Here is a 143,034-nt window from a genome sequence, read left to right on the forward strand (position 1 = left end):
TCTGGAACCCGTAGTCGCTTCATGAGCAGCACAATGTCCAGTCAAAAACGTTGTTCGAAAATACGGGAGCACATGATTCTTTCTTCCGGACTAATGCTTCTTCGTATCTAACAACTCTCTCAACGTTCCACAGTGTTTCTGCCAAAATACCGATCATGCCGCTTCCACAATAATCGCACAGAAAGCGCTTATTTGCATCGATTTGCACACGTGCGGGAGACGCTGTCGAGACGTTTCGAAATTTTTCCAATATTCCGTAAAATTTTAGCTACATCGCATAACCAGCTCTTCCAAAACTCACCAAAAAACACTTTGAGGTGAACGTGCAAGGAAGAAAATTGTATTTTACCTTCATATGAAGCAGACGAAAAATTTGTATATCAATGTGATCACTCTGTCTTGAGGGAATCACCCCACGAATCTGGCGCAAAAGGATTTTCGTTGGAGTATACCTATATCGTGTCGTAGATTATGAATACAGAGGTGGTTCCGCTCATTTCTTCCTGCATCACAGTAAACAGACGGCTCCGGAGCACGGTTCTTTACGACGTCCTCTATTGCAGCGCACCACCCTTTGGCCCCGCCCCCACCTACGATTCGTCGAATGAAATGAATTGCCCATCGGGGTGTCCGAATGGATTTTTGACGAATTGTAGGCGGGGGCGGAGCGCAATGGTGGCGCGTTGCAATAGAGGACGTCGTAGGAAACAGCGTCCCGGAGTCGTCTGTTTACAGTGATGGAGGGAGAGTTGAGCGCATACAGCTCTGTATACATAATCCACTACCCGATATAGGTATACTCCTACGAAAATCCATGCCGCGTCAGATTCGTGGGGTGATGCCTTCAATCGTAGAAGTCTTAAGTATCAAGTAGGTTTTTAGACTTTTGGCGGTTATCCAGAAAATCCTCTAATCTGCGTGCTGTGATCTTGGACTCGTACTAGCTTCTACCTCTACTCGGAGTTTGGATGATATATTCTACGATGTGCTCCAAGTGGAGTGAAGGTTTTAGATTTTGCGAGTCCATCTAGATGCTCCTTGACCCTAATACACAGCGGACGTCCTGTTTCCCCTATATAATCGTTGTGGTACGTGGTGGTCTGTTGCGTCACCAAGTCTAGCTAATGAGGTAAGTACTAGCCAATTTGTTTCTGTTTGAGTTTCCCTACCGTTTGGATGCTTTCTGTAGGTGATAAGGTGCTTGAGAGGACAAATCACTAATGGCTTTGAATTTGCCAGGCTCTGACGAAGGCGATAACGCCGAAACGTTAGCCGTTGTTTAACAAAGACGATCAATACCAATCTTGGCTACAGCTCAAAAAAATTAATTAAAAACTACGTTTCAACTTGCCGAGATTCAAAGACAGTCAAACATGGGCAATATTATATCACCGTTATAAAATTAAAATTTAAGAAACTGCCCTTTTTTTCTGAACTGATGTTGCGAATGTTCGACAGCACCAAATGATGGGCTCCTACCAAATGGCAGTTAGTTGATAGATCTCAAAAATTTTGAACAGTTGCTTCAAAATAATATTTAAGTTTGGCTCCACTATACTCTAATGAGCGTAGGGTCGAGGATCGGGACCGATTTCTGTTGCCTTCGCTAAATTCATCGCCGCCAATTTGCGGCATGTGTTTACAGAGACCACTTTTTTGCGAATTCGTGCATCAACGATGACTCTTCAGCTAACCATTATTTTCACATAATTTGACTGCCACAGAGCTAATCTCTTTTTTTGGGTAAAACAAAGACCTAGTCCTAGCAAGTCAATTTTTGTATCATATAGATTATATCAATAACTTACCTTCACAGGAAAATTTTCGAAATTTTTTAAAAATTTTATCCTGGAATTGCATCTCACGTTCGGCAAATTTATGAGGCAATTTCAGAGGCCTTTATTGAAAATTTCGAGGAAATCTTTTTATTTTGTTCCAATGTTGCATCTCCCATTCGGCAAATTTATGAGCCAATTTTAGGGAACTATTTTCCCTTCAAATAGACGAAAACGATTGTGGAGGAAACAAAATCCAAACTCGTTAAATTTAACGATCGGAACAATTAAAAAGTTGTGATTTTTTTTTCCTCCAACGGTGGAGTTGTGATTTTTTCTTTCTTCCATTCACTTTTACCCTCTAATCTCTTTTGCGAAAAACATTTGGACAACCATACGAAAGTTTACCACTGTGAATGGAAAAACTTAGACAGAGAAAAAAATGTATTTGAAAACAATTACATATGTAAATTATTACAATATACGCAACCACATGTGTATACAGAATCTGCTGAAATTTTTCGGATTTTTTCTAAGCTTAGAACAATCGTTTTCGATCCGATAACTCTGCAGAATTCGATGAAAGTTCTTTTCTCCATATTTTTAAGGACCGAGTTCACTTCAATGCAGAAACTAAATGTCTCTCTTCATTAAGTGTCACATGATTCAACTGCGATTTCAGAACAAAGAGCGTTGTCATTGGAAGCAGAGATAAACAAAAAAATGCACTTAATGCCAGAACAAATTAATGTTTTCAAAACCAAAAATTAAAAAATCAAAAATTTTTAATTAATTAATGAATTTGATTCCATAAAATTTTGATATATCCGATATGGAGTTCAAGCGACAATAACAAGTTTGTAAGAATTCAGGGTAATAAACTTTTCAACCTACAGAATCATATGGCCCACAAGGACGTGATAGTCAAACATTATAATTTAAATATTGAATTACTCAAAAAACCTAGAAAAGCAATTTTCGCTCTTCTTTCCTTCTTAACTACTTTGTTGCTACTTGTATTCTCCCTAATTATAAGGTTATACGCACTTTTCTAATTAATAACAATGACGTCACCGTCAATCTGCTAGGTTCTTTTTTGCTCTTCATTGATACTAAATTGCAGAACGGTGTATTTTCCTAGCAAGCAAGAAAACTTTGCAATGAGCACATTGCTTGGATGGACGCATTCAAAGGAACGTCATCCGAACATGATTCGAAATATCGCCTGACATTTATCGAGGAGTGGATGAGCAGATGCAAACTTTTCAAATGTCGAAGAAAGGACGCAATTCGAAAAAAAAACTATGTTGGGGAAGAATAGCAATATATATATATATATATATATATATATATATATATATACTCGGTGTGTATGTGAAGGCATGACACGGATTAGGCTAATCTTCATTCGTAAGGCATTTTTCCATATTTTTTGTGATACGCCTCAAATTTGCCTCAGTCACTTAACAACATTCATGATGTGATTCTAGATGTTCCCTAGGGTAAACAAAAACGGCATGTTTATACCAAGCATTAAAACATCAGACGTATGTGGGCTGTGAGGATAACCATATGCCAAGATTCACCCTTTTTATTTACACATATATTTACTCTATATGTGGAAATAATCCCAATGGTTCGTTTTTTTTTGTTCATGAAAAAAGAAAAATCTATGGCAACAGACTTAAAAACTATTCTACTCTCTCCATTGCTACTAGTACTACTAGAGAAAGTTATCTTAATTCAAATTTTCGCTCCTCAACTTACGTATTCATTTTTATTAATTAAAAGCCTAATACTCTCTTAAAAACACAATATAAAAAAAAATCTATGTAGATGAATTATCCAAGTAGTTCAAATTTCAAAATCGCTAGAATTTTTTTTCAGTATTTCTGTACAATAACATTCAGAATAACAGAATAACAACAGAATAACTTCAAATTTTCTAGTCAAACTCTAATTTTTTCTCCGAATAATCAAATTTTGAGTTCTCATAAAGAAGCAAATGGAGTGTGAAGAATTTGTGAAGAAAGAATTAGAAAGAAAAGCATATTTTCGAACATGAAATGTTTTGGCTATTTTATATCAAAAAATTAATGAATATGACTGCTTTATTCATGTAAAGGGCTGAATAGTTCTCAAATCTTGTTGTCTAAATCTTACTACACATTTCCAAAATGATATCTTTACAATTTCCAGTTATTCTATTTCTGAACTCTTTTTTGGAACACTTCTTATATATGAAAAACTCAAAATATTTTGTTTTTAATAATCCTTAACTTTTAAGTTTTTCTTAATTTTTTGAAAATTTTATTAATTTTTAAAAATTCTTCTTAGGAATTTTTAATAATTTGAACTTTTTTTCAAATACATTTTATTTTATGTCGCTCCCTTCATACTAATTCTCCCACCCTCCACACATAAATGTATAGCCCGCTCCACCGATCAATATCGAGAAGTGTTGGTCCACAATTTCTTGAAAACATACTTTTAAAGGCATCACCTCATTAATCCGGAGAGTACGGATTTCCGGTTGAGTATTCGTATACGAGGTCGTAGATTATGGGGAGAAGGGTGATTCTGTTCATCGCTCCCTATTTGCCGTGAAAAACAGCCCGGAAGATACGGCTTCGAGCGTTCCAGCGCGCTACTTTCTACAAGCAGTTCGATTGGAGCGCGCCAGCCCCGCGCGGCCGTTTTTTACGGCATTTAGGAAGAAATGGACGGGATCACCCTTTTCTCCACAATCTACGATCCCGTATACGAATAGTCCACTTGAAATCCGTACCACCTCAGATTCGTGGGGTGATGCCTTTAAGTCACATATATTTATAACATAGCATATTGAATTTCACTAATAACACCAATGGGAAATGGAATACCATTAAGAGAGAGCATAGACATATTCATTTAATGGACGGACGTTTTAAGCCGACAGGAACGAACGAAACATTTTTTTCTAATCTTAAAAGAATTCTGTTTAGCTCAATGTAATTATAGTAACCTGATCGTTGCAACCACGGATCTCCCTCACTAGAGGGATCACAGCCGGTTAGTCGCGAGGCTACGTGGCGCGTCCCCGGGTGGCGGATAGGGGGCTAATCGCGGACCAAAAGCGACCTTGCGCTTGCCCAGAGACGCAGGTGGATTCAGGGGATGGACTCCCTGTTTCTGCTGAGCCAGGACTGACTCATGACATCCTTGTATCCCGCACGTCGGTCCGGCCAAAAGCCTGCAATCAAGTGACTGGGAGGTGCAAGGGAGGCGGTTTGGAGTCGCCTCCAACAAATAAGCTCCACATGTCCACACCGGGAGAACGAAAGTTCTCCCAGAAACTCATGGGACTAGAGGCTTGCAACCTGCCCATGGGTTTTAAAATGTTGAGCAAAACACAGTAATAGAAAAGAGTCTCCTGATTCCGGAGGAAAGCCTGGTACGGTAGCGCCAGGTAGGACGGGGTTGCAGGAGTCATGTAGGCTACCAAAACGGAAAAGGACTAGGATGGCGATCTGTACTTATAACGCACGTACGCTTGCATCGGAAGCGGCCATCGAAAATCTGATGATGCAAGCCAAGAAGATCAAGTACGACGTCATCGGACTGACCGAGACGAGACGACGTCACCCTCTCAACGCCGTATATGAAACTGGAGAAGAACTGTTCTTAGGAACATGCGGCAGTAGAGGTGTTGGTGGAGTTGGCGTCCTCGTCAACACGAGTATGGCAAAGAACATCGACTCTTTTGAACAACTTACGACCCGAATCGGACGTCTGCGGATGAGAAGATGTGGCCCAATACCAGCTTTGACTATCTTCGTCGCTTACGCTTCAACATCAAGCTACGAAGAAGAAGAAGTCGAAGCTTTCTATATGGACTTGGAGAAGTTTCACCAAGAAGATCATGCCTTCTACAACGTCATAGTTGGCGATTTCAACGCTAAGGTTGGCCCAAGAAGAACGCCGGAGGAACTTCACATCGGGACCCACGGCCTACAATGGAATGACCAGGGAGAGAGGCTCTCCGAGTTCCTCATGACGACTAAGACCATCCATGGGAACTCGCAATTCCAGAAGCCCTCCTCTCTACGCTGGACGTGGGAGTCACCCGGTGGAGGGTACTGTAATGAAATAGACCACATCATCGTCAATAAAAGGTTCTGCCTGACGGACGTCGCTGTTGTACCAAAGTTCTATACGGGATCGGACCATCGCCTCCTCCGAGGAAGATTTTCCTTCACAAGGGGAGCAGAGAAAGCCGCCAAGTTCAGAGAGAGAAATCCCAGGACTACCATCAACTGGGATCTCTTCGCTACGCTAGCCGGCTTTTGGGAAGATTCTGCAATGGACAACATCGACGAGGAATATGACCGGCTTGTCGAACACTTTCACGACTGCGCGAAGAAGGCTGAGAGTTTTAAAACCACCAAGAGGCGAATGTCTCTTCAAACTCTTGAGCTGATACGCCAGCGTGGAACAGCACGAGCCGCAGGGAAACAAGAACTCACGTCCGAGCTCGGAAGGCTTTGCCGAGAGGCGATAAAGGAAGACCTTAAAGAGAGAAGAGTAGAAGTGCTGGCTGAAGCTGCAGAGGCGGGGAAAAGCATCCGCTATGCCCGTCGAGACTTCGCCAGTCGCAAGACGAGGATGACTGCTCTCCGGAACCCAAAGGGAACAGCCATTGCATCGAGAAGGGGGATGGAGAAAATCATCTACGACTTCTACTCTGATCTCTTCGACAGCCATGTCCACTTGCCTCCTCACCATCTGAGGGAAGATGGACAAGTCATTCCAGAGGTTCTCCCGTCCGAAATACGACATGCTATCATGTCGGTAAGAAATCGTACAGCACCCGGTCCCGACAGAGTAAGACCAGAACACCTGAAGAGCCTTCCGCCAGTACTCATCAACACCCTGGCGAGGCTCTTTACACGTTATCTGTCGGAATGCAAGGTTCCTAAACAGTGGAAGACCAGCAAGACCGTGTTGTTGTATAAAAAGGGAGATCCACATGACATCGGCAACTATCGCCCAATCTGCCTACTGTCCGTCATCTACAAGCTCTTTACAAGAGTAATCCTTAATAGGATTGAAAAAGTCTTGGATGAAGGACAGCCATGCGAACAAGCAGGGTTTCGAAAAGGATTCAGCACGATTGACCACATTCACACTGTTTCGAAACTCATCGAGGTATCACGAGAGTACAAGATGCCGCTCTGTCTCACCTTCATCGACTTAAAGAAGGCTTTCGACTCGGTTGAGACGGAAGCGGTCGTGGAAGCCTTGGACAACCAAGGCGTCCCTACTCAGTATATTAAGGTACTTCGAGAGTTGTACAGTAACTTCACGACCGGAATTTCGCCATTCTACAAGAACATCATCATTGACGTGAAGAGGGGGGTCCGACAGGGTGATACAATTTCCCCCAAAATATTCACAGCCACCCTCGAGAACGCAATGCGAAAGTTGGAATGGGACGACATGGGAGTGAAGGTTGATGGTCGGCAGCTACACCATTTGCGCTTTGCTGATGACATCGTACTGATAACACCTAGCATCAGCCAAGCGGAACGAATGCTGACCGAATTCGACGAAACATGTGGATGCATCGGTCTTCAGCTGAATCTACAAAAGACGATGTTCATGCGGAACGGATGGGTCTCGGATGCCCCATTCACGCTCAACGGAACGAACATATCCGAATGCACCAGCTACGTTTATCTGGGTCGGGAACTGAACATGATGAACGACCTGACCCCCGAGCTGGGCAGGAGGAGACGAGCGGCTTGGGGAGCGTACAAGAGCATCGAGGATGTAGTGAAGAAGACCAGGAACACCCGGCTCCGTGCTCACCTCTTCAACACCACCGTACTTCCTGCTTTGACCTATGCTTCGGAAACCTGGGCATTTCGCAAGCAGGAAGAAAACGCGGTGAGCGTCATTGAACGCGCAATTGAGAGAGTGATGCTAGGAGTATCCCGTTTCACGCAAGTGAGGGACGGAATTCGAAGTTCCCTCCTACGTCAGCGATCGAAGATTAGAGACGCCGCCGCGTTTGCCAAGGAAAGTAAAATAAGGTGGGCCGGACACGTGATGCGCTTTGATGACAACCGTTGGACCAGAGCCGTGAGCGACTGGGTTCCCCGCGATATTAAGCGCACTACAGGAAGACCGCCGACCCGATGGTCAGATTTCTTCACGAAGTCCTTGAAAGAAAAATATGATGCTCTTCGTGTCCCACGCGAAAGGAGGAACCACTGGGCTACTCTGGCACGCGATCGGGACAAATGGAAGAATTACTGGCGCCCGCTCGACCAGTTCGAAGATCAACGGGAGTCAAGGTGATCAAGGTGATCAAGGTGATCGTTGCAAAAATGATACGTGAAATGAAGAACTCGAGAGAAATTTGGAAGAGAGAAAGAGAAGTTATGAAAAGAGAACATCAGGAAATAATTATTCATGACAAAAAAATTTTCGTATTAGCCCAATACCTATATGTATGTACTTCTCTATAAGCATAAAATAATTTTAACAGCTTCCCAAAAAAAGTGCTCCATAGTATTTCTTCTAATTTTAATCTTTTTCGGTTTTTGGAAATAATTCCCCGTTGTAATGAGTCTTTTTATTCGGTTGTGCAGGTGTTGTGTATTGAAGCAATGAAAAATACAGGAAGTTTGAGATTTATTCCCCATAGGTGTACCTGCGCACCATCCATTTATCATCTATCAAAGTGATCACATCTATTAAAATATAAAATTTTATATAACATATAACATTTAACGCATACTACACTCTTTAAGGGGCGATGTGGCGCAGTCGGTTAGTGGTTCCGCTTCCTGCACGATCGATAGGAGGTTCGAGTCCGCCCTAGTGCTCACCAAGCCCTTCATCCCTCCGGTGTCGATAAATTGCTACCAGACTTGTGTGGGAGGATAAAAACACTGACTTAACATATCGGTTAGCCCCCGCAAGTCATTGTGTAGGCCAGATACACGTTCGTAAACCTCAAACGATCCTGAATTTAAGTCGAAAGCGTAGGCGTATCCTGCGAACTGATCATCGCCAGATGCTCTATCATAGTATGGTATTTTTTGCGACACTCAACTTACCGTGGTCACGGCGAACATCGGTTCTCAGACGTGTTGAAATCAATTTTTAACAATTTCAGATGAATATGTCGAGTTCTTCACACACCTAACACGTCCAAAGTTGAACCAAAACCAAAAAGAGAAAATCAAAAAAGAATGAAGTATGAATTTTCCACGGCATCTTTGTAAGACATAAAAAATCGCTTTTTCTTTTGAAATTTCCCTCGCTCAAACAACCTAATCATTCCAACTTTCAAAAAGCCATTCAGGCAAATTATATTCAAACTTCAATTTCACTTTATTGAATTTCTCCACTGGTAAAAAAAATTTCTTGACGTATTTTCCAGAGTGTCACAGCAAGAGTGCGGAATTCTCTTTACCAACGCAATGGATTTTGACGATTTTGTGGATAGAGAGCAGTTCGGACAAATCGGTTTGTCCTACGATGCAACTCTTTGCACACGCACCACTACTGGAATGAAAGCGCGCAGCGTCTGTTAATGATGAAATCTTCTTAAGATGCTTCTTCTTAGGTCCGATTTAAATCGAGTGATGAAAATTTCCGGCGAAGCGGATTTAAATCGGACCTAAGAAGAAGCATCTTATTCCTTTTACGAACGAAAAAATCTATGGATACAATCCACCTTTGCGCATTCGTTCCGTCATACGTATTTGTGTACAGGGTTGTTCCTTCGGCTAAGCTAATCATTCTATTATAGATGCTTTTGATCTATCTCTTAACTAAGTTTGTAAGGTTATTTCGCACTTACAGTATAATACCTATAATTGTCCCGATCCGCGAAAGAACTCAACGTCGAAATGTTCTGCGAATTCCACCTTTAAAGGCAGCTGACGTGGTATAGAATTCTCATGAGAAGCTTCTATACAGCGTCGTAGACTGCGGAAAACCAGGAGGTTCGCTCACGTTTCCCTGATGGTCGTAAGAAAAGGGCCGAAAGCCACTGTTTTTATCTACGACTGCTTCTATCGCAACGCACCACCTCCGCACGCGTCGCTTCAACGATCGAGCTTTCGAGGATGAGTAAGATCAACTCACAAGCCTATTTAGGTTAAACTAATGAACAGACTGTTGAGAGGAACGGAGCGTGAACATAGAAGCGTGCTCTAAAGCATCTCGTAAGAACTAAAGCGATTCCCACGCTATCTCCTTCAACGATCACGGAGAGATAAGCGAAACTAAGGGGTTTTCCGCAGTCTACGACCCTGTATAGAAGCCTTCAATGAGAAATCCAAGCACGTCAGATTCATGGTATTGCTACCTTTGAGCAGAAACAAAGTATCAAATTCCTTCAAATGTCTGGTCCAGAAATAAAATTACCATGTAACTATTTAAGAATGTTTTATGTCTATCAAACTGCGTAAGAAGAACTTTGATTCAAGAGATTCATTCCATGCAGCATACAACAATGACCGTCCCGCTGCAAGCAAAAAGCATGATTTTAGACCTTAACATTTTTGAAGATTCGCGCCGCTTGAATTCACTGCGTTTGTACTTTGAGAGCCCAAAAACTTCTTCGCAAAGGGAGAAGTTCTTTGTTTAGAAAATTCTCATCAGATTTAAACGTAGAATCCAGACAGAAGCTGAATGAGCTCAGCAAATTCGTCTCGAAACCACAAAGCGAACGGCAAAAAGTCGACGAGAACTTAACAATGTCCTCTCAAAAAAAAATGCCGAGGCAATCCAGAAAAAAAAGTTAAAGAACAATGGACAGCAAAGAAGTTTTCAAAAGAAATGTCCAACTGGAAGTAATTTCAAGTCCTAACGCTCTATCGATTGGGCAATTCCGGAAATTCGCGAGAACAACCTCCATTTACTCAACTGGGTTTTGGTTTCAGAACCATAAGTAAAGGGATACGGGATAAAGTGCACGGTATTGGTCAAATCCTGACTGGAATACTCCCACGCGTTTGACTTCAATTCAGAATTGTTTGTGGTTCATGGATTCACGTGCTGCCTTACAATGACTTCCGGAGACCAGCCGAAGTGTCAAGACGGTGTTTTTATCCTTCCAGACAAGTCTGGTTCCAATTTATCGACGCCGGAGGGATGAGAAACTTAGTTGACACTAGAGCGCCTTCGAACCATCGATCGATCGTGCGTTCACAACAGAACCTTTAACCGACTACGCCACACCTGCTCCTATTAAAAGAAACCAAATTATTCGGGCTATATCGTAGTGTTTTGTAAGAGGTTGAGGACAGGAAACCTGGCACTACTAGGTATATTTGTTACCAACTCATTGACCCACAAGTGATGAAAAGCTTAGTTGGCTTTGAGGCGGTTTCGAACTATCGACCATGCAGTCACAGTCGAACCTTTCACTGACTGCGCTAAACCCCCCCCCCCCCCATTTCCTTCTAGCACCATACTTATAGCAAAATTACTTCTCATTTGTTTCATTGTTTAAAAAAATGTAGGGATAAAGAACAAGGTGGTTTCCGTAGATCAATTCCTCCGGTATGCAGCAAACCCTCCCATACTATAATACATTAACGAAAAGGATTACGAAGGCGTATAAGGCCTACACGAAGACTTCCTGAAATCCGCCAGTGTATGAATTCAATGGTCTTACCTTTTCAAATAATGCCTAACCACATCTAATCGATCTCAAAAGGCTGAAAGGCTTAGTTGGTCTCGAGCACTATCGAACCATCGCCTGTGCAGACAAGAAGTGCCAGCATCCTCCTTCCAAATTAGCTTCAAGTGTATGGAAGCGAAAAAAAAGAAAAGTTTAGGAATGAATAGAACATTCGAATGTCAACGCGAATTACATCACTTATTTTCCATCAATGGCATCATAATCATTACACCATTAGGTTTTTTCTTTATTTCAAACTCCTAGTCAAGGCAACTATTTTCCAGGAAACTAAAAAAAACCGAAACCAAAAAAGTAGGTTATTTAGAATGAAAACTACGTGAAAGCTATCGTTTGGAAACTTATCATTGAAAAATTCTACCGGAGACGAACACCCCATTTCTACCCATCTATCGAGACCCTGACAAATCCAAGAAATAACATATGCCCAGGATTCTATCATGATTCTCCATCTACACTTTTGGATGTATGGGTTCGAGTAAACAAGTAAAGAGATCGACACTCGTTATGTCGCGGTTTAAAAACAGAAACAGGGCTTGATAGTATCTTCCATTTGGGTCCCACGTATTTTTTCGATATATTCGTTTCTTGTTGCTCTATAATCCATTGTTATACGAATTTATGGATGGCGTAAATTTTATTGTTCCCCGGTGTCATTTTGCTCCTCTTTAGAGGAGTGAATAATTTTGACGGATGAAAAGTAAAAGGTCACATAAGTTCTAAGCAAATCTCTTATCTAAGTAGGATAAAAATGAATGTTTGAAAAAAAAAACCTACAAAAGTTGCTCATTCGAAATGGAATGCGATTGTCGAGTGTGAGCAGAAGAAGAAGAAGAAGAAGAAGAAGAAGAAGACGAAGAGGAAGAGGAGGAAGAAGAAGTAGCGCGAAGCGCTGTTTGTTGTCATAAATTTACATGCGAAACGACCGGACTTAGTCAACAAAGTCATTGCCGAAATGAGAGAAATGGGAAAAACCGGGTGGTCCCTTGTAAGGTCCCGCTGGGATTTTTGGGTTTTAGGTTAAAAAGAGTCAAAAAAGCGTTTGTCTTATGATTGCAACATTAATCAGTTCCCCTGCAGCTATCTGATATCCTGTTTTTGATCCTATTCCAGAAAAGCTGAAGTTATCCTGAAACTAGAGCTGCTTTCTTTCGTAAACAACTCCCACTCATAACTATTGCATGAGTGAATGACAACATTGTTTTGAAGTTTTGAAGTTTTGAAGTGATGGTTCGGCGTGGATTTAGGCGTTCGACCGTGAACCCCATTCCCGCCCGGTGTGAAATATTCACGTGCTCATCGTGATTCCGAAGTGTTCTTGCGTTTATACAAACGCACAGAACCCCATTCACGTGATCCTATGAGATTTCGATTAAAAACACTTAAACGTAATTGAAACTGGGCGAGTTAAAAAAAAATTGCAAAACAATCGTGGAATGCAAGCGGCGGATAATAGTGAGAACCTCGGTCACCGAAAAATGACGAAAAGATGAGAACAACAAGAAAAATAATTGTAAATTGAACAAACATTGATTAAAAGCAGGAAAAAGAGTCTAGTTTTATGCTAAAAAAAATAATTTCGGACCCTTCGAAAAATCCCTACAAAAATTGGAAATAATAAGAGAACTTAACAGTAGAGAATGATAGGAACGAAGGAATCGATCACTTAACTACTACAGTATCCAGCCGAATACTTTCAAACACAGTAAAGCCTTAAGAAAACATCAAGAATTGGTCCCGACAGGTTCTTCAACAACAAAAAAAAAGAAGCAAGAGAGCAAAATTCACTGATGCTACACATTTTTCTGTGCCATATTACAAAATGTTTCTTGAAATAGAGGCAATAGATAACGATTTACCAAAACCTTAGCGGCAAAACAGGAGAGCATAAATTCAGTTTACAATCCAGGACTTTCAAGGAAGAAAGTTCGAAAACTATCTTCTTCTTTATCTTATCTATAAATATCTTATAAAATCTCTTATAAATATCTTCTTCATTTTGAGACCGTTGGCGCAGTTCCTCAACCGTTTCCCCAGCTAACGGTCGTATGATCCAAAACGATTTGTATGAAAAAAGACCACAACAGGAAAGAGTGAAGAGAAAATGAGGAACAATAAATGAAAACCTACTCCGATTTTATTTCTCATAAATCTTCACAAATTATTCTTTGAATTCTGTTATTGCTTCAATTTAATTACTCAGTGGTATTTTGATTAATTTGTGCGGAGAGTTACGAAGCCACTGCTCATTAATTAGCCGTCGGAGCATTTTGTATCCATCAAATCTCACTCAAAATTACGTCCAAGTCCAATCCAAAAAGTAGGTACAATTATCTCGGAAACTTAGACGTAACTAACACAGAGACAAAAGTCTACATCCAACGATGACGGAAGCAATTAGTCCAGATCAATCGATAAATTTTGCGTTCTCCAACACCATAGTTAAAAAGGAATTTAAAAACTTTTCACTATGCTGTTTTTGTGTGATGGGTAGAAATTTATTTGGCATTTTTCATGTTTGAAAAAGACAAAACTATTATTAGCTTAAGTTGCACCCTGTGTACTGAGTATAAACCACTATTAACATAAAACAGTAAACAAATATGGCTTCCGTCCACCAAATATTAACGAATTGTGATTTTTAAAAGTCACGGTCATTAATAATTATGTGGAAACTTTTCTATTGTTCCTGGAATTTTGCTGTTGCAGTAAATATGCTCCTACAACCATAAGAACATCACTGAAGACGAAGAGTATATTGGTTGTTAGCATTTTAACAGCCCAGCGATTATTGACTATGTTGTAATTACAGAAAATTCTCACGTTGTGGGATCTACGCATCCAAAAAAATGCTACAGTATAAGCCTTGTATCGAAATTATTGAGAACAAAGAGTGGCTGGCGTCAATCAATCCACTTGCGATGCGCCACCGCGTTCACTTCAACTAGGGATAGTTTGAGGTTTACGAATATGTATCTAGTAAAATAATTCATTAGACCAGCCGAAGTGTCAAGACAGTGTTTTTGTCCTTCCAGACAAGTGTTGTACCAATTTATAGACGCGGGAGTGATGAAAATCTTAGCCGGCACCAGGGCGGTTCCGAACCATCGATCTATCGTTGCAACCCCAACGAAACCTCTTACCGACTGCGCTACACCCACCCCTATTAAAGGGAAACCATATTATTCGAACATTTTATAAACGCCACCGTTTAATTTATTAGAGGGACTATTATAACTTTATTTAGAGGGACTGTGACGGATTTACTGCGAGCCTGTCACAAATTTCTTGGCACATACTATCCATAAAGTGGTTACAATGTTTCAAATCCGCTTTGAAAGGGTTTGGGTTAAACAGGTGGCAGAGTTTGTGCTTTTCTTTTTCGACACAAGTCATTACAATGTCTCGGAGCCTTTCGTAAAAAATGGGAAAATCCGCATTAAGTGAATGTTGGATGTCACATGCAGTCTTTTAGAAAAAGAAGCGCATGCAATGAGCAAATTTCTCGTTCCTCCTGGCAACCAAAATTTTACATGGTCATTGTGCACGTAGATGAAATCATATTTTCAGTTTTTGCAATTGATTCGTGGTGAAGTATCGACTGAAGGAAAATCAATACTGAAATCTACAGGGAAACTATGACAGATGAAAAGCAAAGAAATCAAGCGTTTCTGTTTTGAAATGGAAATTTGTACTATTCTATGCTTTATAATTGAAAAACAATCCTCAGTGTTCGTACAGGAAGTGACAGTACGATGGTTTTTTTCTCGCTACTACGGGAGATTTTTGAATCCTATCGATCGAGCAAAAGGAAAAAACAGATAGGTTTTTTTGTTGAAAAGTGCTAAAATCATCTTTTTGAACATCGAAATCCCGCAGTTTAAAAGAGGAAACGGTCACTTCTTTCGATCGAGGTGAACTTACAATAATAATAGAAAAATGTTAACGCTTACATCTACAATCTGCTTTATTAATTGATTGATTAATTCTGGAATACACCGTACAATAACTATTTTATTCTAATAAACTTCTTAGTTATTTGATTCGTTTTTTTTTTTTGAAAAGTCGCATTCCAGAAAGTTAGATGAGACCTGAATCCACCATGACGCAGTAAGATTGCAACAAATCCCACAAGTACAATTCCCATTTTGTTTTAAAAAGTACGGCTCCTCTAGGATTACATATGTTTCGGAAAGGGCAAAATATAAAAGCGATAGCAAATGTCGAAGATTTATCTTATTCTTACAGGACAAAAGAAGCATTAATATTAAAACTTTCAAAAACACATCTCCTCTGAGAAGGAAATTCTTTTTTTTTACTTTCTCCCTCTTTTTTTTTTGTTCACATAAAACTTCGTAAGCAAACAAAGTTCTGTATAATGTTATATTTCGTCCTCATTACATCCCTCTCATTCCCTTTAATTTTCAAACCGTTTTTCTCTGAATGTCCGCAAATGCACTAAATCTACTTCAACCTGTTGTGTTATAGAGGTAATCCTTTGCAGATGTTCAGAGCATTTCTGTCTTCTGGTCAATGTTTCAGAAAAAACCGAGGAAAACTGTCGCACTTTGCAAGAGAGAAAATTTTCCATTCAAATATATCACTGCACAAGTTGCTGAATGAATTATTTGATACAAAAATTGTCCACATTAAATGATAAAAGGATGTTGAATTCACTAGAGAAATTAATGTTACACAAAGAGCAACAATTCTGACAAAAAAATAAAATCATATATGTGAAATAAAAAGCATATTACAAGATAGCATAATGCATAAAATTGAATGAATTCGTCCATTTCAATGAGATAACGAAACGTGTGACACTTGAGTAATTAATGATCACTCAAAAACAATCCAGAATCGCGGATGACCCACCGGTATTGGAGGCGCCAGTAGCACCATGAATTATGTGCAAAGTAATCAGCACAGAAGTGTACAGCATAGAATAAGCGCAGCAGGAGGATAGGGCTGGGGAACTTCTTCACGTAACTCAGCAGAGGAGACGAATCGAACAGATCTGATCGAAGAACGCTTTCCGAACGGCACTCTTCGTCGTCGCTGTTAATCCTATCATGTCCTCTTCATCATCACGGGGGGAGGGCTCATCGGGAATAGGCTACCGCCGCCGCGTGGCCAAACAAGCACCAGTGCGGATGCGGCTCGGCAAGGATCTGTGGGCGGTGCCATCGCCGGGAAACAGCGCTAAGTGACACAACGACTCGGGCATGAGTAGCAATTTCCAATCCATATGAATTCGTACATTTGCTCGAGAAAAAGATAAGTTAATGCAATGCTTTTTCTAGCATTTCCAATCTTTCATATCAGAGCTTCGTCTGAGAGCGACGGACCTTTTTTGGTTTGGGGAAAAGTATGCTTTAAAAAAATCTCTCTAACAAAAACAGTGTTAAATCACAATTATGAGCACAATCACCCTCAATTATCCCCTAATTCTCCTGAAAACAACGTGACAAATAGCCTTCAATCGCGATCAAATTCCCCTACGAGACACGTAATGACGTGACGCATGGGAGCTGCATGTTCTCGCCGTACCTACCAGCGGACGGGAGAGATAGCGTCAGCAGGTAACTGAGTGTGCGTTATTAGGTGTCTCGTAGAAAAATCCGATCGTTAAGGTCGTTTCACGTTGTATTTTAGGAAAATAAAGGAGAAATTGAGAGTCAGTGCGCTCGTACGCTTTACTCCTAAACCAATCTTCTCGTGAACAGATTCCAGTATCGTCAATTTCCTGGTATGGTGCCTTTGAAAAAGACAGAATAGCGCTATGCAAAAATTCTCAGAATAATCGCAATTACAATGATTGTACGACTTCTCGATTTCTCTCGGTTGCTGCATCCTATATTTCCCACGAAAACCACAAATGCTGTTGTCAACAACATTAATTGATCACCAAATAAAATAAGTGAAAACTACGGTGCATCAGGTTCACGCCCGTCCCGTTAACAGCTCGGATCGTTGTTTGAAATTTCAAAGCAGGTCTCGAAGCGAAGAAAAAGCACCAAAAAGAGCGCAGGAATGTTTCAAAACATACTAAAGTTCAGTAAGATTAATTACTACTTTGGATATCCGTATCATCCAAATAATATCTATTGGCCTCCGTACGATACCTTTAAGGCATCACTCCACGAATCTGAGGTGGTACAAATTTCAGGTGGAGTATTCGTATACGGGGTCGTAGATTATGGAGAGAAGGAAGATGCAGCTTCGAGCGTTCCGTTGCGCTATTTTCTACAACGAGTTCTATTGGAGCGCGCCAGCCTTGTGCGGCGCCGCATCTTCCGGGCCGTTTTTTTACGGCAATTAGGAAGAAATTGACGTAATCACCCCCCTCCCCATAGTCTCCCATCTCATCCGTATAAGAATACTCCACCTGAAATCTGCACCACCTCAGATTCGTGGGGTGATGCCATTAAGCTTTTATGATTTCGCGCCGCTATCCTTGCTGTTAACAACCGTGGACTTAATGCAACGCAACAGTCTTCTTTGCTATTATGTCATCAATTAGAAAATATGGATAGCAGCAGTGGAGAGAACTCGAGAAATCGTAAACACAATTACGGACACATCTAGGTTTCATTTACAACAACGTCATATTTTTTTATTTTCACGTTCCTAAGTTTTTTTTAGCATTTTAACATAATTTAATATTTAGATGCGAGCCAGCTTTTCAGGTAAAAATAAATTTAATGGAGTGAAATGGAGTCGAACTTCCTGCATCCGATGGATCTATGAGCGCATACATGTAATAAATGATATAAATAAAAATAATATTAATATGGTATGAAATATATAAATATAATGTAAATAGAAGACGAAATAATATAAATAGTAATAGCTGTCACGTACCCCACCTCTCTCGTATAGTAACACATACGTACGCTCCGTTACAAGTATTCATACTACTACTACTACTACTAATAATAATAATAATAATAATAATAATAATAATAATAATAATAATAATAATAATAATAATAATAATAATAATAATAATAATAATGCTGGCAATAATAATAAATTGAACTGAGCAACACTCGTCATGGACATGTCAAGGATTTATCTGTAATTAAAAGCAGTGCACCACGAAACTTACAACGTCAGGGTCTCTCCACGAAGATATGTGGTCACGGTATGCCGATCACGTGATATCACCATGATCCTAAACTTAGTTCCTCTCAATTGCCCCAGAAAATTGCCCTCATAAAAATTATCTGTCGGCAAATTCGTTTTCAGTACCCTTTTCAGGAAAAACACGGAGAACTGAGCAAGATTGCGCTCATATTCCATCGCGGATCTGTATCCGTCACCCTATCTTTTCGTGGCTCAGGTCCAATCGTCGCTAATTTTGTGGTATCCTTCTTTTTCAAATCAAATGACTGTTAACACATTATCGTTAACAGTAGTTAGTTACTGTAGGTATTGTGCTATTTAACAGATTTACCATCTTTCTTGCTTTTGCATCACAGCTAATCCACTTCGACTGCTCGGATTTGTTGCAGGTTCTCAATCTCGACTCCTCTGTATTTCACCAGCTCTAGTTTTTTAGTACTATTTTTATTTGTTTCTTATTCATTAACTAATTTCACTTTAGAAAAAGCATGTGATAAAACATGATAAAAAATTCGGTACAGATAGCCAAATTTAAGCACAAACTGGATGCAAATTAGATAAAGACGTAAAGATATAAGATGGTGACCATCACGTCACTTGTTGTCTATATCGGGTTTCCATCCAGAAAAGCGACATGTATTTCTTCTGTATTTTTCTTTCTTTTCGCTTAAATGAATACCACTCACCACTAGAAATTTATGAAGCCTTTTCGTTGAAGCTATGGATAATACGGATATCTTTGAACACTTCTGTTCTCATATTCTTCCAACAAAACAACAAATAAGCTCCGGTCTAGACCATCCACGTCCATTGACTTTATCGAATTACCAAATCTGCTAAGTGACATTTGTTTAGCATTCCTCTGTTTTTCTTTCCCAACTACGAAAGCCTCGTCGATTACCGACAGCTCCCAAATTCCATGGCGTACAGCAGCCATTCGAGAGACCAAATGTAAATTATGGGAATGAAAAATCCTTATCCAGAAATGAATCCACTTAAAACACGAGGATTTCTGCTATGCAAATTTGATAAAACAGAGTAGGACGATGATGAGTGAGAAAAAAAAGCACATAGAGATTTCAAGAATTTCCAGAGTGTTTTTGTGACAACAGAATAGCAGAGTTGTGTTGCTGCTGAAACAGACGAAAATACTAAAACAGCCATGAGCTTGCATAGGAAAAAACGCTATAAAACATAAAAACGGTAATTTATGGAGAACAACGGAAAGAACGTTCCCTCAAAAATTGCAGCCTAGCTTATATGAAGCAACCTTGGCTATTTTGAAATAAAATTTCAAAAAAAAGATGAATTTCCAGGTCTATTATGCTGATGTCAGAAATCGTATTTTTTTTCGACTGAGTGATATAACGTCATATTTACTTAATTTCATAACTGCGCCTAAAAGTAAAAAGCAAAAATATTCTTTCATAGAATACTTTATGAGCTGTTGTGTAATTGTAAAAAAAACTCATAGAGATTTCAAGAATTTCCAAAGTGTTTTTGTGACAACAGAATAGCAGCAGAAAGTGGACTGTTAAAAACGGCTTACCCTTGCCGATAATCTGTTTTTTTCCACAACTAGCAATGGAAACCTTCGTTTGAAGCACCGCCCGTTCAACATTCCAAAAAATTGTGTTCTTTCCCACCACTGTGGTGATACGATAAAGAAAATATTGGGCAAAAGAATATTTGGGCTTTGCAAAGAAAATAAACTGAAGGAATGTATTTTAACGACCTTAACGACTTTAATGGCTTTAATAGCTGCAATGATAAGCTCCTAAACCGGCTTCTTTCCGCTCACTCCGTCTCCATCCGCTCATTCTGCTGTTTCTTCTCCACCCGCTCATTCTACTGTTTCTCCAAGCCTTGGCATCTACATATAGTCGAACATTCGTCTTGCTGAGTTCAGAAAAATCATCAGATACACATGATTTCCTCGTTTTTTTTCAAGTTTTGATTAAGCAAGTTTTGACGAAGACCAATCTTTTTACGTGTTTCGCGAAATTTCGCCACATTTCCTCCCGCCCGGCCGGTAATTGACATTATAGCAATGATGTCATAAGCGAAACGAGGATGATGCAACTGCTGGACGTCCGCTTTTACCGAAAGTCTGCTCCGCTGCAGCCGCTGCTTTTCATTTTCAAATTTTTACCTAAATAGGTCATATACCGCCCCATTCTTTTGTCGTATAGACGAAACTGGATATGAAGTAGTCATATGTGCGAAGAAGGATCTGCCTGTAATGAGCGGGAACATTTCGATAGTCGAAAGCTTAAAAGACTTTCGTCAAATCCGTCTCAATCGAACGAAGGGCGTTCCCCATGCAGTAAAAACGAGACCTATTAGCATCTTGTATTGATGCTACACTTTTTTAAAGGCAGCACACCACGACGAAGGACTCCCTCTGTCGCGATGAGGAAATCCTCTGGATAAGCTAAAGATGAAGTTCTAAATACCAGAATCCGGGATAGTTCCGCTCATCTATCCCTAGTCGTTGTTAGAAAAAAAGGACGTGGGAACCGCCTTACTCCGTGTAAAGTACGTAATAACGCTCCTCCATGTTCCGGTTCCCGGTTCCCACAGCAGCCTATTCAATGGTCTCACTTAAACTGATGAGAAGACACCACCGATCATCGACCGCTCGCACTTTATGCGACGTGTGCACAAGGGTGTCCAACGGAAATGTTCGACAAAAACGGCGTTTCCCATGCCAAGAGAGGTGAACGGAACCTCCCGGATCCCACAATCTATGACCCCATCCCTAGCTTTTCCCACAGAACCCCTCACCAAGTCCGATTCTTGATATCAAGCTCCCTTTAACTGCTGCTGCTGAGACGATGTTTATATGGACAACCGCGGTGAAAAACCATTTTCAATACTCTGTTTTCTGCTATGCTTGGTCGAATTTCACCTCGTATTTTCCTCCAGTAATTTAGAACTGTTGGTGTAAAGATCTTGTAGACCACATCCATTGAACAGTTTGGAGTATTGTTGTCGATATTCTGCAAATTCCCTTCTCATGGAATATCCACAGGTCAGACATCTTGGATATAATCATGGAATCGTGTGATGATCCTTGTCAGAATGGTCGTGCGGATTGGTCCTTTGGATTAGATCTTGACCGGACCAGGCGACTTCTTTATTGACGCAATGTAGTGCATCAGAAAACAGAACAACTGGAATGACATATCCACCTTCCCTCAGAAGTAGGTTTTTGCCCGAGAAATAAGGATGAAACTAGTGGACGACTTCCCCTTCCGTAGTTATCGACGAGGTTATTTTTTCAATTGAACTGCAGACCGCCCTCGTTTTATGATTGGAGACCTCACACTGAACAAGCGCATACTCCTCTGCTCTCCGATGTTATTCTCTTTAAGAACTTCTTGTATCGCTCTTCCTCAGAGCTTCATCTTCATAAACGCATCTTCTTTGCACCGTTGTGGTTTTCTGCAAATTGATTAAAGGATAAAGGGTAAAGTGTTTGGCGTTAGTCAATCCGTTTGGGATGCGCCGCCATCCCGTCACCTCAATTCAGAACCGTTTGTTGCTTACGAAAGCATGTCTGGCCTAAACAATGACTTGCGACGAGTAGCCTATGTCTCAAATCAGTGTTTTCATCCGAAACAAATCTGGCACCAATTTGTCGACTGAAGGAATCAAAGGCTTGGTTGGGGTAGGGAGGTTTCGAACCATCGATCAATTTCGAAGACACCGTGGAACCTTTTACCGACTGCGCTACACCCACCCGTCGTCGATGACATAGCATTCATCCACGACTTGGTGATCCCAGTGATTTTTCGAAATGTGGGAGTTATCGTTACCGCACCCTGTTTGAATTAGAACATTTCTCTTTTCATCATTATCTGGGGCGTTTTCTTCGTTATCTGAACCATTATCTGAATCTTCTGAAGCATCATTTCTCTCGACTATTAACCTCACTCCATGCCCCGAAAAGACTCTGATTACAAAATTCTAGGAATAACTCACTCCTGTCCAGCTTTGAATACCCATTTATGAAACTACGGCTGTTGACAGTCAGTGTGAGTCAAAAGTCAGCAAGTAAATGAACGAAAATTATGTTTGTAGTAGATATCCGCGAAAAACATTTTGTCATCGTCTCATCTCTAACGAGTAAACAGGTTACTACTCTTCAGTAGGAAAAGAACCGACAACACTCTTTACAGGTGCCTTTGTCCTCTATCACGGTACCTATGAAAATAACGTCAATCGCAATTTCCTCACAATTAACGAAGACGAAGAGACAGGAAACCAAAGCGGATACAAATACATTTATTAGAGGCATCACCCCACGAATCTGAGGTGGTGCAGATTTCAGGTGGAGTATTCTTATAAGGGAAAGTAGATTATGGAGAGGAGAGTGATTCCGTCCATTTCTTCCTAAATGCCGTAAAAAGCGACCCGGAAGAAGCGGCGCAGCACAAGGCTGGCGCGCTCCAGTCGAACTCCCTGTAGAAAATAGTGCGCCAGAACGCCTGAAGCCGTATCTTCGGCTTTTTACGGCAATTAGGAAGAAATGGACGGAATCACCCTCTTCTCCATAATATACTATCCCTTATAGGAATAATCCACCTAAAATCCGTACCACCTCAGATTCGTGGAGTGATACCTTTAATTATAAGCGGCGTGTACAGGTTGACAGCACAGCCTCTAACTAATCAATAGACATTTCTGAGAATTCTTCAGTCGATTGTGTCGTGAAACGATAGCTTTTGTAAACTTTTACTCGTTCCTTTCTCTTCTTCAGAAACAAAGTAAAGAAGGATGTGAAAGAGTGCTTGATGCATGTACATACGGGAACTCCTACAAAGTTCATGGTAGTTTACATTAGAGGCAGCGTGTCACGAAACTGGCGTAGTTGGAAAATCTGTGGGAAAATTGTTGAGTTTGTGGTGTAAATTGTGAGTATCACCATAGCCCCATCCAACTCTCTCCAATCGACTTTTGGCCGCTCGCTATCCAGACGCAGTGCGTTCTTACGTGGGTAGTAGGAATCAACGCACTTTCCCACGCCATTCTTAGAATGATCAGGGCGAAATGAGCGTAGTTGCGTTCGTACTCGTAATCCGAACACCGAACTGTGTATTTTCCAGAAGTATTCCAACTGCGCAAATTTCATTATACGCTCGCTTTAATAATATTACAAAATCGCAGCTAACTTATGGCGAAAGGTGTGTTTCAAATGTGATACTAACTTATTTTGAGCCAATTCGTCCAAATCTTCAAAAGTGGACAAAGCTAATTCTTGGAAACATCAATTGAACAATTGGTTTTGAAAAAAAAATTGAAAAAAATTGATTGAATGAGTTTGAATTTGATTTTGTCGAATTGTGTCTTGAAAGTGAGAGGATTCTCTCCAAAATCCATATCAATCAGGAAGATGAGTGTCTTATTCAGAGCAAAGCCTCGAAGAAGTTATGAGTATGAGGGTTAAATTTTTAAAAATCATTCATCATATACATTTTGTATATGAAGAACGATTTTTAAAAATTTAACCCTCATACATCATTTTGATTTGCCTGTAAATTCCTATTCTAAAAATAAGTGAAATACCGTAACGACGGAACAGTTTAACTAAAATTAGATGTTGCTTACTTCACATGATTAATTTAAAGAAATGCAGATTTAACGATGAGACAACCGGAAATCTTGTTCACATCATCAGTCATACCTTACCATAAGCTCATGTGACTCACTATTCATGGTTCTGTCGACTCTGCCAAAAAAAATTGGAGCAAATTTAATCAATAATGATAAGTTATTAATTTAAATTAGGTTTCAAAGATATATCAATAATATTTTAGTATTCTATATTTATTTATTTCTAGTTATTAATAATTGATGTTCATAATATTTTTAACCTCACCCATTCCCTGTGAATATCAACGCTCTGAAAGCGAATACGCAATGAATTTTATGAAAAGCTGGATGCTAAAGTAGTTAGATAAATTTATTTGATTTGCTCATGTGTCCATGAAACTTACAGGAATCAAAATGAGCTGACATTGTGTGCAGTTGTGCTCGCGGTGGGACCCTGCTCAGCTTCACTACACTCTTCCAGTCAGGATATTTTGACCCGGCTATACATAGCACAGGCATGCAATGTCCGAACGCACACTATGGTGTGTAGTCTCGAAGGGAAAATTTATACATTTAGGTGAAATTCATGGAAACTACGGCAGAAGCAATTTTTGTTCCCGTTCGAATTTTCAAATGGAGCTGAAAGCAGCGGAGGACATCGATATCGATCCGAACAAATTTAAAAAACCAAACCATAAAACGCTCACAGTGATTTGTGTTGTTGATAGCATCGGTACAGTAACCAAGCCGGATGATCACAGGGATCGTGATAACAAATAATGCCATTGGGGGCTCCATAAGAATTCGGTTGTACATGCTGAAACAACAAATTTCTTCTTTTTTATTTTATTCTTTTCTTCTCAACAATGAAAAAAGGTAAAATGGACGGAGAACGGTGAAATTTTCCGGAGGAATCCAAACGAACATTTAGGAACGTATGAGAACAAGAGCGGAAGCAAAAATCAGTGCTATAAATAAAGATGACCTGATGCGTAATTGGTACCTTTCAAGATAGTTTAGGATCCTGAATGGAAAACAACACAAGTGTGGTCCATTTGGCAAGATGTTCAAAGATCAGGAAAACTCATTGTCTTCTCACGGCCGACCTCAGGATGAGTATATATAAGTTATACTGGTTGTCCTATACTACATATGTATAGCAACCATTTTTAAAAATTACACGATTTCCGTATATTCACAATATCGGACGCTGTAACGGAACAGTTAGCAGTAAATCCTTTGGGAATATTGAATTCTTTAATTTATTTATCGAGAAAAATCCCATTTCTTCCAGGACAAGATCACTTAAATGTTCCAACAAAATGAAGGCCTCCAAAATCCATATTTATTTATTTAGTTAGTTATTTATTTATTGAAAACACCTGCAGGTGCCACAAAAACAGAAAAAACAAGTGGAACAGAGCTCACTAGAATTTCGCCTGAATTTTACGCAACAAGACTGGTCCTTCAATACATGAGGAGTGGTGGGTTGGCAGGTCATTCTCCTGCTACAGAAGGTGAGAAATCCTCACGCGAGATTCTTTTCCCAGACCCGGACTACGGTAGATAAACGGATACCAGGGTTTGGGTGACCAACTTAACCTCGAACGGAGGAATCCGTCAGCGACTCTGAGGTGGGAAAGGTGGGAACGGGTGGGGAACCTCAAACGCAAGGGCTCACCAACTTTGCTATCCTTGAGCGGGTTTCCACCACCAGGAGAGAATAAGGACTGACTGTAGGGATGAATTTGAAAAGGAGCATATCAATGCAGAATTCCAGCTAGCTAGTGTCATAATGAACAACACAAAAAGAAGAACTAAAACTGCGAGCTAAAAAACACTCATCACCCCAATGCTTATTTTGGCCACTTGTTAGGGGAGGAACTTGCTCCACGTTTCTGAAACAATGAGATTTTAGTCATCCCCCATTCCGAGAATAGGTAGGACATTTCATCTGGATTGCCTGTTTTTGAATATCTTCGAGTTTGGACTAGACATAATTTCAGCTGGAAGTAGAATAATCCAACGCGCAACTCTGCAGAAAAAGGAGTTAAACATAGTTGAGAAGAGTTTTCGGTTTAGAGTAGTGCAAATTGACGCTTCCTGTTCTCCCGCTTGTTGGTCGGAGAATCCAATACTTGCTTGCCTTTAGCTTAATTTCCATTCGTAGGATCCGAAAACCCAAAAGTAAACCGTTAACTACTCGTCTGTACTTCAAGCTCTTTAATTTCAACACGTTAAGTCGATTTTCATAGGAAGGAAGTGTGTGAGGGCTGGCGTATTCTAGAAATGGCAAAACGTATGTCTTGTAAAAAATATTAGTAAATCAGGGTCCTTAACGTGCACGCTCCTCGTTATTATAAAAAATATCATATATCTTTCGAATTTATATATATATATATATATATATATAAAGAATGTTGAATTCAATCAAAATATTTCTCATCAGTGAGATAATTTGTGTAAAAAAATTATATTTTATTTTATTTTATTAAGAAAAATTATTATTTCTATTTGCGAAAGAAAAAGCCTGGTAGTGTTCCTGCAAATCTTGCAACAAATAACAATGTGTTACTGTCATGCTGGACTTTGAATGGTTTAGGGATTTAAGAGACATTTCCTCAGAACAAAAAACTATTTCAATAACGTGGAAATCTTGGAAAATTGGGAAAATTTCACTGTTGAAAAAACTTCCAATGATGACTCCAAATCTTTCAAAGATAAGAGTGATTTTAACACATTCTGTTGATCAATCCAACTAGAACTAAAAATTAGCTATAGAAAAATGAAAACGAAAACGAATAAAAATGAATAAGGAATTTTCACACTGAGGATCTTTGTCGAGCAAAAGAAGTGAAATCCGTATGTAGTGAAATCTTGTAACTTTGAAAGCGAAGAAAAATTTCCGATAATACTTTCTTTCTAATTTTTGGTGATGTATATAGACTGCAAGTAATACAGAGATACCAGTTACAAATCCAGAATTCAAATGAATCAGCAGAACCAAAGCAATCGTTTTAACCAACGAAGCAACGTTTTGCACCCATAGGAATGACAAGATTTTAAACGTAAAAAGTTTCAGATGCTTTCGGTCCACAATGTCCATTACGGAAGCAAAGCAGACTTCAAACATTCTCCTGAACTTCGGAACTTTCAAGGTAGGAATTTTTAAGGTATAGGAAATATCCGGAGAAAAAAGAGTTCTTTTATTGGTGAAGAAATTTCCATAGAAGATTCCAGAACCCTCTAATGTATTCTGCAGCAGTTTTTTTTAAGTGCAGGAGGAGAATCCAAAGCGATTTATTCACGATCTCACTTCAATGTTATAGGATGCACATACAAAAAACCCTAGAATTTCTGATGAATCCTCAAAAACAAAATCGTGATTTTTGAAGCATTGTTCGTTTTTCCATTAGGTAGATTATTATTACATCAATAATTCATTTTATTTTGTTACTCGATGGGGCTCCGGCAAGCAAACTAATAAAATTTTGAGGGGTTTTTGTTTTGTTGGTTCAGCTTACCCGCTAATTAATGGCTACACGATGCACAAAATCCACTGGAAAAAAAACTACGCTTGTACAGGATTCTTTGGTGGAGAATTTTGTAAACGAAAGGAACCAAAGAGGAGAAAATCAAAGAAAAATTTACCCCTCAGTAAACGCTCCCAGCCTAGTTATTAAAGAAGTGTTGCTTCTACAAAAGACATGGAGGAGAATTACATACTTTACTGACATTTAAGATTGAGAACTAGGAAATTTTTTCTCGAGAAAAATGTTTTTCTTTCATCTGGAATATATCAAATACATTTCTAAGTAATTATTTACGTAAGTTATAAGTAATGCTATCGGAAACATTTTTATGCTTACGTAATAACTACAAATTGTTCTAATAAAATACCATTTAGTATTCTAATAAAATGCCGTTTTGTTTTTTTCCCCAATGAAGGTAAGCGAAAGGTGTAGTTTAATCTTTAATAGCTCGACCAATAAAGATGTGGGAGAAGTAGAAAAGAATTCTAAATTTCTGTGCAACAAAGAAGAACAAAAATTGTGGAATTGGGACATAAAAATCCCCAGAAGGAGAGAAAAATTCTCCAATGTGGTTAATGGCAGCTACAGAAATTCTTGTAGAAATAGCGATGGGGAACGAGGTTATCGAAAATGAGCTCAGAAGAGAGAAAAACAGATTTCCCTAATCTGAAGAGCACTTTACCGCTGATAAACACCTATAATATCATCTTATTAGCAGAGGTAATGGTAATATAATATTTCCGAGATTTCATCACATATACACATGTAAACAAATATATATATACCCATAAACATACACACATTACCACATAAGTACACATCCACACACGTACATACAATTAGACCGTAATTCTTGGGATTTGAATGGTTGACAAAGATGTGATTTGTTGACATGTTGGTTGATATTGTCCTAGCAGTTTTTCCCTGATGTTCAGGGGGGAGGGGGATTTGTCTGAAAATGTTCACTAATTCATGAGGCCAGGAGGAGTATTTTTCGAAACGAGAAAAAACAACCTGGATATTATATCAAGTCAGAAAAAAAAACAAAAAAAATCTAGAACTAAAAACTTGAGGAGCCTTTGAGAATATTCGATAGAAACTCCATGTGTAAGACAAAAATAGAGAGATTTAATGATAAAAATAAAAAAATGTGCGAAATCGCAAAAAGAATTGCAACCACAAACAATTATTTATTTATAATACACCTTAGAAGTAACCTTAGACCCTAGACTACCCGAACCTTAGACGAATGCGAACGAAACTACGTCAACGGATTATCGGTCATTCGCATTCCATCGTTGCAAAAAAAAAAAGTAATCCAATGAAATGGAATCCAATGGAATTCCGAGAAAAGAAAAATCTCTAAAGATCACAAATTTTGTTGTCTTTTTCAGTGTGTTCCAAGATCTTAGAGGCATCACCCACGAATCTGAGGTGGTACGGATTTCAGGTGGAGTATTCGTATACGGGATCGTGGATTATGGAGAGGTGGGTGATTCTGTCTATTTCTTCCTGATTGCCGTAAAAAACGGCCCGAAAGATGCCACGCCGCACAAGGGTGGCGCGCTCCAGTCGAACTCCCTGTAGAAAATAGTGCGCCAGAACGCCTGAAGCCGTATCTTCCGGGCCGTTTTCTACGGCAATTAGGAAGGAATGGACGGAATCACCCTTTCCTCCGTAATCTACTATCCCGTATACGAATACTCCACCTGAAGTCCGTACCACCTCAGATTCGTGCGGTGATGCCTTTAAGAACTGCATTTACTAGAGTGTTTTCCTAAGAAATGGATAAGGGAAATGTTATCCACTCATATGGAAAAGAAAAACTAAACAGAGTTGCTCTTCCAGTACAAAAGAGTTGGCGGTATTACATTTGTGTGCGAATTAATGTTTATTAGCTACAAAAAATTCTATATTAGAAAGAATCTCGGATTGTGGATGATGTCCTTTCTATTTTATTTCTGTCATATATCCAGGAACTGGATGCTAATACGAAGAAATTGTAAAGTGAAGAGAACAGAACAGATGTCAATCTCCTAAATTCGATTGATGGAAATTAAACTCAGGTTAAATTATCCGAGACTTTATCGATAGCTGAAGAGAGTTTAAGGGATCTAGAATAAGGTACACAAGCATAAAAATGAAAAAATGACGTCGTCGTCGTGAAAATGAGTGTAATTTCTCAATACATACGAATTTATCCAGATTATAAACTACGTAGTTACGCAGAAACAAGGCGGTAGTATTTCATATTCTCTATAAAAACAATCTTCTCGTTTTCCTTCGTTCGTTTCGTTTCGTTAGTTATTATGATAAACATAAACATGAAGAGGAATTACATTATATCATGAATGGATGTTATGCGCACCACGCCACTGTGCAGACAATGCTCACTGGTTTCCCCGGTTGCTGCACGGTTGGTCAGTGGTTGGTTCGAACCCGTTCTAAACCAACCAAATTTTACGCACAAATCTTCTCAGCACCTTCTACAGCATGTGAATGACGCATCCCAGAATTTGATGTAAAGGATCAACTTTGCTGCACGTGAACTTAGGCGAAATTCGAATGAGCTGTGTGCTTTTTTTATTTTTGTTTGATAGCATGCATATGGATGTTTACAAATAAACAGGTAAACAAGTAAAGTGAATTAAATAAATTGGCATCAGAGTTGTTCAAGAGAAGTGACGGGGTGATTTGGCATATCTGTTGGCTCTCACAGATCTTTCCAGAGGCCGTATATGATGGGTTCGTAAACCCCCTCCGATTCTGGATTGAGGTTTAGAGCATTCAAATGGGATTGCTGAACGAGAAGCACTTTAACTTGGCCCCGGCTTAACCGTGCGCCGTGCGACTTTGCACGTGCAGTGAATTTGACGAAACGAAGAAGCTGGAACGAGCAAAAGTTTCCTTTTTAATAGAAGAACAATCGTCTAGTGTCCAAAAGCAAGCCAACCAAAACTTAAATGATGGTGAGATTCATCCTAGAAAAGAGGATATGTCCTTTGATAGCTGTCCAGGGAACAATGAATTCTGAACAGAATCTGATCGAAAGAAAAAACGATTCTAAATCTTGCCGACAAAAAAATTTATCCGATTTATCTAGGCATCCATTTATTAAACAAGCCGAAGTCCCAAAGCGAGCATCTTTTTCTCGATCCTCGAATTTTTCTCCGCAAATGGCCGATGGGAAGCGCATTATTTATTATGAACACAAGGAACTAAAATATTCCCACAACAAAACAACAACTTTAGGAAGTGAGTGGATGCAAAAAAAAGATGTTGACAAAGTTAAATCATCGTAAATTCTTTGTTGTCATACGAAGAAGATGCGGAATTCCACTGCAATTAGATATACGATAACCAACATGAAAATAGTGATTCCAGAGAGGGTGAGTAATTATGGACAGCTCGACTGCGACTGAAGATGTCATAGGGATTTTTGATTAGCGTCGAGAAGTTTGAGTTATGATTATTAAGAGCAGAAGTATAGTAGCGACCGAGTTGAAGAAATGGACGAATTCGAATCTGTCTTCAAATCTTCCGATTTTTTTTTCAAATTCATCTCATTCCTCACAGAATTTTTCATTTTCAGAGAATAAGCGATCATAAGACTGGCCAGATTCCACTGATAATGAGCTCGGTGCCATTCTTTTTGAATGTTCTGACTCAGAAAAGAATTGTGCTTTGAATTTTCTTCTTTTTTCTGGTGCAGCATGAACATGATACAAATTGATGTGTATGTGAGAATAAATAAATAGAATAAATAAATAAATAAGAGGTCATTGAATAGTTGTGTAGCGAATGTGAAGTAATTCCGCTAACGAGATCATTGCAGGTACCAAAGACCAAAAGTACGGTATTTTTTTTTGCATTTTCAAAAAAATTAAAGTGGCTTATGACGTTCTAATTTCGTTTTTATCCCATGAAAAACACCTTCACCATTGCAAGCACTCGAAGTTGTTCCGCACACCTACACATTTAAAAAAAACGCTAACACGCTTGCAGACAAATCAAAAAGTCCATTCAAGCGACATTGAGAAGCACGGGATCCGCGAAATTGCTCGGTGCTTACAAAGGAATAAAAAAATACCAGAAACATACACAGAAACATATTAGAAAACAATAACAAATAAAAAATATTTACTACTACGTTATACTGGATGATAATCTTTATATGGAGTAAACAACAGTGCTCAACAACCTCACCAAACCTCAACCTAATATGAACGGCATAAAGACATTTTCATGACTTCATTTTTTTTTCTTTCATTTTCGTCTTACTTTTAAATAAAAATGAATAAATAGGTAGACAACCGCGATTAATAAATCTTGTCGATAAATTTTTTATTTATAAAATTTTCTCATAGAATCAGAAAAAAAATTGAGTTCTGACACGGAAGTCCCAAGGTTGGAACTACTATTCAGCGACCATGTCACCGGCTCGCAAACAGCACAACATGAGAAAAGGCAGTGTGTATGTGTGTGCAAAGGTTTTCACGTTCCAGCTGAATAAGTAAATTCAAACCCCTTTAGAAATAGCGGTTCCACGTTTATTCGATGTTGTTGAACTAACCACGTTCCTAAAAACGGTTGTTTACCGAACGATCGTTCAACGTAAAACATCGCTTTTCACCAGATTCTTCCCGACGATGCAACGATGCAGAAACGAAACGTTTCAGCAGACGACGATGAACAATAAGCAAGTATTAGGAGAGCCCATTAGACCATTACAAATGCGTCGAGTGGTCGCCGTGGAAAATGTCGAAGACGTTCCAGGGATGCGAAAAACGATATTGAAACCAGCAGACTCAGGTCACACAGTTACTAGTTATTTACTTGTTTACGCGATGAAGTTTCCATAAGCAAACTATGTACACGAACTCTTTGCAGTATCAGAATAAACGAAAAATTTAATTGCAGTCACCAAACTTCATCCTACTTCTTTTTGAACTCTGCTACTTTCTGGGGAGAAGGAAGAAGTTCTTTAAAAATTATTCTTCCTGCCATGGACTAAAGCTTAGCTTCATTTCATTTCTTTATTTCTTTTTTCTTTATTTTTTTTAATTTTGAGGTCACATTTCCTAAGTCTTCCTTAATTAACAAATTTTCCAATTTATTTTCACGGAAGTAACGTCATGTTGAGGTGGTCGCCTAGGATCTACAATTCCTTTTCATGCTGATCGTCATACGGACGTTCAAATGACTTATACAGCCGATCATATGGATAGATCCAAATCTTCCTTACCGGAAAACTTCAAAATTCACGTCATCCTAAGAATATTCCAACTTTATCTGGAACGAAATTTAGTATCCTGAAAATTCTGAAGACGTGTATTGGGAGGGAAATTTCCATCCGGATGAACGGGAATGTTCAGTTGAGAACACAAGTAAACAAAGGGAATCAACAAAGAAAATATTAATATTTTCCTGCATTCAATGTGATACTCCTTGAAAAAATCGCTTCGCATTTCGCCGTAGACCGAAAGCAATGCAATGCAGTCTATACTTCGCCGCGACAAATAGTCGCCAAAGTCGGATATGACCGAAGGCGATCCAAATCCCACGCGTCGTTCGGATTTTGTATACAACAGTTGAAGGGCCTCTACTAAGGTAGCCGAAGAATGTGAATAAATAATAATCATGCTATATAATAACGCGCTTAGTCCATGTGTGTGTGTGTGTATGTATGTGAGTGTGTGTGTGTGTGTGTGTGTGTGTGTGTGTGTGTGTGTGTGTGTGTGTGTGTGTGTGTGTGTGTGTGTGTGTGTGTGTGTGTTTGTCTGTGTGTCACGAAAATACTCCATAATGATGCAAAACGCTGCACCGGTGAGGTGCCGAACCATCGCCATGCACCTGATGCGCGAGCACTCTACCTTTTCACCATTGTCTAAAAGTATAAAATTATGTATTTTGGCTTTGATAAGGCACGTTAGTTTTGCTAATAGCTGTTTACAGCGGAAACTCATACTTCGACAATCATACTAATACTCATACTCAACTCATACTTGGTTCCAAAATGTGGCGATTTGAGAGAAACATAGATGTTAAATCAAGTTCTATTGTTCTCCAAATATAGAACCGATGCGTTTAGGGAAAAACCATAAAATCTTTCATCTATGCTTAAATTTTCGGGTAGAAAAAAATTGAAAAAAAACATTGATAGAAAAAAGCAATTCTAATTTCCCAACAAATTTCGCTACTGTTATTTCTTACTGACCGGTGAAGGCGAGCGAAGCGAACACCAAAATAAGCCTGATGTCCGGCTTTAGCCGGACGTTCAGGCTGGTAGCAGTAATAATATAATAAAAATAAGTAAAATATTATGTTAATACGAGTCTATGAACAACACCTGCGAGGACTGCAAAATACACGACGATACTTCTTGCCATCCTGAAGTGCTGCAGCCGTAGACTTAAAAGATTTGTAGCGGAAAAAAAGCGGCGGCTTACAGCATAGCAAAAAAATCCTGAAGAAAGTACAACAAGAATAGTGGTGAGTTGTCCTAACAGACAACAAAACAGCAAATTAAATCTTCTATGCAAAGCTATTAAATTGCGCAAAACCGTATTATAAAGCAAATTTCTATCGAACTTCCAACACCTCAACAAAGCCTACACCTCCTGGCTGTATAGTATACATTCGAATACTGCAAAAGAGAGTTCTGTTTTCGACATGAGGGAGAAGAGTCTCAGAGGGAATTCAAAATATTTCTTTCTTTGAGAGGAAAAGGATTAATGTGATGAGGTAACAGGATAATCCAACTAGTTTAATTACGCTAGCTGCTCAGAAACTAAATCTCTTCAAGATTCTTGAAATCTTCGGGGATCTCTAGATCTCTAATGTCCGTTACTTATTCACCACAAGGCAAAAAAGGAACGTCTTCTCTATAGTCTTTCTGGAGAGAGAGAAATTTTCCGATTGAGTAAATCCAGAAATTCAATAAAATTCCATGTGGAAAATTTTTCGTTTTTTTATTTCTTTGCATGGAATGAAATTACTGAATGTATGATGTTTTCCGTTCTTTTCACTGATTGGTTTGCGCGTGTCTGAGGTGAGAAAAAGGAGAAGAAATTTCTGCTGAGGAAATAGAGGTGAACAATTTTTCAAACAACACGAATAAATAGGATGCAGACAAAAAAAGTAGATGAAAAATGGAAAAACAAAGTAAAAAAAAAGTGGAATCAGAGTGTGGGGCATGGAAAATATTAGGATTTTGTGAAGAACGCAAATATGCTGTTTGAAATAGTAAAGCAAAACAAATGAAGTAAAGAAAATAGTAAAGGAAATAAAATAGCATGTCATCGAAATCATTTTCCTTCTCGGATCGGAATCTGTTCACAGATAACGTACTAATAACTGTGACTATCCAGCAACTATCCGATCTTTGCTTTAAATAATGGATAAAATCGGCGCTGAAAGAATTCTAATTAAATTAAAATCAAATCCGGTCCATTGCATTCACAGAAAACAATGAGAGGAGGGATCAGCGGCAATAAATTCGAATTCGTATATGAAAGGATACGTGGAGTGTCAATATTCTGACGCTAATGTCAACTTTTCCACACACAACAGCACCTTAATGTCTTAACTGATTTGAAATAAACAAAATATTTGTGTAAACAACGACAGTAAACGTTGATTATGAGCATTTAATGTGCGGTGAAGCTACGAGATTCAAGAAAAAGTAGGTTTTTAAAAACAAAACAAGAAATAAATACGTTCTATGAAAGCTTGAGAGAGGATCTCAGCGGTTTCTCAAAAAGCACTCGCATTCTCAATGGGAAATCTCAACTTTTAGAGGAGTGAATAATTTATGAACGTCTTGAGGGGAGTCAACAGCATGAGAGGGGGGAGGGGTGAAGAAGAAATCCTTAGCACCAATATATGGAATGATGACCACAAAAACTTCCAAATTCTATGGGGTTTCTTGTTTATCTCCCTCCCCTTCCTTCCCCCCCCCCCCCCTAAATACAATCGCAGTGTAAAATATACTAGCAGTTCGAAATAATAAGGGAAAATGCAAAATGAGGAGAAAAAAAAACAAAGAGAAAAAATCCGCATAAGTTGTCCTCAGTTGTCAACAATTTCGCCCTTGAAGGGGCTCTATCGTTGTGAGTTGTTGTAGTTCTCAGCTAATCCACAAATTGAATTACTACATCGTCGACAGTGACGCAAGCGCTTATCTCAATAAATAGCATATTTTCGGGAAAAAACGGTAAGCGAATTTGCAAAAGACACTCCCCCAGATTCCCCTCAACTGGTGTCATGGGCGTCATGTTTGTCTCTCATCAGGATGATTAGATGATGTTAGATGTATAGCCGCGTCAAAACCACATGAAGCACGGTGCTGTTGCGTAAGCGGCTGCGCTCGAAGCGTCGCGGTGGAAGTGGCGGCTGGAATCGACATGAGACCATCACGAACTCCAACGATGGATAGCACTATCCAGGGTTCCGCCACGATCCAACCGCAACGCTCCACGGGCGCTGCTTCCAGCGCAGCTACTTACGCAGGCGCACCGAACTTCATTCCATTTTGACCTGAGTATGCGCAGACTTTTCTAATACAACTGGAATAGTAATGAATATATTGGTCGCTTATTAAACACCTATTTTAAAGGCATCACCCCACGAATCTGGGGTGATACAGATTTCAGGTGGAGAGTTCCTTTATGGTATAGATTATGGAGAGAAGGGTGATTATGTCCATTTCTTCCCAATTGCCGTAGAAAACGGCCCAGAAGATACGGCTTCGAGCGTTCCGGCGCGCTATTTTCTACGAGTTCTGTTGGAGCGTGCAAGCCTTGTGCATGCTCCGCGTCTTCCGAACCGTTTTTCACGGCTATTGGGAGGATATGGAAGGAACCACTTCCCTCTCCATGATCTACCATCTAAGTATAAGAATGCTCCACCTGAAATCCGTACCACCTCAGATTCGTGGATTTGTGTCTTTAAGTGAAGCTAGTGATGGTCCCACCTCTATCCCAACAGCTAGCTCAATCGCGACGCTCCGAGCGCACCTGCTTACTTTACTGCACCGAGCTTGATGTCATTTTGATACAACTTTACTCGGTGGAGAGGTGGTAATTTACTAGACAACTTTTTGGTAGAGAAAGTAATAAACTTATGTTCGTTGGCTGATCTGATTAAAAATTCAAAAAGGCGTAGTGGTTGAAGCAGTAGTTGGATGATATGCAGATCGCGTCAAAAATTGGTTACTTCTACAATCCTAGAGGGCTGCTTATGTTGCACGTTACCACTTTCTTTAAGAGAAAGTGCAGTTGGTTTGGATTAACCCTTCGCAGTCATAAGGTCACGAATAATCCAAAGTTCGCTGCCCATGCGAAATCCATCTTCGTCCATTCATTCAGAAACCATTTCCAGGTATTTGTACGACCTTCGTTTTTCAGATGAGCATGCATTTGCATGAGGTCTTTACATATAATAAACGAGGCAGAAAAGCAAAAAGATGCAAAAAGAGGTTACAGATAACTGCATATTTCAGATGGTTAATAGCAGAAAGTAAGCCACCTAAGTAATGATGAGGTATACCAGTTTTAGCTGGTTGTTGCCGGAACAGAATCCTACAAAAAGAAGAGGAATAGAGAAACGTACCATTACCAGATTGGTTCTGCATGAAAAATATTACATGTGAAATCTAAAGGATGTGTATCTTTTAGCACTCTATTGAAATCCATATATGCTGCTACTGGTATGATCCTGGACAAATCCAACGAGAATTAATAGAAGTCACGATAAAAGGCGTATACGATTCATTTTGGGAGAAACGCGCAAAACCTTAACTGAGGAAGACCACATTTTATTGTGGTGATGGACGGATGTAGTGTATTCCTCAAGATGTTCTGATGTGCCTGTACGGCCGATCTATGGTTCGAATCCGCCCTAGTGCCAACCAAGGTTTTCATCCTTTCGAGGACGATAAAGGACTTGTGTGGGAGGATAAAAACACTGATTTGACACATCGAATAACCCCCGCGAGTCATTGTAAAGGGTAGACACGCGTTCGTAGCCTCCAACTATTCTGAATTGAAGTGAGCTCGTTGGCACCTCCCAAGCCGACTGATGAACGCCAGACACTTTATCCTTATCTTTTAAAGGCATCACCCCACGAATCTGGCATGGTGTGGATTTTCGTTGGAGTATACCTATATCGGGTCGTAGATTATGTATACAGGGGTGGTTCTGCTTCATTTCTCCCTGCATCACTGTAAACAGACGGCTCCGGAACGCTGTTTCCTACGAAGTCTTCTATTGCAACGCGCCACCCTTGCGTCTCGCCTCCGCCTGCGATTCGTCGAAGATCAGTTCGGATGCTCCGATGGGCAATTTATTTCATTCGACGAATTGCAGGCGGGCGCGGGGCGCAAGGATGGTGCGTTGCAAAAGTGGACGTCGCGACAGCATTTCGAAGACGCCTGTTCACAGGGATACAGGAAGAGATGAGTGGAACCACTCGTGTATTCATATCTACGACCCGATACAGGTATACTCCAACGAAAATCCTACCACGCCATATTCGTGGGGTGATGCCTTTGATTGTGATGAAATCGTAGTGAAATTCCTTGGTTAAATTGTTATTTATCTTCGGTTTGAAATAGGTCCCTGAATCACAGCAACAGATGCGTATTCGCAGAAAGGCGTAGTCATATTTTTTGCGGTTTCGAAAATCTCTAAATGCTCTTCAGCGTTGATTTTTTTTGTTCCTCAACTCGTTCTTTTTGACCTCTACAGGCCTCACACACGAATACCGAAACTCTCGAAGCTCCCAATATCGTCTGCTCCTTATCCTGGAGTCGATATTTGCTGAATTGCATAAAGAATGGAGAGAAGGTAGTACGTTTAGTGCAAACGAAACCACCAAGAGAAAAAAAATGTGGATCTTGCCAGAAAAAATGCAGAAATATGTGTGTTATGCAAAACGAAGTAATATAAATTTGCGATTCCGCACAAAAGTGCATTCAAAACAAAAAAATGCAATCTCAGGAGGCAATTAGTTACTTCAACTAGCCCTCTTGGGGGACATTTATAGAATGCGGACTGGGCAAAAAGTGCAAAATATTGTAAAACACATAAAAAGTGCAATCCTGAAGGATGAGTAATTTGTCTTGAATTCAAATGATCAAGGAAAACTTCAATGGGAACAGGGAGGAATTCCAAGAAGTCAGGTATCCTTTTTCTGAATGTCTGCAAGAAGAATGGAATTCGAAATGCATTGGTTTTTGCCTGCCTTGAAATTTCTCCTTTGAAAGCTCGAAGATATGGAACCCACACAAAGCGCTACATTCAGCAAATTCACCTTCTTCACTGACCAAACATCACTTTCGCCCTCTCTTTCAACTAATTACGATAATTGCCGCAAAGAAAAAGTATAAAAGTTGTAGTTAACATCGCTTACATAGTTACATAGAGATGTAGGATGTCGTTTTCAAAAAAAAAAAATCCGAAATTTCTAAGGCACGAATGAATCCCTTTTCAAGCAATGGTTTTCTACTGTTTTGAGAACGTTGGTGAATCGAAGAGATGGGGAAAGTAGAAAGAGATAGAGGAAATTATTTCAGTTAACTTCATTCATTTCTTCTTCAAAATAAACCAGTTCTGAATGCTAAAAAAAACAACAACAAAAATTAAGCTCATTATCTAATGCTGTGTTTAAAAGACTGAGAATCAGCTTAAATCTACAAGAAGCTAATTTTGGTCAACAAACAGTACAATTCGATAACAGCTTTTCATGGCTAGCAAGGATTCTAATAGGCCTCTCTATACATTTTAAAGGCATCACCCCACGAATCTGAGGTGGTACGGATTTCAGGTGGAGTATTCGTATACGGGATGGGAGACTATGGAGGGGGGGTGATTCCGTCCATTTCTTCATAATTGCCGAAAAAAACGGCCCAGAAGATGCAGCGCCGCACAAGGCTTGAAGCCGCATCTTCGGGGCCGTTTTTTACGGCAATTAGGAAGAAATGGACGGAATCACTCTCCTCTCCATAATCTACTATGCGGTATACGAATACTCCACCTGAAATCCTGCCACCACAGATTCGTGGAGTGATGCCTTTAAGGATTGACTAATTGTCAAAAAAAAAATCCATACAATCAACATATCTACAGCAATTTAAGGAGTAAAGAGATGTTTCAAGTCTCCTCATCTGATATCTAATTAGGAAGTGACTGTGCTCATGAATGAAGGAGGCGGCTCCGCTACCAATGGATGTCATGCCTTCTTCATAAACATAACAACAAACTTCTCATGCTGATGAAAACTTCTTATGTCTACTGAAGAAAAGCCATGTGAGCAAATGACAGCACAGAAGGCACCTATGCTCAGAAGCGGAGAAGAACCCAAAATAAAAGTACACATCCGAGTAGCCCACGTCAGTCTTCGTTCTCCTCAAGAACGCACGATGTGCTCCATTTTTCAACTTAATGACCTACAATAGTAATCTTAGAATCTTAGAAATCTTAGACATCTTGGATCTTGCGCTGAAACCTCTCTTGGAGAGGGCGTACCACGAAATTGACGGTTTTTGGTATCTTCCAAGGAAAAGATTTGGGTTTGGGGTGCTAATGACGAGTTTAGGGATCTTCACACTCAATCCCCCTCAAATGAACTGAAAAACACCGTGAGAAACGGTTTTCATGATCGTACTTTCCCACGAGGTACCAGGTGACAGAATAGCTCTGTCAGCGAGCGGCCAATCAATGGTATCAATAGATATCCACTGACGCTGTTTCTCGCGCTCGCCCGCGATGCACCTAGTAACGTGTCACATCTGTAAGATGCAGTCCATCTGCCTACTCTCGTAGATATGGCACCAGGTGTATCGTAGGAAGATTCGCTCGCCACGGTAGTCTTCAACTGCGCTGCAATGACCGATTGCTACAAATGTGCATGTAGTAGGAACAGAATGATCTGAAGCGTGGAGCAATGAGCTCGGACTGCAGGGATAAGTGGTGTTGGCGAGGGTCCCACCTCTATCACAATCACCACCGCTTCGCATTGGCTCCGCAGTGCCGCTTGGAGCGCAGCCGATTGCGCGACCGCACCACGCCTAGAGTGGTTTTAGTCCGACTGTAACCAATGACATTGCATCATAGGTCAAACCTTCCCAGTCAGAGTGTATATGGGTCATCCAGACCTCGAACTAAAAGAAGGTTATTGAAACTATGCTAGTTTTGGGAACATACATACCCACTGCAAAAGGTATTTCTGAAGATCTTCACGACAGAGTGGATGTCCTTAGCGATTGGTTTCTACGGCATCTGTTACAACTGTTTCGCAATTTTCAACGATATGATTATATCGTCAAGAGATGTCTTTTGCATCTCGATAATATTTCAAGCAACTCGTGGTGGGATCCACAACCGAAGATAGCGTCATGTTACCCAGTAACCATTTTTCGAAAATGGTTTTTTACTTCACGAATTGCATGCGCTGATCTTGACTCCAATGGACATCGGACGCAGGGCTCCGGATTATTCTTACAGAAAAAAATCTTTCTTACCAACACAAAGTATCGTCTGCACTTAGGAGGAAGGAGTTACGTGCGAATGAAAGACACAGAGAAAAAAAAAACAGAAGGCTTCCTTCCTTATTAACTTAGAAGAACAACAAGACATCTCACGTGACTAAAACGGCAAGGAAGAAATTTCCATTTCAAAAAAAATATGCATTAGCCAAATGACAAGAGAAGAAAAAAATAGTTACTATATTTCTTATTTGTCAAAAATAATCCTAGCTGCGACAAGCATTATTACGTTGAGGAATAACCTATTGAGCCTTCAGGAACATCATTTCGGATATAATCTTCGGTGTAAAATGAAATAAAGACAGGTTGAAAAAGGATTAACGCAAAAACAAAATAGGAGATTTTGGTTATTTCTCAAAAGAAAGCGGAACAGAGGTGAAACTTGAGATATGTATCTGCAAAAAGAAGAGTTATGTAGCTTGTTTCGCATTCGTTTTGAATCTTTTCTAACAGATATTTCACATATATTTTCCTTCTATCTCTACTACAATGGCCACCTTTTCCTTTTGATGACTGCTTCTCTTTCCAAGACGTATCCAAACGACTCAAAACTCGGCGCAGTTGCGTAAGCGACTACGCTCGAAGCGGCGCGGTGGAGCTAGCGGCTGAGATCGAGGCGGAACCGTCACTAGCTTCACTCGAACTGCAGCAATGAGTTGTGCCAGCGAAGGCGCCGTCAAAAGATACTCGAAACGAATCTAGCGACAATTACGTTACGTATACACTCGTTATTTCAAAAAGAACAAAACACATCCATAATAAAGAAAGCAAAATAACAAAGAAGTCCAGAAGTCGTCATAGTTTGAACCGTATTGTTCCGGAGCTATGAGTCCGTGAGGATTCATCCTCCTATAATTTCGTATGAAAAACGCTAGATGGAACGGATGGCATCATAATGTGTGTTAACCGCTGGTCTAGCCAGAGAGTAATCAAATAACGTCTAGTTCGCAAGCCTCTCTGCAGCAATGAAGTATATTCAAATCACATTTGGTCATTTGATGAATATAGTTCATCAGCAAGCAGAACTTCAAAGATCTTGATGATATTTATAGGCTTCATGGCGGTTTGTACTTCGTTTTAAAAATAATCGAGATGAATAATATGAAATTTTCTTTTCCTAAAAGGAGTTTATTGTCGTCAGATAAAACCTTTACTTCACGCAAAGTACATGGAAGTTTTTTTAATACTACTCTTTTATGTTACAAACACATTAAAACCATAGAAATATACCGCGGTAGGGAGGATAAAAATTTTGGAACCATCATGATTGACTGCCCTTGACATGCAAAGTGAATAAAGTAATCCAATAAAAAGCAATTGATTTAACAACAAAACTAGATCAAAAAGAAAGTTACACGAAAATTGTGAAGATCATAGTAAACAGAGTGATCGCTCCTTACACCAGTGTCAATTCACCGAGCTTAAGACGAGCCAAATCTCATTAATCACTGCTCCTCCATCTCATCTTCTTCACACTCGCCTGAAAACATTTATCAGCAAAAGTGTAGTGGCATAGAATGAGATGAAAGAAGATCCTAGATCATGTTCAAGGGCATAATTTGGAAAAGAAAAAAACTATGAAGTACGCAGAAACTGCGAAGAGGCGCCATTATTAACCTTGGTCACCATGGCCGTTGTTCGACTGATTAAGCATACGTCTCAGATTTGCTCTACCTTCTTCACTCAACTCGATATTCTCACCATCGCCAATCTGAAAAAAAATGCTCTAATGATCTTCTACGCCAAATTTTCAAACAAAATCGCGATTATTTCTGAAATAAACCATGTATACGTAGTATATATGGTATTTAGAGATGCAATGGAGACTCAAACTATACATACACTTACAACACTGTACTATGAATGACTCTCCTTTTGCACTTTGCAACGGTTTTTTTTTTTTTTGCCCGCGGAAAAAAGAGATTTTCCATAGAAATACCACGGACGAACCATCAACATTGTTTCAAGCAGTTTTTTTGAATTTGCATTAAACGATTATAAGCCCTTTGCAAGATTAAAATCATACTTGTCTATTGATGAGAAACTGAGGTTCTTTTTCCTCTTTCTACCTCAACGATTTTCAACAACAATATGTTGATAGTTGAAAATCTGTCGAGTTTCCCCCTTTTTTCACGGTAACAGTGGAAGTGATTAATCTCTCCTGAAACGGCATTTGCATTTACGAAAACTTACATTTGCGGCTGTGTACCAACCATCTCCACTCATCATTGCATCTACATCACCATCGATCGCCATAGAACCGTCACCTTCGTCATCTATAAGAAAAATTTGGTAGGGACATTCCCAATTATCTCAATATTTCAATTCTAGCACCAATCTAGGGCTAAGAAACAAATACAAACCATAAATTGTGTAACGCTAAGTCACCTGAGAAATCATCGCCTTCGTCAGGATTAAGTTCTTGACAAGCGCACATCTCAGAGTATATTTCTTGCACTTGAAATCGAGAACTTTTACTTTAACTCCGAACCGAGATTAAAAAGCACCCAAGTAAGAAAGTTGTTAAAGAAAGAAAACTTTAGAAGCCTTACAGACACTGGAGTCCGCAGGCACAAATCTAATAACTACATTCTTCCCTTCCTCGTCATCATCTTCATCGGATGCGTTTCCATTTTGATTGAGTTCTTCCTCAGCAAGGTGGAGATCTGAAACGGGTTTTTGATGTTCAGAAATAGCAACGACGAGAAGACGAAAAATAACTAAATTCACACGAGACTTTTCACTAATCTACTAAACCTTGCACATTTCGCGTTTCCGTTGCAGTATAAAGTGGGATTGTTCGTCTTCTACGTCGCTCTGAAATGAACAAAGCCTGAATCCTTTCAGAGCGACGCAGAAAACGAATACAAAAGATAATTCGAAAAAAAAAACATATGAGAAAAAAACAAAAAAAAGTAGTACCACTTTTGGAGGCATCCACTAGGACATATATGCATTCATGAGGAAAAGTGCTGAGATCGGTAGAGATCGCATGGAGAATAATAGAAGGGTATGTCAATGAAAAACCTAGTCCAGAGGAGCGACAAATCCATGTTACCTGGCTGAAAAACTTATCTCAGATTGGACGTTTATTTAATGCATCACAAAGATCAAGCTTTAAGAAAAAAAAACTAAAGTCATAATGTAGATACTTATAAACTGAGTGGAATGTTCATTAAAAACGACACACCACCTATCATTGACATGAAGCGTGAAATGAATTATTTTAGAAATCATCAAATGAAAACTAGAAGAAAGAATGTGAGACCATATGCTCGGCTTAATTTCACGTAAATAAACGTTCATTACTGGCAAAAGTAAATAGCTAAGTCCAACGAAGCGACGAAACTTTCTAAACAACCGATTACCTGATATGACAACAATTAAAGTGAACTCATTTACAAGCAGCAATAGCATTAAAATGTGCAAACGGTAATGGAAATTGAAAAAAATTGTTTATACAGTTTACAGGCCATCAAAGGGACCATAGATCATTTGCTTCCTTTGCGTGTTTTTCTGTTGCTCGCAAAATGCCGAGTATCCCTTTTATTTACGAATACAAATGCAATGCCAGCATGTAAAAGGCAGCTGAAATGCGCTGTTGAAAACCTCCCAAAAATCGTGATACCGTACCTAGGCTTTTCGTAATAAAGGCAATAACTAGAATCCACAAACAAAATATTTCTCAGTTTCTGTTTCGATGGCACGGTTTGTACAAAAAAAGAACTAATATCTCAGATGTAAAAAAGCAAATATGTTGTCAACAAGAGTACGTTGTCAACAAGAATGAGGCTGTGAAGTTACTTGAGCTTCATGTACTCAATACATTTCGATGGTCTTGAAAAAAACTGAAGAAAATGCTGATGAACGAGTAAAAAAAAGGTGGTAGAAATAGAGCAATCTTTTTGAAGGACCCCGCAGAGCTCATACTGAGTAAAATAATAGTTTACCTCTGAACAGCAAAACCATGAAGGAAATTTTGATACCAATTCCTTTTATCAAACAACCAGTTAACACTAAGGTAAAGGAAAGTCTGTTTGGTCCAATAAAAATTTTCACTTCAACTTATTACAAAAAAAAAGAAAACCTGAACGCCAAAGCAAAGAACTAAAAGAACGTGAGCTGCATAAAAAGACGGTGAGAATAAAATATTTGATGAAAAAAAAAACTGTACGAACCTTTCGCTAACGCACAATGTGCCCTCACCAGCACAATGACCATCCATATAGGCAACTACCTGAGGTTGCGAAAGTCGAACTCCAACAGATGGCTGACTTACCTCAGAGAGTATAATCATTTTTGACTACCCTGAAATCATGAAACATTTAGAGTCACGCGCAAATTCATAAAACACTACATTTCATGGAGCATACACGAAAGTGGACAAAAAAAAAAGTTATGGAAAAATAAGAGGTTCACAGCACAGTACATAAGTGCGATAAGGAAAACCCGGACCCCATTCAGGTGATGGTGGTCTGGCCCATGAGATGAAGCCTAAGTGATGAGAATCCCTATGCAACCGCCCAAAAATGAATGGGGTTGGAGCACCGGCACCAACTAGTCCATATATGGACACAACAATGTATAAGGTAGCTGAGGTGACGAAAGGGTAACAATAAAATGATGTAATCGAGTCAAATAGTTACCTACGCCGCTATCTAGAATTCAAAAGAACTTTCTAAACCCAAACTAAGAGTCCCAAAAACATCGAAACATATACTGCATTTTCTAGCGATCACTTTAACAGATTCAAGAAATTCAGGTGCAAATTCTAAGTGTATGCATAGCAGAGAGAGCAAATTAAGTAAGAATGCTACTACTGTTCTTGGAGAAATCAAGGTACTGTAATTTTAGTAAACGCTCTGCAACAACAAAATGACCGATGTGGAGCTGCGCTTTCCCTTTTCTTCCTTTTATACTTTTAACCGTGTGACGCAGTTCGTTGGTACCACCACTGTTCTCCGCGAAAGAACGATGAATGAAAATGCGTATTCTGCAGTTGTTTTAACACTTGCAGCGCTTTATTTCCAGCTATCTGCTGTTGTCCACAACCTTCACAAATTCTAGATTCAAAACGCATAAGGATTTAGTTAAAGAAAGAAGTGCAACAGGACCATCAGCACCTATGAGATTGATCAACGCCAAACACTTCGTCCTTTCACTCTATATTAAGAGTGACGATCGTCTGTGCTTGAATAAAGGGGACGCATTTCAGATGGTATTAATACTTTTGCTGATGTACGAAAACATGTCAGATGGATTTGCACACGAACAGCTTGGATGTAACTTCAGATTTAGCAGTTTGTAGTGGGCAATTAATCTAACGATAAGTCCCACAGAAATATGTCTGTTTTATGTGTTATATATTATATATAATACATAGAAAAAGTATAGTTTAGTTTGGATGAATCCAAATGGATTGAAGCTAAAAACGAACTGAAAGAACACGAACCACAGAACTTTTTACATCACTGAAATCAGAATGAATTAGATTTAGAAGAGTTGATCTGGTAGAAGAAGGAAACGAGGGAGTTATTTAAAGAGCAAAAAAAAGTGAAAAAGTCTACAAATACACATACCTTCAGCTTGCTATCTACTTATTCAACTCAAAAGAAAATTTCGAAGTCCGTTGCTTAAAATTCAAAAGTAAGAAAAGCCATAAACGAAGCAAAAAACAAATTCCTACAATTGCGTAAGTGTAAAATACGTAGAACCTCATCACAATCAGAAGCACAACTACAGATGACAAAATATACAACAAAGCGGTTATTAAGACGGGATAGCATAGTAGAGTAAAAACGACATGAAGCTCGATGGAACTGCGTAAGCGGTTGCACTCGAAGAGGTGAGAGGGAACTTAGCGGTTAGGATCAAGGGGACAGGCTTGCTAGCACCATTCATCGCCGCGGTTCGTGATGGTCCTACTTCGATTGCAACCGCTATCTTCATCGCTCCGCTTCGAGCACAACCACTTTGCAAACGCATCATGCTTCATTCGTTTTGACCCACCCATAACTGTTCCTGATCATCATCGCAGACAATTATCAGTGTTAAAACAAAGAACAAGCCGCTGCAAACATTCAAACGTTTGACAGAAAAAGTCAGATGTTTTTCACGATAGAAGTGCACTCACAAACTAGGTAGAACGGGCAACGAAAGACCTACTACCGAAACATACCTCACAAGCGACAGTAAAAAAGAAAAAAGAAAATCTCAGCGATATATTAGCTGAAAGATAACGCAGTAAAATTCCTTTCAAAGAAAACCTTCAGAAATTTATTTATAGACAAAATCAACAACAAAACAAAACACACATAACAATAAAAGAATAACAAGGATGACCGCTGAGGTCAATGAACATGTGATTTTATATTATTTTGCAGAAAGCTGAGAGTTTCAGCGTCCCAATGCCCGAGCCCTTAGTTCACAGCCTTAATTCACGGCTATTTCAATACCCGTATATTGAAAAAATAGTCCAGAACGTAGTGCTCAAACATCAAACAGATAACATCAAACAAGTGAGGAAGGTCAAATAAGCTAACACGGAAGAGATCATTGAAAACTAATGAAGAATTTTACGGAAACAAATTCTAGATGCTCACCAACTGGTCAAAAAGCAATTGTGATCTATTCCTGTGCAATGTTTTGCTTCTCGTTGTTCCTTGGCAGAAAACCTTCTCCAGAAGTATAAGAGCACTAGTAGTACATTTGAATACTAATGTTCCCCTACTCTTCGAGCATCTACATCCTAACAATAAAATCCACAGTATCATCGCGAATTCTTTCAGGTTCCAGTGGATGAGTCTTGATGTCATGGTGATTTTTGCAAGATAACGTTTCGAATGTTTAGTGAAATACTACACGTCAAAGATTCGACAACAGTTCACCTAGCTCACAGTCGGGTATGGCCTTCAGTTTTAAGCAAGCCTCCTTAACTGTCTTTTTGCTGTAGAAGTCAACCCTCGACTTTAAATTCTCGAGGGAAGCAACTGCTTCATCAACAGTTTGCTTCCACTGAAGGTGCGGGTACTGTGAGAGGACTAAGTCGGTTATTAATGTGATCGTATTATCTGCAAGTCGCGGTAAATCGTGAAGATTTGGTAGAAGTAAACAAGCTGTTGTAAAATCTCCACTAGATATTGACTGCTCAAAAACATGTAGCATATGGACGGAACACTTCTGCAGCAGTGATTCCGGCAGCATCTGTGCGCCACCGATAGCCAAAAAGCAACAAGTAAATCGATAGATCATCAGTTCAACCTAAAATACAACACTATATGATATCAACTCGGTAGAACGATTAGAGGATGTATCATACTTCACAACGAACATCCCACCTCACTCGGTAAACACTCATTTTGTTCCTTTGCTTCGACCCAGTACTGGATGGAATACAGTGCAGCTTCACGAACCGACTTCGCAATTTGAGTAGCTGAGGAATCATCTACGAAGGACGACTCTTCAGCGCAGCGTATAGCCGACTAAAAGTAAAATTTCAGGAGAACATTTTCTAGCTGCTCTGATATTTATTTTTTTTAATAGCATAGCACGAATCTGACGTAATGAAGAAATCCGCGGGAAAAGCTATAGACTGTAGACTGCGGAACTCAGCGTGGTTCTCTTGTCTTCCCCTAATCGTTATTTAAAAAAAAAGCTTGGAAGAAGCCGTTTCTAATGAACGAATAGGCCGCTGAGTGGACCGTAACCTATGCAGAGAGGAGCATTCTAACGTATCCCGTAGGAAGAAACACAGTTCCTACGCCCTTTTTTACGATGATTAGGATTAGATGACTAGAACCATCACGGACCCTGCAGTTTACAGCCCCATCTCTACCTTCTCCCGCGGATTCCCTCACCACATCAGATTCGCGGTATGCTAGCTCCAAATGATACCGATCTATAGACTGAAGAAGTGAAATACTGAAGAAAACTAGATGCACATTATTCTTTCGGGAAACAAGAAATCAAAATCGCTAAGGACCCACTGGGTCTTTGTATCGTTTAGTGCCTACTGTGAATTACATCTTAATTTTGTTAAAGGGTGTTGACGAACTAAACAGAAACAGTATCAGTGAAAGATGAGCGTTCCTCATAAGAAAAAAGGAGCTAATGGCTGTGTTACGCATGTTTTAGAAAGGATTCAAAAAAAGGATGAAAAAGAAAGCTTCCAATCTGACAAAAAAATGTTCACCAATTTCTAGCATAAAGAATGAGGAAAAACCTTATGCATTCTCAATACAATGGCTATGACCAAATCTTGCCAATAAAAGCTCGTCCGCTCTATTTCATCAGTTAGTGAAGTTATCAGTGATACAAAACACTATGAATCGTTTCTAAAAATTTCTCGCCACAAAGGGATAGGAGGAGTGCAGCTTCAGCTGTCAACACCCATAATTTTACATAGAAATGATCTCGTCGTTCAAGATTTCTGTAGTAAATGCTAAATGAGCACATATTTAGATTTATTTGACGAGAAAACGAGAACTCAAAGCGACAGTAAGGGGAAATATAACTTCAATGTCCACAAAGAATAGAAGAAAATAAGCGAAGACAAAAATGTTCAAAATGAAATAAAATTGACAAAATCACCTCTAGAATATGGAAACAAACAGCAAGACTTTCCGGGTTGATCGTAGTAGGCTCATCAAGGCACATTCGTGTTTGTACCACAACTAGGTGAACTAGTAATAATAGAAGACCAACATCCTCAGCAAACCAGTTCGTCCCCAAAGTCTAAAAAATGCGCTTAAAATTTCGGAATTAAACGTATTAAGGACAGAATAAACCTCCACAACTTCCTTTGCCAATCTAAATACTGCTATTCTCATTGCGTCACTTAGCATCTCGGTTCTCGTCTTCAAAAAGGCGTGAACGAGTGTACGCACGTTCTTAGGCCAGCAGTGTTCTTTAGAAACTAATTCTGAAAGAATCAATACACAGAGTTTAATACAGTTCCTAAAAATATATACTCCCGGGTAAAATGTAGTTGGGAGGGGCACTCAGTGGCCACCTTACTTCTCGAGTAAAAATTATTGAATCAATCGGGGCGCTGAACCTAAGCATTAGTCTAAGGATAGTCATAGAGGATCTATGACATGACATAAAGTTACTTACATACAGTTACAGGTTACATAAAGTTAAGAATTACTAAGCCCCCTCCCCCCCAAAAAAAAAAACACCAACACTAGCTTAGCTTTTACAAAGACCAATCTGAGACACAACAGTGGCAAAACTTGCTAAACAATCTAATTCCATAGCTGTTGTATTTTGATAACAAAGAAAGCGTCAACAAAAACAAACCATAGTTCTCGCTGTGATGTTGCAGAGTAAGCATACAGTCGACCAATCGCTCCAATATGGGAGTAAAGGGGAAATCTTTGGGGTTTCCAACACAAAAAGAAGTCAAAATATCAGCTGTGTCATGCACGAACTCTGTATTACCAGAACCAATCTCCTAAATGTAGTTCTTCACGTCATTTAAAGTTAAAATTTCGTAAACACAAGTAACACTCACAAAACACAAGGTGATGATACATTTGGAGATACTACTTAAAGCATTCATGTTGTCTTTCGTCAATTCCAACCTATGGACGAGGTGTGGAATGAGGTGAGAAAGATTGCGAAGAGTGGAACCATGACAATAAGGAAGTAAAGTCTCGAGAACATCAACGGCGAGATCTTGAAAGCTGGAACAGTACTGATTCTTATAGAAAACTATCCAAATATAAAAGAAAGAAGAGAACAGACCTAACCAAGTGTTCATCATCAGTAGCCAACAACTCCTCTAGGAGACCATCAGGTATTTTGCTCAGGATAGACTCAGCTACCTTTGCATTCATGAATTGATTCTGTAAATGAGAATAGTAGTTTGTAAAAAAAAAACACCTAAAAGTCCCATGAAATGCATCTTTCAACAGCAAAACCAAATGCAGTTGCAAAATTTACCTCAAAAAAGTGGCAAAGTCATTTCGAAACCAGAGTTCTAGCAGGAGAAGTCATGAGATAAAAAGTTTTTTGACGTCAAGCAGGTGAACGAACCTTGGTACGAGGTGGTAAAGATAGAAGTAGAGCAAAACGACGAAAAGGACCTTCACCATCCAAATTATCGCAAGGACTTCGAAGCGATGCAGAACATGGTTCCTTAAGATCGCCCATACCTCAATAGGTAGTTTTTGTTGTATACAACAATGTGATGAGAAGAAAATACAGCCGGGACACAACAGTCATAACTTACAATTCAGCTCACCTTTAAACTGGTTCTCGTCAAAAAAATAGAGGTCTTTGTGGGATTAGAGATGGAATAAAAGAGGACCTCCACTGAGGCTTCTATTCAACACGTTAAAAGAAAATATGCAATATAATAGTAAGATACGAGACCGAGAATTTTCCTCTGCACCGGATCAAATAGTTGGTGGAATTACGGACACAATATCAAACAGCCGTCCATAAATTGTCCTTGGGATGGTTCCGGAACAGCGAGTGGGACCGTAACCCAAACTCAGGTCTTGGGGTTTTAGTGGGTTTAACTTCAAACTCTACATGCTTTAGCTAGAAGCAGTGCTAATGCTACCAGGGCGATTTTCTCCTCTGACCTGTGGGGATTTAGAAGTGTGTCAGCGCTTATATGTACATATGAATTGAAAACATGTCCTCAGCCTGTATTCGACAGGACAATTTCTTTTTTCTTTTGACACTGAATAGTAGAGCTCAAAACATAATTTTGCTTCAGGATGTTACAAATACTTGTCACAACTTTCTCCCCATCATTCAAGGTTGCAATTTTTGAGGATTGAGGATAATGAAAAGTTATGAAACGCCATCGACTTGTTCTGTTTTACCAAATAGAATGCATGGACACATTCTCGACATGATTGGGAATAGCAGAGGCATCTTCATGGTTCCCGCTCCACGCGATGTGCCGAAAGAAAATGAAACAGCTAGTGCCTGCACTTCCCATGTGAAAAAATAGCAGGAGCATTTGCACATCTTGTCGCGTTGAGCTAAGTCTGAGATCGTTAACCAGTCTCAATCTGTTGTCGCACACAAAATAAACGCAACAACTTATTTCTTTGCGACTTCGAGATTTGCTTGCAGGGAGCGTCCGCAGAAATCCCCAGTATTGGTCGCTCCCAGTCAAGGGTTCTGTAAGTGGCGCAGCTTGCAAGAGTGACGAAAAATACAAAGAAAACCTCTACAAATCCATGAAGAGGGCCGATTAAGTTCACAGGACGGACTACTTCATGCGACAAAACAACTCTCTGCACCGATAAGATTGACGAAATAAAACTTCGTAAACTCTTTTTCACTACTACTGTTTATGTGGAAAGGTTCTTTCCCATGCTATATGATAACGTATAATATTCATTAGGAATAGTTGAGCCAGTGAGTGTGTCATATAGTTGGGTCAAAACAACATGAAGCACGAACCGTTACCGTAAGTGACCGCGTTCGGAAGCGGTGCGGTCGAGACAGCGGTTGGAATCGAGGTGGGACCATGGCGAACTGCAGAGGTGAATGGCGGCAGTGAGGGTCCTAACGAGATCCCAACCGCTACGCTCCATCGCTCCGCTTTCGAGCGCAGCCGCTTGCGCAAATGTCCGTGCTTCATGTCGTATTGACCCGACTATATGTGTATTTGTCCACATGAATCGCTTCAGTTGAAATATTATGTCCGCGCAGTAAGCGTAGACAGCATGGCGTTCATATTTGATGAATTCTATTTACCTCTTTCGTTTACGTTGCGTTTATGCAATAATAAAGGGGAGGACTGAGCGCAGCCTTGGAAATACCGTCATTCATGGGAATTCTTCCACGTAATACCAAAGAAGAGGAGCCATATTTGAAGCCACATGTCCCCAAATTGACAATGTTTGGATCTCTCCACCAACAGATAAGGAAGAGCGGGATGGACAGCGTTAGCAGCCCTCTGGTTACTCATTCGCTGCCAGGTGCAGCGCGTATGCTTGCCCTCCCAGATGTGATGTACCTAAGTGCCTCGTAGGAAAATTCAATTCCCAAGGCGGTTCCCAACGACGTTTTTCAGAGTAATTTGGAAGAATCGTGAATGATAACGTCCATACTCATAATCTACATATTCAAATTCAGTAGACTTTCATAACAGAGACATGGATTTTTTCCCAGTCCTAAGGGTTGGGCTTAGGCCTAGACTTAGCTACTGAAGGTCGATTGTGACAAATTAATTGTGGACTTATTGGCGTTTTGCATTGTCAGCTTCAAGAATTGAATGTGTCTGCTCAGGATGGTTATGTATACCGCTGTTTAGGATATTATTAGAGTTAACCATGCTGTCTGTTATGTCCCTACACTGAATTTTAAGGGGTCAAAGTCTTGATTATAATAATATATGGTTTACAGCCATCAACGGTCGGTACTTCTATCTGAATGTGGTCCTTGTATTGTGTCCCTTTCTTAGGTATTAGCACCACTGCTGACCCTTGTTTCACAAAGCATTTTTGTCTATTATGGACGTATATGTTTTAAGGCAGAAAAATGAAATGTGCACGTTTTGAACACAGTATACTATATCCATAGTTTACATCAGACTTAAAGGCATCACCCGACGAATCTAAGGTGGTATGGATTTCAAGTGGAGTATTCTTATACGGGATAGCAGATTATGGTGAGAGGGGTGATTCCGTCCATTTCTTCCTAGTTGCTGTAAAAAAAAAACGGTCCGGAAGATGCAGCGCGTGCACAAGACTGGGGCTCTCCAATCGAACTCGTTGTAGAAAATAGCGCCCCGGAATGCTCGAAGCCGCATCTTCCGGGCCGTTTTTTACGGCAATTAGAAAGAAATGGACGGAATAATCATCCTCTCCATAATCTACGACCCCGTGTACGAATACTCCACCTGAAATCCGTACCGCCTCAGATTCGTGGGGTGATGCCTTCAACACAAATGGAAGAGGGTATTGGAATTTCTGCCATAACCCAGCGAACGGCGATTAGACACCGACTGCATTTGCCAAGGAAAGTTGTATAGGGTGAGCTGGAGAGGTGATACGTCTCAAGGAGAACAATTGGCCCACAGCCGTTGCCGGCTGTGTTCCTAGCGATATTGAGCGCACTATAAGATTAAAGGCAGCATACCACAAATCTGGAGTGATACGGATTTCAGGTGGAGTATCCACAAGTGAGGTGGTTTCGCTCACCTTCCTCTTAATCACTGCAAGCAGCTGACCCCTGAATGCTGTTTTGTACGATGCCTTCTATTGCAGCGCGCCACCCTTGCACGCGTAGCGTCCCTTACTGCCTATCGGGGCGGTGGGCGGTCTGAATTGATTTTCGACGAATCGCAAGGCGGAGGCGGCGCAAGGGGCGGACCGTTACAATAGATGGCGTCGTAAAAGCAACATTCTGAAGGTGGCTGTTTACAGTGGTGCAGGGAGAAATGAGCGGAACTACCCCCGTCTCCATAATCTACGACCCCGTATATGGATACTCCACCTGGAATTCGCACCACCTCAGATTCGTGCTGTGCTGCCTTTAAAAAGGATCTAGCATCACTTTTTCCGGAGAACACCAGTCTGTCTGCTTACGGGCAATGCGGTTTTTTGTATGGAGTGAATTTCTTTCATAGGAAGAAGAAGTTATGATCATTTGCATGTTAAGTCAATTGCTTCTGCGCATTCACTATCGCTCCAATGAAAGTTCTGGTGTTCAACCATGACATCACTAAGCCAAAGTCAAATTCAAACAATCGTGTACTACGAATTCCCGCAAGGCCACAACGCATGCGACGCCATCGTTCATATTTGTGGTGCGCTCTAGGAAGATATAGTATCTAGTTAGACTGTCGCCCGTTTGTTCCAACGCTTCGAGTCAGGAGATATTTAATTGAAGATCGACCTCGCTCTGGTCGCCCGACTGACTGGAACGATGAAGCTTTGCGTCTCAGAGACAAACCCAATGCCACTACAAGTGAACTATCGACGATACCTGGACGCGGCCGTAGAGCAATCATCAGACGTCTTTAAGTTCTATTTTACAGACAAGTGATCCCGCTTTGAGTCCCTACAGATCGATCGCCTCGCAGGTGGTGAAAAGAATGAGTGCTTTCTTTCCAACTAAATTACTAGGTTTCTCAACCCATTCTATGTGAAGTGTTTGAGATAAAAAGGTAAGTAATATTTATAATGAGAAAGTTTCACAAATAAATGGTCAAATTAGCGCTGATGAACAATGAAACTACATAACAGGACAAACAAGAAGCTTTCAGAATAGATATAAAATTAACACAAAAAAGGGGCACTGAGTTAGAGGAAGAGTAATTCGTTCCAAAATTTCCAAACGATCCTTGAACCTGTATCAACCAAACGAGCGACGCACATACGCTACGTGATATCTTTGGTACAGTTCCGAATGTGAGAAAATACATGAACAGTGTTTTTAGTATCAATTCTCACAGACTATGTCAAAACTTACGGATGTGAAGGTCATATGATAATGGCCCTGTCAAATTTCCAATATTCATGAGGACCATCCTAGCACAATATGAATTGTCGCGTTCGGAAGCATGCTAAAATATCAAAGGACAACACACTCTGCTTGCACCGACTATTTATCTAGGTCATCAGAAAAGTACTTAAGTAAAACAAACCATCATATGAGGCACGACACTACAAAGCCGAAGAAGTCGCTCCATCTGATCAGCAGGACTTAAGTCTGTCCGGCTGGTCACTATGTACTCAGCCAGCAGGGCTCCATACTTCCGTCGTGCACCTGATACAATGTCAAAACCTTCGTCCGTAAGAGAGATAGCTGAAAGTAGCTGTCCTCATGGAAGTAAGATATTTCTTCTTTTGAATATCGTAACATATTCTATGACTCACTTCCTGCAAAAAGCACAAGTGTTTTGAGTAGGGAATATTCCTCTATGGTGACTTTTTCTTCACGAAAGACGGTGACAACGTTTCGGTGAAGATAGTCGACAAGTTCTTGCAGGAATCCATCAAACCTATTAAGATGATGGGATCGAACCCACTTTTGCTGAGAAACACAGCTGCAGTAAACATACTCATGGTGCTGTTTTTCTGAAGATTTGTAAGTAAATCCATGTGGGAATAGCAGTCCAGTGCAGCCCTTGAGGTAAGTGTTGTATACCATTAGAAATAAAGTTACTCCGCAGTAGTTAGCACTACACATTGCAAGCTGTAAAATCCTGCATTTCTCAATCATTATTGAAGTTACTTTCATTTCTCCCATAGTCAGTCTTATAACCTTTACCCTGTCTTTCGCTTCTAACATTTGGAGTTCTGGGCAGCTTGCAGCGAAATCTGCAAAATGGGTGATACTGCGACAGTATGACTCTTTCAGGACTTCCAATATGTTGTCCCCTTTGGCCAGTCCACTTTGGCTCCAACCAATCTTCAACAAGTTCTAATTATGTAAATAGATGGAGGGACGTAGACGTAGTGCATACAGGAGTTCTGTGGCAGCATAGATGAGGTTTTTCGAGAACATCCGCTAGCGAAGTGTCCAATGAGTACGAAAATGACACCAGTGGTTCTTCAGTACTGTCGCAGATCCTGAAGATAAAACAGTCCTCTTAATGAGCACCATCGAATAGTCGTATCATGCAGCTTTCATCGTCTACAGATATCTACATCTGAAGCATATTTCTGCAGTAATCGCTCCTGTCAGCTGTTTGCGCGTTGGAGGTACGGGAACATGTAATGGCAACCAAATACTTAAAGGCATCACCCTACCAATCTGGAGTGATACGGATTTTCGGTGGAGTATCTGTATACGGGATCGTAGATTATTGAGAGACGGGTGATTCCGTTCATTTCTTCCTAATTGCCGTAGAAAACGGCCTGGAAGATACGGCTTCGAGCGTTCCGGCACGCTGCTTTCCGCGACGAATTCGATTAGAGCGCGCCAGCCTTCTGCACGCCGCATTTTCTGGGCCTTTTTTTTGCGGCAATTGGCAATAAATGGACGGAACCACACTCCTCTCCATAATCTACTGTTCCGTATACGAATATTCCACTTGAAATCCGTACCACCTCAGATTTATGGGTTCACGCCTTTAACCATGTTGATTCTGCGCAACAGTTGCTGTTTTTGATTTTGAAAGCAGCAGAAGAAAGAAAAAAGTATGAATGTCATAATATCAATATCAATCAATATCTGTATTAGCTAACTATGCAGTGTGAAGAGGCAAAAGTAGTTACTTTTAAAGCGACAGCAAAATAGCGAGCCATTAGCCGAGTCTCGTTCTTTCTCACTACTTCTCTCGCATAATAAAGCATTAGCAAAAATATGACATCTTGATAAAGTCCTTTTCTTAAACTCTATCGTTTGTTTTGCTCTCAGAACTCTCTTATTTTGTACCCATTCAATCTCCGTCTCGTTTCTTTTTAATGCATGTAGCTGTTTGGAGGCGGATATGGCGCAGTCGGTTAGAGGTCATTTGTGGCCACACTGTCGATTGTTCCAAACTGCCCTATTGCAAACTAAGCGTTTCATCCCTCTGGGTCGATAAATTAGTACCAGCCTTGTCTGGGAGGATAAAAACACTGACTTGATCATCGGCTGACCCCCGCAAATCATTGTATAGGCCAACACCGTTCCAAAACCTCAGCGATTACAAACTGCAGTAAAACGCGTTGGTGCATCTTGAGTAGATTGACAAGCTAGTAACATTATTATGACTTTATGTAACTGTTTCTAACTGTACATGATTAGCCTCTGTTGTAGTCGCATCTGTCGTGGATAGCTATACACTAGTAGCCAAAAAAAGGGGACAAATTTCCCTGCGAACTAAGATCGAAAAACAAAGCAAACCATAGAACTGAACTGAAAGAAATGGCGGAAAACAATTCAGAAAAGGGAAAATGTAGGCGATGGAGTTAAGGGAAGGCACTCAACTGCACTCTTATTCCTGGAGGCTCTACCTTCCTTTTTCCCTTAGTAGTTTCAGTTTACAGGTCATAGACCCTCTAAGATTAATGCTTAGGTTTTAGGGTGCCGATTACTTCGATTATTCTCTTCCAGAAATAAGAGCGAGGTTGAGTTCCCCTCCCCCCACCTCTTCCAAACTTTACCTTTAAAAAAAAAACAAAAAAAGATGTTCTAACAAACTACAAACTTTATGGCATAAAAAAAAGAAGAAGAAGGATAGTGTGCAAACACCATGATGGAGAAACATCACAAAACATAGACTCAATTATATAAAAAAAAGACAGTACAAAAGAGTAGGACGGAGAAATGGCAAAAATGATATGAAACTAGTAAAAAAGAGCAGAAAACTATTCCCGATGAGCTCGTCGTGCCTTGTGAAAAGCACAGTATGCACGACTCCATTTACTGTTATCCCTAAAACGAGTAAGTGAACACAGCCCAAAACTATAGTAGAGTCAAAACGACATGACGCACTTACGCAATTGCGTACGCAGCTTCTCTCGAGGCGCTTCGGTGCACCGTAGCGGCTAGGAGCGTGGTGAAACCCTTGCTGGCACCACCCATACCAGCAGTTTGCGACGGTCCCACCTCGGTCCCAACTGCTACCTCCACCGCGCCGTTTTGAGCGCGTACGCAAATGCACTCGTGATTCATGTCGTTTTGACCCGGCTATACACCACTTCGCGCTAATCGGGCTGACTTGCTCGATTGATTCCCGCTAACCCTCTTGCTACACCCTCGACTACGCAGCCGGCTTACCATTCTTCACTGTTTGGACTACATTCGACACAAATCAATTTTAGTCGAGGTCGTAACTATTCATTCGGCCAGTTGAACTCCCGTGGCAGGATTTACTGCTGGTCATAATTTTAGTGCAACAAAAAACAGCTGACCTTTCAATATGTACGAGCGTTTTCGCATAATCCACTGCTTTCCTTATGCTCTTCAGATTTTCAACAAATTTTATTCCGATGCTTGTTGAATTCATCTCTGGTAACTCATTCTAAAATTACATTACATGGCAAATGTGTCAATGAAGTCTTAATTTTCTCTTTCGGACCCACAAGGAAGCTGCTTTTTTCTTGGTATTCTATTCACAGTTTTTGTTCAGAGTGTTGATACTTGTCACATAACTACAGCATGCTATGCAGTGATATTTGAGTTCATGCAGTCATAACGTTCATAGAAATACATCTAGAACTTTTTCTTACATGCAGCGATATTCGAGAAAATCGTTGTTGTCTTTGAGCAATGATTACTCATGACGATAAGGGTGACACTAACGTTTATTCTAGAGGCTAGTTCGATTTCAGCTCATCATCTGCAGAAAGGTAATCAGTAAAATCCTTATTTTTCCGGCACGGCATTTCCATTTCCACTTTGCTTTGGATCTTCTAGGCACTTTTAGGAGGCCATCCAGCGAAGCAGCACCTCATGATGTTTTAAAATAATCCTTCTTCTAAAATATTTGTGTGTATGTGTAGTTGGCACATTCATAAATTGAAATGTAACAAGGGATCTTCGTTAAAACCAGGTTGTAAACCTATTCTGCCCTGTTGACGATTTCGTCCTCGTAGCACTGAAAAATATCTTCAGGTCTGTTCGTAGGTTGCGCTCGTGATTTCGTGCTGGCACTGCAAGGAGCAGCATCCAGAACTACTGCAGAGAACTGATTAGAATACTTTAGCAACCTCTTCTGTGGGAATGAGCGAGAAAAGACTCACGAGGATACGTAATGATTTTGTTTTTCCAGGTTTTTCACAAAAGTCATGTCTTGATAAGCTACAAAACACAATCTGCTGATATCCCTTAAAGGCAGCATAGCACGAATCTGAGGTGGTGCGGATTTCAGGTGGGGCGTCCGTATACGGGGTCGTAGATTATGGAGGCGTAGGTAGTTCCGCTCATTTCTCCCTGCATCACTGCAAACAGCCGCCTCCCGAATGCTGTTTTGTACGGCGCCATCTATTGCAACGCTCCTCCCCTTGCGCCACCTCCGCCCTGCGATTCGTTGAAAATCCAATTCGGACTGCCCCGATAGGCAGTAAGGCACGCTACGCGTGCAAGGGTGGGGCGCTGCAGTAGAAGGCATCGTACAAAACAGCATTCAGGGGCCGGCTGCTTGCAGTGATTAAAGGGGAAGATAAGCTGAACCACCCCGGTCTCCATAATCTACGACCCCGTATACGGATACTCCACCTGAAATCAGTAACACCCCAGATTTGTGGTATGCTGTCCTTAAATTTCCTTTACCAGGCGATATTTCGACGGCTGCGATGTCATTAGAGAACTGCAATCTAAGACGGTTGAGTTTTTTCTGAATCGTCCAACATCTGCAAAACAAATTAATTAAAGTATGTCCTTCCCTGTGAGAAGCAGTGCCAACCTCGTTCCGTCATGTTAGCTTCCAAGCACTTTGTGAATCGACAAGCTCTGCAGGACTTCCTGGTGTCTACTCAAGCAATGAATAGTTCAGATTTATATAGCGAGTAGTGGTCTCACCTTTAGTTACTATACAATTGGCGTTATTCCCGCATTTGAAGCGTGTTGACCTTTGAACAGCGCGAAAGAAGAAGACCTTGCAACTTCTGAATTCACAAGATTGACTGGTAAATTTCTCTTTCTCTCGGACTACTATTCACATGAAACTCCAAGGCAACCGAGTTAAAAGAACCTACTCAAATGTGAAAACGAAGTTTAAGGATCGGAAGCCAATTTCTATGGCTTTTGAAGGAAAACTCACCCACATGCCATAGCCCCGTAATGAATATGAGCACCTGTTGTACCACAGATGTGACACCTTGATCCATTAACCAATGGCAGATCATCTCTCATTTTGTGTACAATTCGAAATTGAAAAGATCAAAAGAACACCGATTGCACTGTAAGAAGTGACGTAAGTATAACATTGAATTATGAATTATTATTCATAATTAAAATAAAAAAGACGAAAACCATCACAGCAACACAAACGATGAAAGAGAACAAAAAGTTGTGAGAAGGAAATCCGAGCTGAGCTATCGGAGCGTGACATCGTAATTTAAGGAGAGGATTTTATAACATCTAGGTTTAAGAAATGTTATAAGATATGTAGCGACCATTTTGGTGCAGAAGGTGGTGTTTTCTGTGAACTTAAACCCCACCTGAGTCAGTATCTGCTGCTGGACAACTCTCTTACGTTCTTACGATGTTCACATCTTGCTTATGCAGACCTATGTATTTCTGTTGGTCCCAGGGAGAAAAATCGGTTTACAGAGAAATGTGCAAGAGACCACAATATGCTTCTCGCAAAAGACTAAGATTGTCTAGAGGTCCAGATTGATGCAGCGTTACTCATTATTTTTTTTTTCTTGAAAGCAGCAATCGTCCTGCTCAAGCCAAAAGCGAGGTTTAGGAGCACAAACTTTCCGTTTTTCAAGTTGCGTTACCGTTTCGGAGTCAACACTTCTGAAAAAGACGTTGAATGCTGTTCGTCACACCGCGCTATGTCTACCGCCTGAATGCTAATGGGACCATGGAAGCCGAAGAAAGACTGTACTAACTCTATTATCTCTTTTCGCTTATAACTAATTGATTATGAGTGCTTTCATGAGTCTTTTTGACGGTTCCATATTTTCCGCCTATGGGATATGTACGATTTGTGCTTGTAGGAAGGCACTTTCTGTATTGCCACCAACATTTACCGCCATGAATCAGTTTGATGCTTACTTGCTAGTAGAGCACACAAGTATCGCTCTGATCAGACCCATATTCGTCGCATTCTCCTCCCTTACTACAATTCTGGTTTGAATGCAACTCATGCTAAAGCCAATCCAATCCAAATAAATTGCGAGCTTAACGTCTCTTGCAAAACGTATACGATGTGGTTTGTCGAATTGAAAGATGGCCTGCATTCGCTGGATGATTCTTAGAGGTGAGGTCAGGCACTGGAGGTAAACATCAACAAGCTTCAGAACGTTATTTTGGCGGATCCAAATGACACCAGCAGAGAGTGAATAACTACGTTTGAGTTCCGCCGATCCACTTTCCACTATTGCGCGTGCTCACACAGGATCTTTGACACCCAAGCTAAAGGTACCTAGAGAAAAAAGAAGGCAGAGCATCCAGAAATAAGAGCGCGGTTGAGTCCCTCTCCCTTAACTCCACCGACTACATTTTTGCTTTTTTGAATGGTTTTTCGCTTTCAGTTCAGTTTAATGGTTTGTCTTGTCTTCGATCTTAGATCGCAGGGAATTAATTTTTGTCCTTGTTTTTTCTTTGTTTTGAGTAATGTTGTATAGTTATTCGCAACACATTTTGGTATGATTCCGACTACAAAAAAAGCTAATAATACACAATTACAAACAATTACATATCTATTAAAAAAGACATGGCAAAGAGATTGCTACAAACTGAGGTGTTGGAGAGGCTCTAAAAGCGAAACAAACGATGAATTTAAAGAAAATAGACTCTACTAAGATTACACAGTTCTGCTAATGCACTATTATAAAAGGAGAATAATGAAAAAGTACAAGAAACAAAGCGGAAAAAGCCCGACGAGTTTTTTGCGTTGTCGTAATGGACCGCAATTCTGGTGTCGCTTTGCAATTTGGCAAGAAGAAGAAACTCGGTCTATGGGTACCCCTAAAGCTACCAGCGGGTCGTCCTTACAATAAAGAAAAGCACATGGCTTTCTCTTTCCGAACCCAAACCTTCACCCCCAAAAAATTGCTATTCTTTTCTTTGCACGCGATTAAAAACATTTATTTTTCTTTTTTACTTGAAGGCATCACTCCACGAATCTGAGGTGGTACGGATTTCAGGTGGAGTATTCGTATACGGGATGGGAGACTATGGAGAGGGGGGTGATTTCGTCCATTTCGTCCTAATTGCCGTAAAAAAACGGTCCGGACGATACGGCTTCAGGCGTACTGGCGCACTATTTTCTACAGGGAGTTCGACTGCAGCGCCCCAGCCTTGCGCAGCGCCGCATCTTCCAGGCAGTTTTTTACGGCAATTAGGAAGAAATGGACGAAATCACCCCCTCTCCATAGTCTCCCATCCCGATACGAATGCTCCACCTGAAATCTGCATCACCTCAGATTCGTGGGGTGATGCCTTTAACTCGATTGTGGCGTAGATACTGTGGTGAGGTTTCAGTCGGCATCATTTGCAGATGTAAGGATAAAGAAGACATACAGAAATGCCAGAATACTGCATGGAAAAACACTCTAGGAGATGTCAGTTATTTATGTTGCGGTTGTTGATGAAAAGAAATCGGTACCTAATCAACGAAAAAATTGGTGCAACGAGCTATAAGAGTGAGGTTAGAGCCAATTGCTAAATACAGAACTGATATTGAGATGTTCAGGAGATTATTGAGGAGCGTGGTTTATGTTGACGTTGGCTGAGACGGCTTAGTTGCCACGCAGGAACGTCTTATTTCTTATATGATTCGCTGAACGTTTTCATCAGCAGCAAAATCTCCCTGAGCATCTCAACTGAAGAGAGAAAAGAGAGAACGTTAAGATAGGCATGGTTGGACTGCGTACACAATAAATACACTAGCTGAACATTGATGAGTTTACAAATGCAAAGAGGAGGAACTGAATTGCTTCAATTTGAAATAGGCCGAACATCTTGATGATCGGAGTAAGGAATCACTAGATAAATACGAACGGAGTAGGAAATATGAGCGGTCCTCATACGAAAGACCAGAAGAGTTTCCCTCCTTTCCTTTCCTGAAAACAGTTTAATGTGAATGAGATCGAAACCAACAACAAGCGAAACACCTTTAAAAGCATTACCCCACGAATCTGAGGTGGTACGGATTTCAGATGGAATATTCTTATGCGGGATAGTAGATTATAGAGAGGGGGTGACTCCGTTCGTTTCTTCCTAATTGCCGTAAAAAAAAACGGTACGGAGGATGCGGCGCATGCACAAGGCTGGAGCGCTCCAATCGAACTCGTTGCTGAAAGCAGCGCGCCGTATCGCTCCAAGCTGTATCGTCCGGCCGCTTTTTAGGGCAATTAGGAAGAAATAGACGGACATCTATGAACCCGTATAGGAACTCTCCACCTGAAACCCGCACCACCTCAGATTCGCGGGATGATGCCTTTAAAATGGAGTTTAAAAAGAGTCGCTGCATTCTTAATGAATAACCCACCAGTGGTAATCATGAATTGATCCAACTCTGTAGCAAACATTGCTTGCCTTCGATCATGATAAATATGAAAATAGGAAAGAAGTTTGTATTTGTTTATTAATTATCAACAAATATCAAAATCATATTATCAATCATATTAATACAACAAAATCCATTGGTTATACTGGAAATGTCTTCTAACTCGGTAAATCGGGCAGAAACGGAAAATGCAAAATTCACGTTAAAAATAATGTTGAACCATTGTTACACTGGTAGGTGTCTATGTAGTTCAGAATTTTAACGGTACTTACTGTTCCTAGAGAAGAAAAATAAATACTATTCACTATTGAAATAAAATGAACTAGTAAAAAATTCCGTATTTTTCAGCGAATGCTTTACGGTTAACAAGGTAGAAACTCTTCACTTACGGACATGGTTCAAGAGAATTCGTTAACACAATAATAATAGCAGTAAAGTAACAGATGCACAAGATCAATAACCACAGTATAATTGAATCTCAATAAATCACACAGAGTCATTTCTCAAAACTTGCGTATATGAAGATCGTAAGAAAGGTTCCCAGAAATATTTCCCATGTTCATCACCACCATTTTACCACAGTACAAATTATCGAACTCAGAGGCGTGCTGAAAATCCAGGTGAAATTTCAATGAATCCATTCTTGAACTCTCTTTTTCGGATTACGGTGTATAAAGTGAAAGGATAAGGTGTCCGACGCTAATCAGTCCACTTGGGATGCGCACCGCGTTCACTTCAATTCGGAATCGTTTGGGGTTTACGAACGTATAACTAGCCCATACAATGATTTGCGTGGCCTAGGCGATGTATCAAGCGGATGTTCTTATCCTCTTACAAAGCTCTGCCCCCATTCCAACGATCTCATAGGGATGAAGGGTTGGGTGGCACTAGAGAGGTTTCCAGCTATAGCCCGTGCAGTCATAATGGAACCTCTTACCGACTGCGCTATACAGCCGCAAAAGACTATAGATCTCTAAGTAGATGTTCTTTTGGTTGTTGAATTGGCACCTGGCAATTTTAGGACAAAATTGAGAATTTGTACTTAGACGATAATCAATCACGTCCTGAAAAGTAGTATGCAAGCTTCTCGAAATTTTTCTCTAGTTATTTTGGGAGTCGTAATTTGCTAGTGAACCTTTCTTGGACAAATTATAATATGAACATGGGTAATTTAAGAAGATAAGAACTAAATCTCCAAGAATAAATTAACACGTAAATGTGGCTCAGATTTTTTTCTTCGAAAAAATAACCTCAAGTTTTATGTTGAGGAAGAAGTCGCAAGCGTTTTTTTAAAGTGAAGTGGAAGAGGAATATGCACATAGAAGTAGAAAGATTCTCAAAGCCTTACTTATCTTATTATATAGCAAATTTCTCGCTTCACAAGACTGTCTTACTCTGAAATTTTAATTTTATTATCTTGTGATTTTTTTCTCATATAATTACGCGGGAGTGTGGAGAACACAGAATGAGACATTTTCGATATAACTTTTTTTTGGGTACGATGTTGACGATAGCGCTGCTGACGCTGTTGGTGAGATTTGTTTTTTGCATAGAGGGCATCGAAGAGCTCTGGAAAAAAAAAACAAGTGTTTTCAAGCGTTCTTATCATATACCATGCATTGAAGAAGAAGTACTGAAATGTTCTCGGATAAATTGCCTGATGCATTGCAAAAGTGAATCTAGTAATATTATTAGAGAACAATTTACCTTGCGACATTATTGCAAAGCAACCAAACTTCCGAGCTTGTTGCGTCTATCGGTATATTATTCATATTCAGGCAAACACTGATAAATTTCTAGTCTAGACTGCACACACTTATCAATCTCACACTATCCTGAATTGAAGTCCACCGCGTTTAAGATGGTGAAACGTAGAGTAGTTAAGGACAAATGACGAATTGTATACGGTTGATCGATCCCTTCGAGATGCACCTACGCGGTAGACTTCAATTCAGGATAGTGTGAGATTGATAAGTGTGTGCAGTCTAAACTATGACTTGCAGGGATCATCCAATGAATCACGTCAGCTCCACTTGTTCTCCTACCAGACAACGGGAAGAATTCATCGACCTCTGAAGGATGAAAGGCTCCGATGGTATCGAGCGGATTCGAATTATCACCATCCACCTCTTACCGTTTCCGCTATACTCGCCTCTACACTCTACACTTTTTTTCACGAGAATGCACAGCATTTTCGTGAAAAAGTCAGGAATTCCCCGAATACATATGCTATAAGGAATGAACCATATGAATTTGGCGCGTGTTTTGAAAAAGTTTTGAAAATTGTAACTTTAACGAACCATCATATGGGGAATAAGACTGAACAGACGAGTAAGCCTATTCATTGCCTCAACAGAACTGAGTTCCGGTCGTGTTGTGGTAATCAGCTCGCTCAGGAGGGCAGCATATTTTCGTCGAGCACGTAGTACAATACTAAGGCCGGCATCGGTTAACGGAATCACTGGAAAATTTTGGTAAAACATGGCTAAAGCTCATAGAAACTCGGTATCAGCAAAAATATTCAGAGTATAAAAAAAATTTTGAATAAAAAACAGATGAACTCGCCTCCTGAAAACAAAATGAGCGTCTTTACGAATGTGTACTCTTCAGTTGTTATTCCTGTTTCTCGAAAAACTCTAACAACATTGCTGTGAAGGTAGTCGAATAAAGTTTGCAAGAATTCGTCAAACCTAAACAAAATAGGTGTTGACCAGCCAAATTTCTTATTCTCGCCGGTGAACCAGATATTCAACACAGCTAACCAAATTTAGTATATTATATATAAGAACTGCTCACTCGTGTTCGTCTTTTTTCGTTGATAAAGAGTACTTGAATCCATGAGGAAACAGTATTCCATAGTAGTCATTGAGGTATGCATTGTAGGCTAACGTAAACAATACACATCCACAGTAGTTTTTACTACAAATTGCAAGCTGAAAAACTCAAGGAAATATTAAAAAGAATGCGCGATTGTAATGAGGATCTAAATAAACCTTGTCCTGCTCTTCAAGCAAGGCTAACTCCGGACATCCAGATGCAAAATCAGCAAATAATGTAACAGTACGGCAGTAGATCTGTTTCAGTGTGTCCAGCAAATTCTCTGTCTCAACGAATTCGTCCTGATTCCATCCAATCTAAGAACAAAATATTTGCATGAGAATTGATATCCTTGTTTTTTGTGTCTTCCTATCACACCATCACACAAGACTAATATTTTGAGACTTTATCTTCCGGAAATCGGAAATGGAAGGAATGAGCTACTTTCAATGCTGTCGTTAAATTTTTTTCAGAAGATTCAACAATTGTTAGTGGCGGTGTAATTTTCCGCTCTATGATTAGTGAAATGAACATTAAAGCATAAAGACAAGTTGCTCCGATACCCACTAAAGCTGAAAATGCTGCAAGTGACAAAAGCATGCAAAACATTGGTAGAAAAACCACTTGGGTCATTGGTGTCAACCAGCGGAGATAAATACAGTCGTTAATTCATTCAAAACAATCGATAACCACAGTCCTTTTCGGCGATGTCTTTCAAGTTTTCACGAGTTAACAGTTCAGGATTGGATGAAGCCCAAACAGAAAATAACCAACCGGTGTCCGAGCACAGCATAAATGCGGCTTCCGCAGTGCCTCAGCAAGCGACATATCAACAGAGTAATCGAAGTTAGTCCTTCTAGCTCCAGGATTCTCGCACAATCTGAAATCACGCAGAGCTGGAAGGAATGTCGTGAGATAAAATAAGTTTCGCATGAAAATTGAACAATTTTCTCACTTTTCTATGTGAACGAGAGTTCTGGCGTAATCTAGTGCGCGTGGAGTCTTTTGTAGATCATGAACGAAGTGAATTCCAACACTCACAGCATCATAGAGTTCATTCTATAGAATGTTCCATTAACAAATCTCAAAACGTCTCCTAGACGTGCAAACTCAAATTGGCTACCTCTTCTGGATTCTCTTTAACTTTTCAACCGGCCTATTCTTTTGTTTTCTTTGAAAATAAATTATTTCTTCGAAAATAAAAAAACGGTTTCACACCGCCTCGGAAGCACGACTGTGTGGAAGAATTTGGGAGCGCCCCCGTGTGTTTCTTAGATGAAGCATGTGAGGATGCTCTCGAATTTTTCTATACCTTAATCAACCAAAAATTTTATGTACCAGTTTTACTTCCATTTCGGCTGATGACAAGTATGGCACAACTGATCGTGAGTTGCTGCTATCAGTAACGGGTTTATTCTTCCTCAATCGCCCAACATCTGCAAAAGAAAGCAGCCTTAGAAGTGTACCTTAAAAAATTTAAGATGATAGAAACATGAGACGATCGAAGCTGTCTTAATATCGGAAACTCATTCAGCAGATTGGATGTTACATTAAAAATTTGTAAAGCATGGTTTTGCTCTATATTACAGTGCAAAACTGTAATAAATAGTATTTATTTAATTATAACAGGAAGCATATCCGAATTCTTGGTCATAATCTATTATATTACCGGATCAGTGATGCCCTTGAAAAATGGGTTAATAGTCAGAATATTAGAAGTTAAAATGTGGATCTATATGTATGATCTTTCATATCACTTCAAGTTTCAGATTTCAATAAAGTTTTTAGATTCCAATGAAAAAGTCGATTTAATTTGTCACTCAGTTCGGCGATTTAGATGTACAATGTATCTTGGAAGATGGATAAGTTCATTGAATGTCTGTGATGTTGGTATATTTTTGTTGCGGGAACGAGGAGCAGCAGTTGACTCCATGCTGGTGATTTGTCACAATCGTCAACTATTCCTATGCAAAACGTTACCCAACACCCAGTATCGTTACCCAGTGCATATGGTGACCATCGAAAGTACTTTGTGACGTAAATGAAATGTGGCGTAAAGGAAGTAAGTGTCCTAATTTTCCTGAACGACCACCAATGGTTCCAACTCCAAGAGCAAAGTCATCGAGGATACAACGTGTAATGCCGTGACACAGAACATTTTATGATCATCTGTGTGATCACTGATTGCATCACCTGTATCACCTATACTCTCGATTCATCGATTTGCTCGAGCGGACACCAGTAATACTTCCATTTGTCGCGATCGCGCGCAAGTGTTGCCCTGTGGCATCTCTTCTCGCGAGGGACTCGAAGAGCATCGTATTTTTCCTTCAAGGTCTTCGGAAAGAGGTCTGACCATCGGGTCGACGGTCTTCCTGCGGTACGTTTGATGTGGCTATTCAGTCGCTTACGGCTCTGGTCCAACGATTGTCGTTGAAGTGCATCATGTGTCCGGCCCACCTAATTTTGCTTTCCTTGGCATATATGGCAGCGTCCCTCATTTTCGATCGGCGACGTAGAAGTGATAAATCCCTTCCCTCACATGCGGGTTACTCCTAGAATCCTTTCAATTCCGCGTTCTATGACGCTGATCGCATTTTCCTTCTCGCGCTTCCGAAGCGTAGGTCAAAACAGGAAGAACGGTGGATGCGTTGAATAGGTGAGCTCTTGAATGCTCCTTTGCCCAGCTCAGGGATCAGGTCGTTCATCATTTTGATTTGCCGATCTAGATATACTAAGCTGGTGCATTCGGATGTATTCGTTCCGTTGAGCGTGAATGGGGCATCAAAAACCCACCCGTCACCACAAACATAATCTTGTCTAGGTTCAGCTGAAGAATGATCTTTTTACACGTTTCATCAAATTCGGCCAGCATCCGTTTCGCCTGATTGATCCTTGCTGTTATAAGAATGATGTCATCAGCGAAACGAAGATGATGATAATGCCGGTCGTCAACTTTCATTCCCACGTAATCCACTTCTAACCCTCGCATCGCGTTCTCGAGAGTGGCACTGAATATTTTGGGTGAAATTGTGTCACCCTGAGGAATCCCTCTTTTCAGTCGATTATGACCTCATTGTATAATGAAAAAATTTTGGTCGTGAAGTTGCATTACAACTCACAAAGTACCTTTATGTGCGGAGAAGGGACGCCTTGTTTGTCCAAGGGCTTCATGACTGCTTTGGTCTCAACACTATCAAACGCTTAAAATCGATGAAAGTAATACACAGTGGCATCTTGTACTCTCGCGATACTTCTATGAGCTTTGAAACCGTGTGTACGTGGTCAATCGCACAGAACCCTTTTCGAGACCCTGCCTGCTCGCATGGCTGTCCTTCATCTAATGTTCTTTCTATCCTGTTTAGGATTAGTCTTGTAAAAAGCTTGTAGATGACAGGCAGTAGGCAGATTGGACGATAATAGAAGATGTCTTGTGGGTCTCCCTTCTTATACAACACTACGATCTTGCTGGTTTTCCATTGCTTCCATTGCTAAGAACACTGCATTCCAACAGATAACGAGTGAAGAGCCTCGTTAGTGTTGATGAAGACTGGCGGTAGGTACTTCACATGTTCGAGCTTGATTCTCTCCGGACCGGGTGGAGCACGGTTCTTTACTGACATGATGGCATGCCGGACTTAGCAAGGGAGGACCTTTGGAATGAAGTGCGCATCCTCCCTCAGATGGTGAGGAGGCAAGTTTACGTGGCTGTCGAAGAGATCTGAGTGGAAATTGTGAATGGCCTTTTCATCTTCCTTCCCATCTCCTGCTCTGGTTGTTCCATCTGGAGACCGGAGAGCAGTCATTTTTACGATTGGTGAAGTTCCAACGGGTGTAGTGAATGCTCTGTCCCGCCTCTGCAGCTTCAGCAAACATTTCTGCTCTTCTTTCCTTGAGGTCGTCTTTTATAGCCTCTCTGCAAAGCCTTGCGAGCTCGCACGTGAGTTTTTGGTTGCCTGCAGCTGGTGCAGCTCCACGCTGACGTATAAGCTTCCGGAGACAGGCGTCTCTTGGTAGTTTTGAAACTCTTCGCTGTCCACGTACAGTCGTGAAGATGTCCTACAAGCCGTTCATATTCGTCGTCGACATTGTCCATGACAGTATCTTCCCAAAAGCCGACAGACGAAGCGAAGAGCTCTCAGTCGATGATCGTTCTGAGAGTTCGTTTCGTAAAATTCGCGGCTTTTTCTTCTCTGCGTTTGAAAAAAAATCTTCTTCTTCCAAAAAGGCGATAATACGATCCCATATAAAACTCTGGCACAACAGCGACGTCCGTCAGGCAGAGCCTTTTGACGACGTTGACGATGATGTGGTCTATTTCATTACGGCACCCTCCACCGGGTGACTCCCACCTCAGACTCAGACAGCGTAGCAAATGTTGAAGGAAGGGGTGAGACCCAGGATGTATGACGAGTTGAGCCGAGACTTTCAAAACTGCCCTTGTTGGACGTGTGGCTCCTTGTTGCCGAGCTGAAGAGAGCCTTTTTAAGACGCTGCATAAAGCGTTTGATTGGCCCTTCGCGGTTTGCCGACGAGTCCGTAAAAGAGTCAGAGATGGTGGGGAACATGTGCTTGTGAAAGTCTTATTCAGACTTTTTTTGCTAAGAGTTGACACCGTAATCGCATTTCACTCTCCCCTTACCTCCTCCTCGGTGCTATTTATGCCCGTCCTTGATCTCCTTAACTGTCTCCGTTGAATTGATGTCAAGCTGACGAAACTGCTAAAAAATAGCAGATTCTCTTTAGCCGACTTGCACGTTGAATGTGTGTTCATAGATCATAGGTTTTAAAGGATAAAGGATCAGTTCTTTGACGTATCAATCCGCTTCGGATGCCGCAGCGAGTTCGACAGCAGTTCGTGATCATTGAGTTTTAGGAAAGGCCTATGTAATAACTGATGGGGGACCAACCGACTATTCAGTGTTTTTACATGGATCCTGGAGGAATCGAAGGCTAGATCGGCACAATCAACTGTTACCGTTACAGCCGAACCTCCTTCCTTTGCACTACGCCCGTCCGGATTTTATCATAATAGTTGTTGAATGTGAATTTGAAGTAAATACTTGATGCAGTAAATAACAAATTCTGGGCGTGAAGACACCTTTTTCTGTCATTTTCGCTTGGAGACACCTCGAGAAACGACACGCCTTGCAAGTATTTCTTGTCTCTGGAAATCAGATGAAATGGTTTTCATTAGTAGGCTAAAGTATCCATTTGAAAATCAATCGTACCTTTTGTCACACCGCACCTTCCGTTATTGTCGCAAACAAACGGAACAGATCTTTGAATTGTACGTACGAAAAACACCTTGCAACTTCTGAAACTTTAAAGAAGTGCTGGATCAAGGATCATCACATGTATATTCAGCACAATTCTGTCATAAACAAAAACAAAAATCATCTGCAAGAAGTTTTTATTTGGACACGACATGATGGCTTACCCGCATGCCATTGCACGATAGTGAATCTGGGCTCCTGAAGAACCACAGATATGGCAGATAGAATCATTCTCATTCTTCATCACATCCATTTCTCGAGTATCAGAGAGTCCTATACACTTGTATTGAAGGCATTACCCCACGAATCTGAGGTGGTACGGATTTCAGGTGGCGTATTTGTATACGGGATTGTAGATTATGGAAAGGGATGTGATTCTGTCCATTTCTTCCTAATTCCCGTAACAAACGGCCAGGAAGATGCGGCGCGCGCACACAAGGCTGGCACGCTCCAATCGAACTCATTGTAGAAAATAGTGCGCCGGAACGCTCGAAGCCGTACGTTCCTGGCCATTTTCTACGGTAATTAGGAAGAAATGAACGGAATCTTCCTTCTCGCAATAATCTACGATCCCGTATACGAATACTCCACCGGAAATCCGTGCCACCCCATACTCGTGGAGTGATTCCTTTAACTGCAAACAATACAGAAATGAAAAGAAGTTATTAAGAGAGATTCACTTTGGTTTCCCGGACCCGTAAGAAACCCGAAAGTGTGGCTCGGCAAGTAAATGAAAATGCCATGCTCTTCAAATAACATCGAAAGCGTGATCTTCGTACATTTGAGCGATATGGGTGGTACACGGCATCAATTATGATAATTGAAAATTCTGATACGTAGTAGGGATCGTTAGGGACACCTGAAATATACCCTAGTAAGCACAAAGATCAGATAATTCACATGAATCAGTGCGTTAGCTAAAATGGATGAGATATTTTCACAGTATAGGCTTCGGTCTATCGAAATAACATCCCGCTACGAATTTTTCCATCATCTGTTCCTGAATGATGCATCCACTACCATACGAATGCTTATCCGCTTATGATTTAGGCACATGAAAGTAACAAGGTGGAAAAACAAGCTTACTATGGTTTTTTTTTCTTTTTCTCCTACGTGAGCTAATACACACGTCAAAATCTATCGACATTTACCCGAAGCTGTGTTGCAGGACTCTATTTAAAATGTATCACATAATCAATGCAGTTGAGGAACTGTTCGAAAATATAGAGCTAGTGGTGTAAATTGCAAGTATGAGCGTGACCCCGCTCAATTCACCGTAACAGTCCTGAAAACTGACGTGGAAAACTTCGTTTGTTCCTACGAAGTACGTGAAAACACCTACCCTCTTGCACGCGCCGCGTCCACGAACGAGCGATCGGGAATCAACGAAGTTTTGTGAACACCCTATTAAAGTTAATTTGATGAATACGGTGCTGAGGGGACCGAAGCGTGTTGAAGGGTGCGCGTTCTTAGGTACCTCGTAGGGAGTTCCCACAGCATTTCTAAGGACGGTTAGAGGGAATTGAGCGAGGCCACATTCATAATCATAATCTACACCTTGGACTCTATATTTTCTCACAGGTTTCCTAACTTTGGTAAGATCAAGACGTCATGAAACATGGTGCACTTGCGCTCGAAGCAGTGCGGTGGAGCGTGACGGTTAGGATCGATGGAAGACCCTTGCTAGCACCATTCTTCGATGCAGTTCGCGATGGTCCCACCTCGATTCCAACGGCTTTCCGCACCGTGTTTCATGTCGTTTCGACCCTACTACACATCCTTTTCGAGATATACTGCCTCTTACCTTTCTGAAAAAAAAAACGCTACTGTAAGGATGAAACTAGCGGAAGGACAAAGAGAATCTGATAGTGAGAGACCGACGAAATTTACCATCGTTTGAAAATAAAGTTGAATTTGGAGATAAATTCGAAGCGAATGGTTTCGTTCATAGTGTATATATTTCCAAATGTTCCGAAGATTACGTTAGAATACGCATAGATTGATTGAAAGCTATCATAGAAATTTGGAAAAAAAATCATTTTGATTAGAAATAAATCACGGAGAAGTATCAAAATCATGTGCTCATCATTTTGGAGCGTTTGTAGTGATTCGGAATGATTACATTCCAAGAGGAAACTACATATATGCATTACGTTAACTATCTTTATTATGTGAGTACAGGTGAGTAGAACAATTGTCAGCAATAGAATTGGATGAAAAGGTGGGCAGAGCGTAGTCTGCCGCACTCTTTGACCGTACAAGTCGTAATTACCTAGCATAACCATGACCGCGAACGGTCCTTTATACCACGCCCCTTATACATCATCGGGGTCGATGATAGGGACCATCCCCAAAACATTGAATATTTGAAACTTCATCATGACAGTTTACATTCTCGACTGAAAATAATTGACAAACAGTCTCGATTTTGTTTTTTTATGTGTGATGCAGTCGCTTGGAGGTCCATTGTAGCCACACAGTCGATGGTTCGAAACCGCCCTAATCCCAACCAAGCACCAACCTTGCAGGGTTGATAAATTGGTACCAGACCTGTCTGGAAGGACAAAAACGCTGACTTGATCATCGGCTGCCCACGCAGGTCACTGTATGGGTGGGGCAACACGCGTTCCAAAACAACAACGATTACAAACTACAGTAAAATGCGTTGGCGCGTCCCAAGTGGATTAATACGCCAGTGACTTTGTTCTTTATCCTTTTACTAGCCACAATTCTCCTTAATGTGTCCTTTTGATGCCGTACTTTTGTCTTATGTGTGCTACAGTTGACTCCATTCGCAAATGATGCGATAAAATATCCCTAGGAACGATCATATCGTAGCGAATTTCTGGTAAACATCAAAAATTTGTAAAGCTTAGGTGGTAGAAGAGTTGCTCTGAGTGTTAGTATATCACTATGGTGTTGGATCAGGAACAACTTTCTCTCTTTCAGGAGCATCTTATCATTAGCAGATTAATTATGGTCTACACAAATTTCATCTCTCTTAACGGCTTTGAATTGTCAAAAATTCTTTATTCATTAGTTTTTCCATTGTGGTAGCACAACTTGTCGCATATGTCATACTTCTATCCAAATAGAGAAAGATGCATGATGCAAACCTCCCAGTCGATCTTTGTTCTGTGAAGACAGTATGCCACGAAATTGATGATGTTGGGGTCCCTGCACGAAAGAATACGGTTGGAGGTGCAGATCATGAGTATGCCGCAATCACTCAATTCCCCCTGTCTGTGGAAACAGCATGGAGAATTGCTTCCGCGATCGAATTCTCCTACGAGGCACCAAACAACGCGTTACGTATGAGAGCGCACACATCGCGTCCATACTTCTTCTATACAACTCGAACCCCATCTTTTTGTGGAGAGCTCTCAACGTAAATACCGTAGTATGCTGCCTTTAATTCTGCGAACAGTTTGAACGTGGAAGCTGAAGTTTAGGCGAAGGTGTACTTGAGAGCAGAAATCACTTATGGTTCTGATCTTTCCACATTCTCTAATAATGCGGATAATACCGAAAATTAGCTGTTGATAAAAAGAGATTAATAGCAATCTTGGCTACTGCTTAAGCAATCCTATAAAAGGCTATATATATTCAACATGCAAGACGTCAAACATAAGTGCTAACCTCCTAGCATCGACTAACCATCAAATTCAAAGAATTCTGCAGCGTTTGCAGCAGTACATACATCGATAAGGAAGAGATTTCGCGAGTTTGTTCATTCCGTTAGAACTCACAATGATTCTATCCGGGAACGATTCTACGCTCTAATGTCGATTCTGCGCTCCAATACTAATTTTGTCACAACTGCGATCTTTTCTTCCACACCTGTCCTTTGGCAAGGTCAACTGTTTGTTCCATTCGCTCATGGTCAGGAGTGTACTGTGAAGTGGGTTCTGTACCGGAACACTGTAATGTTTCTTCAGTTCGGACGATAGATAACTGAACAAGTGGGTTTTCCTTTTATAAGTACTTTCTGTCGTTACTATCATCTTTCATTTTGCATTTATTTCGAATTTCTTGTTTGTGTAAAACAGCTATGGCTCTTTAAAGCCTTTTTTTAGAAGCTGTCTTTGGTCAAAAATTGCTGAAAATGCAGTTCTTATTGAATCTACAGAGTAGGTTCCTAGAAGCAACGCTGAGTTGTCCATCAAGATGTGTAACTGCATTCCAAGACATTACACTTGATTTGATACACCTTAAGGTTACAATCTTTCCCATAAATCACTAAGATAAACGTGACCAGTTCATTCAGGGTCAGATTTCCTGTGACTACGGCACCGTATAGCGTCAACCTGTGTAGGTCTGTAAATTTACGCGATCATATAACTTGTTGAATACTGCGAACCTTACCAGAATCTCATCTCTATTTGTAGCTTTACAACTATTTGTATGAAGGCTAATTCGAAATTTTTTGGAGGGGTTCTGGAACTGAAATTCCGATAAACCCAATAGCTTTATGTTTAAAAAAACTCTATAGAAGACAACCACGTAGTAAAAAGTGACATACAGCCATTTTAATTGATTCCCATTTCATTTCCCAAGATAATGCTGGAATTGAGCTCATTAAAAAAAAGTTGCTGAAATCTTTCTTTTATTCCTTGGCAAATAATAAATATCAAAAGTTGCTCTGTTCTACATATTTCATCACTGACATCATATTTAAAAAGAAGTATCATATAAGAAAAGTCCTTCTTGAATGTTACAGAAATTTCGCGTGAATTTGGATTGGTACATTTTTATATACAGACTTTTAAATTTTAAAGTTGGCAGCAAATTAAACCCTACCTTTCTCTCTGTTTCTCCGATAAAATGATCCCTGCTTTGTCTTAGAGATAATAAAACAGCCTGCTCATATCCTCTCTACTCCTAAACTCCTTAGCCATTACGTAAACTGCGCATGAGCTCGTTATCCTCTGCGGTTCTAATTCGAAGTCGAATGCGTTTTAGCATCGCAAGGGATTATAGTCAGGTCAAAACGAGCTGAAACTCGGTGCCTTTGCATAAGCGGTGGAGAAGAGTAGCGGTTGGGATTGAGATGGGACCATCACTAGCAACGCAAAGCGGTGCAGCTCCAGTAAAGACACCGACGATCCCACCTTGATCTCAACTGCACCTCTTCGAGCGCAAGCGGTTACGCACTGCACTGAGCTTTGCTCCGTTCACTTTGATCCGACTCTACCACATGCTTCCTTTGGGAATTCTTCAACAATATCTTTATATATTTGGTTGTTAATGGGTTTGAACACATGAAGACTAACAGAACTTCTACCGATTTTTGGTCCTTGCGATTTTTTTGCTGTTAAAGAATACAGCACTTATTCCCACAATATTCGTTTACCTGCTTTTCTTATTCTAAACTCCTAATTCTCCGATTTTACAACCTTTTCAACACAAACATTTTCCTTCTTTTGAAAAATTTGTTTGAGTTTTCAATTCTTCGACTCGGCTGCACTGTAATGCATAAAGTATTACTCTGATGTTTATTCCTTTCAGAGAGTCAGCAATAAATATGTTTGAAGTGAGTCTCGGCTTTCTCTTCCGAGGTTTCAATGCTTGGTGGGTGTTTTTCATTAACATTAGTTTTTCTTCCTTTTCTCAGAAGTTTCTTTCTTTCAGTAAATTTGTAACATATCTTTGTCTGCTATTTTTCGTCCTTTTACTTTCTCTAAAATTGGATAACAAAATTGGAGTCGGATATGCGATAGTATTCCTTCCTATCTGGATCTATAATTTCCTAATTTTTGCTGGAGCTGTTGTCGGAGTCATATCCTTTCTCTCACGTCCTCCTTCACAGTGAGTTCATTTTTGTCCAAACATGGAAATTGTTGATATGACCTAGTAATGATTGCAGAAATGACATTACGCTACGCGTTGACTTCACGGCCATGCAGTTAACAACAGTGGAACATTCATTTCTCTTTCTGTTTGCTCTTATGACTTATTGCAAGGTGCTTTTTTCTTCTAAAAGGTTTTTTGTTGTTTTGGGAGCTTTAGCGTTTCAGCTGGAATTGTCTGCGGTCTTTCGAGAATTCTTCGAACTTCATTGGATAGTTGTGTTTTCTCCTCTTTTTGCTTTATCTATTGCATCAATTGGTCTTGTAGTATGGGCAATGCGGCGAGACAAATCTTTTGAGGTAAACTGTGATTCCTATCTACAATTATTCCATTTATTCATCATAGAATTTTTCAGTTTGAGTTGTTCTTTGCAATCAACATAGTGCAGCTCTTCTTTCTTGCTTTTAAATTGGATGATTTGGTAAGTTTCCTAGATTCGTCTTCAAACCTAGATCGCGAAAGCGACCTAACTATGAACTTGTCCTGTTTCTTCACTGTCGCATCACTACGCATTGCACTGCACACCATGCATAGAGGAAGCGCAGGCAGCATCCTGAAATTCCCAGTCATCTTTGTGCATAACGTTCAGTACATTTAATGTGCAGTAATGCAACAAAATCTTTTTTCCGACCTTTTTGTGTCTGAGTTCATCGGTTGAATGGTACCAAATGTAGTTGCTATCTTTCTGTAACATTCTCAGGTTTCATCTTATGAAACAAATCCCCACTTCAAGAGCTCTTTTTATTCTGCTTCTTTTGAAATTATTTCTACCACGAGACGAGAGCGAATAACAGTTTCTTTTTTTTCTAGTAGTCATTTGCAATTATAGTGAGATTTCGCTGCTTGCCTCGAAATCTGAATAGCTGAGAGTTCCACTTTTTTGGTATTCATCTAAGCCTGGATTCATAGTGTGATCATCTATTAAAAACAGCTTATCCGATTCCTAACCTTCGGCTGAAGAACACTATCAAGGGTTCTCTTAGTCGGCGTCTCTAAAAAAGTTAGTAATTATGCAATTGTTCATTCTTTCCATTCGAATACAATATAAAAGGAATCGAACATAAACGCAGAGGGTCAGCTATTTTTAATGAAGAAATAATTTGATCATTAATCCCACCTATAACTAAACTCATACAGTCTCTTCTAAAGAAAAAAAAACCTCGGAACCATTATGATGGTGGTGAATGCTAATCACGTTATATATATATATATATATATATATATATATATATATATATATATTTGTCACTGTGCAGAGACTCACAATTATACTCCGAAGTAGCTCCACAAATATAACTGTAGCGAGTAAGCGGGCTTTAGGTGAACCTACATACACGGCAGTAGTTACGTTGAACTTCAATGAAAACCTTTGATAAACCTTTCTTCTTGTCTTACCAAAAACGCACAGTTTTATGTTTAGGTGGATTGGTCGTGGGCCGTAGTGTTCATACCTCTCTGGGTCGTGCTTTCTTTATCCGCTGTGGGTGTTTTGTACGCTCTCGTGCTTTCTATCGTACTAGCACGTTCTCGTCATCTTGTTCCATCACATCGTCGTCAACATGTTACATCAGCTCTATTTCATGCTTGTCTCGTAGTACCTGCTTTAATCTGCATGGTTCTCCTAACAGGGAAACTAGATGCATTGGAATGGGGCGACAATGATCCTGCTGCTGATATGCCATTCACGGTACGTTTTACTCACATTTTCTTTTTTCGATGGGGCAGGGAAACTTGCTGCCACTTTCCAAGTCGCTAGTTATATTTTCGTCTTAACTGTGTCCTCGTAACCACACTGATTTTGTAATTGCAGTGTAGCCATGGCACAAAGATCTAGATTGATTCTATTCGAATTAGTTCACTCAAATATGAAGTATACTTTGAATACATTAACGAGAGCAAACTTTCTAAAATGTATATTCGGCTCAGAACGAAATAGATCATGGTGCAATTGCGTAAATAACCGTAGGCGGTTGCGCTCGAAGTGGTGCGGTGAAGAGTAGCAGTTAGGATCGAGTGAGGATCTCTCCTACCACCGTTCACTGCTGAAATAATTCTCGATGGTCCCACCTCGATTCCAACCGCTATCTCCACCTCGCCGCTTCGAGTGCAACCGCTTACGCAGCTGCACCGTGCTTCATGTCATTTTGACTCTACTGTATGGGTATTTGTAGTGTTGTGATTGAGTGTTTAACACTTAAGCTTCTATCAAAAATATCTTAGAGTCGTCTGATGACCTGATGTAAGAAATGTCATTGTAATTCAAAGAAAGTACCAAAATATGCTGTTTTTTCATTTGCACACCGCTTCATCGTTTTTGTGAGAACTTGAAACCGATTCTGGAAATTTTGGCAGGTGTAATTGGCCCATTACGACTTTCAGCTCGGTGCAGTCGCGTAAGCGGCTGCTATCGAAGCAGTTTTGTGTAGCATAGCGGCTGATATGCTACAACTCACTGATTTGACCTCAAATAGGTGAATATGTCTTTTTGTTATTCAAACTGCAGTCCCAACTTTCGATTGTACCTAGGGACTTAGGGTATTTCCAAGTATCCATTATTTACTTTTTATTTTTTTTATTTGATTAACAGTGCGTTCCGTTGTTTGAAGACCTTTGATATGCGTTTTTGAAAGATTGTCTACTGTTGTTTGATGCGCATCCACTGTCGTATTTTTATTCTTTCTAGGCTGTTTTTGCTCCCCTTCTTGTCTCTCTCATTTGTCTTGTGCTAATGTCGTGCGTTCACGGAGGAGGAAATGTGTGGTGGTTTGGTCTCCGTCAACCATTCTGTACAGCTCTACTTGACGCTTGTCCTTGTTTGAAGCAATATGCAAATGTGAGTGAAATACCTAGTTCCACATTTATTGCAATTAATTGCTTATGTTTTTTTATTGTTTCTTCAATTTTCAGGTCAGTTATAAGATAGTACTTCACCGGGAGCGTTTAACGGAAGAGAATACGAATGAACGTCCTGTTGTACATCCTCGCAGAGAAGAGCACGATCGATACCCATTAAAACCAGCAGTGCCGCTATGTAGTCTAGACATGGTAGACTAGCTTCTAGTCTGTGTAGACGAAAGTCTATGTTTTCATTCGAACTACGGTGAATAGGGTTTAACATTTGTGACTGTATATCATACAGTGATCTATACTTGTAGTGATTCGTTGTAAATAGAAGATGTGCACTTGATCAGATCTCTATATTTTATTACCTTTCATATACGATGCAGAGTTTCGCTTTATAAAGTTTTGTCACTGTTTCGTTATCTCCGGCAATAAACTTACAGTAAGTGTCTGGCTTCATTCGAACAGTGTCTTAATGTCACATGATTTCCTAATGGAACTTAAAATCCTTTTTGAAACCTCTGTAAATTGGATTTTCTACTAGCCGGGAAAGGGAGTTTGTTTACTATCGTATATATAGTGTCCAGCGGATGCAAGCTAATGCAAAATCCAGTTGGGTGAGAGGTTTTGTCGTTTGTTTGTTACATTTATTAGGTAGCATTCAAGCAGTAACATTGTAGAAAAGATATGATCAATCAGACTTGAAACGTTTGATGCTATAGAGTATTGGATGAATGCTGAGTTTAAGTACAAAATTTGCCACTTAGGTTGCAAGAAGGAGGAGAGGTTGAAAACTTGGAAATGCTTGATGAAGAATCGTGCTTGAATCTTGTGAGATGAGTGTATGTAGTTGCCGTCTTTTATTTTCAACCGGAAAACTAGCACCTTCAATTACAGCAAGGTTAAAGGTATTCTGCGCTAACAACTACGTTGTGCCGTGATTTTAAAGTCAGCGTGTTACGAAATTAACGTCGTACGGAAACCGCAAAGAAACGTGGAGTTCGGAGTCTAGATTACGGAAACGAACTGATCTGCTCATTCATTTAAAAAAAGAACTTTGTGGAAACCGCTTTCGCTCCTACGAGATACGTTGGAACGCGCACCCTTGTACACGCTTCGGTTCCCTCAGCAGCCTATTCATTGGTTTTACTTGAACAGGCTGGTGAGCAGGCCTCATTCATGTTCGACAGCTCGCTCGTGGACATGGCCCGTTCCAACCGATTTTGTAGGAAAGAACCCTTTCTTTTATGGCGTTTTTTTCAATGATTAGAGGCATCACTCCACGAATCTGAGGTGGTACAGATTTCAGGTGGAGTATTCGTATACGGCATAGTAGATTATGGAGAGGGAGGTATTCCGTCCATTTCTTCCTAGTTGCCGTAAAAAACGGGGCGGAAGATACAGCTTCGAGCGTTCCGGCGCGCTATTTTCTACAATGAGTGCGACTGGAGCGCGCCAGCTGTGTGCACACGCCGCATCTTCCGGGCCATTTTTTTTTTGCGCCAATTAGCAAGAAATGGACGGAGTCACCCATCCCTCCATAATCTACTCTCCCGTATAAGAATACTCCACTTGAAATCTGCACCACCTCAGATTCGTGGGGTGATGCCTTTAGGGCAAAATGAGCGGACCCACGCTCGTTTCCGCAATTTATGATCCGAACTCCACGTTTTCGAAAGGGTTTCCGTACCACTTCAATTTGATACTCTGTCCTTACACTGGATTCAGATAATAGGTTCACAACTGCCTATAGCAGAATAGAGAAGAATTTGTTGATTTCCCCCTTTTAATTCCTCAGATCCGTGGTAACTTCGATTGTGTCTTAAACTCATGTTCTGTGATCGACTTCTTTTAATTTCCTCCGCTTGCCTTGTGAAGTCCCACTCAGTCCGACTTCTTATTTTTTGCCCCGGTCGTAGTGCGAATTTTCGTTGATCCCGTACTTTTCCACTGTAACTGTTGTAGTCGCCGTATTCTGGTGCATACTCACTCACAGCCAAATGTGGTCAATAGGAAAGGCGCTCAATGTTGCCGCAGTACAAGCCGGTTTTTTTTTGTTCGACATATACTCCCTCTCCTCTCTGTCCTATCACAATCGATGGTGTATTGCTTGAATAAATTCGGTGAAGACTATGCAAAAATAGAAGCATCTGTTGAGTATATACGAGTCTATTTCAGACAGAATGGGACATGCTTAGTTTTTACGATATTCTACAAGTCAGCCCAAGCGCAAGTGCTGAAGAAATAAAACGTGCCTACTTCGATTATCTTCGGCGCATCCACCCTGATAAAGGTGCCGAAACTGAGGGGAGTTCTGATACTCTTACGTTAGCTACCCATATCTGGAGCATTTTGAAGGCGCGTTAGACTTGTTTCTTTTTCATTTTTTCATTGTCGTAAGTGCAATTGTGTAGTTTGATTTGCTTTAGGACCAAACGAAGAGACGGGAGTACGACTACTGGCTCCGTGAGCAACTTTATCGAAAAAACAAAGGCACAGTAGCTGAAAAAATAGAAATTCCACACGACGAGAGCGAATCTGTAGTAGAGGCGTGCCGCTGCGGAGATTATTACGAAATTTCCGCTGAAGAGGTTTGAATAGATTTCAGAATTGTCGTATTTTTCATTTTATTAACAACTCTGTGTTCTCTTTGAAACTTCGAGCAGTTCAGGTCCAAAAGATAGTCGATAGTGGTGTTTTTGAGTGTGGATCTTGCTCACTCTGCCTAGAAGTCGTGAAACGTGGACAACAATCCTAAACCTGGTTTGTTTCTCAGCTATATAGTTCATTTGAATCCCGATTTTATCTTTTTAGGTGCACATTTTTACAGCAGTCCTGAGATGTCGTCCACGAAGATAGTTGTAGTTGGAGAAAGTGGCGTTGGAAAAACTTCATTTGTGAACGCTGTTTGCGGAAAGTGGGTAGAACTGTTATTTAAAAAACAATCACACTTAGTTGAAGAATGAAAACCAGGATCGTGAGAAGAGGAAGAAAGAGGTTTTCTTGGTTCAAAGGTAGACTTATATCAGTAGGCTCGTTCTGCACGCCTTTTTTAGGCACTAAGACAGTTTTTGTAACTCGCATAAATCAGAGTGAATTAGAATTTGAACCTCACTGCAGCTTCGTTTGCCCTTTCCCGCGGTGGAGCGTAGCGGTTGGGATGTAGCGAAAAATCTGGCTGGAATCACTCATCGCTGTAATTCGAGTGAAGCTGGCGATGGTCCCACTTTGTTTCGAACCGTTTGCCTCACCGTGCCGCTTCTTGCACAGCCGCTTACGCAACTGCACCAAGGTCCAGGTCGTTTTGACCCGACTATAACTTTTGACATTTTTTAGCGGTATGGTCCCTTAATTACTCACAGGATTTAGTGTTAAGAACCCAAATGCTTAAAGTTTGTACTTTGTTGAGTGGGTAGTAGTTAAGTGGACTCAATTGCAATCATTTTCGAAAAATGTCCTTGCAGTTCAATAAGTCCCGTCCACAGTGACTTGCAGCGTGCAGCTGTTAATACTATCACCCTCGCTTCCTCTTCATCTCCTTCTATTTCCTAGTGCATAACTATTTTAAATTTAGTCCAAGCAGCGACTCTCCAAGTACCATAGGGGCTTCAATTTCAATGGTGTGGCACGAGTACAAGGCAGGTTTGTGAAAAGGTTCATCAAATATCAACTTTTCTGTGGTAATTGGTATTATTTCTAGGTACTTCTGAGCAGCGATCTGAACTTATGGAACTGTGGGATATTGGAGGCTCAGGAGCACATCGGGCAGCTTCCGCTGTTTTCTTGGACGGTGCAGCTGGAGTAATCTTGGTGCACGACTTGAGCAATAAGAAGAGTGAAGAGGTTTGTAAACAGCGATACTGATTTATGTCCCCGTTTAAAGCAAAATTTAGCTATCATGTTGAATTTTAAGCTAATTATACTAGGCCATTTTTTTAGAATCTTTCTCAGTGGCTGTCCCTGATAGACGGAAAACCCCGTCCACTTGGATCATCAACCTCGCGATCTTTGCTAGCAGACATTGAATCTTGTCACGTTCCGATATTGACCGTAGGCTGTAAACTGGACTTAGCCCCCCACAGAGGTCCTTCTGCGTACGATAGGTATTTCTACTCGTTCCTTCTTCATTCGTCGGCTGTGTTGCATCATACCATTACAGAATGAATATTAATTGTCTTCGACCAATTCCACCAGGGTCTACAGCGAGTATGGCACTGGCACGGTATGTAGATCCCTCTACTACTCTAGGATATCACGTAATCTTGCTCTGACAAGATAGCGAGATGTTTCAGTTACTGTCACATAATTGCAGAACCAGTGTTGCTGGACAAGGCATTGGCTTAAAAATGTGTTTCTTTTTCTGAAAAACAGGTCGACCATCAACTTATAATCCTTTTTCAGTTTTTTCGACGAAACCATCGACCGAACAAAGGCTCCTGTTAATGAGCGACGGCGTCGTGTCCAACAATTTTAAGTCGTTGGAAGTAATTCTCTGTGAGTCAATATTAACGAAGCTGAATCATGCTTCCCATGGGATGTGAATGATAAATTCTTCTAGGAGGAATTTTACTTCTGTTTATGGTCTTCTTTTTGAAAATCACTGGATTTGCCTTATCATGGATTGCTAGTATGCATTTATCTTTTTATTGTTATTGACTGCTTGAAGTATTTTGTCTGAGTTTTTCTTTTTCGCATCATTTTATGAGAATAAGCTGATTTCGCCGGCTTACTATGTTCTTAATAATTCAGCGGCTCACTTGCCATTGCAAAAAGGGTGGTAATTTCCTCAATGTTCATTCCATTTTCAAAGTATTTCTTTATTTCAAGAGATTTTCCATGTTTTAATGGCTGTGGTGTATTGTCAATATGTTAAATTTCTTGTTTTTCCTAAGTTTTTTTTTCATCAATGATATGAATCCGGAAGGAACTACGAAGACAAATATCTAAAAAGCAGTTTTTTTCTTTCTGCAAAACACGTTTTTGGTTGAAATGTTGTGTGCTACGTATGCGAGTGCTGAGAAGAAGCACTATAAAACTGCAAGATCCACGTCTCCATTTTTAATTCGAGTTTAGACAGGAACATCGATTTAATTAGGTCATCACTTGAACTTGATTATAAAAAAAACTATGTCTACGTTTAATAAATCTATACTAAACCTTGTCTTAATCTATCAATTTATCAGAGATTCAGCGAGGTTTCTGTTTAAATTCAATTACATAATTGTGCACCTGCTTATCTTATTTCCGAAGCTCAAGCAAGCAGTCGTGCAGATAGATCTGTGGTTTTTTTTTACTCCAGATCCATCAGAACTTTACTAGGTGCACCATCAACAAAACTAAAGCGGTAATGTTACGACTTGTCTTTCAGTAGAGCACGGGCTATCTTCCGGACAAGTTCAATTGTTATCAGGAGCAACAAGTTCTGTTTTCCTCAAAAGAAAGCCGTTCTAAGAAGAAAGCGGTGGGGGAATGAGGAAATACTTGACTTGGTACTTGTATTGCGTCAGACGACTGTGATGCAGCAAGCGTTCCTCTAGCACGTTTTCACGGTTCGCAGTCCCTTGCTGTATCACATCGGACATTGATTATTACGGATAGTAACTCTCTTGTCGTTGCTGTTTAACCAGACAGAAAACTGAAAACAACAAATTTCTGTGCAAACTACTCAGTGCTTTGCTCGAATACAAAGTAAAAATGTTGCAGAACACCAAAGAAAATTTTTGACGAAAACCTTTGCTGCACGAGCGCATTAGGAAGCGAGACTTCTCTGAAAAGCCTGTGAACTAGAATCAAATAATGGTTTGAGTTTTTTTTCAGAGTGGTATGTTGGTTCTGCCGACTCAATACGAACACCTGATCAATCATTTCCACTTGCAACGATTTTTTTTGTGAATATATGAATGTTCCATTTAGTTTTTCTGAATGTGTACAGGCGCTCTGGAAAACATGCAATAACCAGTCCGAGAACAACAAAGGATTTACTATCGAGTGCGCTGTATTCATTCATGGTTTCTAATATGCTTTGTCCTGTTCTGTTAAACGTTCCAATTGCTTGGAACGAAGACTCATAAAATATTAATTAACACCGATGCATTGCAGGAACGTCCTACACGTATTTGATGAAAGACGCTTTTTTTTTCATAAAGGTCATTCACAAAGCACGCTTGCCACGCATTTACAAACGCGTGCGTCTCACTCATCACAGGGTTGCGGCCATCTTCTCCATAATTCTCTTTAGAAGTGCTTCAGTTAGCCCATCTCGTTTAGACCATAGCAACCATTCGACTCAGCCCCCATTGAAACTCCGTTTGCTATCCGCAGACTCATAAAGCAGCAGCTTTTCAGTTCTATGTCCACACAAAGCTCAGCATCGTCTCCACATCTTCATCGTTCTCCATCGGTACAGCCTGAGGTGAAGGTACTTCATAAATTCCCTTAACAATTTTCGGCAAGGATCACAATCTCTCGTATCCGTTACTCGAAATCGATGCGAACACTGCCCCATCGCTAGTAATTGCACCATCGATACGTGCGTGGCAACAGAATCTTATCGGAGTTTTGACACTAAACGAAGTAATCACAGTGTTGCATTGGAATTTCCTTAGTCAAGTCCTCAGAATATTTATGACATATTTTATTGACAAGAATCTTACGGAGGTTTGCCCGGATGTGTGTTCTTTGTCGATGCTCAGGTCCAAATTCCCAGGAGAGGATACCTCAATTTTTTTCTCGTAGTTTGTGGTGTTTTCTCTATGAAATAGTTTGGCTTGTTAATCAATGTCTGTGTTTGTATTTTCTTCAGCTTTCTTCAGACTGGTATTTCATTTTACTCTTTCGGAAAGGTCCAGTGAACTTCTAAGCGGATTCTAGCTCTATTCAGATCTTTTCAACTTCTAAAGATAGCATTCAGAAGAGAAAAGAACATATGAGCAGTTCCTTTCCTTAGTGGAGTACCTGAGTAAAGTATAGTTGGTGGGGGGACCACTCAAACGTACTTTTTTCCGGAATTAAATAACGAGATCAATCGAGGCCTAAAAGCATTAGTCCTAGAAGATATATGTCATGTACGGTAGTTAGTCCTAGAAGTTAGCATTAGTCCTAGAATATCTATGACATGTTACTAAGAGAAAAAGGAAGACATCTTTTTCTCTTAGTAATATGTCATAGATCTTTTAAGACAGATGCCCGCGCTTGAGTGGCCCCAACTATATTTTCGTTGAGTCCCTCAGATCAAGTGATTTCTTCTGACTAATGCCTGTATATGTTCCGGTTATGACCTACATATATCTCGCGATATGCATCGGAAAAATTGTTAGCATTTAAAAGTGGTAGAAGGATTCGTATGGATTGGATAATGAAAAAATGCTTCACTAAAAAGAAATTCCTCATCAATGGCCTTAAAGAATTAATGTGATTTTATTCTTTTTCGAGACTGGACACTTTTTCAGGAAAAGATGTCGGATGAGAAAGAGTTAACCAGACATGAGCGTTATGTGAAAGTTGTTGCGGCTGTCTCTGCATACTGGTGAGTTGTACCAGTGATTTTGGTCTCAGCCACGTGTAGATCACGGATGCTCTAGTGGTATATTGGTAATGCCACACGTTAAGCCTTCAATAATCTTCCATGACTCTAATTGTGAGGCAAGTTTGCCAAATCGGCTTTGATTATTAATGACGTCTGAGACCAAAATGCTGAGGAGTGGTTTCATCTCAGACTTTCAAAAACTTTTGTCAAAAGATTCCAACTGTTAGATATATTTATGTCTGTCTTCTGGACGAAAATATGCAAGGAACAAAGACTTCTGTTTTTCGTCAGCAGGTCTCCTTACTGTTTACAGAGATAAATGATTTTTTTTTATTTTCTTGATCATGTAAGGTGGTTCCATGCGTTTTTTTTTTCGGAAAGATTTTGGATAGAATGTAGTAGTAGCGAAATGAGATAAAATAAAAATACAGATTTATTTCCTTTTGCAGGGTTTGTTCTATCGGTCTAGTATTTCTTAACAAATATCTACTAAGCAGCGATGACCTAAAGGTAAATTTGTGTTCTCATCTCTTTTTCACTCTAATTTTTTTGTTTGTTGCTTTAGCTTAATGCACCCCTCTTCGTGACATGGTATCAATGTGTAGTGACAGTTGTGCTATGTTTTTCATTATCATTTATTTCGAAAACTTTTCCTAATATTGTTAATTTTCCTCGCATGACCTTGGATGCGAAGATCAGCCGAGAGGTACAGTTTTTTTTTTCCAAATTTTATTGCGAAGAGGACAATAATGGCTCTGCTTACAGGTGCTACCTCTCTCCGTAGTCTTCGTTGGCATGATCTCTTTCAATAATCTATGCCTTAAATATGTAGGCGTCTCTTTCTATTATGTCGGAAGATGTTTAACAACTGTCTTCAATGTGGTGAGTCATTTATCAGATTTCTGCTTTTTACAAGCATTTCTTTGTTCTCCCTGCTGTAAATGTTTCATCTAGCACTTTTTTTCATGAACAGATTTTGTGCGGTTCTGACAGGTTAGCCTGCTAGTGTCACGTCTTCATAGTTGTCAATAGACAAACATCTTTGAGTTCGCCTGATACGGCCAATTTTGCCACATGAAATGCACTTCCTATTGTTTTCTTTACTTTTATTTTCGATAGATAAGAGCTGGAAATTTTAGGAGAGCTTACCACTGTCGAATTGTCTTCATTTTGGTAAAAACGGTAAAAAGAGGCATTGTCTTTACTAGCACCAACTTTAGCATTAGTACAAGATTGAGTCATTGTTGGTCAGAAATGTTGTGCTTTTCTTGTAAATGTTAGAAGATTACGGAAACAAACGAGAATCGACTTCTTTTGAGCTTCTGAGAAGTTGATGTCTTCTTCTCTAACCTAAGATAACCTGAAACTTAAGGTTCTCGTTATGTTCCATACCGTTACGATACCTAATATTTATTAGGAATTTCCGTTCTATTTTCTCCTCCTTTCTATCTCGGGGATCGTTTCTCTGAATATTTTATTTGAAGTCTGTGACATGTGCCAGAAAACTGCCGAAACTCATATTTTTCGAGAGAAAACTGTTCTTTCGATTCGCTTCTTTTGGTCGTAGTAGATAGCTGCGAATGGTACCTTAATCTCTGTTGCATTTCACTCGGTTTTACTTTTACCCACAGAAAACATCTCACTCAAAGAATCGGGGAACACATGAGGATACTGCTGTGTTCCTTGATTCTTCAGGATAATATTATCGAAAATATCCGAGATGGTTTCGAGATGTACCACTACTTTTGTATCCGGAATATCCTCTTTCGTGTTCTTTCTGTAGAGTTTCTGATGAAAATTTAGATATGCACATATTTGATTCTGGGCCAAAAGACTTCTGCACGTGCGATAGGTTGTTGTTTTGTCATCATTGCTGGGTTTCTTCTGGGAGTTGATCAAGAAGATGCGTCAGGTAAGTTGTGATGAATCAATCCCAAATTCTTGGTTTGATCCGTTATTAATTTTCACTGCCTTTCTTTCTTCGTGGGTTCCCGTTGGCGTTATTTTTTTTAAACTGAACCACTTGTTTCTAGGCTCTCTTTCTGTGATTGGTGTCGTGTTTGGAGTATTAGCTTCACTTTGCGTTGCACTAAATGCTATCTATACCCAAAGGTACGTTGGTAACAATGCTTTTTCTTTTGCCTAGCAAGGTCTTCAGCAAGTGATATTAAAGGGAATTAATCATGAAACAGTGAAATCATGGAAGGTCGCGCAGTTTTTCATTGTTCTATCATTTTCCACGACACATATTTTGGGAGTAGAGAACTTGTGTGGATAACTTCTTGTGGAATTCTGTTACCACTGTGAGACTTCCCTTGTAATAAATCTTTCTCACCGACCATTTACATCTGGTCAGATGCATTTGAATTTGTAGTTAAATGCAGATGCCGTGATAGCGACCTTACTATATTTCGTTCTTTTCTCTTCTTTTTAATGATGTGCTGGTAGCTATTATTGTGTTTGTATATGTTCTTCACAACCTTCTCTTTAACTTTACATTACTATTTCATCATTATTATTTTGTTTTTAAATAATATATTCCATTTCATCAGATAATGTAAAGGGATGGGGCATAAATGCTGCAGGTGAAAGCAGAGATGTATCTATCTCAATGCGTTTCATCTAGGACGAAACCTATATAAGCAACTAAGATTTTTCATTCTGCTGCGTTTTTTTTAGTACGCTTCCGATAGTTGGTGACTCAATCTGGCGATTGACTATGTACAATAATCTCAATGCAATGGTTCTCTTCCTGCCGCTAATGCTATTTTCGTCAGTTTATTTCTGTCTTCTCAAGGAATTTGCTTATTTTGTTTGAAGTAAGCGAGTTGCAGTGGGGAACTGGGCGAAGTAATGTTCTTTCCGAGACTATTCAATGTAACTTTCTGGATGTGGATGTCATTGTCTGGGATTTTTGGTTTCATGATGGGATACGTGACTGGGTGGCAGATCCAGGTATTGCTTTCGTTTTTTTTTCTCTTCTTTTCCATATGGGGTGCAGTTTTTACGAACATATCAAATATGTTTATACTATATCAACTGTTTCATTTGTTTATTTTTGAGTATCTGCATCTTTTTGTTCACCTTAAATTTTAGCAGATGATCACCTCTCATGTAGTTGGATTAAAACTAAATCACGCTCTGTGTACTTGCGTAAGGCTGCCGCAGAGTTTAGCGCCACGTGAGGCGCGGTTTTGGTGGTTATTGAGCACATTGTTGTGAATAGTCAATAACCACCAAAACCGCAGAAGCGCCAAACCGCGCGACCGTGCGGCTCTTAACCCCACCACTCACCGCTGGAGCTAGCGACGGCCAAACCTCGTTTCCAGAGCGTTTATCTCCACCGCACCGACGTAGGTGCGATATGGAGAAGCCGGACCCTTCCCAGGTGAAGGGGGTTTAGCTCATGGGATGCAGCTGAAGTGAAGAGGGTCCCTTCGCCAACCGCCCAAAAGTGAAGGGGGTAATTTCGCCAACTGTTTAAAAGTGAACGAGGTCCCTTCCCCAACCGTTCAAAAGTGAAAGAGCACCGGCTCCGACTATAGCATCTATGCGCGCCGCTTCGAGTGCAGCCGTTAACGGAACTTCACGGAGCTTCAGATGGTTTTGTCCTGACTGTAACTCCGTATTTATCGATTGGTCTTTTTCAGTGCAAGGTCTTTTCTCTCTAAAACTTTGGAAATTCTGTGCTTATGCTGTTTTTTAAATAGTCTTTTGACGATAAACTCATTCTTTCTCCAATTTTCATTCGTGATCTTTGCTGGGAAATCATTTCTTGAAATGTTCTGCAAAATCGTGTCTTTATATACAATTTAGTGTCATATTTCTGAAGTATACTTCCAAATTCTTTGTAGTTCTCTTGTGGGATCTAATGATTGAATGATTCTTTTGTCCTATCCGTATATTACATCGTTTCTATGTCTACGAGCAGGGTTACCTAGAGACAAACTTCCTAAAATTGCTTTCCTGTCAGTATGTTCTTGCGAGAAAATACTTTCCATTTTACTTCTGCTCATTCCTTCAGGAAAGATCCACCAGTATCTTATATCAATATAAGGCTTTGAGAGCTATTTTTCTGATCTGAAGATTATCTAAAACAAACAAGTGCGACTACTGAAGGAACAGTGAATAGAACAAAAACAAACCTATTATAGAAATATGTTCAAAACAAAGTGTTGTGGTATTGATATTAAAAAATATTATTTTAGTTCTTATAACTAACGTTTTTTTGGTTTTAGTAAATTTTCTGTGGAATACAACTTCCTATATTTAGGCAACCTCAGCCTTAACCCACAACATATCGGGAACGGCTAAAGCTGCTGCTCAAACGGTCATGGCTGTCATATATTTTTCAGAAATCAAAACTTTTATGTGGTTGGTTTCTTTGTGGTCGTTTTAAGAGAGGTGCTTAGTCTGCTGTTTAAAATATTGATAACACTCAATTTAAATTAGTTTCACATTAAAAAGTTTCCGTCACAAGTAGTTTTATCTGTTGTAATTGTCGCAGTTTTCATTCAAAACGATTTAAAGTCATTATTTCAATTTGAAATGGATTTGCACTGCATAATGTATGATTAACTTTTTATAATATTAGTAATTTTAGGTGGGCGAGCAATGTCATCGTGTTATTCGGTTCAGCTGCCTACACTTATGTTAAGAAACAAGAAATGGATAAGAAGGCCAGTTGAATGAGTGTTTTGTGATTCACTTTTAGGCTCTGTGCTGTGTCAGAAATACAAAGTATGATTTTCGATCTGAGTATCGAAATCAAATTCCAGACGGATCTCATGAAATCATCCGATCGTCGGCCGTTAATGAGCACAAAAGTGGAAGAGGATAGAGAACTTGTGTAATCTGGTCGTGTTAGTCCTTTGTGCTGCTGTTTGCTTTGTTGAAAGGATTTCACTTTTGATCATCTAGCTTTCACGTACACTATATCTAATCTCTAGCGACATATGGGTTCAGTTCATTTTTTGACTGTGCAATGTTCACGTTTGTAACCCACTTCGTATTTATTATTAGATTGTACATATATAACCTGAGAAGTTTCTATCCGTTACCAAAAAAGCTGCACATTGTTCACAAGTTTGTGTCAGCTGTAGAGGAGGTGTGAAGGGTTTTATTGATTGTTAATTTGAGGTGTGCCAAAAGTTTCTACTGTGGTTCAGTGGTTCACAACACTTCTCATGTGACATAATCCATCGTTCAATGTGCAAGTTTCTTCTTCCCTGTAGAAGACAGATTATCCGTAGTTGTTGACTGTTATTTGCATTGTGATCTATCTGTCACTTGGGCTTTTTCTAGATGGGAGCAAAGAATTTCTAATGTTTTTTTTGTGTATACATGACGTATGTACCTATAGTGTTGCCTTCAAGAGAAGCAGTCGTTGAAATCCCGCAGAGGGATGCGGACTGCAGAAGATCCTGCATAACACAAGAAGAACTACGGTGACCATTACTCTACGTCTACTTTATTGAAGTCGCGGCGCGGTGCTTCAAGTGCAATAAGCCAGTAAACATGCTTCCGAGAAAATAAAAATAAATGTAACACATCTTTGTGTTTTACAGATGGTGTCGTAGAAACGGTCTACAACTACCTGATGTTTCAGATTGTCCGGTAGTACTTCTACAACCGAAATACTACCGGGCAAAACGTGTGCGACACCATCTGTAAGTGGCTTGAAGTTTCGACAATATAGTCTTTATCAAATGCACAAAACTTGAATGGTGTACTTGGGACGATATCGAGGATTGACAAGGAGAGAGGAGGAGTTTCAAGAGATATGTACAGCATCAAAAACTTCGAAACATTGTTTGGCTTTTGATGTTGACGAGTTTGCCGGAACTGCCGCTAATAGAGTGTCACCAAAACCTCGCTGCCAAAACAAGAAAACATAAATCCAGTTCACTATCCCGAGAATTCATGAGGAGAAGACCTAGAGATTGTTGGACATCTGCTATTGCATGGGTTGAACTCTGATGCTGAATATAAATGACTCACTTGACCTAATGAGTAGATTTTATGACCTAATGTGTAACTTGAGCATAGCCAACCTCTTGTACACAAGAGTTAATGCATTCGTAGCTGAACATAAATGGATATACTGCAGTATCTACTGCACTATATATTTTGTGTAAATAAAAAACCACTTATATGGGTTCACTGCCTAGACTCGCGTGAGCTCGTAAGCTGTAGCCAAGATTAGCACTGATCTCTCTTTACTAACTAACATCTATCATAAGGTCAAATAATTGAATTGTATTCAGCGTTAAAGGCATCACCCCACCAATCTGAGGTGGTGCAGATTTCAGGTGGAGTATTCTTATAAGGGATAGTAGATTATGGAGAGGAGGGTGATTCCGTCCATTTCTTCCTAATTGCCATTGAAAAAAACTGCCCGGAAGGTGCGGCGCGTGCACAAGGCTGGCGCGCTCCAGTCGAACTCCTTGTAGAAAAGTGCGCCAGAACGCCCGAAGCCGCAACTTTCGGTTGGGATGAAATGGACGGAATCACCCTCCTCTCCATAATCTCTTTTCCCTTGTAGGAATATTCCACCTGAAATCCGCACCACCTCAGATTCGTGGAGTGATGCCTTTAAGGTCAACAGTAGCAGCTGCTCTACTTCTATTGTGTTTACCTCGTCAGCTATTATTCCGCTAATAAAACTAAAGAAACCTCACCTTTTACTATCTTTTCTTAAATAAAAAATAAGATAATTTTGCAGAGCGTTTTCTGCCGGCAGCTGCATTCTACTCGAAACACTTTTCTCGCTAAACAGATCGATAGCAAAGTTGGTGGTCTGCTCAAAAATTGGCACACTTCTTAATTATTATAAGGATTTGATTGTTATGGTATTTTAGATGGTAATCTTCTTTAAACTAGCAGTGCAGATGTTCGACTGTTCTTGATTCTTGCCAGGTTGAATACGTAGTTTTTGATGGATTTGCTTGAGCTGTAGCCACGATTAGCATTGATCTTTCTCCACTAACAGTTAACGTTTCGGTGTTATTGCCTTCGTCAGAGTTTGGAAAAATCAAAACCATCAGTGACTTGCTCCTCAAGCGCCTCATCACCCTTCAGAAAGCATTCAAACTATGAGCAAACTCTAAAGACAACACATTGGCTAGCGCTAACCCTTTGCTGAATCTGATACCGTAGCAGACGACCACGTACCGCAACTATGGAACTCAAAATGGTTTCTATACGGGCTTGACGATTCGCCCCGCAGATCAGAACCTGCACAGGGATTGATATGGGGTTAGTTCGTCCGCGGCCACAAAGTAATCATCCTTTTCGTTCATTTTTGGACTTTTTGCAGTTCTCGAAAATTCCTCTAGTGTTCTGCGTTCTATGATCTCGGTTTCGAAGGATAGTATAGCAATTTCTACCTCTATTTCCGAGTTCTCACGGCGTATTTTAAGGTGTGATGCGAATGGGTGGGAATTTTAGATTTAGCAAGTCTATCTGGATGCTCCTTGACACGAATGCATGGTGAGGTCCTGTTTCTCCTAAATGACAACTCTTCACTTGGTACAGATTCTCCTTGATACAATGTAGTCACCCTCTCTTTCATGTCGGGAAACCAAGCAGCTGGGAGTTGGGCAGAGTCAGCCACACGCACAATTACGTACCAGCTGTCAATTGAGGTTCGCTCGTGGTATCTCCACAACCTTCACGTCATTTTGTAGACCTGCTTTGCGTAGACTGCTCTGCTCATATCATCAGATATGTAAAGGAAGCAGAACGGAATATTTTCTGGGCTATTCACGTTGGATCTTTGAAAGGGATATCGCATGTCGTGTTTGTCAAGGAACAGTTTTCGGTTGGGTATCCGTTATATATTTTCACTTCGCGCTATATTTACATGGCATGGATCCACAAGTTTTTCTTCGCTGCTCGATGCAGCCCTTGCCGCCATCCTGTACATGTTACCTATAATGGAGTTTTTCTTTTTGCTGGGATGTGCTGAAAGATAGTGGACTGAGATGTTCTTGCTAGTGGATTTCCTATATCACTTAGCTTTTCATATCCGATTTCGCAACTAGATGTGCACATTCAAGAAAGGCAACCAATTGTCTATTAGTTTTTCCCTTGTGAACGTAATGTGCGGACACTCCAGATTGAGAAGGACGAAGCACTTGTCCAATTCTGCCTGTGTTGGACAAACGACACAACAATCACCTATGTAACCGCAATACAGCAGTAGTTTCCGATCCAGAATAATCTTTTCGACATGAAAACAATGGCAAGAGTGGGTCCCAGCTTTTGTCCCATAGCCAGGCTTCTAAGTTAGATTGCAGCAAGCGATATTGTCCACAAAGAGCGGAGAAACATTCTTGTTTCCTCGATCACAACATTTAGAGCTGATTTTTTATTTCAGCTGAGCTTTACATTCATTGCGTAATTCAGTGTAATTTCGCGGCAGATGCGGAGGACTTGTTTTTGTGAGGTTCTGAAATCCACTGAAATCTTAATTGGATCCCTCCATCAGAACATTTAGAGCTGATTTTTTATTTCAGCTGAGCTTTACATTCATTCATATGACAAACATATAAACAATAATATCAACATGTAGATAAACTGTACATTTGGCAAAGAACAACGGAAGTGACGCGAGATTTTCATACCCTTGATGTGTTGACGAGGATCGCCAGCTTTTCATAGATCATTTCAATATCCTGCTGAAAAAGACGGTTTTCAGTGGGTTGGCACCAGTATAAATTTTTGTGCTGAAGATTTGAGGAGAAGAACCCCAAAAATGCCAGTAGACGTCTCGAGAATGGTTAATTTATATTTTTTTTTACGGTTTAAACCTCGTCCACCCACTCGGAGTTCGTCAATATGTATATTCTTGAGTTGTCTAGAATGAAAATGTTGTTTCGTGAGAGATAAGTACTTTCATCGAACTGTGGGAGTTTGCTTATATAAATTGGCAGAAAAAGAAACAGATTTGTTGCGGGCAGAAATCTGATTTCTATTCTCATGATTGTTTAATTTGGCTTTTCGGTAAAACTTCATCAAAACTGAATATTCTTCGACGCATTTGCTGTGACAATTTGACAACTTATGCAAAAATGACTTTTAACTGTAAGATCTTATAAGGATTCATTTGAAAATGCATCTGATAGAATTTATCAGCTGATTGTCATTTATTTTGGCGTTATTATTTTTGGCGGACAGCTATTTTTGCCTTTATAACCGGTGATAATGTCTGGTAGGCCTAATGTCTTTGGTTTCATTTTTTCACATTATGTTTCATACTACATTAAACAGGTGAAGTAAGTCGCTCCTATATGTAAAATAAATTGGTTTAGTACCTTGGAAAATTTTTGCGAAATGTTCAAAAACATAAAGACAAAAATTCCAGTGAATGTTTCCTTCAAATGAAAACAAGACTCAAAACGTGAATGTGTAATTAAATTTCGTGAAACTTTATGTTGAATGATTTTCCTCAAAAGTTCAAATATTTTCAGTCTTCTGTCCATTAGATCTACATATTCTGGTTTTTGGTGGTGAAAATATTTCTGGAAGACACTTTTCATAGGTGAGAAGAATTTCGTCTGTTTCTACTTACCCTAGAGGTCCAAAGTCCACAGTGGATATGAGAGTAGGATGCCAGAAGTAGCACTACATCGACACATCCTTGTTGTTCCAACTGGCATGCTAACGACGTTAGTGCACAGAGGCAGTACGCTAAGGATGGTGATGGATCACCTAGAGCACCTTTTTGATTAAGATTTTTCCTAACAAAGACGTAAAATCATTTGAATTTACCGTTATAAATCAATGACAATGATAAGGTTGAGCTATTTGATGTAACATTGTTGAGCAGTGGGGGAACTTCGGATGAAATACGTCGACTAGAAGATGAGATCTGAATCTGAATATTAGATAATTGAAATGGCCGAAAATGTTTGCGTGGTCGGGTCGGAGCGATATGAAGCCGTTGCAGTGGAGCTTAGCGGTTAGAATCAAGCAGAGACCTTTGCTACCACCACTCACCGCTACAATACGCAATGGCTCCACCTCGATCCCAACCGCTGGCTTCATGTAGCGCTTCTAACGCTACCGCCTACGCAGCTGCAACGAGCTTCATGTCGTTTTGATCCGACTATTTTAGTTGTTTGGCGATACCGTATCAGGTCGTATCGGATTGATAATGAGCAGAGGAGCATCATGATATGCGAGTCGTTCTTGCTGTATCCGCTCGATTTCAGCCCAAAAATCTGACTCCAGAGCCATTCGAGTGACGAGAACAATTCGGACACAAAGCTAGAACAGAGAAAATCAGCCAAAGGTTCAAAAAAGTCTTGTTTTTTTCATAAAGGTGAAAATTCTGTATGCGGATAAAGATAATCTAAAAATCGAGTGCTTGCAGCGCTATATTATGAACTTTTGATGGTCTTCTAGGTTACACTGTATACTTCATTACACTTTCATTGAACATGAGTTCGTCATAAGTTAATAAGGTAATCGACAATTTACTTTAGTTCAGTATAATCTTGTATATATGTTCTTTATGCAATCGATCAGTGATTTCTCTTGTGAAATGAGGTTCTAAGTCTTTAAGGTATTTTCTTATATATCATCTCATCCGCGAAGACTTCTAAGAAAAATTCGCGAGAATTAGCCAAAGTTATTTCTAGAAAAGAAAATAAAGCTACCTCCTACAGAAAAACAAATTCCACTAAGTCAATTTCCGGCAACGTAAAAGAAAATCTAACCTGGTCTTCGTTATTTTGTAGCAGCACAAAGTTTTCACCGTGTTGAATGGTGAGATCATCCACATGCTCAATTCCTGTCCAGTATTCGCTTTCACCTAGAATTAACAAGAAGAGAATGTTATGTTTACCTTTGCATAGCAGAAGAATATCAGATAAGATTCTCAATAAATTCATTTTTATATAAGAGGAGCAAAACTTTACAAGCTCCAGAACTTAAAGTCAAGCTTTCTTTTTTTGAATATCCGAAAAACTGTAACTATCACCGGCGAAGATCGTACAAATCTAATAAGGATCCTTTTTCAAATTCGTTTCTGGGCTATGTGCAAGCGCAGAAAATTTCTGAATCTTTATTGACAGAATTGAACCGCATTTATACTACCGCAACCGAATTTATATTACGTCGCTTTCAAAGTAAATGAAACGCTTTGCGATCTTCGTCTGACTCCGACGGATCAGAAACAGTGACCTGTTTCATTTATTCGTGACCCGGCGTAACGCAAATGAGGTGCTTCTCGGAAAATAGTAGGGTCAAAACGACATGAAACACATTGTGGTTGCGTAAGGTCACCGCTCGATCCTGACCGCTACCGAGGCTCGTTTAGTTTTGACCCTACTATATATCTGTTCAAACGAGGTGTGATAAAAAAAAACTAGACTATAAGAACTCTCTTGTAATCCAAAATTCCCCGAAATTAAAATGTCTTCGACCATAACGCAGAGCAGAATTTCCAAAACATATGAATAAACCGTCAAAAAAAAAATGATCTGATCACCTAATAGAAAAAAGTGAACTGACCCAATAGAACTACAGTTTGACAGTTCTGAGACCATATGAGTTGCCATAGCTCTGGACATTCCTTCGTCCAATTCGCTACGATAAACTCGTCCGAACGATGGTAGCCCTGAAATTTATGCGAGTGAGAAATCACTTTGCGATTTTCGTGACACTTCGAAAATGCATACCGGTAGCGTTATGTAAGCAGTCGGATGAGTGCAGGTTGGATTGTGATGACATTCACAGAGATCCTATAAAGGTTTTATTTTATGGAAAGACATGGAAAGCTCTAATTTTAGAAAGCAAAGTTGTGCTGGTTAGGTTCCTGCATTTCTTGCACTACTGAGCCTCATCTGCACCCAACCATCTACTATGTGATCGTTTTGTTATTCCCTATTGAGCTCTCAATTGCCCATTACCCTTTATGCTTCAAAAAGCATATAACCCCCCTTTTGTGGACATTCAGATAATTTTTCGCCCAATTTCACGCAAAATTTATTACGAAGACGTGTGCAAACGGAGAACCTCATACTGCATTTGCATCCTTGTTTTGCCGTTCACATTTTCTTCTCCTAAATAGTTGAGGTACCTGAAAATAGGAGTCATTGTGCAGAAACCCATCAACACACAATGATAAACGTATAATAGGGTCAAAACGAAATGAAGCACATTGCAGTTGCGTAAGCTGCTGCGCTCAAAGCGGCGCTTTGGGAAAAGCGGTTCTAATCGCGGTGGGACCATCACGAATTGCACCGAAGAATGGTGATAGCAAAGGTCCCCCTTCGATCCTAACTTCTACGTTCCACCCAGCCGCTTCGTGCGCGGCCGTGTCGTACTATATCAAAGTAGTAGTAGTAGTAGCAGTAAGAAAATATAAGGAAACGGTACTAACTTACCTTTGAAAGAGATCTGCATGAACCCGTGTTATACCATGCCGAATGAGTTGTCGTACGGCTTCATGGCATAGCATGTACTGTTCCTATAGGATATACTGTACTGTACTGTAGAAGAAAAGTTGGAAGTAAGAGAGTGTATTATAGTTGAACTAGTGGAACTAGTGGGTTTCCGAGGAACATCTTATTTAGTTAAATAATTCTAAGAAATGAGCAAAATGAGCAAAAGTAAATAAACAAAGTAAATTTCAGCTAAAATTTCCCTTTTTCTCAACTAACTCACCACAGTTTGTACGAGTTTTTCTCGTTGTCTACGCATATGGATGAGATGACCCATAAGATTCAGTTTACGAAAACTTATCAAATGACGTCGCATACTATCCACAAGAATGTAGGAACCGGATCGCCCAACACCAGCACTTGAAAGAAAACGAAAATCTAATCACAGGTTATTTTTGCGAACGAACAAAAGAAATAAGATGTCCGCATGTCTTTTTTTTTTGAAACGTACATACCTGCAATGTACCACAATAGGCCCGGTGGAATGGATTTCAGCGACGTAATTCATGAATGTGAGAAGTGGAAATACCGTATCTGGTACCCCATGGTCCGGCCAACCTTTGAAATGCAACTGATGAACTCGTCGTTCAGTCTGAAGTTGAAAGAGAATAAAATTATCTTAAAATGCAAATTAAGTAAGACTGAGTTTTTGTGGTGACGAAAGGTGTGGAGGTTTGAGGTACGGGAACATCACTGATTTCCTTACAGTTAGTTCTACAGTGGAGTTTTGCGTTAGTAACGACGCTCAGATGAAGACATTTAGTAGAAGAAATTTTGGCAGCGTTAATAGGTATAATTGTAACAATAATAAATGGTAATATAATACTAAACATGACTGAATGCAAAAATTTCTTCATTTTTGGAGGTTTTAAGCGTAAAATTTGACATTTGGGGTTGAGGGTGGGGTTTTCCCCGCCGTTCTTCTATGTACAGTACAGTATATGTTCATTTGTGCTCACGAAATGTTCCGCATCCATTTTGAGGACGTAGCCACGGATTACCACGGGTTCAGGACAACCCCCCCCCCCCCCTCAAAGAGAAATTCAGAAGAGTTATTCACGGAACATAGCGCTATATTGTAGATTTCAAGCACACTTTTAGGACATTTTTTTAAAAGAAATCGGCAGCTGATGCGCTTGCGATTGGTAGCTGCTAAATTTAATTTTGCCCAATCATAAAAATTCTTATGGCTTCCATCGGATTGACGAGAGGACGGATTTTGGGAGGCAAGAAATTAGGAACGGTGCTGCATTCACGTTGGTTCCTCAAATCATTCAATTTATTTTAAAAATTTGTTATCAGGACTTCTCATTCCATGTTTTATTGAATCTACTACTTTGTAATCGTACTGGGATTGAATATTTAGTTGTCAACAAAATATTTTAAAAAATAATAATCCGAGATAAATAACAATAAAAGAAGTAATAATAGGTAGAAATGAATAGTAATAATTAATAGAGTGATCAATAAATGAAATTATTGGCAAAATACTAAAAATGAAGTAGAGAATTTCTTTTTTATCCGGGACAATGAGCTAATCCTGCTCATAAGGACGATATGAGCAAGGCTAGCTCATTTGTGGCTTCTCTTGGGCAGCAGCAGGCTTGGTTCTGTGCCAGTCCATGTTTAGGCAGACATTTTCGACGCTTCAACTAACAGGCACATTTTAAAAAATGGAAAAATTCTGAGATATTTTAGGATAACAATTTATGTTTGATTTGGACATAAATTGTTCTCATATCCTTTTCAGGATCCTTTCCTACTTTTTCTTTTTACTCGAAGCAAGTTTTACGTGAAACGGGGTAAAACGAATGAAGGAAATAAATCTAACTACTTAAAATGGTCCCTTAGCAGAAGGAGCACCCACAGACGCCTGGATTTATAGGATTTTGATATTAGTGTGAGTAATATTTAAGCGGCACAAATTATTAGGATAGGTTTGACTGACTGGCCATGAGTTCTCACGAGTTTTTGAATTTTTGAAAGTAAAAAATGTGAGACTCACTGGTGGAACACATTTTGCTATACGTAAACTCAGGATCCTGTGAACAAAATGCGTATTAGTGGATTCGTTGACAAGTCCCACTTGATACGAACCATGACTCTGTGGTGATCCGTTGCAACTCGGCCAGTATTGATCACATTTTCTCTGAAATATACAAAATCCCGTGTGATTTTATGCCTGAATCACATGTGTTTCATGCGTACCCTTCCATCTTCGACCATATTCGTTATGACGACGATGATATTACTTCGTTCCTGCCAGATCATCTCCCAAAAATCGGCGAATGTTGATGGGAGCGGTGCTTGGGTGGCAATATAGGCGTTACGTTTCTCACAGGACTGAAATTACATTGAGCACTTCCTCAAATTGAGAAACTAATGCAAAACCAAGGTTGTAGCTTAACTAATAAGGTTTAGAAGCTCAGAAATAGATAGCAGAACTATTTCAAGGATTTTTTTGAATATTTAAAACCAAACTTCCACAAAATATTAGAAGACTACCAATCAAGTGTGCGGTTCAGAATGTAAAACGACCATTAATGTTCGTCTTGATTTCTCTCCATTTATTTTTCCCCTGGTTTATAAAAATTTTGTTAATGGGAAAGAAGTTAAATCAAGGATAAGGAAAAAACGGCATGCTGAGCTTTCCTAACCTAACCTTTCCGACGCGCAGGCGTGACTGATCTCGTGACTTCTAAGGGTCGAAAATGAAGCAGAAAAACCAAGCTGAAGCACTGCGAGCACTTAAAGAATCAGTTCCCAGCTTAGCTTTGGGTTTTATTCTTACTAGTTATTTACTTATTGTTCATTTATCTTCTGCTTGTTTTGTAGAAATTAGAGATCCACAATACGAGTAGTATTTTGAAGGTGACAGAAAAGATCTTTACGATCAGGTTCTTTTTCTGTCGTCACGTCAGTTAGTAGCAAGGGAGGTTTACGGTACAGGAGTTCTCTTGACACTCAACGCAGCAGTACGTAATTACGTATTTTTTCATGACGCAGACCCTCTGAAAATACGAAACAGAGGAACGAGGGGACTGTTGTTTCCATTACGATATTTTTATCGTCATAGTGAATCTATGAACAATTCCATCGTGACTACATAAATTACAGAAATTTTTGTAGAACTTTCTTACTTACCACTTCTACAATTCGTTGATTGAGGGTGACTACACCTGTTTCCTACTCTTACTTCATTGAAAACGTCGTGTTTTCGCTCGATCCCGCATTTATGCGGTCCCCCGCTTATCGAAATATTCCCACGAATTCGGAGTTGTTCGCTGCGAACTTTTCACACAAAATCCCCCTGAGACCCACGCGTACCACATTCGCTCAAGTCTAATCGAATTCATTCGTGTACTCATACATATCCGGTGGTGCTACCAATTATTATAAATTACCTAGCACACGCATAGATGACGAATTTATCCAGGATAATCCACGGATCTATTTATTTTCATCGATGTTGTCCTCCTGTACCTTGTTAAACAATTATCGGCTTTCGTGCCTTCTCATTAACGACCAGAAGGGAATGGTTGATTTGTGGATAAATAAAGAAGTAAGCTCGGATGTGGATGTATTCAGATAGTGGAACGTGATTGAAATCGAGAATGTATCCTCATATTCTATGGAACAAAGTCCTAGTATCTATCCATGGTCGATCCCTATGGAGTTGAAGTCACTCACGTCAATGTAGTTAGCGTTGATGTAATCAGATCCGTTCGTGGACGAGTTGATTCGAACTCGAGACGCGTCAATCGCACCGATGTTGAGATATCTGAAGTAATTCCGTTATTTACACTTCTATTTCCTCAGACCGATTATTTTTTAGAAGATAATGGAACTCAGAACAATAATTATTCGAACAATTCGAGATCCTCCTAGTTCGGATATTCGGAAGTGTTCGAAAACTCGGGAAATTTTATCATCCGAGAAGTCGAATGAACAGGAGACCTGGTTTTTTTTTTGAATATTCGAGTATTCGAATGCGAATAATCTAACACCATGTGAATACATAGTTCCGCCATAACTCAAACACCGAACCTGTTCTTGTCCAAATTCTTCTCCAACATATCCGGTTCCGAACAGTCACATGAAGTCATGAGCTCGATTTGCTGGAAATTTCCAGGGTAATTTTTCCATAATAAAATCTCATCTGGTGCATCCCTGCACTTCAACATTTTCAGCTGCAGTTAGCGGCGCTCAAATTATTCTTTCAATTGCACAATCATCCGAAGCGAGAACTCAATCTACATGGGAAATTTTGGCGAATCCTAACGTATTCAGATAGAACCTCGACGGACTAATGCCAGATGAGGTCACATTGAAATAAGCTCCTCATGCAAGGAAATATTTGATATCCCGGAAACTCGATATCAAGAATTTTATCTTTTTTTAAACCTGGATTTCTAAATACGCGAAAAAAAACTGTGAGAACTGTTCCACCCGAAAAAAAAAACAAAACTGCTTCGAGAGAAAATTTCTGTACGACAAATGCCCTGGGAAAAAGAGCTTCAGCACTTAAATATAGGATATTTCAGAATTCCAAATTCCTAATTTTCATTCTTGAACTATACTTGACGTCAAAAACACAACAGTTCTAATTTCTAGCTTTTAACTCTGAATCGGATTTTCATTTACTGTGAGGGTTCGCCAATCCGATAATTTGTTATAAAGCGCGTTTTTGTGCATGTGAGTTGATAAAAATCAGAACATTTACATTTAGCATGGATAACGTCTCCAAGAAAAAAAAAGGATGCGGGGCTACTCACCTGGAACTGCTGTTTGTATTTGGCGTTGCCATTTCGTGCCAAATCTTCACAGTACCCATAGAATAGCTCGACAGGAATGTCATCGCATGTTGAAGAGTCTGTAGATAAAATTTTTGGATTCTCTGATGTACTATTTTGATAGAATACTTGTTTCTCAATATAAAAAACTCGGGTAATTAAAAATTCGAGGAGTTTTAAGCAAGTATTACAAGTACAAGTAGCAGTAGCAAGTTTTAGGAAGTAGCAAGCAGTTTTAGCAGTATATATTACTTGTTCTAGAAAAATCTGTTATATTTCCGAAGCAAGATGTCAGAATTCCGAGCAAAACCGAGAAAATTCGGGTGTTCTCAGAGACATTACGGGTGCTCTTTAACAGAAACAATAGCTTAATTCCTTTTTTGATCATATTAAATTTATTATCACTTATTAATTTATTACTACTATAGTATTATTACTAGTAATGGTGGATGTAAAAAATTCTTTCATTATTTTATTTGTCACCCGATGGATTCTAAGGGAAAAATATCTAAGTCATAGAGACTTTTTGCGGCATAGAAATCGTTTTGGAAGTGCCTGATTTGAATTTTTAAAGTGCTCGGAAGAAAAAAAACTAACCGTAGACAAGTGGACTTAATTCCTCCAGATAAACGCACTTTTCCTTTTTCTTCATTAGCATTTTGATGTCTAAGCATCGCCTGAATCTAAGAAAATATGATTACTTTAAGGGAAAGAAAAAAGCGTGTAATTTCCTGCAGTAATTCCGCGAATTCTTTGTCGACTTACCCTTTCAACGAGTATATGATTAGGAAACAAAGAATCACGAAAAGGAACAAAGCGGCAGTAGCGATTAGCACCGAGAAACGAGGAGAATTGGAGTTCTGGAAGAAAAAAAAATCATCTTGTTCGAGTCATTTGAGTTAGTTCTATACACTATGTAGCAATTGGTTTTTCTCCCTGAAAGATACTGTAGCAAATCGTTTTCGGAACCAAAGAGCAAGGGACTATAGTTTAAGTTACATGGTTTTTTTTTCTGAGAAATTCTATGTGAAAGCGCATTCCAGTGGAAATTACTGGAAATCTTCATATATTACAGATTATTTAGCATCATGCTGGGTTTTTTTTTACTTCTTGGATACCGATGCAAATCCACGCGTTTCTCTTTTGAGGCCAAAGCTGCCTCAAAAATTTCGCTCCCACGATTCCGCCAAGCTCTCACTAATCTCGGCTGCTAATTGTCTATAGAAACGCGGAAAATCCAAGAAAACGTGGACACTTGAGGTTCTTAAGAAGAACATAGCAGTCTTTTGAAGCGCTACTTACGGATATCAGGAGGAAAAAAACGAAAGTGAAAAGAAAAGACAAGAATATGAGGAGTTTTTTTTTTCGAGAAAAAAAAATCCGAATGCTCACATCTCGCAATTGCATGCATTTGCTGTTCGGCGAACAAACGGATGACTGGTAGGCGCATTGATCTGCAAGGGAAATTTTTACTGTACGGGAATGTTCTGGATCAAAGAATCCCTGGAACTAACGATTGAGAAGGAATCGTTGCTCTTGACTCCATGGACCGGGTATAAGTGTTCTATTATCCACCGTGCTTCGTACAGAGCATCTTACTCTTGTTCTGTATTCATCCTGGAGCGATAGCGATATGATGTCCAGCTAAATTCTTTAGATTAGGTAGCGGTTTTAAGGCAGCGATGTATATTTTTGGGAAATTTCCTGTTCATGACCAAACAAGAAAATGTTCCCGAATCTGCCGTGCTCAAAATTTTGCATGATGAATTTGTGGACAAAAAAATTGCAGGAACATTATTTTTTCCAGACTATCGGATAAATTCACTAACCTTTGAGGCAGTAGTGTTAAATCGCAGGACACTGGTCTCATTCTTCAATTCTACATGACATACGTGGCTTGGCAAATTCGTCCACTGCAGCTGTATTCCATTTTTGCAATCAAAAGTGACCGAAATGATTTCCGCCGGCGGAGGAACTACAAAGAATTTCGGTGAAAATTGGAACATTTTTACAAATTTATGAGATATAAGTCAGGATCAATTCTATAAAAAACTGCCCATACTACTAGAAACATATCCACGAAAAAATAAGAACTTCTGGTTTCAATCAAAATTTTGACAGAGAATTAGCGCCGTAAATCAATGAAAATAGCAAAAAATTGACCAGAACCTTACCAACTACCCTGTGGCCCATTTAAGGCTAGCATACCACGGAACTGACGATGTCTGGATTTCTCAACGAAGAGATAGGGTTAGTTGTGTAGATCACAAGTAGTACATTTTACGCTACGCTACGTTGCACTCATTTCCCTATCTTGTCCTAAAAACATCGTGAGAAACGGTCTTGTCGATCAAACTTTCCTACGAAACACCTGGCAACGTTCCAGGTATACGAGGGCAGGCATATGCGTTGTATCTCCCAAAGAGCGAGAAAGACAGTATCAGCGGTCCATTCGTTGTCGTCGTTAGGTGTCTCGTAGGAAAACTCAGTCGACAGAGCCGTTTCTCACGCTGTTTTTCAGGACAATTCGGGGAATTCGGCGTAATCGTGCTCGCGATCTATACCATTAACCATGCCTTTTGGTGGAAAAATCCAAACATCGTCAGTTTTGTGGTATTTAAATTTTTTTATTCTTTATCTTTATCTCCTTTATTTATTTAAGTTTCGTTGTATTTAAATTTTCGAATACGCTCGCCTAGAGGATGCGGGGACATATTCCATGATTTATTGCCGGCACGAGTCTGTGAAGAGGACTAGTTCTGGAATCAACTGTCATCCATTTTTTTTTTCTGTCATCGTCTTCGCCACCAGCGGGGAGAGCTAGCAATAAAATTACGCAACGATGAGCTCGTATCGATTAAATTGGATCAACTGTACTCTACGTACAGACTGGATAATGGAAAGAAGTCAAAAAAATGTTGTTTTGTTTTTCTAGAGTAGGTTGTGCTCAAAAATCTCTACTATTCCCACTTTTCATGGATACCTCTGTTTGCTATCTTTATTTATTAAGATGGATAGATTATATGGGAGTAGCGATCCTGATAAAATTTGAATGTTTTCTCTCTTTTTTCTGGTCTTCTCGGGATTTCAAAAAGCACTTTCTGATCTATGATCTGCTCATTTTCCTTGTATCTATTCCCATGAGCGTGCAGTCGTTGAAAAATTGCAATATGTAGATCTTTTCCCATTCTTTCTTCTGTCTTCAAATCGTTTTGCTTCCCTCATAATCTATTCTTCCACCAAAAATGGTTTTTTGAAAGTATATCTCAGCTTTCTTTTCTTTACTCAGGTAGACTTTGTTTATTTTTTCTTAAACTGTTGTAAAATGGATAACAAATGAATAATTCCTACGCATAATTCCTTAAGAAATAACCCATCCGTCCCCCTCTACATATTATCCAACAAAATCTATAAGGAACGGCACGTGATCCTCACTAGGCTCCCCAATTTCCGACTGTTGGTCATAAATTGAATTGAAAATCGAGACCACTACTTTTTTTCTGGATCCCGAATGGGTAAGGTTTCAAGGAAGTGCTCCACATACCTGCAACATCGGTGGTCGCAACGTGTTCAACACTTCGTTGACCTTCTCCTTTAGTACTTGAAGCGGATAGCCGGAAATGATACCTCGTGGATGGTGCTGAAACCGAGTTGGTCATTTTTTTGGCTATAAATTTCCGAAACGCTTCTGACACCTAGGAAGTGTGTTAATCATTCTTCAGTTCAGGATAATTGCTGCGGACAATAATTATTATTTTGAGTGCGGCCACAATTATGCGGAGAATGGCGATTGTTCGGATCTTTTCGGATATTTCCGAGGAGAACGATTCGAAAGGACTACTGCGGACAAATATCCAGTCACGCTTCGACGTGCACATACATACCTAGTCCACCGAGCTCGAATTTGTATGAGGTCTGCTCGGGTCGGGTGACACTGAGGTGATCGACTTTCCATTTCGCATGTCCACGCATCTGAAATGAGACGAAATAGCACACTATATCCGTGCTTGAAACAAATAATCGATAAACGTTCGAGTACGGTAACTCAAAAAATGGAGAATTAATGGGATTATCCAGTATAGGTAAAGGTTTCGATGAGTTTTCTTTTGGATAACACTTATAACTTATTTACTTACTTTTTCTTTTAAATGCAAAATAACTAAAGTAAAAATTGCGAACTAGACGATTAAATAATTACGTGATTAGAGATCGTACAAATGAAACCAGTTCATTTGAAAAAGCAACATTTTCCATTAAAATAAAGGATTTAGAGTAAATGATGGTTTGAACAGAAGGATTCCGTTCAGGATTACATTCACGAATCTTACGACGTCTAGTCGCTATGAGTCTGAGTCACAGTAATTGGTTGACCAGCTCAAAACGATTTGAAAGTTCCAAGAAGTATTTTACGCTTCATTTTTTTTAAAATAAAAACTCAATATTTTCCAGGTTAAAAACTTTTTAAAATGCCCGAAAGTTGAAGAGAACGCCATGTTTTAGAATGAAATTCAAATCCAATTTTTTCCTGTGGTCATTCAAAATCATTCTTGTTGAGTTCTAACGCAGGAAAGAAAAACACCTTAGTACAATACAAATATTAGTTTCAGCGGTAGTACCGCAAGAGAATCATGTTGATCTATCTCCAACAACTTTTTATACAGGACGAAAATCCAACGATTTTGACCAAAGTGCAGTATTTTCGGGAATGTTGATGAGTAGGAAGTGTTTTTGGTGCAAAATAAACAGAACTTTAAAAGAAATGAAATTAAAAAGTGGGTTGGAACATTTGAATTTTGCAGACTGATGGTATTTCCCTTAAGTTCTTCCATAGGACCCCAAAATGTTTGTATGTATTAAATAGGAGATTGAGCTATTTCATCAAAATATACTTTCAAAAAGTGGATAATTCAAAATATTTCAACTGAAAAAAGCAGTATGACACGTTTTTCACGATATTATTATCATATTTTGCGATATTATCACCAATATCCTCACTTTGTGATAAATATGATAGTGCGTTATCATTCCGGACGAGGTGTTCGGCCTTCTCCAATGTACGGTAATCGTAGGAGCACCTATTGCTGGCGTGACCACGATAGAGGATGGAGCACCGTTTGGAACTAAACAATAACTTCGAAAATGCAGAAAAAAAGGGAAAAAATCGAAGTATTTGTTGCAGCTTCAAAGGAACACGAAGAATTCGTGAACTCGGAGGGTCACGCGATGGCACTCACCGCTTTCATCGGTGTAGAAAACCCTCCTGGCCGGTGGTGATCGTCCAAAGCCGTTGTCAGCCTCTAACGATAGCGCATAGGAGGAATGAGACTGTAGACGACAGATACTGTATGGACCACTCAAATTGCTGGGAAAACTAAAAATAAATAGTAAAATAATAAGAAATAAATGCATACGATCCTTTTCAAAATCGATAAAAGAAAGGAGAAGAACAATTTAAAATAATGTTCCATCTTTATGAGAGAAAAGAAGAGCAACGATGATTCTACAACTTACAATTCCCTCCTCGGTTCACTATCATCCAATCGTTGAAGCATGAAATGATAGCCAACCAATTTACCGTGCATATCCGGTGGCGGTTCAACCGCAATAGAAATACAACCTTCAGTGGTATTTCGGATAGCCAAAACAACCGGTGGTGTTGTTGGTGCTGTAACCATGTACAATAATTTAAATGCGGAAAAAAACCAAGAGGAAATTATGAATTTGGAAAAAAATTCAAATAAAAGGGGAATTGAATCAAAATGACTCAGGAGTCTCATGAAAAATAGTAAGACCTTTAGGAATGAAGCTAGTTTCCGGAATTGGGGTATGTAGGTTAGATTCTACAAAATAGAGGACTAGGTACGCAAAAAATTGTAGAACTCAAGGCAGTTCTTCCCAGAAACATACAATAATTAAGAAACAGTGAATTCAGGATGAAGAAAATAAGGAGAAAAGAGAAAAAAGGCATGAGAAGCACTTGACTCGAGTGAATGATTCGTTAAAAATGGCTATACGGCATAAAATGTGAGCGATATAGGTTCTCGCATGTTTCTGTTTCCGTTAGAAGTAGTTTTTTCCATAATTTTTCTTAACAAGTAGAACACAGTAGGACACATACCTTCGCCAAGCGTACGAAATCTAGTTTCTGGTCCAAAAAGACTATGCCCGGCCGCATTTTCGGCTCGAACAGCGAACGCGTACAAAGTGTCCGGCGACAAGTTGTCCACTATAACCGTCGTCGCATTCGACGGAGCCGGAATCACGAAACGTGAGTCGTCATCTACGGATCTTAACAATGGAACACTTTTGAATTAGGCTAATTTTTCTATGCAGAATCATTTCTTTTTATTATTGTTACTTTTATTATTATTTTCCATATTTTATTTTTATTTCTCTTACCTGACCACAACAGAGAAGCGAATAATAGGTCGATGAGCACGAGCCGTGCTATGATTCCACGCAAGAGTCACGGAACGGTTGGAGAACGCTTTCACGTCTGGGCTGGACGGGGCCACAGGTCGAACTGTAAAGTTAATATATGAAATGGATTAGATCCAAGACGTTCACCAATCCCTACGAATATGCTCCCACGCATTCGACTTTTATTTACAATAGCTTTAGGTTTATGGACGCGTTTGCAGCCTATAGAATCGCTATTTTTACATCCATATATTTTGTATTTCATGTTTTATTCGCGTTTTTTATATTTAATTATATTTTCCTATTTAAAGAAGCGGATACATGATAGATTTGATTGACAGTAGGGCGGGTTCGGAGCCACCGATCGTGCAGACAGATCAGAAGCTCTTACCGACTGCGCTACCTCCGCTGGTTGAAAAATATGTGTCAAAAATAAAAATAAATAAATAAATAAAAATATGTGGAATATTTGACCAAGTATTTTGTGGGTGGAGGACAGGGATTAATTGAATTTCCAAGTAATCAGATCATGAGAAGAGTCCATTCAATCCGACCAAAGTAGGCATCGGAAGGTTCATCTTGTTGAGATAGTGGGTCCTGTGTGGAAAAAAAGCTAAATGATTATTGGCCTCTATAACGTCTTTCCGTCAAACGAGGGAGGGAGGGAGGGGGGGGGGGTATTTGTGGATAGCTGGTTTAAATTCTGGTTAAAATCAGGAATCGTTTTAACCATTCGCCTACGCTGCATGCGCTGCAGAAACTCTCCCACTAAGCAGAGTTTTTTTGGCAAATCTAGGGAAATTAGGACCGAAGAATTTATGGATACGTAATAGTCAATCAATAACCAAGTAATCGTTTAAAAATCAACATTTTGAAAGCAAATACATCTTAAAAGCGCTTTCAGAGGAGATGCGGTGATATGGTGGAATGTAGGATAAGTTCTCAATATAAAAATAAAATAATGTAGTAATATAATAGTAGTTATAATTTAATAATAAATGTAAAAATATGTTATAATTATACAATAGTAGAACTTATGAAACTTATATAACTTATTATATAAAAAGGATTTTCCTTGCACTTTTTTTTTCTCTAAAGGATGGAAATATGGAAAGATCCGAGCGTATCTATCTCTTGGATGGTTATTAGACGCTTTCTGTTGGCCCCGAATCCACACGTTGACCTCATCCATTCCATCTCTTATGCAATAAGTTGCCATTGCAGCACAAATGAGGCGCTACGCATCCACCGATCCTTCATCCCATTTACAGTATGCTTTATTAGATGATGTTGTTTCGGGTACGTAACGCGACGAAATTCTCATGCATTTTATGCGGACACACACACTAGAAGTTCCCTTTAGCCGGTTCAAATTTCAAATTTTCCCATTGAAATCGCTCGCGTCATCATTCGCCGTCGATTTCGCTGCACATTTCACCGAATTTAAAATGTTTACACAATCAAGGCGGTGTCGAATCCGACTTCCTCCACTTTCACAGCCACTCCTATTCAAAGAGGTAACGAACGGGATAGAATTGAATTGTCAGCAGCAGCCCGAGCAGTTTCCGATGGTCATTACGGGAATCGGCTCCATTTATCGTTCTCCTCCTCTTATGTCGCGCAGTCAATCAAACCCCCCGCCGTACGAGCGGACGAGTCGTTGCGTTGCGCGGCCACATACCTGCATGGATGGATCTCTGAATAAAACTACTGCCTCAGGGGCAATATCCTGGTTAGCCGGGGGAAATTCCCGGAAGTGCTAACGCTATTATATGGTTAGACAGCAATTATTTGTTGATTTTTCTCGGGTAATTGAAAGAATCACATGCATACACGATGCGCGACAATCCACGCAACAACCCACACATCCTGAAAGCTATTTCTTTTCGGCTCAACTAGCTATAGTCAATTCTAGTGATGTTTTAGCCGAGAAAATGGGGCCAGTAAAGAAAGTGCTTCCAGAAAAAGTTATCTTAAGAGACCAAAAAGCGGAATTCCTTTCCTTAAAGGAAAATTCACTGGATTCGAAATATTTCTAACCTATTTATTTCATTTATTTTTATTTCTAGATTCATTTTCAATTTTTTAAAGGAATTTTTTATGGAAATATTTTTTGTTGTCATTTTTTATTGATCAATCGGAGCATGAAGGTGAGCATTCTGGATTATTCCATGTTGATATAGAACAAGGAACCGTTAAGAAAAGATGCCATAGATTCCTTCCCAATTGACCACCCATCATAAATTCAGGATAAGGCTAAGAAAAAAAATAATTTGGCGGTTCAATGCTACAAATTCATGAGAAAGTAGACACTCTTCATGTATTAGGGTTGGTGTATCATTTATTTATCCTATGTGTTCCTGGTTTCAAGCATTGGTCCAATAAAATAAACCAGGCACAGTCATGAATCCAGACATCCCTAAAACTACAAAACAGTAAAAGTGCTAATAAACAATAATTACGTGGCTCGGAACCCGAACGCTGATTGTAGATCGCTTGGTCCCCAGCTTAATTGGCCAAATAGCGGGTCAATGAACCGTGGATTGGCCGCCGGCGCGCGGCTTTCATTCGGGAAGGAAAGTGTGTGGAGGATTAATTGACGAATTCGCCTGTAGATAAGATCGTTGGCTGCTGACGACTGACATTGACAGACAACGCAATCGACGGCACCCACGGGATTACGTAACGGACATGGATTCATGGAAGGAGTGCGGATATAGGTGAGATTTACGGATTCCACAAAAACCTGGAGCTAGATGTGCTTTTTCTGTTCGATACGATGCCTGAGGCGGAAATTTCGAGAACTTCAAAGATCCCTGTGAAGAGTTTTGTCAGCGCAGCGTGAGGTGAGCAGCGAAGCGGAAGGTGCCGGTCGTTGGCAGCTTGTCTGCCCCGTTAAACCTTCGTCGTTCATGCCCGGCTAATCTTTGAGTGACTAAATTCATGACCTAAACGACTAATTGGTCCTGTAGGATGAAATTTTATGCATAGGTGAATAGCAGCGTTCTCATTGAAAGGCGGATTCAAATTTAAAGAGTTATAACCCAGTAATTAGTAATATTTTAATCAAAATTAATTTAATGCATTCTTAGCACTAGACTGAATGGTTCCGTAACCATATCTGTTTTTTTTTCTTGGAAATTTCTGCTCTTATCTTTGTTTTGTGTTTGGGAACGTGTGTTTTCTTTTTTTTTTCGCTGCCATATGTGAGTAAATAAATAAGTATCCAAGGTTTAGAGTGGTGGTGACTCAGTTGTAACAGACCCCACATCTTTTTCTAAATGTTCCTTGTGACCTATCGTCTTAGAGCTTTCAGATCTAATTCTCGATTTCTCCACCTTTTCACTTATTCCTTGTCATGTCATCTCCTTTCACAAGAAAAAAAGGACATTAGGAATTGAGGACCTTAATTCGTCGTCCATGAATTCGATCTATGACGTTTCCCGTAAATAAAAAATAGTTAGAAACTTATTTAGACAACTACTCGGCCCCTTTCAATCACCGTGTAAGAGCTCCACCCTCGCTTACAAACAATTCAAATAAACAAAAATTTTAATGAATAAACGGACTACTACGATTCGCCTGCTATTTGCGCGGGCAGTGTCCCATGACATCATTTCATTTCCGTTTCAATATTTCAAACATTTGTTTTTCTCTACAAAAAAAAACTAAAAAAAAACTTCTTAAAAAATTACACAGGGTCCCCTCGTTAAATAATCAGCGTTATATCAACTTTTGCTTCCTTCTTTTCCAAATTCTATTTTTCTTCGTGTGATATTAGAAAGAGACTGTGCCCCCATGGCTAAAAAGTCATTTTTTTTTATTTTCAGCTGTTTTAATGAATTTTCCGAAACGTATTGGGGAGATATGCATGTTCCTCTTTATCGATCCATCTTACCATTCCGAGATTTATCGAACGTCGAATAATCCGATCGATTCGTACGAATCACGTGTCTTGTTCCAAACAAAATTTATACCCTGTGGTAAACAATAATTGCGTATGCATTGACCATTGGAAATTTCTCCTAGGAGCAATAATGAAAACAAAGCAGAAGGGTCCCATAGGGACATTTTTAAAGTTGGAATCTATACGGTCCTAATCCTAGGACTTTCTTTAATTTTACGTGACAGCGTGATAAAGAAGTGATCTAAAGAACTGCACACGAAATGCTGGATAACGACAATTCGCATGCAGCCCTAAATAACCCAACTGTTCATGTTTTAGGAAGAAAATATAGGTTTTTCTGGAAATTTCTCTAATTATAGTACGCAAAAATATCGTCAGAAACATGAGAGCTTGAATTGGAAATTCCTGGAGCATGAGAAAGAAAATCAGCTCTAAATTACGGAAATTTTAATGGAGAGATGGAAAGTGCGTGGATGAATGGTTACCAGTTTCAGATTACTCGTATAAGTATTAGTCTTAGTGGAAGTCTTACGATTTTCTGGAAAATTCCTCAGAATATACTTTTGATTTTTCGTTTAAAAGTTTGAATATTACATTATTTATACAGTTGTGAAGTGTTTCTCGTTGTGATTTCGGAAATTCTCACTAAATTTTGTAAGGAAATTACGCTTCCTGCTATTTTTATTTCTTCCGTGGGATTAGGAACCCCATCCTTCTTCCCACCCCTGCCCCTTCCATGCCCCCTCTATGCCAGCAACTCTCGAAAAGCGTAATAGCGACCGCCCAAGTCGTTTCTGGCATGATAGATATCTGCCAAAGTGGAGCTAATTCTCATCCATTCAAACATTTCGTAAACGCGCACTAACTGACTCATTCCATAGTCCTCAACAATGTTTGCTGCAGTTGGTGGTGGATGGGTGCTTGGCACGCTAAGGACCCGCCACCCGCAGTCGTCCGTGTCCCTTAATCACCCCGACGTCCCCAACCCTCATTCAATCTCAGCCAAAAAAAAGTACGTTCAAGTGCGCCAAACGATACCCATAATAATAACAATAACAATAACAACAACAACAACAACAACAACAACACGCTTACCCATCACAGCCAATTCAACATGCGCTGTGGACATCGTTAACGCGAACAGCGGATCCGTTTCCAGTCGACAACGATAAACTCCAGAATCTTCGGGAAGTATCGGAGCGATTCGAAGGCCGTAGAATGGTTTAGCGAAACTGAATCGTCCATCCGCAACCCACCATTGACGTGATGGATCATCGATAACGTTCTGAAATGTTCAAAATAATTTTTTTCTTCTCTTAAAAATTTCCTGACCCAATGGCTAGTTGAAGTTTATGTTTATCTTTGAAATGTTCGTTCTTTTTCAGGATGAGAGCTACTTCTAATTGACGCCCTCGGGCTCATGAGCACGGAGCTATCGTGTTTCGTCTATTACGGCCAAAACTGAACCGTTGAATAATGCATAAATTGCTGCGTAGCTCGTAACCGTTGACGAATGGCTTAGTGGCGTCAAAACACAGCTGCCACAGATGATATCGTCGAACATCATCATCGGAGGTGTCGTCAACAAGTTTGGCGAAACACCAGGAGAACTCTAACTGTACCGGAAAACCTAGGAAATTCTTCGAAACTACAAGCTCTGCTCACTCGTTGTCTTAAAAATTTCACTGCGCTTTTTTTTCTTCAATCACCATAAAAGAGTGAAAAATCATTAGATACTGTAGTTTTCTCCTCAGTATAATCTTCTTCTTTTTTGTCAAAATGAAATGAAGCGACTATGCAACGTGTACTTTCTTCAAAGAACAAAGAATCCTTTTTTTTTCTGTTGGGAGGGAGGAGAGTGGAGAAAAAAAAAAACAAAGAAGAGGATGAAATAATTGATTTGCGGAGACGAAAAGCTCCTGAACATTATCCATTTTTTACTATGGTTTTGCTTACTGAAAAATGTCCGTAGGCACCCTAAGATAAAAAAAGAAATTTTCAAATGAATATTTCTGGGATAACTAAAAGGTGATTAGATTTCCTCTTTGACTTATACGTATTCCTTGTTTTAATGAAAATCCTCGTTTTAATTAAACTTAAATATGTATGTATGCGAGTATAGAAACGCGGAAATTTTCCTCTCATTATGGATTCGATTCGTTACGAATAGATAGTTTAGTATCCCGGGGAAGAATTGCAATAGCGAGAATATCGGAATTAATTAAGAGCAAAACAGACTTTTTTCTAAACGCATGAATGATTTAGTACGTAGCTCTACTATTCCACATAACCATGGATATTTTTATTTATGCGTAACGCTTTCTTGAAAAATGTCAATGAAAAATTAATTAATTAAGGACGACACACACACCGCGAATTAAACACGGTAAGATCCAAGAGAAGAAGGGAAAAGAGAAGAGAGGAAGTATCTTAGATGGATATGTTTTTTTCTCTTTCTGTCCACTTTCTCTACCAACAATACGGATTTCTCGGATAAGGTTTTTCCAATAAAATGAAACCATCAAAACACTTTTCTGGATAACAATAGTTAATGAATCCAATCAAAAAGCGACAAATAGCAATACACACGTTATATTGAATGTGTTTCCATTAACGAAATACACATAAATTAGAAAATTTGGCAGTAAACAACGACGCTGATGCTGCAGATGCATTTGATACATTTGTTTGTTTGTTTTTTGTTTGATGACATTGACCAACAAACATTCGCAAGAAAGAGGAATTGGGATGTTAGAAGAGAAATTAAGAGGATTCATAGAAAAGAGAAAGAGAGGAAAGGTGACGCAAGAAAATAATGATCTCTACCCCTTTTTTTCAAGTAAGCGCTGTTCTTACGAAACAAATCCGAGCACATCATTTTCCTACGAAATTTTGCATCCCGTTACTTCATCTTTGTCAAATTGTGAAGTAAATATCAGATCTGATTAACAATTATTTGTAACTAAATTGTGCAGGAAGCTCTACTCGAGCTCTGTACGTAAACTGTGTCGACTCCGCCGCTACTTTTCAGCTCCGTAACCGCGACACGACTCGCGTACAAAACGAGAATTGCTAGTTAGATTTAAGGAATCCTCCCGGCATGTGAAATTCCGGATATCGGCAACGTTAGTGACAAGGTGATTAAATTATGCCATTTGTAAGGTGATAAACAGATAATAGAACGAAATTCGATTGTCCAGTTCACGCAATGTCGAAGACGATTTGCTTTAGCGTCTCTTTAGGATTCGTTGTTCCGTGTCTACATAAGCGTTCTCTTCGCCGAATGTCCACCCAGTCACCACTTCTCGTTGGGATAATTTCCTTGCCGCGTGCGTGCTGTTCTTTTTTCCAAGCTATTGCGCATAAAAACGTGTAATTAGCAGCGGAACAAACTATTTGCAGGATTCCCGACATCCACAAATAAATCCGGTTTTGGGAACGAGTTTTGGGACCTAGTAATTAACGGGGAAGTTCACGTAATGGTCGTACTTACGGTATATGGTAGCTCGGCAAAGTAATTCTGGATCTTAATAGATGGAAGATAACATATATTTTTTCTACTAAGTACTTATCTGCGAAATATCAAGCACTAAGCTTTTCCTTATTGCTTTCAAAAGGGAGCTTTGTTGGAGCTTTAGATTTTGTGCAATTGCACAACATACTCGAAGAATTCACAAAGACACGACAATGTTGCTTAATGACGTTTCTTTTTTCGTGGGTTTCACGTTTTAGAGCTGAGTAGTCATTTCCAGAAGATGCAGGGATTCTCCTAGAGCTTCGATCGCAGCAAGGATTAAGAAACCTCTCCAGAAAACACTATTAATATTCTACAGTAACTTTCCTCCTCAGAATTATATCCGGGAACTAACCCATGTTATCCTTCTATAGACCTAGCCCAGATCCTCAACGGTCATAATTCACCTCCATATACGAACGATAAATGACTGCGTACATACAGCGTAATGACGTCTGAATCATGACTTCCTGGAAACTGTAAAGAATTCCGTTCCGGACCTGACAACCCATGTCCTTGTTTTCTCCGGCCAGGTCACGATGATTTGTCCCTCGGTTCCGTTTGCTTAGCGCATGCCGCGTGCATACGCTCTTTCATCTCGCAACACAGCTACGCGCATCCGTAACGTTTCGCATTGCATCCGGGCAGATGTTTTCGAGTACCAATTAGCGCCGCCTATTCTATACAATGTTCACGACGTACAATGGTATCAGAACGAGCGTAGAAGTGCCTTGATTTCCATAATTATCCCGTCTAGATATCCACGAATTTGTGCAACAGGAGGAATACTTATCTTCGTGTATCCAAACACAGAAACATAGAAAACATTGCTTTTTTCCAGAAATAATGAACAACTAGCACTTTCTTTCCTCAATTGCATATTCTAACATAGTTGCACTTACTTCACAGTCAAAGTATTTATAATTCAGTGTTCCTATGTGTTACTCATGGCACAGATCTGGATTTTTTCAGGAAAAATAACCTTTTTCTCGAAATCGAAAATTTTTGCCGAATTACGGAAAGTCGACTGGAAATAGGTAAAAAAATCACGCTAAAAACTTTTTAGAGTCTTCGAGAAAAAGCGAAACTGATATATAGGGTACATTAATTATTTACTACTTTAAAAAAATTATTACTTAGGATACATTAAAATAATCCAGTTCAATATTCCATTCAATATATAATATATAGAAATGTGAGAAAGAATTTGAACTTCCTACTTCTTTTATGTAAAAAAAGACTCATGGTGATTATTAAAAATTTAGATATATTATTTATCGAGGAAATATTCGATGGAGGAAATTATATTTGATGGATGTGTAAATGATCCCAAATAAATAAACAGATAAATATCCCAGATAATATGTGGGTATCCAAGAGCTTTGGAAGCTCGACGCACAGAAGACGTAGGGAATCCCTCTGGGCTCCGGGACCACTGTGACAGGATTCTTCCGAAACTGTCATGCAACCACAGATTTCCGACTATTCTATACGGATAAATCCTATGCAACAGCAATAGAGCAGAAATTACTAGATGCTGAATCAGAAACGAATGGGAAGACTCGAAATAGATCATAGATCATCAAAAGTAGTAATTATCCAGTAGATAATTACACGGTTGACAGTTTGAGTTAATCAGAGACCTATGATTCGGTTTGTGATTAGTTTTCTCTTAGTCACAAGTAAGAAATTTGAACCAATCAGAAAGTGTGAAAGTTTCCAGGAAACGAATTTAACAACCATTAACTAAATATTTAACATAGTCAGGATTCCCTCCACCTAATCCTGGGTTCTGAACACAATGCATCCTTTAGTTTATCGAGATTTCCACAGAGCGAAGCCAGCGCAGCTGGGAGGCAACTCGTTCAACGATAAGATTTACTGACGACTATTTCGTTTCACGCTTGAACGCCATTCCCGTAGTCCCCGTTTATTGAGGTTGAAAGCTGTCTACGAAGAAAAACGAAAAAAAAAAACAAAAATAGAACTTCCTCTTGACCTCCCTTTTTCTGTTCCCCTAAGTAATGACCAAGAAAGCGTTAATTCCAGCAATGCGTTTTTCATCCTCCGAAACTATTAAATCAATCACGAAGCAAACAGCTGTTTATACTATCGTCTGTTGTAACGTCTTACTGTAAATGTTATTTCCCGTAATTTTTTAATTGCGCATTCTGCGCTTATTACGTTACTTGGTTAAAAAAAATCCATTGAATTAAACTAAAACATCGTTGCTGTCATAGGTGTAGGTTTTCTGACAACATGATTGCGAGGCGCCCACAGAAAGGAGTAAGGTTCGACGCAGAAACAGACGCTCGAATTCCAGCGGACGCGTTGCGGTCGCGAGACCCTATACCGTGGGTAAGAAGCGATGAAAAGTTAGGAGATGATCGAGTCAAAAATGAGAAATAAAGTGTGCCTCAGAAATAATAATATTAGAATATTATACATTAATTTTAATTTCAATATTAGAATTACTAACTTATTTAGACACTTAGGTGCCTCATCTTAGACTTAGAGGAAATTATAAGAATTAGGAAAAAATTAAGTTCATGAGCTGGATCTGAGATGAATCCAGAGGAGGATGTCTCAGCCCAAATCGCTGGAAACCTTTCCGATAAGCACTGTATCAGGATGGAGCTTGTCATCCTCTCCTAACCCCTTCCACCAATAATAACTCCTAGGCGATGTTTTTCACCCGCAGCCCACATAGCTCGGATTTCATTTGTTCCCATCATTGTTGTCGGACACTTTCCACCACCCGTGTAGAGGTTGTTCATTAATCAAGTAGTAGGTAAGGAACAAATAATGTCCTAGTGTCCCGACCCGCACAACACAATCATCTCCTCCTCTTCTTCATCTTCTTGACACACATTTTCCGGCATCCGAGCTGTAGTATCGGAGATAGAAGAGAAAACATGTTGACGTCGTCGTCGTCGTCGTCGGTTGTGCGGAGGATGAGTTCCACTTTGTTCAGCCAGCGAAACACAATTTCCGGCTTATTTTCAACGTTTTTACAAAGGAGGAGCAGGGCTGACGAGTACGATGAGTTGATCTTCATCGGGCTTATTTGAGTGTGAAGCTGCATAGCACAAATCTGCATTAATTACAACTTTTACTCGCTCTCGTGGAATCTGTACGAGACACGTAATTAGTAGTGAGAAATCAGCACTACGACTGCAAAAACAGCGTATATAAAACAAAAGCCGCTGCCTTTCTCTGGACTTCTCCGAGGATACGAAGTGAGATCTCAGTTGGAGGCAAAAAAATAACGTGGTCTGAGTTAATTAATGTTGACATATGTAAATCACACGATATAGAAAGCGCTATACGAGAAGGGCACCTTCCAAAATTTTTTATGGCTTCAAAAAAAATAGCCAGAAACCCCGGTAAAGCATAAAAACAGTAATTTTCCTGCTAAAATTTTTTTCTTCAACTCTTCTTCGGTTCTTTCTTTCCCAATTCGATTTTTCTCAAGTATTTTCTGGCATCTTTTCTGGGAATTGAAGCTACTCGGAGTGATATTTGTGATCTCGTTCAAACCTTATTCAGTTCTGACTGACTTCGTCTACGTCTACATCCAACCTTACATGAATTACGCATTTTTTTTGTGATACCGTAATCATGGTTATCATCACGAAAACTTTTCAAAGGGACTTGAGCGATACAACGTTATTTTTTAAGAGGAGATTCAGAGAATTTCACTTCGGGAATCCTCAAAGGAGAGAAGAGTTACCAGTTTTCGTTGCGCAGGAAAAAAAGTGATATTGATCTCTGATTTCAGCAAATTACATGGAAATGTTGTCGCTTTTTATTTGATCGAATACAAAAATTTGTTCTTTCCAATGGTACTTGAATACAAGGTGGATTTTTGTGTCCACGAAGTCTGGAGTGAGGTAAAGCTAAGTGTCTGACCCACGGAGATACTTTCCAGGCGATCGATAACACTGAGTGGATCACAATGTCGACAGACATTACCCCGGAAAACCTACATAGTCGCGAGGAGGGAGAGGAACTCATGAATATTTTTATAATTATCCGTTCCCAAGAAGGTGGAATAAAATGGGCTTCATGGGTAGAAATTATAGATGGATAAGATGTATATTCACGAATAGTTTACGATATATAGAAGCTGCTCTCTTCCGAAAAAATAGAAAAAAATAAAAATGCCCTCTTCCGAATAAAACAGAAATCGCGGGTAGTCACAAAAAATTACCGAAGATCTGTGTACCTAATCAATCCAACCGATCATACCTGCAAAAATGTTATCTTCAATGATTTTTTAGAGATTTTTTTAGAGAGCTTTAGAGAAGAGCACAAGCATTTATGTAGATTTAGAAGAAATTTTTAATGAAAAGTGTCTATCAGGTTCCATATAGAAGTCGATTGTTCATTTATTTGAATTTGCTATTATTTTAATTTATTTGAAAGAATTTTATTTTATTCCATACCGAATTTTGGTATCTTTATAATACTGTTTTATTTTTTCTCACGTTGTATGTAATTCCGGAAAAATCCGGAATGATTAAGAAATCCAAGAAAATGGACAATCTAATAACCTCCTTGACAACATAAAACCTATTAAAGCATAAAATAGACGTCAACAACGTTTATTACGTCCCAATTTCGTTAAATAACGAATAATTGCTTGAAAATTGCCATAAATTCGCTAAATTCCGGATTTTTTCGAAAGGCCGTGAAGAAAATAGTCGAATAAAAGAAAAAATAGGTGTTTTCTTTTCAGCTCGAAAAATTGGTTAAAAATTTATTTCTTTGTGTTGAAGACGAAATATTTATGTAGTAATTTAAATAAAGCAAGAGATCGTAATGAAACCAGTTTTCCAAAGAAACGAAAGAAAAAAGAAAAAGAAGAAAGGATTTCTAAAGAAAGATTTTGTTTTTCCTGGATTTTTTATCATTCACCTCACGATTTGGACTCCATAATAGCATAGTTTTCCTCTGATTGTATTTTCGGACCTCTGACTAATGAGAAATTTTCTAAAGTGTTTTCTGGAAATTACTACCTTACTGTTCCGTTAATGGTGCTCTAAGGAAGAAAAATTCATCCCACATAGAAGACCAATTTCTTGACGATGCAATGTTCTTCCCGTGTATCGCGGCTCGATCGATTTCCCGAAGATTTTTCCTGATTCGGGGCCCAGGACATCACCGATCAATCAGTGTATATTAGAATGCACTCATGTGTTCATCCATCTTCTGACCTTCGTGCCACCTCACCGCAATTAGCCATATGGTCGACATGATTGCTTCTAAGAAGACAACTACACGCTTCGCGCATTATTTCACGTAAGAAAACAGCTGCCAAGAGGAAAAGATGATACAGTACACATCGGAAGAAAAAAAATAGTTCAACAGGTTTTTTTTTCGAATATTTTTGAAAAAAAGCGCTTCTCAGACCTCGTTCTCTGTAAAATAGATGAAGAAGAAGACTTGAAGGAGATGAGGCTGAGTAAAAGATACGGTATGCACTATGCATTTGAAGACAGTTCCCGATCAAATGTCCGACTAATCGATATTCGAATAATCGAATTATAGATCTTTCGAATTGTTCGAATGCCTACTCGAGTCCCGGTTTAGCAGAAACATGTTAATGACTTCTGTCCCAAAATTCGTCTCCGAATCCGTTCGATTTTTCGGTACTTAAAATAAAGTTCGAAAGAAAATGAACCGCTGATTTCAAATATACTTAAATTTACCTTTTTTCTTAGTTTTTTTTTATAACTTAATTTTGACAAATGCTTGGCCTGAAAATAAGCAAAGGTCCTCAAAGCTTTGTTAATTATTTTCACACCTACACAGTACTGTTATTTGCATATCTCATGGATGATATCCGTGTATGGAAAGGCGGTTCATCGGATCCGTGCTTATTTCTCAAAGTTGGATAAAAGTAGCAAACATAAGTTTACTATATTCGTGAGTCAAAACTAAATTCTGGAAGAATATCCGAAATCAGCCGCTTATTGGCTTTCGAATGGTGTTCTCAAGATTTAATTTACCCAATCCCAAGAATTTCGCCGGATCAGTCCGTTGGGAGGAGATTTTGGGATTTCCGCCTTATCTCGCGGGAGTGTCTGGGGCATCGAAACTGTTCCCTCTCCGGGTCCCATTGATGGTCTTCGACTTATGGTCGTACAAATCCATCCAGCTGCTTTTCATCGAACTCTCCAAAATTTTCACCTGTCTCACACAATTAACTTAGCAAAAGCAATTCCTCGTCACTCGTACACAATTTCAAGACTTCGGCAGCACTTGAGCGCGGCGGGATCGACGAACGGCGTGAGGTATGGATGTGGTGGTGGTCTTACACACGCATCGTCCATTAGAGCGCCACATTTAATGCGACTGACTAATGCAGTAACACTCAAGTCCACGCATTCGTACGCTACGAGCACCGACAAGTAGCTCCCGTCCACAAATACCATTTCCCGATCCGTGGCAGCGCAATGAGCGCTTATTGACCATGGTAATGAAGGAAAAGAAACGGAAATGATCCGTAGTGGGGTTGGGTCAGGGTCCAGGTTTTCCGTTCGAAGAAAACACTTGCAATTTTTCTGGAATTCGGTCTAACCCGCAGTAAAGAGATCAGTTCAAAAAGATTCGAATACTTTTCGAACTCAAATCAACCAAGGTGAGGGTTACGTCTAACTAATTCTAAAATTTATTCAACTCTCCTCGCAGACAGTTAGATTTTCTTCTAAATTCGTGAGAAACGAAAGAAGAGAAAGAAAGAAACCTGTTCCATGAAATATACCATTTTTTCCAGAAAAAATTTCTAATTATCCACAAATAGAGGTTTAGCTAAAAAAAAATTAATTTATTTTATATAATTTGTTCATTTATTTTTAGGTTTAATAAGTCTATGAAACCAAAGTATCTAGTAAAAAATTTTAAGACTTAAAATAAAGGATTTTTAAAATAAATAATAAGATTTTAAAAATATAGCGTCAGACTTAACATTACTGAAACCAGGAAGGAAAGGAATACAAGGAAGAAACAAGGATCTCATAGAAAATTTATTAGGGAATTGAATAAATGTATGGTGTAGCTGGGAAAAATATGAATTATTCACGAATATTTGCAGAAATTCTGCTGCATTAGCGAAAAAAACTGACTACCGGATGCTATTTGAGGACGTTAACGATGTTAACGTCCAGAAATCCTTAAGAATTCAGAACTGTGTTAGCGATACTTAGGATCCACCACCTGGTTACCGGCTCTACCTACATACCCTCCTTTCTAGTCGAATATAGGATAGGAGAATTGAAATATGAGCCAGAGGAACCATTGAATTTGATGCCGTTTGTTTTTGAGCCGTCATGCATTTTGGAAAGCATATAAGTTGATCGATTAACTAACTGCACTGCAAACTGCGATTAGTCGAATCCACTATTTTCCACCATCACATAACACCACATACAAAACATAATCTTCCAGTCAGGACCTTACTTGCGAAAAAGACCGTGTGAGTGGGAATAAAACGTGTATATATGACAAAAAAAATAGAATAGAATTTGAAGAACTCGCATTAAATGAGTCTCAAACAAATGCCGCATGGGAACATTATTTGTTTATTTTTTAATGTAATATCATTTCAATTTAAAAATAAAATTATTCGATTTTTCTGAAATTTAATTGAAAATCGCTCCGCTTAAATTCAGTTTCTTTTTATTTTCGTGTAGGAAGAATGCGAAAAAAATAATATCGATAGATTTTCAATACCATCACTTCCAGAAAAAACGTTACGATTAGTTTCCTTATTCGCTCCCGGCTACAAAATGAGTGAGAGAGCAAGTACATGAAATTGAAGAAATGTGAGAAATAGTTGTATGTGAGTACGATAAAAACAAGCACTTTGTGAGAATGTGAGAAAATCTTCCGGAAAAATCGATGCTTTATCAAGGAAAAGAAGGGGCAGCAGCACACAAAGAATCTAATTAAAACTATACATATTCATTATAACTATCGTTACATATTAGTATTGTATTTTCCTATTTTATTTCCTCATTTATTTATTTACTTTGAATTATTTCCTGTAATTTTCGAGATATATTTCTGTATGCATATGTTAGCAATATTTTAAATTTTAGAATCTCCAAACAGGTTTTCACAATGTTTTGGAGAGTTCTTTTTATTCCAGGAAAAAAAGGAAAATTTTCGGACAAAAACTTTGTATATGACGCTTTCTTCCCGTTGTTCCCATGTCAAATTTCGAACGGGAATCAAACGTAAACGTTCAGGATCCCGTGAAGCTCTTAATGTCATCGTGTCAACATTTTAACAACTGGATTTTCTAGGAATCTCTTAACGAAAGCAGCTTGACTAAGGCTCGAACTGGTTCCGCCAACGTAAAGTGACAAGTACAAGTGCAAGATGAGGATCAAGAGGACAAGATCTGGATCAAGGTCATGCTATCGTTTCGATCAAATCGATAATTTTTTGTGTTCACTCCAATTTGCTTCAGTTATGTTAAGGAAACTGAGAATTTTAGCTGGGAAAGTTGACGACCAAGAAAATTCTTCATCGTTTTCTAAAAGGTTCCTCACCCGAGAGAAACCCGCTGAGGTTTGAACTAGTCACGAAACAATTGAAAACCGCTTTTTGTGCACAGGGTCGGTTTATGCCTGGAATAACCGAACAAGTGGTTTTTCCTTCTTGGGCTTTTTGAAGAGGAGGCAATTTTCATGACATCTCGATGTCATGTTTGATGTACGTTTCTCCGTTCCTCATTTTTTACCGTAGCATATCTCAACGTTCTATTTCGGCTCCCGTCTCCCGAGGAACACGTTTGTAATTTTGTTTCTGAACCGGGAAAAAATCCTTTAAACTAGCGTTTCTATTTTTGCGCAGTTGTTTGCTTCAGCCACAATTTAAACCGGGGCCAACAGAACTGAACCATCATAAACATGGAAATTTCTTCCGATGCGGCAAAAAATCGACTAATTTTACTTTTATGTAAGGGTATTTTTCACTTTAAAAGTAAATATATAATAAAGAAGTATGAGTTTAATTAGTGAGAAATAAAAGAACGATAAGTATATAAGATGTAGCATAAAAATATGTAATAAACAATTGATAATACATAATAATAAACAAAAAATAATAATAAATATAACAAATATATAAAGAATAAATAAATTATTATTAGTAATGAATAAATATTTCTAATCATTTATACTTCCAGGAAAAGCGTATCCCAAAAAGGTAATTCATAACTATTAGCCCAATTTGAATTTCATTTAATTAAGGTAAAGGTTTAGGTAAGTCAATTGATTTAAATTTAAATAAAGCTCTTCTTTTATTTGAAAAATCTATCAGTTCGATTACATGTAGGATTTTTTTTGAAAAAAAAATGCTTCCAAAAGGCAGTTCAAAATTACCAACTCAGTTACCTAAGAAAGAACTTGATTGTGTTAGTAAATCCAGAAAAATGAAAGGGAAAGTGTTATAATTGTTTTTCTCGTATTGTTCGTATGTGCATGTGATTAACCCCTAAGCTTACGCGTATAGCAGGGTGCAATCAAATAAACACGCCCTAGTTTCTTACCTTCTCTATATGTGCAATGTGTGTACATAAGGCACATGCACACACACACACATCCACATCCATCATCAATTTATACTAATCCGCATTCGATCAAATGACAACTGGCTACGGATGAAAAGCGTGAAAAACGGGAATAACAAGGAATAACGCCGGCTTTTTTTTCTCGTTCACAGAAAAAAATCACACCGAAAGGTCACTGATTGTTTTTTTTTCGAAGTGGGCGGCTAGACAACGAACATCAAGGTAAATTAAGCGTACTGGTACTGGTTTATTCGGGAGCAGAAGTAGAGAAGATTCAGTAAGGAAATTCACCTTGTTCTTTCTGGAATTTTCCGGAACCGTTAAGGTCGTTTTTTTTTGTATTCGAAATTCTTGCTTTTCCTTCTTTTATGATATGGCAACAAACACCTTCGAAATAGGTTCCACTCTTTCTTTTCCTACCGAAATTTATGAACTGTGGGCAGCGGGAAAAATGAGAAAGACGTGACAAAATGGCAAGTGCAAGTACATATGTGGGTGTGTTGATGTAATTACAGGGAGAAAATCAGATTTAATATCGAGCTGAACGTATTTCTTCCATGAGGAACGGATAAATCCAGACTTTCCCGATAGGGTATAGCTTACACGTCGCCGACAACTAGAAATTTCATTTTGTCACAGGAAAAATGTTCAGACATTTGACTGAATCACCATTCCCCTCCGTTTTTGTTAGTTTTTTTTTAACTTTTTTAAAATTGTATTTTCGATGCTTAAACTCTAAAAGTAACTACAAAAGTAAAGAAATGAGGTAGAAAAAGTAAGGAAATGAAACTCCCGCCACCTCGAAGCATTTTATAGGACATATTTTTGTGTTGTACTCGGAAGTTTCTATAAAATCCATGAAATTAATCTTTTTCTTAAAAAATGTCATTCGCAGGCGCTAGCCATGAAACACAACAATGACGCTCATATCCACTTAACGTTGAAAACCTAACGATTATGCAAAATAGCATGCCATTCGAAAAATACAGCGATATTATATGGAGATCGATTCGTGCAGGATGGGGAGACTAGACGTGCTCTAAAGAAATGTAAGGAACCAAATCAGCTCTACCCAAAATCAATTTTGACAGGATTTTGCGGATTTCTGTGCGCATAAAAACCGAAAACTTGTAGTATTCCCGGAAAATAAACATGTGGTGACCTTGGAGTTTGAAAATTTCAAACACTCAGATTTTGTTAGAAATTTTCGGAGAACTGAAAAAAAAATATGACTGATATCGAAAAATTCGAAGAATTTACGAAAACAACGAAGGATTTGTATAAATATTAGCGATGATAACGTGAATTCGGAAAGAAATGAATAATAGTTTTCTACTTTATTTTTGAGCACCAAAAATAAATCATTTTAGGATTTAAAGCTAGGAATTTGTCTAGAGTTGCTATTTTGTGTGGAAGACACACACACAAAAAAGTTCACGTAACAAAGAGTAGAAGACACAGGCGAAACACAGCCGTTGAGCATAACAACAGGATAATCCGAGGGGATTCTCATCGCGGAACTCTCGGCAGTAATTCTTTTGACGTTGCCCGCGGTCGTTCGTTGCAGGACTACCGCACACACAACCGAAACGAATAAACTATGCATTAGGTTCGTAGAACCTCTACGTGTTTCGAATATTCCGAGCTCAAGTCGAGGATTTAAGCTCTGCCGCATGATGCCAAAAAAACCTCCCCACCTCCTCCCAACGAACTAAGTCCTGAGGATTTATTTTCGTCGACGCGATAAGCGTAAATCATTTAGGCAGCAGGCAAGTATTCAGCTAATAGTCTGACGTTCACTTTATTACAGAATCCCAGCTTATTTCTCCAGTCCGAGCTCAGCTCCATGGTGCAGTAATTAGATTCCAGCATTCTTCACAAAATCCCCCGTTCTTCATTTTTTTTTCTTATCCACACATATCATAAAAAAGTACTTAAAAGTACAAATAGCTACCATAGACCCTATAGTAAATACTTAAAAGTACAAGTAGTCCTATCACATCTTACAGTAAATACGTAAAGTTGGTAATAGTCGTCAGAGAGTGGTCAAGCAGTCCTTACAGTAACATGGCGTAGTCCCGAGGGTGGTCCTAGCCCGCTCAAGGTCACGTAACAAGGTTTTTTTTTTCTCTCCTTGGATAAATCCGTTACTTGTTTTGATGGGAGCCGTTCAAAACTATTCAATTTCTATGTGGTGAGTGCAATGTTGGAAACGGAGTGCAGCACCTCCCTATATCCTCCGTAATTATGCGTTTAGGCTCAAATAGGCGGAATGAGGCACATATGCGGGCTTGTCCTAACTAGTTATTATCGAATAAATATTCGTATTTAGTCCATTACAATTAACAACCACAGATCCAGAAAACAACCAGGAATGTAGTTCGATCACCAATTACTATTACCAGAAAAGGAAACCGCCGTAGAATCCATCGAAATGCTAAGAACCACAAAAAACCTAATTCTCTAGGGAAGAATTAGAGTAGTAGAACGAAAAATCTTCGAAAAGAAGAAGAAGAATCAATAGTGCAAATGAACTCCATGGACTTTTAGGAAGTGGGAGAAAGTCGGAAAGAAAAAAAATTGAGAAAATACATAAATGAGCTGTAACTCCTCCGCGGGTGTGCTTCCACTCGTCATCCGTGATGTGCATTTGATTTGAGATGCGCAAAGTTCTTCTACACCAGGCCAATGTCCTTGAACGAGTGAGTTTTCCCAGTTCTTTCCCCCCGCAAACAATTGGCTGCCGTTTTTTTTTTCCCTCCTAACATTCACCACCAATCTCTTGTCCTTGGTTCCGCTGTATGTGTGTGCAAGCGCACCTTCTGGATTCCTTTTCCGAGAGGATTTTTCTCTGATTTTTTTTTTCTTGAAAGAAAGGAATAGTGAATCATATAAAAAGCGCGAAGACGAAAGAGAGAACGTACGTCACACTAATCAAACAAATAAAAAGACGAAAACTGCAATAAATCCAGAAAAGTTGAAAGAATACCGCTGACCTGCTGATAACTGGCGACAAGTGTGTCGTCGTGAAACCAATCAAGTCGCCGTACCAACTGCGGTGATTCAAAATCCGGTGCCATATGCGTTTGGATGAAGTTCTCTGCTGGAGCGCAAGCCAGCACAATCTCCGACGCATTGTTCGGAGTGACTAACGGATGTTGCGTGGACGTTTCATGCGTTCGCACTAATGCGACCGTGAAAAAAATCAGGAAACACAAACACAATCTCATCGCACCATTGAATGTAGTAACATAGCAATATGATCGAAGTGTAAGCAGTAATGGTAACGACGATAATAGCACCACGACGACGACGACGACGTTAGACGTCTTCGGAATTCATCGGATCCGTCGTGCAAGTATGCGAGGCACGAGTGGGCGTGGCCACGGCCTAGTGGACAGCTTATAAAATGGCAAGTGGGCGTGGCCGGACGCAGACACAGACGGACGTCGGTCGCACTTGCCGCATCCACGACGTGAGCTTCCACACTCAAACTCGTACACGAATAGCACTTCTGGAATATAGAAATAGTTTTTCCCGCTAGAAATTCCCCCTCAACACACGCCACGCATTCGTTCGGTAATCGTCGTTAAGGATTCGTGAAGAATTGGTGTCGAAAATGGAAATTCCGGGGAATTTCATCGAAAGAACTCCATCTAAAGACTGCTAAAGCATGCATAAATGATCGATTTGAGCGGAGCACAGCAGATGAGCGTCTGCAAGTTTTCTATGAAAATTATTTGAGGTACTTCAGGAATGTTTTGATGAACAGCCCGAGTACATTTTACGAGTCTTTTCTCAAAATAAATACTAGAAATATGGTCGAAAAAGATGAGAAATGGTGTTTGCATGTAATGTGTAATAGACTTTTCTTATCAGAATTTATTTTAAAAACTGCACCCAGCTAATTCTCTCAATTCTTCATTCTAGATGTGACACAGGTAGTTTTATTCTTTTTTCTGTTTCAGAACTTGAAAACATGCATAGTTTTGAAAAAAAAAATATACTAAAAACGGAAGAATCCTACCAGCCATACAGAAAAAATTTTTGCTAAAACTTCCGCAAACTTATTTCGATTTCTTACTGTCTTCAAAACAGCTAACTAACGCTAGTGTATTTGAAATATTCCAAAATTGCTACTCGATATAGTGGTAACGAGTACTCGAGAAGAAAAAGCCGCGTGTCCTGGTCAGAATTTCTTTTAAATTTAAAGGCATTGAGCTCATTCTCTCATTTCTTCGTTTTGAGGGGGATGTAATTAGTTTCAACTTTTTTCTGTTTTAAAACCTGAAGAAAGTAGTACAACTGAAAAAAAACATGCTAAAAACGGAAGAATCCTATCAACGATACACGTAAACCTTTTGCTACAACTTCCGTGAACTTTTTTCTCTCGATTTCTCACTGTCCTGGAAACTGCGTAGCGGTAACGCTAGCGTAATTGAAGGTGTAGTGGTCACAATTACTCAAGAAAAAAAACCGCGTGCCCCCGTTTCCGTTGCCCTCAGTTGTTGCACTTTGAGAGTGTTTCTGAGAGAAACTCGAAGATTTGAATTCATGGTTCATTGAAACCGACGGAATAGTACAGGATACGTTGATTTGAACTCAATGAGTACGTTATCTGTAGCAATAAGAGATTATTTACGTAATTATTACCTAAGGTCACTTATAATTGCTATTTATACTAATCTGAGAAAAAAAAGGAGATAAATTCCCGCTTGTTCTAGGTCAAAGCAACTCCCTTTTTTTTCTCAAAAATTACTAGCGTACTTATGACGTGCTAATAGATTTGTGGGTATATTCCTGTAGGTGAGTAACGTACGTAATTACGACCCATAAACGTCACGCATTTTTTGAAAACTATAGACAACTTTTTTTTTTTTGTAGGTGATTTACCACGCGTCACTTTGACTTTCTGTAAGCTTCGATGAAGCGACGTTGACGAATTAAAATCCAGAACTTATTGATTATATTATAGCTGATAATTACTGAATTTTGCCAGGACCTATTAGTTACCATTGATTTTATTTATATTTTACTTGTTTATTAATGTGTTCTATGTTTTACAGAACTTTTCAAATAACACACGAATGTAAATCAAAGATCGATTTGCAGCATTCCAAGTATCTGAAAAACTGGATGAGAAAAAAAAATTCCGATGAAATTTTAAAATACGAATTTCTACAATTTATTATAGTTATAATTATTTTATTTTTATAAAATTTTATTTTTTTATTATTTATTTTTTAATATTTTATTTAATTTATTATAATTATATATATATTATATTTTCAATTAAATTAGGTGTAGTGCTCTTTCCGAGAACAAATTAATAGACTCGACTATTTGAGAAGTGACTTTTTCTGGAATATGTGGAATATAAAATTTTAGGAAGAAGATAGCCTGAATAACCACAAAAAAAAATTCGCACTACCGTATCACCATGATTTATTGCCACGAAAAGCGTAATTCGTTGAGGAGAAACCCGCTCATTATTTACGGTACTTCTTAAAATTCACACAGTTAGTGTGCTCAAAATATTTTTAAAGAAAAACTAATAACTAGCAGGAAACACAGAGGCAACTCAAGAGAGCCAACAAGAAGAAAAAATATGATTTTTTTTTCGCATTTTCGCAGCGAACTTTTCTAAGTAAACCGAACATTTAGGTAATAAAAAACTATGGAAGATAAAAAGGGATATATTTAGTAGCTATTTTGTTTCTAAGACAGATTAAAATAACGCCATTGTTCCTTGTTCAAGAAAAAATTGTAGAGGTGTTGCAACAGCGGTAATAACAGTTATGAAAATAGCAATAATATTATAAATAAAAGCAGGCAAACAAAGAGATTTTTCCTGAATTAGGAAATGGTACTGTCAGATTAAAGAAAACACAGATAAGGATTTCCTTAATGTTTATTTCTTTCCTTATTCCTACAAGAAGAATTAGGGTTTCTCTTTCTTTAGTAATATGTACTTTCTTGGACGTCACTGTACAGTACCCTGCGCCATATTAAGAAGTGAAAAAAAAAGAAGGAAAAAAAGAAAAAAAGAAAGAGGGAAGAAAAAAAATGTGAAATTCCACATTTTGCTCCACAAAGTTTGCGAGTCAAGTGTGAGATTATTAAATGGGTAAACATAAGAAAATTTTCCATTACGATGCTAAAATAACGTGAAATTTCCGCCATATCGATTTAAATTTAAAAAAATTCTCAAAATGCACCATCCCTTCGTGGCAGCAGATCCCACTGTAATAAGAGCGAACATTGGCTGTTTTGCTGTTGTTGCTTGTATTGATATTCAAAGCGAAAATTTATTTGTTAGTGCGGAACGTAATCCAATATTTTCCGGAGAAAACCCTACGAAAGTACGGTGTTAACAAAATTCACTCGTAATTTTATGTTAGGCGTTGCGCTTCTGCCTCTGAACAAATTCGTCAAAATCGAAAATCTGGGAAATTCCGTCTCGAAGGACTAAAAAGATTGGAAAATGACTGATTTTTTGAAGAAAAATACTTCATACATATTTCGTGAGAATATCTTCGAATACCTTGTGATTTAAAGCTGGATTAGATTTAGGGATAAAACGAGAAAAGAAAAGGGTTGATTATATGACAAAAACGAGGGAAAACTAAAAGTACATACGTTGCTTTATCTCACTCTTCTTCCCATCTTTATCTGAGCGTATCATGTTAAAAAAAAAGAGAACAGTATAAATTTCTTGAGATAGAAAAGAACCAAAACGTACGACAAGCGTTGTCCAGGAAAGGGAACGTTTTGCTAATAGCTGAAATTTCGATGTTGACTTCGAAATTTGGCGAATGTCGATCTAAAGAGAACTGTGCAAAAATGGTCAAAACTCGCTCATTATTTCCCGGATATCCAAATTTGTAAGGAACTCCATCGCCTCCGTTGTTGACTCGAGGTCAGCTGTCAAAGCCGACTGAATTTTGGTGACAATCAAAAAAAAAAGTTAGGTGTTGCGCTTCTTCTGCTGACCAAATTCGTCAAAGTCGAAAAACTGGAATATTAAAGGCATAACCCTACGAATCTGAGGTGGTGCAGATTTCAGGTGAAGTATTCTTCTTCTTATAAGGGATAGTAGATTATGGAGAAGAGGGTGAGCCCGTCCATTTCTTACAAATTGCGGTAAAAAACGGTCCGGAAGATTCGGCGCCGCACAAGCCTGGCGCGCTCCACTCGAACTCCTTATAGAAAATAGTGCGCCAGAACGCCCGAAGCCGTATCTTCAGGGCCATTTTTTTTACGGCAATTAGGAAGAAATGGACGGAATCACCTCCTCTACATAATCTACGATCCCGTACACGAATACTCCACCTGAAATCCGTACCACCTCAGATTCGTGGAGTGATGCCTTTAAGTCTCAAAAAATCTAAAATGAGATAAATCAGAATAAGACAAAAGTTAAGCTCGGCTCAAAGACATAAAACTATTTGAATCTATTTGAATTTCAATCTTCTGAAGAGTTGGTGTTTGACGTGAAGGGTAACCTTGTGGCGACCGGATTTTTTTTCGCATATTCTTTTCTCTGCTAGTAGTTAATTTTTCTTTGAAGAAAACGAGAAAGTAATTCCTGGTAAGAAAAAAAGGAATGCATCAAAGTATTAGTTTTGCATTTTGTATTTTCTCAACTGAAGGCAAGCAAGAACTTAATTTTGTGTGATTTTTTTTCTCGCTGTGTCAACGAGGTTTTCGTCAAATTTAATTTGTTGCCTGATGTTTAAGCAACTGCGTCTTTGTCGAAGGCCTGAATAAATAGACAGGAGAATTTCGGTATCTCAAGAATATATATATAATGTAAAATATAAAATACATAGATATAAATAATATATAAAATATATCTAAAAAAAACTTGTCGTCGTCGTCAAATTCTTCGTTCCTCCTCGCCCAGCCCAGATACTGCCCTAAGTGCATTAAAAGCCAAAGGAAAATAATAGCAGATGGTGACAGCAACTACTAGTGTAGACAAAAGAAATATTTAAATTTTTTCTGTCTTTACTAATCGCTTAATGTCTTCTTAATGTTCCTAACAGAATTACTTAAGAAACAGAACTATCCGGAAGGACCAATACAATTTCGATGGAATTTCCCCAAGCTCAATTAGTACCTATAGTCACTACATTCTTTGCCTGAGGCAGAATACTGACACTCAATAACTGTGGAGGATTCTAGATTGTTGTGCATGCAAAGCACAGTTGTCCATCAATTTTTCACGTGTACAATTTTATTTTTTCATAAAGAAAGGATGAGAAAACTTATAATATTTATTTTTATCAGTTCAGAATTATTTGATAATAGATTTCAGTTCGTTGCTGAATTGGAGACATGTAAACTGCAATTTTTTCTTCAAGACGTATAGTGGATTTATTGTTCTCCGTGATCGAGATGAGCAGCACGTATGTGAATAATTTTTTCTATTCGAAAATTTTTCAGCAGTTTTCCAAGAAAATCTCCACAGAAGATCCCAACGCTCTAAATTTTTCTTGAGAGAAATATAAGTAGAAATGCACTGTTGGCGACACTATGAAGTTTTGAAGGTTTTAACATCGGAAAATAAGTTTTAAAACGAGTTGGATGGATGCACAAAGCAGTGGGAAAAACCATGTTAATCTACCTCTGCATAATTATAATAAATAATTTCTAGGAGAGAAAAAGCACATCGATGCACATCATTTGTACGAATTTTATTTCATTTGCACGTAGCGAATGCTTATAGAGTTTTCGTTTTTTTTTCGTTTCTGATCTATGTAACCGGCAAAAACTTCTGTCATTTTCCTCAATATTAAGTCACAGAATCATAGAAATAAAAATGCCTTAGGTAGAACACTTAACCTAACACTTTAGCTCAGCGATAGACATGTTTTCGTAAGAAGTAATAATAATAATAATAATAATAATAATAATAATAATAATAATAATAATAATAATAATAATAATAATAATAATATTAATAATAATAATAATAATAATAGGCCTCCGAAAGAGCAAATCCCATCCAAGACCTTTTTTTTCAAATCGTCCAAGTCACATTATAGACTTGTCGAATTTTATGGAAACCTGCTAAGCATTTCTTTTTTCCAGACGAGAGAAAATCATTTTGCACTAAACACAAACGTTGCACACAAAGAACAAGTTCAGGTCTGTTTGGAAAATTTGAAAAAAAAATGCAGACCATCTGGTTCGTTTTAAGAATTCTGTTGATTGATTTTTTTTTAAATAAGAACTATCGGTGCAAATGGAGCAGATTTTCTCTCGCCCACCCACGCAAAGCAAATCAACTTATAGGGTTTCCTTGAAATTTGTATAGATGAATATTGCATTTTAGCAAATGTGAATATATATAATATTCACATTTGCTAAAATTTCTCCAGTATTATCGTTTATTTGTGGAGATTAAACTTCTCAAAGAAAATTTTGTTGTCAGCAGATTTTTGGTAACAAAATGAAAGAGCAAAATTTTCAATTTGCAATTCAGATTGTCTGAAAAACTTGATAGTATTCATTTTTGAAGACAATTTTCAGAATAAAATCAAGTATGGTGTGGTTAAAAAAAAGGAAAGAAAACGAAAATTATCGAAACGAAGTGAAAGATTCATCGAATTCTTCTCGAAAGCACCGAGAAGAAAGTAAGAATTAGAATTAAGTAGTAAAATTAAAAATAAGTTATAATAAATAATAAACAAACTTAAATAGTTAAGGAATTGTGCTCTGTTGAAGTAGAGTAGAAAGAATGGAAGAATAAAAGTGTTGGATAGAAATATTAAAGAAGTAATATGATAAAAGATAATTGCTTTGAAACAACAGAAAAGTGAGCATAGAATGAGAATGGCAGTGACGTGATCGTGGCGCGGATCTGAATGCCTGAGATGAAAAGTGGCAGCGATTAGGCTCTAGCCGGGTAGGGGGAAAAAAACCGGAGGGCTTTGAAAACTGCTTCGTCTCGGCATTAACTTTCCCAAAGAATATTAATGCAGTAGAGACGCATACGCAGAAGCAAAGCGGATAACCGCCGTTGGTGTTTTATTAGCAACAATTAATCCAAGATCCAGATAGTAAAACCACATGGCACACATGGTTCATTGCAAAACTTTGAATCAGTCCCCCATAGCGCTTAATTTCTGGACCTAGAGATATGCTCATCGCACACAACATTCACTGCTACCACTAAAATTGATCTTCCATTTAAAGAAAAATTCTCCTAAGTGGAGAGAGTTAATCCAAGATAAAATCTAATTATATTTATGAACCTAATTATACAATTAAAAATTAAAAATTCATCTAAAATCACATAAATTATGAGAGCCTCTTCTTTCACTTCTTTAACATCCCAGCCGCATCTTTTTCACTGTTTTCATCCACATCTGCTGATTTTCGCATTTGTTCTGCAAATTCACGAATTTTTGAAATATGCCGAGATAATATCGGGAACTTCATGTCGATTTCGGTAGTGCTTGACTGTAAATATTGAAGTTCCGGAAATTTGCGGCATTTACCAAAGTCAGAGAAGCACGAAGTAAAGGAAAGATCTGGATGAAAGAAACTCGAAGATCAACTGTACACAGGACGATTTTAGCGCCATCAGTGAGAGCATACAGTGGATCTTCCCGCTTCGAAAACATCTTGAGAGATTTCAGGCTCAGAAATTTTCAAAATGGAATTGAGAAGAAAATTTTGAAGTGCACTTTGAGTGAGTTTCACCTGTGCAGGGTCCATACACCTCCATAAGTTCGTCTTCTTTTCCCCTGGCCTCTGTGTTTCTTCCACAAATTCCCGGAATAGTAATTTTTTTAGGTTCTCTACTATGGCGGATTGGCGCCAGCGTCAAACTTAATATATTACCTCCCATAAAAACTTGTGAAAACGTTCTCCACGCATTTGTTCCCGTGCGAAAGATTAATTGACGCCGTTGACGAATTGTTCCATCTCCGACATTTGGCAGATGGTCGAAAATTTATCGCATGTATAGTAGAGGAGGTGGTCGAGCTGAAGGCGACAATTACGGGGAGAGAAAGCGAACATTCGTGAAGCGCTTGAAAGGTTAAGAACTCTTCCATACTGCACTTTACATCGAATTCTTTGATTTTTCTCGCTTCTATGTGTTCAGTTGTAGCTACGGGCACATCTTGAAGGGATGTAGATTGCCCAATTGCTTTTAAAATAGCAAAAAAAAAGCAAAAAAAGTTATTTGAATCAAGAATTAGAGGAAGCGCAGGCGCTGAAGTTTTCTTTTATGAATAAAAGGAGGGGATTTCCTTCCATTTTCCATCTTCAGGCTTTTTTTTTCTAACAAATGCTTCTCACATCTTACATGCGTGGATCGGTTACGAACAGCTGCATCATGGAAATCCATGAGAAAATACTTTAAATTTCAACGAAGAAAAAAACTTTTGAAGAACAGCAGAATGGGAAACGTTTCTTTTCCTATGTGTACTTACAAATCGACTAGGCACAATGCAGTGCCCTAAATAACCATTTTATTACGTTCGGTTTTCGTGACTGGGTATTTGATACCTCATTCGAGTTTTTTCTGTCTACACAGTCGTATCAGAAATTGAAAATGAACATACATGCACGAAAAATGCAGATCCAGAAGTGAAATCGACCGTTTTTTTTTTTAAGAGCTGGACTCCCTAGTTTCTTAGCTTTGAGCAGTTTTTTTTTTAATTTTCTCTTCGTCCATTTTTAGTTTAATACCACAACAAATAACTTGGTAATCACCGAATTCGAAAGCAGATGCTAAATAGCTGCTAACTAATTAAAAATTAAAAAAATGCGAAAGCGATCGCACTTTTCAGAATCCCTGAATTAAATCCCTAATCTAAGTTTTGTAGTATTTCCTGAAATATCTTTAACATGGATGGGTGGGTGTCGCAGTCTGTAAGAAGTTCCGCTGTTACCCCATGATCGATCGACGGTTCGAAAACGCCCTAGTGTAAACCAAGCCAATAAACTGGTACTAGACTTGTCTAGAAAGATAAAAACACTGAGTGGATATATCGGCTGGCTAATTCAGGTCATAGTACAGGTTCCTAACGCTCGCCGATTCCTTGACGTTACAGGAGGAGATGCCACCACCATTCTCTATTAGCTCATGATCGCATCCTCAAACGAGGCAACAATGACGCTAAGTTACTGTATGTCTGGTATAATGTGCTGTCCACTTAATCCTATGTAGTTAATGATTGTATTCACTAGTTGTATATAAAATTGCAAATATCGTGCCGATAAGTTCCAAGTTCGACCTTCTTTGAATCTTGGCATCGTAGAGTTTGATTGTGTACTACTTTTTAAGCGGAACCAAGATTGTTACTGATCTTTATTCTGGCTAACGTTTCGGCAGCGTCGCCTTCTTCAGAGCCTTGATAGCCACAAAATCGTGACGTTACCGGACCGCCAGTTGTTAGAGTTGCGCGGCGCAAAGTAGTACACAATCGTGCCGAAAGTTCCGCACATTATTTTGATGTGCTCTTTTAATGCTTTTTTTAAGAACAAATCCTATGTGACTCGGTGTAGCGCACTATGTGCTGGCCGCTACACTGGAGGGAGGGACTCTGAGACCGGAGGTAGCCCTAAACAGAATACCTGAACATGCGTGGCAAAGGCACTCGCACGCATGGCCGTGTGGATCGAAGAGAAAGGTTAGCCCACATTGTGACTTACCGGAGTGCAAAAACATCACTGATCAGTGCAGCAGCGACCAGAATCTGACTATCGATACTCTCTGCTCTCTTCAGAGCAGATCCAACGGGCGACAACAGCGAAGTCCAGTAGTTTATTTTAAAAAATATTCCCATTTCACATGAAACAGTGAGGATCTGTTTTAGAAAAGCAATCATGGTAGAGGTTTAGAATGATTTCTCTCGAGAAGGGTAGTACTTGCACATACAGATTTTTTATTTTATTTTATTTTAATTTATTTTTTGATTAGTGGTATAACACCGCGTTAACTGTCACGCGCAAAGTTCTCATCTCTCGTCGATGATTGCGAATGTGTCGTTCAGCAGAAGTTAGCGATTCATTGCCAGCCCGAGACAGTGGAGCACAGTGAGGAAACCAATGAGAAGGTCAGTGTTTTCGACAAGGTTATAATTCCATGTCTATGTATGACCGTAATGATTTGAGCGGGGCAGACCACGATAGATCGTCCCCTTAAAGGCATCACCCCACGAATCTGAGGTGGTACGGATTTCAAGTGGAGCATTCAGGATCGTAGGTTTTGGAAAGGGAGGTGATTCCGTCCATTTCTCCCTGTGTCAGCGGCTTATGTTGCATTGCGCAACGTTTGCGCTCCATCCAACCCAGCCCTCCACCTGAAATCCGTACCACCTGAGAGTCGTGGGGTGATGCCTTTAAGGATCTCAACTACACTATCTAAAACCAAAACCGTAAGGACAACGAGTCCATAATGAAAAGGGAGGTGGTTTTGATGTTGATACACTTTGGGAATGTACAGGCCTATGATAAAAAAAGAGGTTCTCGAAATGTCAGGCGTATAGTAAAGTTTCAAAACCTCGCTGACACAACAAGAAGACATAAAAGCAGTAGGTGATATTCTTGACACAATCAGATTTGTTGTCAACGCGTGTACAATGTGTTTAGGCCAGGAAGCCGCAGACGAACAAAGTGGATGAAACAAAGTGATGATGAACACGAAAAGTTGGATGC

At 39.4% G+C, this 143,034-nt stretch overlaps 7 protein-coding genes across 16 annotated transcripts; 3 read left to right on the forward strand and 4 right to left on the reverse strand.

Annotated features, from left to right (window-relative positions):
* Positions 1-5,276: 5,276 nt before the first annotated feature.
* RB195_003204 (uncharacterized protein) lies at positions 5,277-8,117 on the forward strand (the record flags this gene model as incomplete). Its single annotated transcript, XM_064200758.1, has 1 exon — positions 5,277-8,117. The coding sequence occupies one exon, from the start codon at positions 5,277-5,279 to the stop codon at positions 8,115-8,117; it is 2,841 nt and encodes a 946-aa protein (XP_064056639.1).
* Positions 8,118-18,390: 10,273 nt separating this feature from the next.
* On the reverse strand, positions 18,391-19,543 carry RB195_003205 (uncharacterized protein; the record flags this gene model as incomplete). Its single annotated transcript, XM_064200759.1, has 2 exons — positions 18,391-18,497; positions 19,435-19,543. 2 exons carry the CDS (start codon positions 19,541-19,543, stop codon positions 18,391-18,393), a joined length of 216 nt encoding a protein of 71 aa, XP_064056640.1.
* Positions 19,544-42,729: 23,186 nt separating this feature from the next.
* Positions 42,730-45,581, reverse strand: RB195_003206 (uncharacterized protein; the record flags this gene model as incomplete). Of its 2 annotated transcripts, XM_064200760.1 has the most annotated exons (8): positions 42,730-42,764; positions 42,902-42,995; positions 43,478-43,560; positions 43,673-43,741; positions 43,837-43,950; positions 44,042-44,101; positions 44,207-44,346; positions 45,463-45,581. In XM_064200760.1, 8 exons carry the CDS (start codon positions 45,579-45,581, stop codon positions 42,730-42,732), a joined length of 714 nt encoding a protein of 237 aa, XP_064056641.1. The 2 variants fall into 2 exon arrangements, with proteins under 2 accessions (XP_064056641.1, XP_013305802.2); XM_013450348.2 differs by lacking the exon at positions 44,042-44,101.
* Positions 45,582-48,148: 2,567 nt separating this feature from the next.
* RB195_003207 (uncharacterized protein) lies at positions 48,149-71,289 on the reverse strand (the record flags this gene model as incomplete). Of its 4 annotated transcripts, none has more annotated exons than XM_064200764.1 (28): positions 48,149-48,544; positions 48,622-48,765; positions 49,874-50,017; positions 50,071-50,204; positions 50,585-50,738; positions 50,799-50,970; positions 51,032-51,132; positions 51,323-51,441; positions 51,531-51,563; positions 55,730-55,823; positions 55,905-56,065; positions 56,137-56,261; positions 56,322-56,455; positions 56,531-56,671; positions 56,727-56,832; positions 58,685-58,737; positions 64,946-64,984; positions 66,677-66,837; positions 66,930-67,066; positions 67,173-67,309; positions 67,370-67,510; positions 67,968-68,073; positions 68,149-68,252; positions 68,532-68,659; positions 69,990-70,204; positions 70,695-70,804; positions 70,898-71,084; positions 71,177-71,289. In XM_064200764.1, 28 exons carry the CDS (start codon positions 71,287-71,289, stop codon positions 48,149-48,151), a joined length of 3,789 nt encoding a protein of 1,262 aa, XP_064056642.1. The 4 variants fall into 4 exon arrangements, with proteins under 4 accessions (XP_064056642.1, XP_064056643.1, XP_064056644.1 ...); XM_064200763.1 differs by lacking the exon at positions 51,531-51,563 and adding an exon at positions 52,123-52,290; XM_064200761.1 differs by lacking the exons at positions 51,531-51,563; positions 58,685-58,737; positions 64,946-64,984; ... (9 more) ...; positions 70,898-71,084; positions 71,177-71,289 and adding exons at positions 52,123-52,290; positions 60,954-61,045.
* Positions 71,290-75,570: 4,281 nt separating this feature from the next.
* Positions 75,571-85,634, forward strand: RB195_003208 (uncharacterized protein; the record flags this gene model as incomplete). 3 transcript variants are annotated; one of them, XM_064200766.1, is made up of 18 exons in its annotated part: positions 75,571-75,683; positions 77,978-78,040; positions 78,101-78,277; positions 78,336-78,432; positions 78,487-78,618; positions 78,675-78,740; positions 79,740-80,006; positions 81,003-81,152; positions 81,227-81,364; positions 83,339-83,518; positions 83,590-83,751; positions 83,832-83,901; positions 83,975-84,077; positions 84,735-84,802; positions 84,861-85,003; positions 85,100-85,263; positions 85,320-85,382; positions 85,562-85,634. In XM_064200766.1, the coding sequence occupies 18 exons, from the start codon at positions 75,571-75,573 to the stop codon at positions 85,632-85,634; spliced, it is 2,229 nt and encodes a 742-aa protein (XP_064056646.1). The 3 variants fall into 3 exon arrangements, with proteins under 3 accessions (XP_064056646.1, XP_013305806.2, XP_064056647.1); XM_013450352.2 differs by lacking the exons at positions 75,571-75,683; positions 83,339-83,518; positions 83,590-83,751; ... (5 more) ...; positions 85,320-85,382; positions 85,562-85,634 and adding an exon at positions 76,252-76,370 and having other exon boundaries at positions 81,227-81,373; XM_064200765.1 differs by lacking the exons at positions 75,571-75,683; positions 77,978-78,040; positions 78,101-78,277; ... (7 more) ...; positions 83,590-83,751; positions 83,832-83,901 and having other exon boundaries at positions 84,001-84,077.
* A 1,875-nt stretch (positions 85,635-87,509) lies between these two features.
* On the forward strand, positions 87,510-93,538 carry RB195_003209 (uncharacterized protein; the record flags this gene model as incomplete). Of its 2 annotated transcripts, none has more annotated exons than XM_064200767.1 (12): positions 87,510-87,578; positions 88,609-88,685; positions 89,135-89,195; positions 89,251-89,391; positions 89,451-89,567; positions 90,489-90,597; positions 90,719-90,797; positions 91,365-91,457; positions 91,520-91,640; positions 92,959-93,059; positions 93,289-93,364; positions 93,464-93,538. In XM_064200767.1, 12 exons carry the CDS (start codon positions 87,510-87,512, stop codon positions 93,536-93,538), a joined length of 1,119 nt encoding a protein of 372 aa, XP_064056648.1. The 2 variants fall into 2 exon arrangements, with proteins under 2 accessions (XP_064056648.1, XP_064056649.1); XM_064200768.1 differs by having other exon boundaries at positions 87,510-87,572.
* Positions 93,539-94,754: 1,216 nt separating this feature from the next.
* RB195_003210 (uncharacterized protein) lies at positions 94,755-120,235 on the reverse strand (the record flags this gene model as incomplete). 3 transcript variants are annotated; one of them, XM_064200771.1, is made up of 32 exons in its annotated part: positions 94,755-94,769; positions 95,820-95,921; positions 97,313-97,366; positions 98,260-98,399; positions 98,460-98,559; positions 98,820-98,957; positions 99,410-99,504; positions 100,206-100,311; positions 100,373-100,435; positions 100,710-100,773; positions 101,081-101,163; positions 101,361-101,496; positions 101,593-101,729; positions 103,143-103,286; positions 103,346-103,480; positions 104,828-104,918; positions 105,185-105,255; positions 105,913-106,010; positions 106,528-106,607; positions 106,696-106,790; positions 107,323-107,384; positions 107,445-107,574; positions 107,760-107,905; positions 109,475-109,570; positions 109,815-109,902; positions 110,926-111,050; positions 111,165-111,301; positions 111,442-111,595; positions 112,049-112,218; positions 112,330-112,453; positions 117,353-117,542; positions 117,711-117,824. In XM_064200771.1, the coding sequence occupies 32 exons, from the start codon at positions 117,822-117,824 to the stop codon at positions 94,755-94,757; spliced, it is 3,483 nt and encodes a 1,160-aa protein (XP_064056650.1). The 3 variants fall into 3 exon arrangements, with proteins under 3 accessions (XP_064056650.1, XP_064056651.1, XP_064056652.1); XM_064200770.1 differs by having other exon boundaries at positions 98,460-98,565; XM_064200769.1 differs by lacking the exons at positions 94,755-94,769; positions 95,820-95,921; positions 117,711-117,824 and adding an exon at positions 120,179-120,235 and having other exon boundaries at positions 97,307-97,366; positions 98,460-98,565; positions 106,528-106,613.
* Positions 120,236-143,034: the final 22,799 nt, after the last annotated feature.

This window comes from Necator americanus, chromosome IV (assembly GCF_031761385.1).
Source record: "Necator americanus strain Aroian chromosome IV, whole genome shotgun sequence".
Classification (NCBI taxonomy): domain Eukaryota; kingdom Metazoa; phylum Nematoda; class Chromadorea; order Rhabditida; family Ancylostomatidae; genus Necator; species Necator americanus.